At 39.2% G+C, this 144,179-nt stretch overlaps 5 protein-coding genes and 1 pseudogene across 11 annotated transcripts in view; 1 reads left to right on the top strand and 5 right to left on the bottom strand.

Moving 5' to 3' along the window:
• Positions 1–7,235: 7,235 nt before the first annotated feature.
• On the bottom strand, positions 7,236–14,799 carry LOC127639183 (L-lactate dehydrogenase B-A chain). Of its 2 annotated transcripts, none has more exons than XM_052121077.1 (8): positions 14,653–14,799; positions 11,306–11,442; positions 9,988–10,105; positions 9,712–9,885; positions 9,385–9,558; positions 9,029–9,146; positions 8,757–8,880; positions 7,236–7,909 (listed from the first exon to the last, which is right to left on the bottom strand). In XM_052121077.1, exons 2-8 carry the CDS (start codon positions 11,432–11,434, stop codon positions 7,742–7,744), a joined length of 1,005 nt encoding a protein of 334 aa, XP_051977037.1. In that variant the 5' UTR covers positions 11,435–11,442; positions 14,653–14,799; the 3' UTR covers positions 7,236–7,741. The 2 variants fall into 2 exon arrangements, with proteins under 2 accessions (XP_051977037.1, XP_051977038.1); XM_052121078.1 differs by lacking the exon at positions 14,653–14,799 and adding an exon at positions 10,306–10,352 and having other exon boundaries at positions 11,306–11,434.
• A 10,928-nt stretch (positions 14,800–25,727) lies between these two features.
• Positions 25,728–28,490, bottom strand: LOC127638861 (phosphate carrier protein, mitochondrial-like; annotated as a pseudogene).
• A 1,192-nt stretch (positions 28,491–29,682) lies between these two features.
• Positions 29,683–55,631, bottom strand: LOC127639024 (lamina-associated polypeptide 2, isoforms beta/gamma-like). Its single transcript, XM_052120835.1, has 6 exons — positions 55,037–55,631; positions 40,568–40,685; positions 40,098–40,247; positions 39,871–40,013; positions 31,226–31,329; positions 29,683–30,617 (listed from the first exon to the last, which is right to left on the bottom strand). Exons 1-6 carry the CDS (start codon positions 55,271–55,273, stop codon positions 30,278–30,280), a joined length of 1,092 nt encoding a protein of 363 aa, XP_051976795.1. The 5' UTR covers positions 55,274–55,631; the 3' UTR covers positions 29,683–30,277.
• A 747-nt stretch (positions 55,632–56,378) lies between these two features.
• LOC127638894 (serine-threonine kinase receptor-associated protein-like) lies at positions 56,379–63,259 on the bottom strand. 2 transcript variants are annotated; one of them, XM_052120622.1, is made up of 10 exons: positions 63,118–63,259; positions 61,604–61,728; positions 61,309–61,444; positions 61,076–61,157; positions 60,896–60,968; positions 60,638–60,737; positions 60,331–60,468; positions 59,821–59,957; positions 59,109–59,258; positions 56,379–57,082 (listed from the first exon to the last, which is right to left on the bottom strand). In XM_052120622.1, the coding sequence occupies exons 1-10, from the start codon at positions 63,147–63,149 to the stop codon at positions 57,021–57,023; spliced, it is 1,035 nt and encodes a 344-aa protein (XP_051976582.1). In that variant the 5' UTR covers positions 63,150–63,259; the 3' UTR covers positions 56,379–57,020. The 2 variants fall into 2 exon arrangements, with proteins under 2 accessions (XP_051976582.1, XP_051976583.1); XM_052120623.1 differs by lacking the exon at positions 63,118–63,259 and adding an exon at positions 61,883–62,127.
• A 1,676-nt stretch (positions 63,260–64,935) lies between these two features.
• Positions 64,936–83,583, top strand: LOC127638892 (ethanolamine kinase 1-like). 2 transcript variants are annotated; one of them, XM_052120620.1, is made up of 8 exons: positions 64,936–65,199; positions 67,915–68,174; positions 70,769–70,909; positions 73,643–73,785; positions 77,429–77,512; positions 78,157–78,317; positions 81,341–81,414; positions 81,510–83,583. In XM_052120620.1, exons 1-8 carry the CDS (start codon positions 65,053–65,055, stop codon positions 81,580–81,582), a joined length of 1,083 nt encoding a protein of 360 aa, XP_051976580.1. In that variant the 5' UTR covers positions 64,936–65,052; the 3' UTR covers positions 81,583–83,583. The 2 variants fall into 2 exon arrangements, with proteins under 2 accessions (XP_051976580.1, XP_051976581.1); XM_052120621.1 differs by lacking the exons at positions 81,341–81,414; positions 81,510–83,583 and adding an exon at positions 75,188–75,282 and having other exon boundaries at positions 78,157–78,305.
• Positions 83,584–140,561: 56,978 nt separating this feature from the next.
• Positions 140,562–144,179, bottom strand: part of sox5 (SRY-box transcription factor 5) — a 293,062-nt gene continuing 289,444 nt past the window's right edge. For all 4 annotated transcript variants that reach the window (XM_052120818.1, XM_052120817.1, XM_052120819.1 and 1 more), the window contains one exon: positions 140,562–144,179. This exon is cut by the window's right edge and continues 293 nt beyond it. In XM_052120818.1, the coding sequence (XP_051976778.1) occupies positions 144,175–144,179 (5 nt within the window). In that variant the 3' untranslated portion in view covers positions 140,562–144,174.

Genomic DNA, 144,179 nt, shown 5'->3' on the forward strand with positions numbered 1-144,179 from the left:
CTCTCAGCTGCACACAAGAATAAACAAATAGTGATAGTGTGCAGTGTAAAGGTGCATATCTAAATGGTTAAATATATGCAAAGAGGACAAATACAATCACAAGTCAGCATGACAAATCACGATGCTGCCTTGCAAGCACTGAATTGATAATTACTTATCTGAAGGGTTCAATATGGTTGATTAAGTATTAAATGTAGAGTTAGAATAGAATTAAACCTCCCTTCTGTATTGTATGCTTCATAATGCGCCACACATTCTCAAGTCAAGTCTCAGTCTTAAAAAAACATCAACAGCCTGTTGTGGATATCATGACATGAGCTCAGGAATATTTTGGTAAACCTGTCAGTCAACATCATTCGCCGCTGCATCCACAGATGCAAGTTAAGGCTATACTATGCTGCAAAGCAGAAGCCATACATCAACACTGTCCAGAAGCAGCACCAAATTCTCTGGGCTCTGTCTCATCTGAGATGGAAAGTAGAACAGTGGAATTGTGTTCTCTGGTCCGACGAGTCTACTTTTCAAATAGTTTTTGCAAAAAACAACTGTCGTGCTCCTGGACCAAAGAGGTGAAGGATCATCCAAGCTGTTATCAGCATCAGGTCCAAAAGCCAGTGTCTGTTTTGGTATAGGGATGTGTCAGAGCCCATAGCATGCAACTTGCACATCTGTAAGGGCACCATTATTGTAGAAAGATATGTAAGCATTTTGGGCCAAGGTATGTTACCATCCAGAGTCAGTTTTTCCAGGGACATTCCCGCATTTTCAGTGGGACAACATTAAACCACATACTGCCCAGATTACAAGTGCATGGCTGCGTAAGCAGAAAGTGTGTGTGCTAGATTGGGATGCCTGCAGTCCTGATCGGTCTCCAATTGGGAATGTGTGGTGCATTATGAGGTGCACAAAGATCCGTAAAATTGCACAGCTGCATAATGGTTGAATAGTATTTTCCATACTGTCCCAACTTTTTTGGAATTGGGGTTGTAAAAAAAAAACCTCACCATGTCCAGGATGTTGTAGATATCTGCATTACCTGCGCACAAGTACCGCCCCAGTAGGGTGGCATGTGTGGTAAAAATGGCTACCAGAGGAAACTGGCGGGAACGGTTCAGTGCCAGTCCTGTCCCTGAATGTCACTCATAGAAATGTGCGATTACATATGGCTTGTCATGAAGTTGGTCTGCTAACTGCAGAGAGACAGACAGCTTTAATATCATCAGATTAATACCGCTTGTCTCTATTACACCTTTGCAGTTTCTGCCCCATTGAGTAAACACAAACAGATGAATTTACAAACATAATCCAGCCTAATCCTGGCAAAAACAATTAGTGTATAGTTTACAGTTCATAAGACATCAATGAAATTAAAAAAGTTTACATGCCCATTTACATGCTAAATTTTCAAAGTCCATGGTCACACACCTCCTTGAAGAACCAGGCCACTAGAGAACCAAAGATGAGCAAGTTGTTGGCCTCTCTGTCATGATAGGGCAGCCCAATGCTACATGTATTCCACAAATCCCCCTTCCAACGGTCCAGGTTCCAGGCAGCTGCCCCAATATCGGCGGATGACATATGGACAACCTTCTATCAACCAGCGGCCAAAGTGCACCTGCCATGTAGAGAGGATCATGTTCATCTGAAAATTATATAATCTTCTTTAAGTAGGACAAGGGGAGCGGGCCAATTTGCTATGTTTACCATACTGATGTATGTGTGTGTGTGTGTGTGTGTATATATATATATATATTATTTTGTTTGTATTTGATTGGTCAAAAATAGTTTTGATTATATGAATATTATTATTAATATTTATGAAAAATGTCCTATATTTTTGATGAATGTGTCAGAAAATATAAGATTTGGTCCTTCCCATTTCTAAAGATATCTCAAGTGATACATTTACATAAGAATATATTAAATATCATACTGCATGTTGGAAAAAACAATCTCTTAGTGCTTCTGCTCTTCCTGTTTTGTATATACATATATATATATATATATATATATATATATATATATATATATATATATATATATATATATATATATATATAAAAACTTTGATTTGTTTTATCTATCAAAAGCAAGACTTTAGTGTCATCTGCTGGTTGGAATGAGACCAAGAAATAAACTAAACAGCCATTTAAAATGTTTATGACAAAGAAGCCACATTTTTTAGGAAACTTTCTGAGCTCATTTAAGTGTCCTTATTTCCTGTCTAGCTTTAAAGGTATAGTTAAAGTAAAAGTTAATACAATTAGTATTAGTAAGTCAGTTGAACACAAACAAATATTTTTAGAAGAATATCTCAGCTCTGTAGGAACATACAATGCAAATGAATGGTGACCAAATCTGTGAAGCTCCAAAAATCACATAAATGCATCATAAAAGTAATCCATATGACTCCAGTGGTTTAATCCATGTCTTTTGAAGCGCTCTAATAGGTTTTGAGTGAGAACAGTCCAAAAAGTAACTCCTTTTTACTCTGTAAATTGTGCCATTGCTGTCTCTAGGCACGATCATGTTTTCAAGCTCAATTACACTTCCTATTGCTTGATGCATGTGTAATGGTGGCCAGCTGGTACGTGCTGTGCAGTGTGTGTAAACGTCACTCCCCTGGCCTCAAGAGTAGCCTTTAGCTTCCTCGTTAGCGCACCCGCCTCCCATGATGGAGACGCTGGTTCGAATTCCACTTGGAGTGGGTTGATTAGGACACATGTATAGAGATGGTGCTGGGAAGTGTAATTGAGCTTATAATCATTAGCACAAAGGAGACTGTTGTCAAGATTTATAGTGAAAAATAGTTTTAGAACTTCACACTAGTAATGCAATAAATTTAGAGCACACTATACTGGTAAAAGACAAATTCTATGGAATGATAGTTATTTTATCATGCTCAGGACCAAAGATCAACCTACTCAATTGCCCCTCTGGTCTGAGAAAATGGTTAAGACTGATTGATTAATCAGGTGCACTGGGACAAAAAACATGGATGGATTGCAGGTGGCCCATTGATTTGAGAATTTTAAAATGCTTTCAAAAATACAGACAGTATGAGATTGAATGCAAATATGTATAATTATTCACTTTTATAAAATTAAATACAATTACATTAGAGTATTTTGTATTCTTATCCTTATTGGTTACCCATGCAAACTCAAAGAGTAAGAGATCTTCCACAGGTAGACTATCCTCTTCCCAGAGCGGAAGCCAACTTAAAGATGTTGTTGACAAAGATCTGGACAGACGACACATTTCAGAAACTCTTACAAATATGTTATGGACTTTAGATTGTGCAAAAAAAAAAAAAAAAAAAAAAGCCTATTTAAAATGCTGTGGTAAAACTAAAAGCAGATAAACCATAAAAACTCTAAGACAACACAATATTTGAATCTAATGGTGTGCGTGGAGGTTCTGAAAGCACGTTGGCTCACTGTGGGCTGTTGCACGCCTCTTTTACCCTTTAGTGGCGTCTCACAAAAACATGTATGCGCGCACTATCAGCGCGTGTCTGAAGTCCAACGACATCAAGGTGAAAGATTTGGCTGGTGCGCGCGACGCCCCTCTTTTTGGCACGTGCACGCACAAATTCATAGTGCCACATTAATATTTGATTCATTAAGAGTGATTCATTAAAATTAGCAAATTCCAATCCGTCATGTTTTGGTATTTCAATAAAGGATCCATTTCAAGTATCCACCAATATTATTATAAAACAGAGGGTTAAAGTGAACCAAAAGTCAATTGGCTTCATAAGATATGATCTTGATTAAACAGTCCAACAAGAAGATGAACATATCCCTACAACTTCTATTCAGCTTGTTTTATTCAAATGCACTCGCCCATCTGACAGTGCTCACTTATTTAAATAAGCCATTATTATTATTATTATTATTATTATTATTATTATTATTACGATATCCATGGATATCTCCCACAAGGATGCGCCTTTGTTTTCGGTTATTGAAAATGACAGTAATTGTACACCATTTTTCTTTCCACATACGCTTCATTCGTGTTTACCAGGTGCATGCAACTTATTTTACTTTCAGATTATATTTCTCTCTGAGACCGAATGAGTGAATCCTATAATCAAAATCTATGGTGATGCGCATAAAAGCGTGCAGTTATTATGGCAGAATTTCCAAAGGTTGCGTATTGCAGCGGAAAAACACGTTATTTGAATAAATGGACATAAAGGAACATATTACCACTGGATTTCCAAGAAAAAAGGGAAGAAAAAAAAAAAAAAACAGTAGATCAAATATTCTGGATTCGGATATAGAGACGTCCTATTCGCCACAGACAGTTAAACATGTAAAATAAGGTCAGAGGATGTCACTGTCGACCATGCTTTATATTGAAGGAGAAGATCAGAGCATTGGTTTGTTCCCTGAAGACAGAGAAAGGCGCAGTTGTGCTCCATAAGCTTTAAAATTCAGCAATATGAACATCAAGGCACTGATTATTTTCATGTCTGCAGTGATCTGTCAGTCCACATCTATGAGAGCACCGTTCACAGACATGGATACACCTGAGCGCACCGGCATTCCAGGTACATGATTTCCAGAATTATTATTATTATTAAAATAAATACATGCTTAAAAAATAAAAGAACAAATAGAATCCTTACCTGTGGTACCCATATAGTCTAATAAAAATATATAAATATATAAAAAGTAATTCTGACTTTATTTCTCGTTTTTGCGACTAGCACACACATCACTTATAGACGTCTATTTCATGTGTGTGCTTACACTGGACGATATAGTTTCTATTTTGTTTGCTCATATGTCATCAATAAGCAGATGTCTCTAAGACGTTTATGATTTAGAATGTTTGTAAATGACATTTTTAAGATGTTTAGCAGATGTTAATAAAATGCGATGCTTTCCAGACGAAAAGATCTAAAACGGAAATTGTGATTTAAATTTTCAAAATAGCGACTTTATTTTTTGCAATTAACTCGTAATTGTCGCTGTGTTCCTCGCAATTGCGACAATTGATGGCCACTTTATTTCTTGCAGTAATATCTCCCCAGATGTCACACGCAGGGGCGTAGCTATGGGACACATGGTGGCTTGCACAGACCCAACACTACAGTATTTATATATTACAGTATATATTAATATACAAGTATTATTTACTTTTAATATTTTAAAGATTCCAGTATTGCAAAATAATTGCAAAATTAGCAGCAAAAATAAAGGTCATCTTGTGGAGCTCTTGCTTTTTTTTCACACATGACAAATATAGACTGAGCACAAGATGGTCCTGATAAAATTATGACAATTGTGCATGTGCACAATTTAATTTTGTACTATGTGCTTGTGCATTGTGGGATTTAAATGTATCCAAGTGGCTCATCCTTAATCCTTTTAAAATGTGTATGTCTACAGAACTACAAAGATATTTCAGAAGTGGTTTTATGCATTATAAGAACAAAGCAAATCTACCATTTCCAAACATTTTGATAACTGCTGAGCATGACTTTTATCAAAAGACAACAATAATCTTATAATTATGAGTTTCAATAACATCTGTGTGTTTGTGTGTGTGTGTGTTTTTAAAAAGCATGTAATGTATTCACTTCAGAAAACTGTTCTAAGAACACAGCAGATCTATCTTTTTTCCTACATTTTGTCAACTGCACACCAACACAGAGGTGAAAAAACAGGAGCTGATATTAAAAATGCTTTACATATTTAACACAGTAAACTGCAGAAATTGGCAAAAACATCAGATTCAAATATTACGTCACAAACATAATGAAAAAAGCATAACTTTAAGATTACTCATGCGCTGATATAAACTCCACGTACATTGTGTGCTTTAAAGAAGGATTGTTTTGTTTCTGCTGTGCATTTCACATAATGCTGCCAATCAAGAACGATATGCTGATAAATAACTCTCGTTTGTGTTCATCTCTAGATTATTAATTTAGATCAACATCAATGCTGTTAAAAACATGGATATAAGACCATTGTTGAAAGCAGCTTTGAAGAAATGAACAGAGCCGTGATGATTAGACTGTCTGACTGACGGCCTATAATGCAAGTGTTGTTTCGGCTCATGAAACTCACCTGTGATTGGCTGGTCGGTCGCTCAATTAGCCCAAAGAAACAAAGTGCAAAGAATACTGTACAAATCCTCCGTTTGGACTTGGTATGGATTTAGCTTGGAAAAGTGTGGAAAAAATACATAAAAACCACCTTTTTAAAGTGTGTGGGGAACATGTCCCCCAAATCCCTCGCGGCTGCTACGCCCTTGCGTACACGTAGGCTACATATGAGATGTCCGTTTTATATCGTTCTATTTGGAACGATAGAAACATCTTAAAAATATAAGATCATAAACGTCTCAAAGACATCTGCTGAATGGCTTACATACGTATTGTAGTCTTATAGACGTATTTTTATGCTAAAAGGGTCGTAATTTCACTTTATTTCTCGTAATTGCGACTTTATCTGTCAGTATCTCGCAACTGTAACTATCTCGTTTAGCAACATAAATTGCTAGACAAAGTTGCATTACCTTGGCCAGCCCCGGGATAGGAAGCTTTTTACAATGAAAAAAAAATCAGTGTTTCCCGCATTTATGCACTAAAAGGTATCTTGCATTTCAGATTCCAAGCCAGCAAGATTTCATCGCTTTCTTTCAATTGAGAGAAGGGATTCGGACGATCCCACCGTTTCGGACGACGCAAGCCTTTGCTTTTTCATCAAAGAAAATGACGAATCGAGTCAAATTTCCTGCAAACATCGGTTAACACGCAGTAAATTCAACTACAATCCGTTTGGGCTGCGCTTTGGAAAACGAAACGAAGCGAGAACGGACACATCCAAACACAAGCACCTGCTGCCAATGATACTTTATTTGCGAAAGCCAGAAACTTCCTGAAAACCGCTCTATCACATCCTCATCAGTTGGATGGTTGAAAACTGTTGGTAATTATTTCAGGCACATTCTGCCTTTAATTTATCAATTATGGAACTTTGTGTCGCACTTGTTTGTCAAGTTCATGTATTTGTGCAATAAACGTTTTATATTGTTTACTAGATTTATTAAGTAAATTCAATGTTTTGATTTCATGATTGTTGGGATAAAAGTTCAGATTTGACCCATTCTTATTTATTTGAAATAAAGGTTTTCGCCACAAGAAGGTTCTAAATATCTGGTTTTGTACCTATACACATCTGAAGATCATTAATGCGGTCCACAAATGCAGATTTGAACAGGTTTATTCATTTTTTTTTTTACTTTAGTCATGTCATCCTTTACACTCATTAATATGACAGATACATACAATATGATTCAGAAGACGGAATACATTTGTGTCCATTTTACTTCGGCCCCTTCTCCTCTTGAATTAAGTAGAGAAAGACACACTGGAACTTTCCCTAATGATCTCAGTAAATTATGCCAAGAAGAGGAGAGGTGTGCGTTCTTTCTTCATTGCCCACACAAAGTGACCAAGTTAACAAGTGCAATTGCTAAGAACCTTAAGAGAACCTGACGTTCTCCTTTGATCATAACAGAATCATATTATCAGAAGGGACATTCCTCATTTTGGATTATTATACATACATGGATCACCATAGAAAAATAGTTTAAAAGTAACCATACCCAAAAGCAAGTGAGAAGGGAGGACAGAGCTAAAGAGTGGGTAAAGATTCTGAGGGAGTGTGTAACAGAGTTATGGACCAGAGAGTATGTTGTGCCCTCTGCGGATGTTCTACAGGTCCTTCAGGTCTTTTTGGATGCCCCACAGAGTATCTGCACTCTTCTTGAGCTGAGCGATTTCTTCGTCAGTCAGGGTCATGTTGATGACACTGCCCACTCCACTGCTGTTGAGCACACAAGGCAGGCTCAGGTATACCTCCTCACTGATACCATACATGCCCTGCAGGTAACACAAGAGCCAATATGTTATGTTAGAATGCATTAGAAAATGTAATCTGGATACAATAGAAAATACAATAGAAAAATGGAATAGTATAATTCTCAAACATTAATGAATAGTTCAACCCAAAATGAAAATTCTCTCATCATTTACTCACCCCCATGCAATCCCAGATGTGCATGACTTACTTTCTTCTGCTGAACAAAAATGAAGATTTTTAGAAGAATATCTCAGCTCTGTAGGTACCCACAATGCAAGTAAATTGTGGCCAGAACTTTGAATCACAAATGCAGCATTAAAGTAATCCAGTGGTTTAATCCATGTCTTCGGAAGTGATATGAATGGTGTGGGTGAGAAACAGATGAATATTAAATTCTTGAATTAAATGGACTATACATTTTTACCTGTATATGCATGAAGAATGCGAATCGCCCAAAACAACAAAAAAGAATGTGGAAGTGAAAGTGGACATTCATAGTAGAAAAGTACCTGAATATGTATCTGTTGCTTGCCCACACATCTACTTTAATTTCTTAAGTCATGGATTTAACCACTGGAGTCATATGGATTACTTTTATGCTGCCTTTATCTGCTTCTGAAGTTCTGGTCACCATTCATTTGCATAAAATGGAATTACAGAACAGAGATATTTTTCTAAAAATCTTCCTTTGTGTTGAGCCAGAAAGTCATACACATCTGGGATGGCATGAGGGTGAGCAAATTAGAGAATTTAAATTTTTGGGTGAACTATCCCTTTAAGTCTCCTGTGCAGATAATTGTGAAATGCCAACAATCAATGTGGTCCAAACCATGACAATTTATGGGTGAACTATCCATTAACACGTACCTTCACCATGGTGGAAACAGGGTGGACCCTGCTAAGGTTCTTCACCAAACTCTCAGTCAGATCAGCCACACTAAGGCCGATGGCCCAGTTGGTGTACCCCTTCAGCTTGATCACCTCATAAGCACTAGAAGACAACAGTATTTAAATGAACTATACATTTTCCATCCATTAATCCACCCTTCCCCTTCGGTGTTCAGCAAGAAATTATACTAATCTTGATTTATACAGATTCTTCCATTTCCCTGATTGCCCATAAGTGGGACGTTCTCTACCTGTCCACAACCATCTTGTGAGCATCTTTCCAGTTCTCTGCATCTTTATCTGTGCCAATATCAGGGTTGAGTTTCTGTAGGCTGACTCCAGCCACATTTGCTCCACTCCATACAGGCACTGTTGAATAGCACATGTTGAACAAACAAGTTCAAGTTCTAATTTCTTTTGTATGACAAAGGAATACAAAAATCTGGCCATTAATCCACTTGATGAACAAGACTGTACTGAGATGTCAGATACGTGTCCCAATGGGTATTGCACATGCTCAGACATGCACAACTTCTACGACACCAATGTCTTCCTTCCCAACCTGTTTCTCTTTCCGTCCCCCCACCCACCCCCAGCTCTCTCTCACCGCTGGAGTCTCCGTGCTCTCCCAGGACGTAGCCATTGAAGCTGCTGGAGTGGATGCCCAGTTTCTCTGCCATGATATGGCGAAAACGGGCGGAGTCCAGGTTGGTTCCGCTACCGATGACACGGTGCTTTGGCAGACCACTCAGCTTCCAGGTCACATAAGTCAGAACATCCACTGTAGGAACAGAGACAGTTAGGATTACTACAGGACTTCTGGAAGGAAGACAGCGCACACAAAAACATTTAAACGAACAACTTCATAAACCGGTTTCAAGAATCAGTGTAGATATTTGATAAAACAATGTAAGCAAGTTCTCAAAGTGTTTACCTGGATTGGACACAACAATGAGAGTGCAGTCAGGGCTGTATTTGACAATCTGAGGGATGATGTGTTTGAAAATGTTGACGTTCCTCTGCACCAGGTTCAGTCTGCTCTCACCCTCCTGCTGACGCACTCCGGCAGTCACAACGACGATACGGGAGTTAGCGGACACAGAGTAGTCTATTGGACAAAAGGTGCAAGAATGAATGTGAAAAGTAATGGCGATGTATTAAAAAGCATAATCAATATGATAACCTGTAAACAAATAGTCATGCATCTCACCCTTGTCAGCAACAATCTTTGGGGTCTTAAGGAAAAGGCTGCCGTGTTGCAGATCCAACATCTCGCCCTTCAGTCTGTCCTCCACGACATCCACCAAAGCCAGTTCATCTGCCAATTCCTACAAAACATCCAGAGGGGTAACAGATATCTCTTCTATCTCGATAATGATTCTTAAATCCCATGATCGATCTTTTACTCCATGCACAACCCTCTACTACAATGAGAGGCTATCACTCGCATGTGCAACCAAATTTCGCACTATGCGACTCAAGTTAATTTATTTGGCAACTGGCTGTAAAATGTTCAGATTTCACTCACCAGTGATTGTGTAGTATAGTGAAGTATTCAGCAGGGAGATCCTATCACTGTGTGTTGAGAGTAAACGTTGTTCCTTTGTATTGCGTGACCAAAGACAAGATACACGCAATACATTTGTCATTGAATAATGTGTCTTTTAATACAGTCAGTTGGTAATCAAAAACCATTTAATTCTAATCATACATGGCACGGATGAGGCAAAGCCATTTGTTTGCATTTAACAAATCAATATAAATGCCTGTAAATAGTATATATTTTGCAATTAAATAAACATGTAACAAATATATGCAATACAAGATCATATTTATTGATTAAATACATGGATTTGTTCAATTATAAAAGCTAAAATGTGACCAAAATGATGAAAAACGAATAAAATATTAGTAAAATACATATTTACATAATGTACCCAACAAGAAGGTCCCCTGTATAATTAACAGCTGGAAGAGAATTTCTTTCATATGTAAGCAAAAGGACATTATAACTGAAATATTCCCATATGAATTGATATTGAATCAGAATTCAATTGAGAGCTAGTAAAAACCCTAGTAATAGTGTTACTTTAAATGTGTGATTTTTGTGGCACTAGTATCACCAATTTAAAAAAAAAAAAAAAACGAATCCATTGTAATTTATAATAAAACATCCTACAATATAACAAACCCAGGCTTCTCATTCAAACTCATGATTCTGGAGTTCTATTGGTTGAGCCAATGTTTTTACGTCAGATTGGATTGAACGCTCAAAACAGAGCAATACCGAAAGTATATTTCACACTTTTTGTGGAAATTAATAGTTTAGCTGGGACAAGAGAAAGTTTTTAACATTAAACAATTAAATCAACTTAAATTACACTGCCAAATTTCAGTTCTCTTGCCAACTAAATTGAACTAAAACCTAACTAACTAAAGAAGTGACTGTTGACATGCCAAAATTCAAAAAGTTGATGTGTAATCAGTTACGTGTAGGAAAGTTGGTGCTTGAGATGATGCTTTCTTACCCGAAGCAGGATGCTGACAGCACATGCCATGCCCACCTGCCCAACACCAACAATTGTCACTTTGTTCCTAGGGGGCTCAGCAGGGCCGCTGGCCAAAGGAGTGATGAGCTTCTCGATTACAGATGCCATGATCTCTACTGCAATAAGGGGAGAGAAAATGTTCACAAATGTAAAATAAAAACTATTGAGCAAAAATTATCCTCTGAACCATAAATATTAAAATTAAGAAGTGAGCAAAAAAAAAAAAAAAAAAAAAAAGCAGCTATATGTGCTGTAAATGTTAACAGGTGAGATCTGGATTAAGAAAAATATATATATATATAAATAGTTTTTTTAAACTTGCCTTGGCCAGAACACTAAAGCTGGGCCAAGGTACAGTAAATCATCCCATTCACAATTAGGCCCTGGAGTAAGGTCACTCTGACCCCTTATATTTATATTTATATATATATATATATATATATATATATATATATATAGACATAGACAAAGAGGTGGAGTGGCTCTTCACAGTGGAACACAAATGCCACAAGATTCATTTCCAAAAATGTTCAGCTCAATTAAGGATTTTAAGGTTTGGCCAAGACAAACACATCCATAGCATGCAACTTTATCTCTGATATTATAAAAACCCAAAACAGAATTAAAAGTGCATACTTCAGCATAGGGATGCAGATACCATTTTTTCTCTCGTGATCCGATTATAAACATCAGTATCGGAGCTGATACCGATCCCAGGTATCAGATCAGTGCTCTCCTACTTCAGCATACAAATCTTTACAAAGCTTATTGATACATTTATCTTGCATGTTGTGCTTGGTGTTACTTTGGAAAATAATCACTTTAAAATGCCATTACATAAAATGAACTCTGAAGAACAGACAGGATACTTAAGGAGTCTTCAAGTACGACCCAATCAATTGAATTACAACCTAGATAATACATCACAGCACTGGCTCATTCGTGACACTAATTCTCTATGCACTCAAAGCAAATATTAGTTGCTGCAATCTTAAAATATCAGACAGAGGGCATTTTTACTGATCTGGGCCATGGCCAGCACGACACACAATCATGCAATTCTCTATGCGGTAGCACAGTGTCATTATCTCAAACCCTTATCTTGAATTGCTGATAATTAATGTAACCAATTTAGTGGATGAATAGTCTATTGTTTTATGAACTCATAATGCTGTGAAAAATCTCTACTTTTGGTCTCAATGAGCTTCCAGAATTAAGTTTAGTCAAATCTGTGTTGAGCTCCATTCATATCCTCATAGGCTATTAAAACATAAGAGCAAGCCATAATATTGGGATTGAAGAAAGTAGTGTAATCAATGCCAACCCAAAAGAGAGATTTTTAAATGTATTGAAGGCTTGCTTATCAGAAGGCTACTGGATGCGATACAGAACTGGCAAATAAAGCTTGTAAATTGCCAAGTAATGTTATTTGGTTCATAAGAGGTCTAAAAAACACAGTTATAAATAAATGAATGCATGAATAATAGAACAGAAAAGGTGTGAGAACTGTCTCAGCTAAAGACCCTTTGTCAAAGCAGGGCTAAAAAATAAGCTATAATAAAATCATCATCAGTAAAATTAATAAATACAATTTCATAAGAACTTTTAAGAAATATAATTACTAATTTTAGATACAATAATAGTAGGTAGCTTGTGGGTATTACACTACTTCACATTGCACAGTAGTTTTAAAGAAATATAATTAAAATTACAATTTTAATAACTTTACAGCTAAAATTACAAGAATTAACAGAAAAATCAATGCAAGGTCTTTTATACAGTTACAAGTTTCACATTTCTGTCTGTAAACACTCCAAATATTGGCCCCATACACTTCCAATGCAAGTACTTCACTGTAACCTCAATTATTGCTTTTTTAAAGAAAAAAATAAATTACATTATGCCACTTAAGCTTAAAGGGATAGTTTACCCGAAGATGAAAATTCTCTCATCATTTACTCATCCTCATGCCATCCCAGATATGTATGATTTTCTTCTGCTGAACACAAATTAAGATTTTTAGAAGATTATCTCAGATCTGTAGGTGTTTGCAATGCAAGTAAATGTGTACCTACATTCTGATGCTCAAAAAGCATATAAATACAGCAAAAAAAGCATACCATATGATTCCACTAGTATGATCAATGTAATCAGAAACAATATGATAGGTGTGGATGAAAAATAGATCAATATTTAAGTCCATTTTTACAAGAAATCTCCACTTTCACTTTCTTTTGTTTTTGGCAATTCACATTCTGCATGCATATCCCTCTAAGGGCAAGGGAGGTGGATTTATAGTAAAAAAAAAAAAAGGACTTATAGGTATTTTTAAACTACAAGTATCATATAGCATCTGAAGCTATGGATTTAATCACTGGAGTCATATGGATTAATTTTATGCTTACTTTATTTGCATTTTGGAGCTCCAAATTTTGGTACCAATTCACTTGCGTTGCATTGACCAAAAGAGCAGAGATATTCTTCTTATAATTTCTGTTCAGCAGAAGAAAGTCATACACATCTTGCATGGCACGAGGGTGAGTAAATGATAAAGGAGAACTTACATTTTCGGGTGAACTATCCCTTTACCTTGTATTAAACCAGAAATATTCCTTTAAATTTGAGTCTGCGCTCATTAACCCTTTCATGACGCAACCGTCCTTATGACGTCCTTGACCATTCGGATGCATGCAGCGATTTCGTTTGAAAACGAACAGGAGTGTCTATAATTATGCCTTTATTTGGGATACACGTAAAAGATGTTCGAGTACTGCATATATTCGTAGTTTGGCATCCGACCATTCAAAGCCAATTTCATGTTCCGCGTGCATGGATTCCACCATGTTCATGCGCGCGCAGGCATAAAAGTGCATGATGCGCCAGCGTCCTTGCTCGTCTTAAAATATTGTTGAAAAAAACGTTACATATGCACCATCTGTAGCCCAATGCCTCTAATGCAATGCCTCAAAAGACGGTAAATGTCAATATGAGTTGTTATGGAAATGTTTAATTCACAATGTAACCGTTGATTTATCAGCCCCAATGTCAGCAATACACGACACTAAAATGGTTACTTCGCACCATGACGACGGTACAGACGGTATTAATAGAATGGTAATTCAGAGAACTGAATCCGATTAGACATACGCAAAGCAATAAAACAGCATCAAACATTGGGTCTCAAATTTGATAATCTACACGCAGGGTTATGGATATGTTTAAAGCGTCCTAGAGACTGCGCGATGAATTATATAAAACACGTGGTTTACTAGCAATAAAACCTCACTGGGATCATTCATGAAAAACGAAATAACAGGCGTACATACATTAGTTGCAGGGATGTTAAATGTGCTTATCTCCGTGGCTGCTGAGAACCGGTGTGTGAGTGGCCGCGTGACGCGTGCAGTCTTCAGGATTTGTGCGTTTAGCTCTACACTACGTTCGTATGACCTGCTGCAACAGTGCATGCAATGTCCTTTAGTTATTTGATGAATATGAGAACGACAGGCCCGGCCCACTTTCCCTTTTGAATGTTGTGTCAAGGATTTAACATTTGTCGCCCAAAAAATTCTTCATCTTCAATCATCTTGCACATTAATGAAATCTGTATTAGGTGATTGCAAAGTTTCTCCATGATGCAACATATCCCACAACATAATCCAATGTTAAATCTTTCAATTAAGACATTGCATTAACTCGTTTAGATTGTTTTTGGGGCATACAGATCATAAAGGGTTCATATAGATAGATAAAATAGATTAGACACACACACACACACACACACACACACACACACACACACACACACACACACACACAGAGGCAGCCAAAAGTTTGGAATAATGAACAGATTTTGCTTTTATGGGAAGAAATTGGTACTTTTATTCACATATGTTTGAAGTGACATTCAACTGATCACAATGTATAGTCAGGACATTAATAACATGAAAAAATACTATTTAAAGTAGTTCTGAAAATGTTTTTCCAAATTGTAAGTGTTCTCATCAAAAAAATCCTCCACGTGCCACAATGACTGGTTTATAGATCCTTGGTATTCTAGCTTTCAGTTTATCGACAGTTGAATGCCACTTAATAAAAACCAATTAAATCAATTAAAATACCAATTTCCTTCCGAAAAAGGCAAAATCTGTACATTATTCTAAACTTTTGGCTTATATAAATATATTTTACTCAACCTTTTAAAATAAAACACTTCCATGTAGTCTGTGAACATGCTGTAATTTTCAGAACTTAAAAGTTATAATACTCTCTCTGTTGACTCTCCATTGTGAGAAAAAGTTAAAAAGTTGTACATTATAAGTATTTAAATGAGTATGAATCTGACATGTTTCTGAAGCATCACAATTTAGATGTTCAATGTTGTTGTGCTGGTATCATATATCTTTATAGTAGGTATCTTTTTTGGATGTGTTGACAGAGTACTTTAAATAGAACTCTTGCATCAAATACATTAACAAAATATTTTCCTTTATTATCTCTCTCAGAATTAAAAATGACCCATTTAGTTATGGCATCAAATGTTTGTCCGTTGCCACCTCAGCAACAGCCTTCCTATTTTGTGAACAAACAAGACTTCCTCAAATTCCCAACATGGGGACCAATGAGGCCTCAGGTCCACCCACTAGCTAGTCCAATAAAAACATTTATCAGCCAGAGACATCTGACCATCATTAAGGGCACTGTATCATCGGCTACACAAGCTTAGAGAAGAATTCGTATTAAGACATGTAGACAGATATCATACAAGAGAGAAAGAAAGATGATAGAAAAAGAGTATAAGAACAGGAGAGAAGGAGAGAGGGAGGGAGATTTCTGGATGCCTTGTTGTCTTGTCAGTGCTGGGTTTTGTGGCAATATTGTGTAATAGGGAATGTGTATAACATACTGTAACTGTTAGTGCCCCTCTATGTCTTGCCATGCTGAGAGCCATTATTATAGAGTCGGTGTCTGAATCTTATTGCATTCAAGCCCTTTTCAGCCATGATATACTGAATCCGAATAGTCCAAATGATGACTTTACACCAAGTGTGAGGATTTCAAATGTCATAAATAGTGTTGATCAGGATGGCTAGATATACTCCAGATTAAAACATTAGATTGGATGAATGATCTGAAAATCTCTTACAGTCAGCATTTCTGCTGGGTTCATGCAGAAATAAATCAATAGTTGATTGCCCGCTAAGCATTCTCAGCTCACATATTTATCAAAACAACTGTCAATCTTGCTATTTTTAGACATATGGGTCTAAATATAGTATTTTACAAATACTCAAACACAAATACAACCTGTCATATCATCAAAATTAGTTTTCAGACATAAATTGAGAAATTAAAGTCAAATATTTGTCTGTTGCCATGGTTTACTAAACTTAATTGGTCTCTAAACATTACCAGTAACTCCAACCTGACAGGTTTATCCCTCATGAACACTTATATTTAATATATAAATATATTAATATAGTTCACCTCATTCATTCCCACCAATCAGTGACCACAATCCTATTACCCACAAACAAACAATGACCAATCACTGGCCTGCTTAAAACAGGAGCACAGAGAGATTTTGTTCTACATGAGGGTAATGAGGGTGGCTGGAACATAGTACATTTCCAGGATTCACTTCAAGGACATACTGTAGGAGAGTGAAGAGACAGAGATCCATCATTTTGGAGACTGACAGAGACCTTCTTAGCATATGAAATTATATTATTGCATATATACTCTACATTTGTTTTATTTTGTATCTATTATCTTCTACCTCAAATCCAAAAAAGAAAGTGGGTTAATTTTTATCAGCCTTGTTATTGTTATATATGGTATCAAGTAAAACACATTTTTTTTTTTAAATGTTCTAGCAAAGGGCTCTGCATTTCTTCACAGAACATTGCATTCAGAGTCTGCCAATCCATTTTGGCTATGCATAAACTCATATGACCCAGCTAGTACACCGTATACTATTTCAAAATGACCTCTAAATGTAGAACAAGGGCAGAGACAAAAGTGTGTGTGTGTGTGTGTGTGTGTGTGTGTGTGTGTGTGTGTGTGTGTGTGTGTGTGTGTGTGTGTGTGTGTGTGTGTGTGTGTGTGTGTGTGTAGAGAGAGAGAGAGAGAGAGAGAGAGAGAGAGAGACAACACATTAGCATGTACTCTTCACTCTGGTGACTGATTTACAGGTGTTCATCTAATCTTGTATCCTAATAAAAAGTATGCAAACAGTATTTTGCAAAGCCCCGGTCAAAAATAAACTCAAACTTCATTACTCTTCAGCTAGTGACAGATTGCAGTGTGTGAATTGAGTTTAATAAAAAATTAGATTTTTTTTTTTTACAAAAAGTAGCTTTGAAGTGAAAAGTGCTTAAGACGGATTTCACAGAACATTATTTCTCCCCCCCAAAATTTTTTCTTCCCAATTTGGAAAGCCCAATTTCTATGCGCTCCAAGTCCTCATGGTGGTGTAGTGACTCGCCTCAGTCCGGGTGGTGGAGGACAAATCTCAGTTGCCTCAGCATCTGAGATGTCAATCTGTGCATTTTATCACGTGTCTTGTTGAACACGTTACCGCGGAGATTAGTGTGAAGCCTCCATATACACTATGTCTTCAACGCACATTAGAGAGTGAGAACCACATTATAGCAACCATGAGGAGGTTAACCCAACGTGACTCTACCCACCCTAGCAACTGGGCCAATTTGGCTGCTTAGGAAACCTGGCTGGAGTCACTCAGCACGCCCTGGATTCGAACTCACGACTCCAGGTGTGGTTGTCAGCGTCAATACTCGCTGAGTTATCCCCGCATGTAAGTGTGTTTGTTTATGTTTGTTTAATGTTGAGTTTTGCATTAAAATTGTTGACTGTTCAGCAGTTTCCCTTCTCCCCCTTTGCCCAGCCTTTTACTGTTACGGGGTAAAAATAGCCAGCTGGACTAACAGTTTTATCAAGGGCTGGGCATTATTTTGCATTCATATGAAGGTCTGTTCTCTTACGAGAGGTTCTCTTGTATTGCGTAAGCTAGCTTACGCTACGGGAAAGATTCATCTTTTCTGAGATATTGAAGCCAAAAAATTATCCTTAATTTTTGTATCCATTGTCAACGCAGTGCGGCAGCTGCAGACCTTGAGCGGGCTAGCTAGCGAGCTCATAGGTTGCTCTGCGGCAACTGCTGCAGCCTATAGATCGAGCTTGGGCTGAACTCGCGATCCAATGAGAAGCGTCCGCGCTCACTGCAACAAAGCCCGCCAAAATGGGCGTGACTAGAGTGCATATAAGCGTAGTTCAGTAGGCTGGAACCCTGATTTTCATCTCTTCAGCGAAGCTCTTCGCATCTCTGAACTGGAAGCCGCTGCCGCTCGAGGGGCATCAAGCAAGCGTGGACAGCGTCGAAGAAGCCGGCCGTCTTCGCCACCTTCAGCTGTCCTGCGAAGCTACGCCATCCGGCGACGTATCCTTTTAAAGCAAGCTAGTTCTTATGAACTTCACAAAAGAGTACGAGTGTCTTTTTAAAGATGCCTCGCCCACTTGCGCCTCATGCCGCCCCTCTCAGCACCGGAGACCGCCACGCCATCTGGCGCTCTCTGCCTGGGACTGGGGCATGCAGAGCTCCCCTCGCTGAAGGCGGATGCGATCTCTGCGAGGAGCTTCGATGTCGACCCTGCGGGCTCGACTCGGCGCTCAGGACCGGCCGCCGCGCCTTCCATTCAGCCGCGCAGTAAAAGCGCCGCCTCAAAGGCTGCCGGAACCAGTGGTAGAAGCGATTGCCTCGCCGGAGCCCCTCCCTCGGGCATCGCCTTCACCCTCCCGCCCACTCGGACGCCAGCAGTTGCCGCCGAGCTCTGCTGCCATCTCGGACTAAGAAGCGGAGGATAAGGGCTGTTCCATCATGGCTTCGGACAGCGAGGAGTGGTCAGGCTCACACGCCTCCTTCTCGCCCAGGAATCCAGCAGGACCCGCGCCGAGTCGGCAGGGGAACTAACGCCTCCTCACACAGGTTGTCGACCGCCTCGGGCTCGAGTGGTCACCGCCCTGAACAGGCTCCCAACAGACTCCACGCCGCACCTTTTCCCGCCCTCGCGATATGGCGGTCTAAGCTGGTGCTCCCGCCTAAGGCCTGCAGAACTACTTCCGCCTGTGTTGGCCGCGCCTATACCGCCGCCGGCCAAGCCGCGATCTGCTCTGCATTCCATGGCCGCTCTTACAGACAGAGGCTGTTTCAGATCTGACTAGCCGACTTGGGAGAAGCTGAACGCACTCACGCCGCTCTCTCTGTCCGGTCTCTTCGGTTCCGCGGTGAGTGGCATTGTTGACCGTTCCGAGCCCAAGCCATGAATCTCTTTCTGCCTCGTCCGCTAGCTCCTCTGCAGGCCGCCCACGTGACCAGCCTCCTGCACGAGCCTCTTCACAGCGCCCAGCTCAACAAGCCAGACTTCTCAGCGTCGACAGGGCGGCCGCCCTCGATCAGGCTCAGACAGCCGCCTCCTGCGGGCCTCGGCCTAAGATTGTACTGAAACCTGAGCAACCGAAGTCCTCCTAGCGTTGTTGAGAAAACGACGGCTCAGTCCCGCCACGGCCGGACCACCGTCAAAGCTTCAGCCCCTGTCAGTCCCCTTCTCTCAGGCTACTGCAGTGGTGGATTCAGCAGCCAACAAGCCGGTGATACTACCCGCTTGCTCTGCACTCAAACGCCGTTTTCACGGCGACCCAAAGAAATCTTGTAAAGAGTAAACATGCCTTATGTGTAGAAATTGTGCCCACAATCCAGTGCTCACCCCTACACACAAGCATTACACATCCCGTGTCCCTATCAGAGCACACTCACATAAGCGGTTACGACCCGCTCGAGTGTTAGAGTTAATAAACGCGCCCACGAGCCCGTGCGCGCGCCCCTCCTCTGCCCGCTCTGTCACACGGCCAGCAACACTTCTCTGTATGTAAGTCCCGTGCCCGTGACTATGCTCGCGCATCACTTAACAGATGTGACTCTCCCCATTCACCTCAATCGGGAAGTCACTCACAGAACAGCCTGTCCATGCTGTCTGCGAGCAGTCCAGCATAAGCACAGTAAGCGCGCTCACACATTCTGTTCAGCGCGCTGTGTGCGGCAATCAGAGCGATTTGGCCATTCACCCTCTAACATTACGCTTCAAAGCGTGGGAAGATATTCCAGGGATATCCGAATGGGTGTTAAGCACAATAAAACAGGGCTATTTGCTACAGTTCGATCGCCGTCCTCCTTGCTTCAGAGCTGGCTCGAAACTACTTTGAACACGGAAGCAGCGTGCATGCTTCGCTCAGAAATAGCAAACCTTCTGTGCAAAGGGCCATAGAGAGAGTGCCGCCTCCCCTGAGCGAAGTCGGGGTTTTACAGCCGTTATTTTCTTGTCCCCAAGAAAGACGGCGGCCTCAGACCAATATTAGATCTCAGGGTTTTGAACAAAGCGCTTGCAAAAAGACCGCTCAAAATGCTTACAACCAGCAAACTCCTCGCATGATGTGCCAGGGGGACTGGTTTATTTCTCTCGATCTGAAAAATGCATAGGGCCTACTTTCAGATTCAGATAAATCCCGTCACAGGCCATTCTTGAGATTCGCCGACGGCCAGGTTTATCAATACACCGTCCTTCCGCTCAGCCTGTCCTTAGCACCTCGTACTTTCACGAAGTGCATGGACGCCAGGCGCCGCACTCCCTGCGGAGTCAGGGTTTGCGAATTCTGAACTATTTGGACAATTGGCTGATTTTGGCACAATCACATACGGAGCTTCTGTCTCACAGGACAGTTCTCCTCAGTCATCTGAACAGTTTGGGCCTTGCAGTCAATTGGACCAAGAGCTCACTACAGCCCAGTCAGGCAATTTCCTTCCTTGGAATAGAACTAGACTCAGTGGCAATGACGGCTCGCTTATCTACACAGCTGCGCCGTGTGCAGCTGACTAGTCAGCGTCATTTCAGATGAACAGCCTCACACCTCTGAAGAAATTTCAGAGAGTGCTAGGCTACATGGCCTCAGCCGCAGCAGTACTTCAGCTGGGTTTACTGCACATCGCTCGCTTCAGCATTGGCTAAACACCTGCGTCTCGCCGGGCTTGGGCCACAGGCCGCCAGCCCATCAAGGTGACTCAGACCTGTATTTCAGCTCTGCAGCCCTGGACAGTGGCCGAATGGTATCAGCGGGAGTGACAATGGGAGCTGTATCTCACCGAAAAGTCATCTCGACAGACGCGTCCAACACGGGTTGGGGCGCGGTCTGCGAGGGCTCTCCGGTTTTGGCCTATGGTCAGTTCAGGAAAAGCTCCTTCACATAAATTGTCTGGAAATGATAGCGGTCGAGTACGCGCCGTGCGCTTTCTCCCGGTCATTCAGGGTCACCACGCCCTGGTCCGCTCGGACAACAGATCTGTGGTATCCTACCTAAACCGTCAGGGCGGTGTCAGATCCAGGAACCTCTTCCATCTGACGAAACGCATACTGAGTTGGTCCCAGTGCCAGCTGCGCCGCTGAGGGCGACGCACGTGCCAGGCCACCTGAACGACGGCCCGACAGACTGTCCAGAGACAATATTCCCCAGGGGAATGGTCCCTGCACGCTCAAACAGTCCAGACGTTATGGCACCTATTCGGCAGAGTGGAGATAGACCTCTTTGCGTCCAAAGAGAACTCTCACTGCCCAATATTTTTCTCAAATCGAGGACGCGCTGGCCCACGACTGGCCCAGACGCCCGCTTACGCCTTCCCTCCCGCCTCGCTATTGCCACAGGTAATGCAGAGGATCAGGGAAACGCGTCACTCGGTGCTCCTCATAGCCCCGCTTGGGAGAATCAGACATGGTTCCCGGAGCTTACGCAGCTGTCACTGACAGCGCGTGGCCCATCCCAGTGAGAGCAGATCTCCTCTCTCAAGCTCGCGGCACAATCTGGCATCCCCACCCAGAGCGCTGGGCTGCATGCGTGGGTGATCAACGACTACCCGTCGCTCTGCCAGAAGGAGTAATAAACACCATCATACACGCTAGAGCCCCTTCCACGAGAAGACTCTATGCGCCAAAATGGTCTGTGTTCTCAAAATGGTGCACCGACCGAGACCTGGACCCGCGGACATGTGGGGTGTCGTCGCTGCTCAGTATTTCTACAAGAGCTGCTGGATAAGGGCAGATCCCCATCCACGCTCAAAGTGTATGTGGCGGCCGTTGCGGCGTTCGCTGAACCCCTGCACGGCCAGTCATGGGGTAAAACGAGCTGGTCATCCGCTTCCTCAGGGGAGCTAGAAGGATGAACCCCCGCGCCTCCATCGGTTCCTATCTGGGATCTTTCTATAGTTCTCGAAACTATGAAAGCCCCCCCCCCTTTCGAACCACTTCAATCCGTGGATTTGAAATACCTTTCACTCAAAACCGTTTTTCTGACTGCCCTGTCATCAGTCAAACGTGTGGGAGACCTTCACACTCTGTCTGTCAGCGCTGCGTGTCTTGAGTTTGGACCAAGTGACTCCAAGGCCATTTTAAAGCCTAGACACGGCTATGTTCCCAAGGTGATCGGTACTCTTTTCAGAGCACAGGTCATTTCCCTATCGGCGCTGCCAGCACCCGTTAGCGAACGCGACGCCAATCTCCTTTGCCCGGTCAGAGCACTGAGATTGTATACTGCGCGCTCCGCCGCTTTCAGACGCTCTGAGCAGCTTTTCGTTTCGCTCGAGGGCGCACCAAAGGTCTCGCCGCCTCGAAACAGACACTATCTAGATGGATAGTGGACGCTATTGCTGCTGCATACGCGTCAAAAGACCTGCCATGCCCGTTGGGCATTAGGGCTCACTCCACTAGAGGCATGGCATCCTCGTGGGCATGGTCCAGCGTGATTTCCATTCACGACATATGTGTGGCAGCGGGATGGACTTCCCCTCCACCTTTGTCAGATTTTACAATATGGAAGTGCCCGCTCTGCAGGCAAAACTACTAGCGGTTTAATACGCTACAGCTCCCCTGGTGAGCTGCACTGATGGGACACATTCCACACAGACCGGCACCGCCGCTCTGTCGCTCCCTTCCCACTATGTGCTTATGTATTACACAATCAATGACCCGCATTCTTGCCGGCCAAATATTATTTCCCCACTCATAAGGGCTCCCACGGGTCCCCCTTAATTCCCTGGGGCTCATACAGTGGATGTTTGAGCGCACGGCGCTGACAATGGGTTCCCGTAGCGTAAGCTAGCTTACGCAATACGAGAGAACCTCTCGTGAAGAGAACGTAACGGTTACCTAACTTAACCTCGGTTCTCTCTAGATGAGGGAACAGTATTGCGTAGCCGGCCGTGCTTCGCGCCACGCAGCGACTTTTCGCTTCAGTCAATGAAAACCAGGGTTCCAGCCTACGAACTATGCTTATATGCACTCTAGTCACGCCCATTTTGGCGGGCTTTGTTGCAGTGAGCGCGCAGACACCTCTCATTGGATGCGAGTTCGCCCAAGCTCGTCTATAGGCTGCAGCAGTTGCAGCAGAGCAACCTATGAGCTCGCTAGCTAGCCCGCTCAAGGTCTGCAGCTGCCGCACTGCGTTGACAATGGATACAAAAATTAAGGATAATTTTTTGGCTTCAATATCTCAGAAAAGATTAATCTTTCCCGTAGCGTAAGCTAGCTTACGCAATACTCGTTCCCTCATCTAGAGAGAACCGAGGTTACGTTAGGTAACCGATACGTTATGTGCTGTGGGTTTTGATTTATTTATTTCTACTTTCTGAATTCATCCCTGTTCTTACGATAAACAAAAGCTTATTTATATATAAAAGCAATGTGAAATCTCAATGAAGTAACCCTTATGTAAAAGCATGTGCTTTTAACACACTTTAGCGGACCTAAAACTGCATTATTCTCAAAGGAGGTGAAAGTGCATTTGGAGCCATTACAGAGTGATGGGTCCATGGCAGAGGTTACAGTGATATGCAGCTCAGCACCCCCATACCTTGCAAAAAATCTAAACTAGCCACACATTTACAGCTACTTATTTTCACATGAGCTTTTTATTTGCCGCAAATCTTTGCAGCTCTTCGCTGGTAGTGGTGAACCTCCGGAAAACCTTTGGCAACAATGGACAATTTGCCGCAAGTTTGCGGCAAAGCTCATTTGCATGTGAAAATGATCAGTGGCAAATTCGTCTCAATTTTTGTAAGAGATAACCTCTGACCCTCAGCATCAGCAGCTCAGGAACGAAAGGAGAGAAACAAACCAGGGAGCATAAACAGTCCATTTCTCAGAATTCATCTTCACAGGTTCTGTTACCCTCAGCATTGAGAATAACATTATCAAGAGAAACCAAATATAATGATAACAATGTTGTGACGCATGCCTGTCTCTATTAGTGGCTGGATATTCTTTGTCCAATCCCCTATGCACAAAGACACATACTAGCCTCAAACATGCACATGTACACATAAGCCCAGACCCTCTCACTCACAAACTCATACACTTTCACAAAGATACCCAAATGTAAGAACACCCTTTCTGTCACTCTGTGAAACTAAGTAAATGACCCCTCTCTGTTACATGTATCTATGATAGGATTTCTCTTTGAGTGCTCCGTATTGATGTCACAGGGCACCATTTTCCTATTACTCATATCAAGCTGATGAGATTGGAATAGGTGAGAGAATGCAGGGGCATTGTGACATCACAATAAGATTGTATTAGTTCATCACTCTTACAGGTTACTCAAAGCAATAGAGACCCTGTGAATAAGAAACTTATTAAAAGTGCATTGTAGATATTCTAGAAAAAGGGCTTATTCAGTAATAAGCCATAATAAATGTATCTACTTTTTATTTAATGTATTTAATATTTACTTTTTTATATGAATAATATCAGTTGTTTTTCCTGTTTACTTCTTTTAATTAAAAGTTTTGCTTGAAAAGGAAGCTATCTTTAAAATAATTGCCACTTTGATATATTGTTGTCTAATACAATGACATTCATACATTTTTAAGTGTTGCTTAAATTTACAAATATTTTTTACAAGCCACTATAAAATAGAGGTAAACGAGAATCGCTAAAACCGATATATCGGTGGCAAGAGTTGCTTTTTGGAACTATCGTTATATGCAAGAATCTGTGCCGATTGTTTTTCCATCATTGCTTCATTTCAGAATAAGGAGTTCCCAGTGTATTTCAAGCCTAAAACCTGACCTTTGGAGTTTTGCACCAAATCTGAATTTTTCTGGTTATATTTGTGTTTTGGTTAAACAATAAACTGCATCAGCGATTGTATTCATTTATTTATTTATTAATGTGTTACGTTTACCCTTCAGCAACTGTTTTAGGTTCTTCATTAGTGCCATCTAGTGTTTAAAACACAAACCACAGCAAAAAAACATCCAACTCAATTTATTCTAATACTCATACAGACATACAGTGACACCAGACGAATCCAAAGCAGAGTCTTTTGGATCTTATCGTTGATCTTCACAGACAGCCTGCTGGTGCTATTAACACTGATAAAAAAAACTTTGTGCATAAACCATGAACTATGGACTTTACTGTAATTGGTCAATTTTGAAAAAAGCATGTGTGTGAAGATGTTAAGGCAGGAGTCTAGTGGTCAAGAAGACCCATCTTCCACTTAAGGAACTCAGGCATCTCTGGGGGTGGTGGACAAGGCAGACAGAATATACCTTTACTGAGTCATAAATAAACCATTGAAGGGCCGTCAGTGTGCCAATCATAATGATGCAAGCAAAAAGCCCCTTCCACACACCTGTAAGAAAGACACAAATGAAGGAGAATTAAAGAGTGTCCTTATTATACACAGATTATGATAAGACCATTCATTTCTATTTAAATGTCTGCTAATCTATATCTCTAATCTTTCCCTCTATGCCCTATAATAAATACCCCAGACTAATATAGGCATATATCTCTTCACTTAAAGTCCAATTCAAGCCATTTAAACAGCCCAAACATAAAACATTGCGGCAGTCTCCTACAAAAGTTTGAAAACATATTTGACAGGCTTTAAAGTGTCCAAAATGAAAACAACACCCTCAAATACATCTATATTAGCTATCATGACACTTAAACACCCCTATACCTAAGCAATTAGAATGATAGCTAAGAATGAATGAGACAGACAGAGATTAGTCAACAACCTCATCCCTAACTGTTCTGAGGTAACAGGAATAACTGTAAAAACAACAGCAGCCTCTGGTGGTAATAAAGAGCATTACATCCCTCTGCACACGTGATGAAATGGCAATATAAATCACATTTGTGTACACTTATTCAATCAACAGCGGTTGACTGTTCTGTGCGTTTATGTGGGTGTGTAGCAGTTACAAACCAACAGGTCCCAGTCTTTTCAGCACCTCAACAGCTGAACTGCCTCTCTCTTTGTTTAGTAGACACCACAGAATCAGCGGGATGGGATACCACAGCACAGAACACACCAACTGTGGAAACACACACAACAAGGGTTAGAGTCCATAGATCGATCGATTAATTTACCAATGTAACCGGCAACAAAGGTCACCACTAATTGTTCAGGCTTGGAGCATTCGCTGCAGGGTTTTGGTACTACATGCTTATAGAGCATCTCCACAGTGTGCTCAAAACAGGCAAACTTCATCATGGTGTAAGGGATCTGCCTCAGCCACAGGGGATAAACACCCTTATAGAACCTGCAAAAACAACAAGAAGGACCTTTGAGAACACACACCAATTTGAAATGCCCAATTCTCCTCATGGTGTCATAGTGACTCGCCTCAATCTGGGAGGTGGTGGATAAATCTCAGTTGTCTCCGCATCTGAAACAGTCAATCCGTGCTTCTTATCACGTGGCTTATTGAGCGCGTTACCGCGGAGACCTAGCTTGTGTGGAGGCCCACGCTATTCTCTGTGGCATCCAGGAACACCTCACCACGTGCCCCACCGAGAGCCAGAACCACATTATAGTGACCACGAGGAGGTTAACCCAACGTGACTTTACCCACCCAAGCAACCGGGTCAATTGGTTGCTTAGGAGGCCTGACTAGAGTCACTCAGCACTCCCTGGATTCGAACTTGTGACTCCAGATGTGGTAGTCAGCGTCTTTACTTGCTGAGCTACCTATCTAAATTTCCACCATTTCAAACCAGCATATGCAAGTTATTATTTCAGACAACCTTTTCCATATAAAACAAACCTGGATGCGGCATTTAATGAGGTCAAGGGGCACGACTGCCGTGTGCGAGAGACCCCAACTCAAAACCCCACCAAAACCACAGAGGGCGTAATATTTATTTGACCCATATTCACAGCTCACATCTGCATCTGATGGAAAAAAAAAAAACACATTCAACAACGTGACATCTCAAAATGCCCTTCAAAGATTGATAATGCATGTGATAGGACATGGCTGTATTGCTAATTCACAAATAACAAGAACATAAATGTAAACCTTTTAAATACATTTTAGCTTATGTGCCATGTGCCCAGGCAAGATGATCAGATGGAGTTCAGTGTTCATGTACTGAACTTCAGGTAACCTCTGACAAGTAGTGTCATTCCAAACTCTTCTGTACAACCGAATGCATTTTATAGAACAGACCAACTATAATGCAACAGTACAAAATTCATTCATAAAAGACGATTGTAAGGAGAAGAAACTTATTGCACATGGCTCAACTTGAGTTTTATGCCAATAATCAACCAAAAACACCAGGTAGCTAAGAAAAATCAGAGGATTCACAGAGGGCTGCCATAAAACAATGTTTTGGCAACCAATCCGTCACATGCCAAATCTATTCTGTCCGTTTTAGTCATGAAGGGCCAAAAGAGTTTATTCTGTTGTCAAATAGAATGAATAAATAAAAAAAAAAAAAAAAGACTAAATAATAACAAAAATAATGTTGATAAAAAAAAAAAAAAAAGTCTTCTTCTACATAAGGAATCTTCTAGTAAACACAAACGTTCCCCTGCGGTTATTACACAGGGTATAAATTAATATCTGTTATTCAACTCTTGTGTAGCTCAGAACTAAAAGAACACTCTTACCGGCATGAGATACTGCAGCTAGTTGAAACTTATTCTGTCGGCTCTCTGCTTTTTGATAATCTACAGGTTTACAGGAGAACAGAGGAGCACGGAAAGGACTCAACCGTGCCAGCTGCGTTAGGGTGCTTGGATACATTTTCACCAGTAAAGAGGGTTTACTTTACTTCTATAAAAAATTATTAGAAAAAGATAGAATAAAGATCAGGGAATTCTTCCTTCACACTCTCCAAAAATTGGGCTAACATTATTTTTGTCAAGTTTTTGCATATACTGCATTTCTGAGGAACACCGTACATATTCTAATTTTCCAGGCTTCAAATATTACAGAAAATACTAAATAAATATTCCACTCACTTGTTGGCTGCACTCCAGGGTGACTTTAGTGTCGGGTTAATCAGAGACATCAAATGACGTCAGACTAAATCATTCTGACCTTCTGTGACGTCACCACACTGAGAGTTCAGCTGTGACACTCTGAAATACAACCTCACCATTTGAAAGAGCCTTGATGCTTTTTGGCTCATCTTTACATTTTAGCACTTAATATTATCAATAAATAGTAAATAACTTCACTTAATGTCTTTTGCATTTCTTTTACACCAGTCAATGTTTCAAAGAGTCAGAATTAAATCTCTTGCTCAAAATTATTGATGCGTGTGTTCTACGGTTACAAAATTCTAGTAATTGAACGGTGGGACTCAACCTTATCACAATTGCTGCACACTTGAGCTCACAGTAGTGTGTGTGCATGTGAAAGAGAGAGAGAGAGAGAGAGAGAGAGAGAGAGAGAGAGAGAGAGAGCTTATTACACAGGGTAACAGGCGATATAAGAGATTAAACTCAATGAGACGGTCTATTCCCAGACCAGAGTCTAGGCCTTGCATGGTTATATCCTCCGTCCCTAAACGAGATCAAACAAGAACTGCCATCTACAATCAATCATTCTCCTTTGCTAAAGGCAATACTTTTAATATAAAAAATGTCCCACTAAGGTCGTCAAACATATAGATACAAATCTGTAGATACAAATTAAAATATACCAGCCAACTGAAATGAAGCGAGGATAAACAACATAATTAAATATTGTTTAATGATTAAAAGGCACTCAAACTCTCCCACCAGGGCCGGTACTAGGTTGTGAGAGGGAGGGGGCCGGCTGGAGAGGTACAAGGGAATTCTAGGGAGCAATTTAGAAACCGCCTATGGTGACAAATGTAGAAAGAATAGATCTACTTCAAATTTTAGCAGATGAGACGTCAATCTGCCCTGTTCCTTTTAATGGTCTGTTATGAAAATTCTCAGTTGGTGTTTTTATACCATTCAAATTAATTGCTGACATTTTAGGGTTCATAAACTACCTGTAACTCTACACCCAAGATCCTGAAACGACGATTTATCTCATCTTTAAGAATACATTGCAAATACAGTTTATTGAAAATATTTGTATTTCAACAACAGATACATAAATACTACAAGAGGCATCAATGTTAAGATGAATACAGCATCTTTTAAGAGTTACATGTGAAAATAAATGCATATAAGTCACAAGTAGACACTAAATTATGTTAACAAAGAAAACAAAAAAGGTAAATAGCCAACTCATCTTCAACACTTTGACTTCTACTCATTGACAGCACCAACAGTAACTTGTAAAATAAAATACAAATTCACTCACTCACTCACTCACTCACTCACTCACTCACTCACTCACTCAGAAACCATAAGAGGCTCCTATTTCTTAAAATTAAAACCATGTTTTCTTCCTCTCAAACAATTCAGTTGGCAGAGGGCAGGAACACAGAACATGATGCTGAAGCATTGGCATCGAAAGGTCCATGATTTTAATGGGTCAACAAAGCTGAGCCAACAAAGTGTCATACTGGCTGAGAATGATAAAGAGAGAGAGGATGATTTGTACGATGTTCACTTGCTGGTGCAATCATCTGCTCCACTTTGCTTGAAGAGTCCAACCTCATTAGTCTCCATGGCCTGGTAGACAAAGAACAGGAATGCAGCGACCGCACTGAGCAGCACAAGCTGCACCCACACTGGCAGGCCACGATGTGCTCTGGTCTTCACAGCTGGGGGTGCCAGAGGCTTGGAAGCGTTTAAAGGGACAGTTGCCGCCCATGGAACGGACCGGGTCTCTGTGTAAGAGGTGCTGGTTTCTCTGAGCTCCTTAAGACGGAAACGGGATTCGTCCAGCTTTGTATCAACTACAGGCCGGCCAGCTGCTCCTCTGATTGGTCTCCGACAGGTGGCACTGAGGAGGCAGATAAAAAGTTGAATGTGCATACTAGAAATTCAGGATATTAAAAGTTAATATAATCACACTTCACCCCAGATAACAACATGCTTGTGCACAATATATATAGGCAGGCAGGGTAAAAAACCTGCTTGAGTTTTTAGCAACACAAACCAGATCTGATTGTCTAGATTTAGAACAAAATATCAAAATGTAATCATGATATTGTTTAATCACCCAGGCCACTGAGGTAACGTTTTTTTTTTTTTGCTGAACACCACAAGTTGCTGTGTGAAAACATGAGCCACTGTCAATGAGCTTCTTTTTGCGCTCAGGAACGTGCAATGGATGTCAAGTTTGTAACTGAAAAGAGGCTCATATTTTGGGTTCTCACCAAAACCTATTGTATGCATTTAGAAGACATGGAATATGATGTACAGGTTATGTAAACTACTTTTACGATACATTTGGGTCCTTTTTTACATTTAAGTGAATCACTATCATCTGCCATTAGAACTTCTCCTTTGTGATCCAAAGTCACATGTTTCAGCAACATACGGGCGAGTAAATTACGACAGAATTTAAATTTTTGGGTGAACCATCCCTTTAAAATCTTCCGTTTATACCTGATTCCTGTGGGAGTGTTGAGGTTTTCATTGGGAAAGATATCTTCAAGAACATCTCTCTCTACGGTCCTTGGGGTCTGATCAATGGCAGAAACCTTTTCAACCTGTACACAGACAAAAATAATTAGGCGGACACTGATCCATCATTTAATGCTAGTAAACCTTGCAGTTGCTTAGGTCCATGTTGTCAGATTTCACTTTTCAGATTTGTGCACCCCTACTCCATTTTTCTGTGGAGTTCCCTCATGACCATATATCCGTGAACCCAGACACTTTGCATTACCAATTCAGTCTTCTGTGTAGCTGTCAGGCTGCTATCAAACCCGTGGACAGGAGTGACCGGGGAGAGGAAAGGGGTGATTTTGGACTGCTTTATCTTGGGCTGGGTCTGTGGTGAACCACAGCTCTCCTGATGAAGTGTGGTTAGATTCACATAAACTGTAAATTTCAGCACCCATGTAAAAATATAACATTTACTATAATAAAAATTTAAGAATAAAATATAAATAATTATCAAGAGCAAACCTGGCAAAGTTTAACAGACACAGGCATCAAGTCATCTGATGTCATACAATATGCAGAGTCCCTAAAAGACTGAGGCTGAAAGGCAAGCCTCTCTCTGGCCATCAAGAGAAGGTGATAGAACAAATCTTCTAAACATTTGATTGTCAAGATGTTCTGTCTGACTCAAATGAGGCTGAATGTGTTTTGAAAGTTTGGGTACCGAGACCGTTTTAGACTCCTGATACAAATCCTTCAGAGAAGAGACACTCGGATTAGCTACTAAAATGATTAATATAGAGTTATTAACCATTACACATTAATAAATCAGTAGTTCATACCACAGAAGCATGGCTCCCAGGTCTACAGCTCAGTTTATCCTGCATACCTTGGCCATCCACCTGAGATTACCATCATTACAATTAAGACCTTTTACGTAGCCTCTCAAATGAATTTGAGACTCACTGCATTTACAAAAGACATTATGGAAAATAAATAGTGTCTAGACATCCAATACATTTATTTGGAGAGAGTTGAAAGGGTGAACTAAGAAATATTAAATTGTATGAAGGAATCACCTCAATGCAAGCTGTATTGAGCAAGGAAACTAGTGGATCTCAATTAGATGGTCCAGCTGGAGGGGATGTGATGTCAGCAGCATTCTCATTAAACTAGAGACCGAAGAGATTCAAAACTAAAACAACCCAGAGAAAGGAGAAAACATTAAACTATACCAAGCCAGGTAATTAATGTTTATATGAAAAAAAAACACCAGCCTGGTTTGCTGGACTGTTTGTCTTGATAGTACGGAGTTGTGTATAACTCAAACCTGACAGAAAACACAATACCATGCAGTGTATATATAGATAAAAGACGTAGACCGATATATCGGTTTTACAGATTAATTGGAGCCGATATTTGCTTCGTGGAACGAAAAAGAAAAATGTGACTACATGGAAACATGCCCCTTTAGCACAAACATCTTATCTCAAACTCCATATCTTATGAATTATAATAAAATGTATTCCTCATTAATCTGGTGAAATGTATACAAAAACTTAATTTGGTAAATACTTTACATATAGAGCATTGTGAATGAGCCAAGATTCAGTTATTAATAGTTAAAAGTCCCATGTTATGCATCAAATCTATTTTTCTGGTTATTATCAGGATTTTGGTTGAACAATATACTGTATCAGAGACTTGATTCATTTTTGACTGTTGTAGCCTCGTGTCTGCACCCATCACAGAAAAGAAATACTAAAAACGTTTTTGTCCGATTAATCAGTTATCGTCCATTTCCACCACCTTAGTTATCGATCAACCAGTTTTCGTAAATCTTACATTTTGTGAAATTCAACAGAAACTGCAGTATGCAAACAGAGTATGAAAATCCACCACAGGTCAGAGGCTACCTGGTCAATGAGAATGTCCTGTTCATGTAAACAGGACACAGTTGAATGGAAAGGAGAGCTGTAACATTTGATTCTGACCAGTCATACCCTGAGACGGAAGAGCGTTTTGAAGGATTGGATTCCTTTAGCACTGCCTTTAATACAAAACTATGAGTCCCAAACACAGAGCAACCAGATTTGACCTACATCAACAAGTTAAGGTGTGAGGTTTTTGCTTATACCACCAAAGGGTTTGCTTTGATCCTCACTAGAGGAACAGAAACCTCCTTATCTATTGAGGGTTCAGAGAAATCCTGAGAGACATACGATTTCTAACAAATTAAGCAGATAGCAAATAATCAAAATAATGTTAACATTATGAAATCTACTACTATCTACACTGAAAAGACTTATTTTTCCCCTTTAAGTAAAATGCCACCTTGTGCGTGGGAGCAGCCTCATTCAAATCAGGCCGAAATAAACTAACTGGTGCTCTGCATCGTTTCAAAGATTCAATCATAGAGGAGAGCTTTAATGCGCTGTCTGCGAGCAGAGGCCTGTACTCCTTTCCTACTGCTTTCAATAGGTGTAAATAAACAGGTTCTTGAGACCAAGATGATAATATAGACTATTAGATAGTGCTTACAAGGCAGCACTGTATTGATGATACTCAAACATTTAAGGTGGGGTTTTTTTTTTTTTTTTTATCGTAACCCCAAGTACTAAACTTCAACCATTAATTCAGTACGAACCATTTAACAGACAGACTGGATTTAATCTTTTTGTTGATAATTTCAGTCTTATCCGTGCTTTGCAAACTTAAGCATCTTCAATTTAAAATTACAAAATGTTCCCTGATAGAATGGGAAGCATTCTTTCGATAGCAATAACGTCATCATGATATTTCCATAGCGAATGGAGCACGATAGTGCCCAACCACTTTTTTAATCCTTTGGTTCAGGAAGTATTTTCATATAGGCAGTTTTAACTCGACAGTGTCATTCACAGTGCTTCATGGGAGTGGTTGGTCGCTGCAGAGCTCTTTTGCCGCAGTTCTCGGATTGGTGAATCTTTCTTTACATGGCAACCTCGAAGCTCACAGAATGTCTGTCTCAAAAGGTTTAATTATTGTAAAAACATTATTTGCCTAGAGAGAAAATGAATGGGACCTTTTCTACAAGAGCCAAATTGTTGTGCTTAATTCAGCTCAAATCACTCAACATAAGACCCCATGCATTCAAAGTTTTTGTAGATGATTTCAGGTGTGCTCTTTGTTTTTGCTTAGTGAGTAAAAAAAAAAAAGAAATTTAAGGTTAAAATTGGTTTTAATCTCCCATTGATTTACACTGACAGAATGGTACGCACTCTACCAATAGCATCATCATAATTTTTATATTTGCATACCGAATTGAGATCTTCCTTTATACATCGACTTGCATATAGAGTTGAGATTGGTCTTGTTTTCCTTGGATACATTGAAATTTAAAGGTGACTCTAAAGGGTAAAGCAATTATGTGGTGATTCTTATATGCAGCCGACAAAAAACAAGACACACAGAGTGTCAGGCCAAAGGCAAAGCGGTTCAGCTACACAGAACCAAATTAAAATGGCTTAACCAAACTAACAATTATATTGCTGCCTGCAAGCACTGGTATTTCCTTCAGAAAATACAAATCAAATTATATTTGTACCAGTTTTTTAGGAAACCTACCACAGGGCCTGTTCTTCTCCTGTCTTTGGAAACAGGAAAGAACTGGACAGGTGAGAGCTCAGAGTTTTCCTGAAAGCAGCACATAAACAACATACTGTTGAGTTACAAAGTATGCTACTACAATGGAGGGCCACATCTCATTTCTAAAGCAAATATGAAGGTGACCAAAATGTGCTTCAAGTGGAAACCTAAACACACTTTGTGCTCATCCAAAAATGTTTTATAACACCATCACCATAGTGAGCAAATATCCATAAACCAGGTGATGTACAAAAATAGCAATGACGGTGTCACTGACAGGGACTGTCTGATCCAGCCTGCGAGAAAATATCTTAGATTTTCTCTTAACACTCAAGACTGACCAGTCTTCCTCCTCCTCATCTTCCTCCTCCTCATCTTCCTCCTACACATCACACAACAAAAAAAATCTAGAACTTCCCCGAACAATAGTAGTAGTTGATCTGATGACAGCAGGTGTGAACATTTAAATGCAAAGCACGGACAACACCCATATCAGACAGAGCAAACAATAGCGGTCATGGGATCACCTTCAGCAGATCAGATCTCTTCTGAGGTTCAACAGCAGGTGGCGCTGTTGTACACTGAACAGGTAATGGTGCGAAAATATGTAGGGCGTGCGTCATATGGAAATAAAATACATTTTTAGGTGGATGATTTCTGACAGGACTTATGGAGCTGAAAAATCTTTCAACAGGAGAACAGGACTCTCACTTCCAAATTTTGTGTTTGCACACACCTCTTTATTATTACTATGTTCCACATTTTAGAATAATAGGAAAGTCATAAAAACTGAAATAACACAAATGAAAGTAAGGGAATTATTATTATTATTTTTTTAAACCATTGTAAATTTTAGCTTCTCCATAGTAGCCACCCTTGGTCTAGATTGCAGCTCTGCACATTCTGAGCATTCTCTCAACAAACGTCAGGAGGAGCCACATGGAAAGCTTTTTAAACTGTATTGCAGGAGCTGCAATGATTGATGGACATATATTGGCTGCTTTTCCTTTACGATCCACTCCAACACATGAAGTCACATTCTGTCCAAACAAGCGTAGTTTAATAATGTGAAAATTATAGCACGTATGCAAATACTTAAATGTGGGGCATTTGGACAGACAACGCCCAAAGAAAATAAACCCTGTGACCACCTGCTGCAGGTTAGGTCTATTTTGCGGTTGACCAAGGTGATGCTGGTTAGGAAGTTTAAGTACAGCTATAGGATTGAGTTCCAGGGAAAGTCACACAGGAATGCAAAAGCCAAGTATTTTTGGAGGAAGGAGGAGCAATAAGAAGATAAGAGGGGATTAAAGTCTGTGATCAGCTAAAGTGAAAAGGAAGGGATATGAGACAGTGGGGGCTGCAAGTTGCAACTGAAATCAATTGAACCCTAATATCTTCAGTCTGTTTACAGATTTGTTTCCTTTACCATTTTGTCACAACTAGTGGTAGACTGATATATTCGTCAGGCTCAGGCCAATTAATTGGATAAACATTTTTCAAATATTTTAAAAGTGAATTTTGAATAAAATGTTCCATAAATGTTTAATTTAATTTGAGCAATTGTGTCTCATTTGCTATCATTATATTGTATTATATATAGATTTTTAAAATACATTATGCAACCGTTAGTTTCAGTTCCAGAATCTGGCTGGATGAGCAGTGTTCCAAGAAAGCTGATATAATCTCAGCAAAAAAGAAACATCCCTTTTTCAGGTCACTGTATTTTAAAGACAATTCTCAAAATCAAAATAACTTTAAAGATCTTTATTGTAAAGACTTTAACAATGTTTTCCATGCTTGTTCAATGAACCATAAACAATTAATGAACATCGCCTGTGGAACGGTCATTAAAGAGCACCTATTATAGTTTATCAAATAATACCTTTCATGTAGTGTGTTATATAGCTGTTTGTGAAAATAAAAAAGTCTGCAAGTTTCAAAAATCAAAGTGCACAACAAATAGAGTAATTGACTCCCAAAAGAAAGAACCAATTCTGAACACCTGAAACGAGTCGTTAGTAATTCCAGACTTACTTCCTGTACTAACCCATGTAATTTGGTAACAAAAAACCCACCTATGGTCTGGTCTGGTCATTCACGAACAGCTTTTACAAGCCCTCAAACACTACAATAAATGGTAGACCAATCACAACAGACTGGGACATCTGACCAATCAGAGGAGAGTAGGCTCTCTGAAAGGAGGAGTTTAAAATGAATGCTTTAGAACGGATCACTGAAGGAGTCGTTTTTGACACTGGGAAAAAAAGGTAATGCTGCAATTTAAATTATGAGCAAATTAAAGTGTTTTTTTTAACCTTGGACACAATTAGGCACGTTTAAAAAATACAATAGGTGCTCTTTAAGACACTAACAACTTATAGATGGTAGGCAATTAAGGTCACAGTTATAAAAACTTAGGACACTAAAGAGACCTTTCTACTGACTCTGAAAAACACTAATAGAAAGATACCCAGGGTCCCTGCTCATCTGCGTTAAATTGCCTTAGGCATGCTGCATGGATGCATAAGGACTGCAGATGTGGCCAGGGTAAGACAGCACTACAGGGAGACAGGAAGGACAGCTGATCATCCTTGCAGTGGCAGACCACGTGTAACAACACCTGCACAGGATCGGTACATCCGAATAACACACCTGCGGGACATGTACAGGATGGCAACAACAACTGCCTGGGTTACACCAGGAACACACAATCTCTCCATCAGTGCTCAGACTATCCGCAATAGCCTGAGAGAGGCTGGACCGAGGGCTTTAGGCCTGTTGTAAGGCAGGTCCCTTACCAGATATCACCGGCCCTAACGTCACCTATGGGCACAAACCCACCTTCGCAGGACCGGACTAGCAAAAAGTGCTCTTCACTGAGGAGTCGCAGTTTTGTCTCACCAGGGGTGATGATTGAACTTGCGTTTATAGTCGAAGGAATGAGCGTTACACCAAGGCCTGTGTACTCTGGAGAGGGATCGATATGGAGGTGGAGGGTCTGTCATGGTCTGGACCGGTGTGTTACAGCATCATCGGACTGAGCTTGTTGTCGTTGCAGGCAATCTCAACACTGTGTGTTACAGGGAAGACATCCTTCTCCCTCATGTGTTACCCTTCCTGCAGGCTCATCCTGAGATACCCTCCAGCATGACAATGCCACCAGCCATACTGTTCATTCTGTGCGTGATTTCCTGCAAGACAAGAGAGTCAGTGTTCTGCCATGGCCAGCGAAGAGCCCGGATCTCAATCCCATCTAGCACGTCTGGGAACTGTTGGATCGGAGGGTGATGAATAGGGCAGTTCCCCCCAGAAATGTCCAGGAACTTGCAAGTGCCTTGGTGGAACAGTGGGGAAACATCTCACAGCAAGAACTGGCAAATCTGGTGCAGTCCATGAGGAGGAGACGCACTGCAGTACTTAATGCAGCTGGTGGCCACACTAGATACTGACTGTTACTTTTGACCCCCACTTTTATTTTGACCCCCACTTTGTTCTGGGACACATTATTACATTTCTGTTATGGGCCTTTTCCACTGCACAGTACAGCTCAACTCGACTCTGCTCGCTTTTTGGGGGTTTACCATTGTGGATAGTACTTAGTACTTTTTTTTAGTTCCACCCGATAGTAAATGTGATTGGTCACTGATTGGTCAGAGAGAACCAGCGTCACTGGATTTACGACACGGGACATCAGCACACTAGTTTTAAAGTTAGCAACAGAGATAGCGGTATCATTTGTTCACGCGACTTTCGAATTGTAAAAAGAAATGGCTGTGTGCAAAACCACGCTGTGGTCAATAAACAAGTTGCAGACGTTACTCTCGTTAGCGATGAATGAAATAACGTGAAAAGTGTCTCACCTATTGGCCGCAAACTCCTACAACCGGACCAACCAACAGTGTAGGGAAAAGTAAAAAAACAACTTAAGTGACTACAGAACCATCAAAGACCACAACAGCCTGAGTGGTTCAAACAGAAGGATGTGGAAGTGGTTCGACCAAATGGACAATATCTATGGCAAAATACTGGCGAGCAATGGGAGGGAGAGGGCCCTGGACTCAGCCACACTGTTGTTGGGAGTCCACAATGGAGGATGGTACATTTTGTTATGTTAACTCTATATTCTGCTTGAAAAATTAACTTTATTTAGATGACCAGCTACTGGAAAGCATGCTTCTAAAACAACCAGGCCAATTAAAATGTTTATGTTCATACAAATATTTACACATGTTAAGTTTGCTGAAAGTAAAAGCAGTTGAAAGTGAGAGGATTTTAGATTCATTGTTCATTTTTATTTGATTTATTGATTTGTTCAATGACTTTCTGGAATTGGCATATTTACTCCAATAGTTGATGACAAATGAGTATATCTTATGTTATTAAAGAGTCGTTCACTCAGTGACTCCACTGATTTGTTAATAACGGAGTCGTTCACCACCAAAACAATGGAACCGAAAAGAACAATCCGCTAACATAAAAAAAAAGCAGTGAATTTTTTTTAACAAATTTGATTTAATATTTGAAAAAAAAAAAAAAACATTAAATCAAACTCATATGGTGTAACCAACATGTAGGTTGTAATTTTGTTGTTAATGCTGACAAAAACCATAACCAAATTAATTTATCTAATATCTAAAAATCGTTTTAAATAAATTAGACTTGACAGATTCATTTCTTTCACCTCAGACCATTTTATTTGTCAATGACGAATTAATTGTTTGTTAAATTGTTGTATGAAAGCATTATCACACTCGCAATCATGCTGTTATTCTGTATATAATTACTCTTGTGTAATAGTTTAACTGGCATACCTTCCCTTTGTATATTGTAAACATCAGTCAACCACTTTTCACACCTCCTCATTTCCTTTGTTTCACATAAAAGGGTTGTACATTTTGACACAAATGAGACACATTTGGCTAGTGTGCGTTTACCTCAGATTTGGCACAGAGCCGAAGTATACTACTGTATGTACAAAGGGAAGGGAAAGTGAGGGAGAACAATTTCTTACTCACCCTGTTGTGCTGGCTACTGCGTGTTCTGGTGGTCACTTGTATTTTCTCTCTGCTCCTGACAGGCCTCTCCACAACTGGAATGGGCTCGGCCTCCACTTCTGGTTCTGGTTCGGGCACAGACACAGGGACTGGTGCTATAGTTTCTGATGAACAGATAAAAAGCACATTGAAATATTTAGCTTCCCAAGATGCATATGCTCATTCAAGGCATTCGTTGGTAAGGTTACCTTCCTCCTTGTCACTGTACTGGTCCGTGTCTGTGTTGCCATTATGGTTGCCATCTACCGGTGATAGGTCTGAGGGAGGGGCCACCTTTTCAGGAAGGCCCAGATCCAAACATTTTTGAAGCCTCTTTTCATAGATCTTACGGGTGGATGCTGAAGTGAGGAAGACATTGGTCAGAACAGGTAAATGGAGTTAAATTCTACTGAGCATGTTTAACATAATGGGTGAAAGCATTCAAGTTGAGGTTTCTTTGACATCATGAAAAGCGGGGAAGTCACTGGAAAACCATGTTGACAGACAAAACCTTTTTAGTGATGAGACAAGGTTTAATTAGCAATTTAACAACTTTATATACCCAACCTAGTAACATAAATGCATAGAGCTATTCAAGATAAGAAAAGGCTTTGATCAGTTACACCATCTGTAACCATTTCTCCGTTACATCTCGCAGTAAAATTCTAAAATAGCTCACCAACAATGGGTCCTGCGTTCAAACCATACTTCAGTAACAGGTCTTTCAAACCCTCATTGGTCAATTCAGTGACATCGATATCTTCTGGTCGAACTTTGTCTGTTTTCCTGGTGGCTTTCTGTGAGGAGAGGCACATTAACATTACAATACTATATGGCAATTTTATATTTATTATAATTTAATACTCGTATGATGTTTTTGATGAATAACTGAATAACTTTGATGGAAACTTATATCATGATAGGAGTAGATTTATATAACTATACAGAATCACAATATAAGGGAAAAAAAGGATTATATTTTAAATAACCATATTGTAAAACTACACTGTTTACAGGGTTCACACAAGGCCCTTAAAGTGCTTGAATTTAGCTTTTAAAAAATTTATTTTATCTCATGCAGCATGGACGCGCTAAAGTAACTGAGAGATTCTTGTTGATGTTCTCTAGGGATGGGATGATAGATTGAATTTCGATATATAACGAACCAAAAACAATTACGAAACATATCGTGGCATAACTCGATATTACGAAATCTGCAATACTGTTTTCTATTCATGTGATTAGAGGTCGACCGATATATCAGCACCGATAACGATTTGTGGAACTATCGGTTATTGACAAATAACCTCAACCGGTTAGAACAATGTAACAAAAAACACGCAAGTCCTACCCAACGGTTTAAATAAAATATATTACCATCTATTTGCATTAGTTTATATCCATTCACATTTATGCTTTAGCCAGCTAAGTTGTATATTTAAAGGTAGTCAGAGATTTGAGAAAAATATCTTCATGCAGTCAAGAGAAACATGTAACAAATCAGAAATGCATGTGATTTTAATAAATGTTTTAACCTCACTATAATACGTATTTTTGTCATTTTGATTAGATAATCATCAAACGATCGGTGTGTGTGAGACGAGTTTCTTGGTGAATTTAAAAGAGTGTAACAGTGCAAACAAAAATATCACTGAATCTTATAGAAGCGTTCAAAAAAAGCATAAGACATTGCGATTCACATTAAAGACCCCTCACCAGAAGTGAAGTGATCAGCCACTTGAAGATGTGTGATAGCTCTGTGAATCACAAAGGCCGTGTTTAATAAGTAAATATATAAAATGCACGTGCAGCGCCAGTGTGTCAGTGAATGGTGCTGCTCTGTTTACACACACACACACACACGCAACTATTTTTAGCCTTCATGCGGTGCCCAATATTTGAACGCTACTCACGAACAACATCTCAGATGTAGATACTCAATAGTTTGGCTCACTTATAATATGCATTTAGAATGGCACTGGAGGTGCATTTGACCAGAATTTTACTAAGAAGTGAATTAAACTACTGTGAACTTGCATAAAAACAGACACTTCCAGGACTTCCTGGAGAGTTTGAATGGAATGTCAAATTTAAAAGCGTGAGGGTTTAAAAAGTGCACAAACTAAATATATAATTTTATTCATTATATCTATTTATTATTGTCATCATTAGTATTTGTTTACAATTTATAACAATATTTAAATTGAATGGGTTCCAAAAAATAACTGCGTGAATGAGAAGTGTACTGATATCTTACATCTGGATTCAGATCGCTTTTTTGTTCAATAAAGAAAAATCAAAAATAAAACACTGGTTTCTTTTCTACTGAAGACTTGAAGACTGGAATTCCGGTTAATTTTGCTGCTACATTATCCAGTATACCAGTTAATAATAAAGTGTTTTTTAATAAGCTATACATTTATATTGACATAATGTGTAGAGGATTGTGTTTCTTTACATATTGAAGAGTACTCCCAATTAGTTCATGTCACGAACACAGAGCGCGCCTCCCTCTCCAGTCATCGGAGATCTGATTCACCGGAGTATTGATCGCTAGAACTACATTTCCCATAAACCCGCATACCTAGGTCTGATTACTCTACAGCTGTTCCCTGTTTCCAACGCTCTATTTATAGCCGCTCAGTTCATTCATTCATTGCGAAGTCTTGTTTGCTCCGGCTACATTACCAAGCAAGTTACCCTCTGTTTTCCATTCTAGCTATTCTGTGTACCGTTCCAGCCTGTTGTTTAGACCTTGCTAGTTTGCCGCCTGCCTTGTTTATCTCTTGCCTGTCCCGTTCTACGACTGTTTGCTGCCTGCCCAGACCTCTGCCTGTTCTAGTTACTCTTCTGCCTGCCTACTATATTCTCTGTTTGCCTGCCTTTGACCCTGCCTGTACGACTTGTGTTCTGTTTATAATAAATCACCGCAGATGGATCCCAACTTGCCTGAGGCTTCATTACAGAAGACTTCGCCGCACCATGATCCAGCGGTGATTTCACGCATGACGGAGGAACTCACCGCCCAAGCTAATCAGCTGTCAGCGCAACAACAACAACTCGTTCGGCTTACGGCAGCTGTTGAGGAGATGATGCGCTCCATGCAGGTACTACTTCAGCCAGCACCTGCACCGGCACCCGCTATAACTCAAGCCAGCTCGGCGACGACCGCCACGGCCCTCTTAGTAACCTCTGCGAGTCCGCGACTCGCGCTGCCCGAGAAGTTTGACGGCTCACCGTCGAAATGCAAGGGGTTCGTCATGCAATGCTCCTTATTCCTCTCTCAGCAACCGGCATTTTACCCCACTGACGAAAGCAAAATTCTGCTCATGAACTCCGTCCTCACTGGCGGAGCGCTCGACTGGGCGACCGCATTGTGGACCAACCACGGGTTTGCTCAATTTACCTTCGAATCCTTCCGACAAAGTCTGATTGATGTCTTTGATCACCCTGAGGGCGGCAAGAACGCTGGCGAGCAACTTCTGGCTCTCCACCAAGGCAAGCGGACAGCTGCGGACTACGCACTCTCCTTTCGAACCCTCGCAGCTCAAACCGGCTGGCTCGAATCCACGCACAAACTCCTTTTCCGGCAGGGCCTTGATGCAGAACTCCAGTCCGAGCTGGCTTGTCGTGACAAAGGTATCTCCCTTGAGCAGTTCATAACCTTGGCTATCCGCATAGACAACCTTATCCGTTCCAGACGCCCAGCACGGTGGACGACACCTCTCTCGCCGGTGCCCCAGACAACCCACACTTCAGAACCTATGCAGGTCGACCGGTCACACATCTCCCCCGAGGAAAGGGAACGCCGTTACGCCAACCGCCTCTGTCTCTATTGCGGTCAAGCTGGACATCAGCGCGTCAACTGCCCGATGCGTCCCTCACAAGCTTCACGTCCTGGGGTGAGTCTGCTCATTTCCTCTACCTTGCCAGGCACCTGTCTCGAGGTGCCCATTAAAATAACATTCCGGTCAACCAGTACTAACACCCAAGCTTTGATTGACTCGGGGGCAGCGGGGAATTTTATCGATGAGTCGTTCTGTGTACAGTATCAAATCCCCTGACGGTGTGTAATCCTCCTTTGACAGTGGCGGCGCTAGATGGTCATCTCCTGGGATCCGGCAGAGTGTGCTACACCACCCGTGACCTCCTCCTGCAGGTGGGGGCACTTCATACTGAAATTATTCGCTTCTACGTCATCCAATCTCCTCGCAACCCTGTGATTCTTGGCTTTCCCTGGCTCCGACTACACAACCCACGAATTTCCTGGCGGGATAATCAGCTCACGCAGTGGGGGGCCCCCTGTTTTATGAGATGCCTACGCTCCAGCCGACCTACCCCCGTGGGGGCTGCCCACGTCATAGGGAACTCCGACGCTGTCCCCACGATTCCTCCGGCATACGCCGACCTCAGTGAGGCCTTCAGCAAGGCCAAGGCGTCACAACTCCCACCACATCGTTCCAGCGACTGCGCCATCGAGCTCCTCCCCGGAGCCTCACCGCCCCGTGGCAGAATCTATCCCCTGTCAGAACCTGAATCCCTCGCCATGAAGTCCTACATAGAGGAGGAACTGGCCAAGGGGTTCATCAGACACTCCACCTCTCCAGCCGCAGCCGGCTTCTTCGTGGGCAAAAAAGACGGCTCGTTACGCCCCTGTATCGACTATCGTGGCCTGAACGACGTCACAGTGAAGTTCCGATACCCACTGCCCCTGGCTCCCTCAGCCCTGGAACAACTGAGGTCGGCCAATATCTATACTAAGCTGGACCTCCGAACTGCCTACAATTTGATTCGCATCCGGGAGGGGGATGAGTGGAAGACCGTCTTCTCCACCACCAGCGGCCATTATGAATATCGGGTCATGCCGTTCGGCCTGTCCAACAGCCCCTCAGTGTTTCAATCTTACGTGAACGACGTCTTCAGGGACATGCTCAACAGGTGCCTTATTGTATACATCGATGACATCCTAATTTACTCTGATTCCCTCGAGGAGCACATCATCCAGGTGAGAGCTGTCCTGAATCATCTTATCCAGCACCAATTGTATGCCATGGTCGAGAAATGTGAGTTCCACTTGAGGTCTGTTACCTTCCTGGGGTACATCATCAGCCCCGAAGGGGTGGCCATGGACGATAATAAGGTCCAAGCCGTACTAAACTGGCCTCAACCCTCCACCGTGAAAGAACTCCAACGCTTTCTGGGATTCTCCAACTTTTACTGAAGATTCATCAAAAACTTCAGCACCGTCGCCTCACCTCTCTCCAACCTGGTAAAGGGGAATCAACACAAGCTCCACTGGACCCCCGACTCCCTCCGGGCCTTCGCTCAGCTAAAGGAGCGCTTCACCTCTGCACCCATTCTGCACCACGCAGACCCCGACATACCGTTCGTCGTGGAGGTGGACGCCTCGAACACGGGCATTGGAGCGATCCTCTCCCAACGCCAAGGTAACCCTCCTAAGCTGTTTCCCTGCGCCTTCTACTCCCGCAAACTCTCTTCCACCGAGCAAAATTATGACGTCGGCAACCGTGAACTCCTGGCTATGAAATCCGCGCTGGAGGAGTGGCGACATTGGTTGGAGGGGGCCCGACATCCGTTCCAAGTGTTCACAGACCATCGAAATCTCGAATATCTTCGCTCTGCCAAGAGACTCAACCCCAGGCAAGCCAGATGGGCTCTTTTCTTTACTCGCTTTGATTTCACTATCTCTTACCTCCCAGGGTCCAAGAATGTCAAGGCCGATTCTCTTTCCCGACAGCACGAAGCCATACCTCAAGGTTGCAGCGCCGAACCCATAGTTCCTCCCGAGTTGGTTTTAGCCCCCATCCAGTGGGACCTCATGGTGGACATCACTCAGGCCCATGCCTCCGCTCCTCCACCACCCGAATGCCCGCCTGACCGGACCTTTGTACCTCCCAGTCTGCGGGAGAGGACCATGCGCTGGGTACATGATGCCCCGTACTCCGGTCACCCTGGCATCACTGCCACCATCCGCCTGCTGCGGAACCGCTTCTGGTGGCCGACGCTGTCAGATGACGCGGCCGACTTTGTTAACAAATGCCAAGCCTGCAACGTCGCCAAAACCCCCAAACAACCGCCAGCCGGCCTGCTTCAACCTCTACCCATACCTCGACGTCCCTGGTCGCACATCGCTGTGGACTTTATCACGGATCTCCCCAACTCTCAACGCCATACCACCATTCTAACCGTTGTTGACCGATTCTCCAAGGCCTGCCGTCTTATCCCGTTGCCCAAACTGCCCACTGCCCTGGAGACCACCGAACACCTGTTCCAGTATGTCTTTCCGTACTACGGACTTCCCGAGGACATCGTCTCCGACCGGGGCCCACAATTCACGTCCCGGGTATGGAAAGCTTTCTTCCACCGCCTGAACATCAACATCAGCCTCACTTCCGGGTATCACCCGCAGTCCAACGGTCAGACGGAACGCCTGAATCAGGAAATCACAAGATTCCTCCGAACGTACTGCCATCACAATCAGGCGGATTGGAGTCGCTACCTTCCATGGGCCGAGTATGCCCAGAACTCCCTCCTCAAACCCTCGACCAACCTGACACCATTTCAATGTATTCTGGGTTACCAACCCAGACCTCTCTTCCCGTGGTCCGGCGAACCCTCCAAAGTTCCCGCCGTCAACGACTGGTTACAGCGCAGTGAGGCAGTGTGGGACCAGGCCCACGTCCACCTGCAGCAGGCGGTGAATCACTCCAGAGAGCAAGCCAACCGTCACCGCCGGTCCGGTCCCAGTTACATCCCTGGCCAATGGGTTTGGCTCTCAACCAGAGACATCCGTTTGCATCTACCATGCAAAAAACTCAGTCCTAGGTATGTGGGCCCCTTCAAAATTCTTAGACAAATCAATCCAGTTTCTTTCCGTTTACAACTCCCTGCTAATTACCGTATCTCTCCTACTTTCCATGTTTCCCTGCTCAAACCGGCTGATGCTCCGAGGACTGAGGAGGGGGCGCCTCCCGGGCCCCTCCCCATGGTTGTGGGCGGTGAGGAGGCCTTCCTGGTATGCACCTTGCTCGACTCCAGGCGTCACCGAGGTCAGATCCAATACCTGGTGGATTGGGAGGTGTATGGCCCGGAAGAAAGATCCTGGGTCAGCGCCAATGACATCCTGGACCCCAACCTCATCACCGAGTTCCACCAGATCTATCCGGAGAGACTGGCCCCTCGACCTCGGGGAAGACCTCGACGCCGGTCGCATCCTCGCGTCCGGAGCCGCTCACGGGGGGGGGGGCTCTGTCACGAACACAGAGAGTGCCTCCCTCTCCAGTCATCGGAGATCTGATTCACCGGAGTATTGATCGCTAGAACTACATTTCCCATAAACCCGCATACCTAGGTCTGATTACTCTACAGCTGTTCCCTGTTTCCAACGCTCTATTTATAGCCGCTCAGTTCATTCATTCATTCGCGAAGTCTTGTTTGCTCGGCTACATTACCAAGCAAGTTACCCTCTGTTTTCCATTCTAGCTATTCTGTGTACCGTTCCAGCCTGTTGTTTAGACCTTGCTAGTTTGCCGCCTGCCTTGTTTATCTCTTGCCTGTCCCGTTCTATGACTGTTTGCTGCCTGCCCAGACCTCTGCCTGTTCTAGTTACTCTTCTGCCTGCCTACTATATTCTCTGTTTGCCTGCCTTTGACCCTGCCTGTACGACTTGTGTTCTGTTTATAATAAATCACCGCAGATGGATCCCAACTTGCCTGAGGCTTCATTACAGTTCCACACAATAAATGTAAAGATATTCTAAACTGATTATGCAAAAAAAACAACACCTTTATCGGATCGGGATTGGCTGATACTGAGATTTCCGCTTTCAGAATCGGAAGAAAAAAAGTGGTAATGGGGCATCCCTACTTTAAATGTTGTTTTTCCATTCAGTATCAATTTTAAAAACTATCGGCCAATTACTCGGTTATCGGCTTGCCTTCCCAACTTAGTTATCGTATATGCAAAATCCTATATCGGCCGACCTCTACATGTGATCATAAATGAAATGACCCGTAAAATATCATAATCTCTCCATCGCTTGATTTTACCTCTACTGCGCTTTTATCTACACTGTTTACAGGGTTCACACAAGGTCCTTAAAGTGCTTGAACTTAGTGCATGATTTTGAGAGAAGTCAGATTGAGTAGCACGAGCGATCCCGTTTTGCACTGTCCTGTCTCTGGAGCCTGCCGGACTCACGCACTTTCATGAGATGCACATTTATTGCCACGTGGTGGCGATTTTGCGTAAACCTAGATTGAGCAAAAGGGGAGGGAACTTGGAAACTTGCCTGCACATGAACTCTAGCAAGTTTAAAAGGAAAATCTGAGTGCATTATTTTATGTCCCCTCAGCCTATAAACACTGCTCTGAGAAGCTGTAACTACATGAGAAACAGCACAGAGCCAACAGGCTGGAGTCCAAGATCAAGCTCATATGAAGTAAACCTAGCATGTCATTTCAAGAGCAAACGTTAATCTGGAGAAACGCAGAAAACTTTAACTAAACCACCCACCCACATACAACAAACACAATCTACTGAGATGCGTTTAAACGAATGGTCAGTAATGCTATGCAAAGTGATGATGAGGAAAAAGCACAAGAAAATCCAGCCACATTACCTGGAATCAAGTCCTGCTTCATAAATGCAAACATGCGAGAGTAGAAATGGTGAAAATGGTGAAGTGTAGGGTGAGAGAATGTGTTATGATGGGGAAGGACAGACAGGAGGAGATCATGAAGACATTTGCTTCAGTTTCATTGTAGGGGCCTTCACTGGGGCCGATCTGGAACAGTGCCTACTCAAAAAACTATTTTCATAATCACAGCATTCCAGCAGGATGGAGGAATTTTGTCCATGAAAAACACCCTGAAGCTCATAAAGAGTCTACAAATGTCAGCACTAGATTTGCATGTGAAAAATGGGCTCATAAACATAAATGGGTTTATATAGAAAAACTCTTATGACCAATTTATTTTATTAAACATTTATGGCATGCATTTAGAAAGCATTGTTATAAATGTTTGATTAACTTTTATTGCATAAAATGGACATTCCTCATTACTACTGGTAAAAGGACCTTTTTAGTTATGTTGTAAAAGACCGGTTTATATATTTAACAATTTGTGGTCGAACTGAGGGACTATCATTTGCTCATGTCAGAATACTAATAATGGGGGGACAGTTTTTGTCAGCAATTCGTCTTGCTTTTTTGCATCACGTTTGGTGTGAAAGGCTCTCTATGCCTGGTTTACACTTGACAGAGCCACTTGTTTCAGATGATTCCCACGCACAAATTGACATCATCGCAGCCAGATCTTAAGTTAATGTACACATCAACAATCAGAAAGGGGGAAACAAATGTATCGCAGTGATTTTGATTGTGGCATGATTGTTGGTGCCATATGGGCAGGTTTTAGTATTTCTGTAACTGCTGATATTCTGGGATTTTCACGCATAACAGTCTCTAGAGTTTACTCAGTAGGGTGCCAAAAAAAACTATAATTCAGTGAGCAGCAGTTCTGAGGACTGGGCTGACAAAGTCTACGATAACCCCAACTGTACAATTGTAGTGAGCAGAATTGCATCTCAGAATGCAACACATTGAACCTTGAGACGGATGTACTACATCAGCAGAAGACTGGTACTTTACCAGTACTTAGGTACTTTATTAGGATCAAAGTTTTTCTAGTAAAGTGCTCGGTGAAAGTATAATTGAATAATTGATTTTATACTTTGTAAAATAAAAAGCATTTTTGTGAAGGTACGTTTAAATGTAATTAGTTCATACAAATATTTTTAAATGTAGAACTTATGGAATGGCCGCGGGTATAATGGGAGGTCCACCCTCAAGCATGCATTTACATTTACATTTATGCATTTGGCAGACGCTTTTATCCAAAGCGACTTACAGTGCACTTAATACAGGGACAATCCCCCCGGAGCAACCTGGAGTTAAGTGCCTTGCTCAAGGACACAATGGTGGTGGCTTGGGGATCGAACCAGCGACTTTCTGATTACCAGTTTACCAGTTATGTGCATTAGACCACTACACCACCACCACTCCATTTGACCAAGTGAGAGTCATTGATGGTCAATGCCTTCAACCCCGCATTGCACTCACATATCCATATTTTCAATAATAAATGATTGGTTGTATCGAGTGATGCAGGACGCTCAGACAAAAGAAGATACAACCCAATTGTTAGTACAAAGGAGCCATCTGGAAATGTTGATCCAGGTGGTTCATCATAGTCTGATGGCAGGTCACTTGGAACAAGAGAAAACACTAAGCCGTATTTTGGCACGTTTCTATTGGCCGGGCATTTGCGGGGATGTTAGATGGTGGTATGCATGCCCTGAATGTCAGCTGGTGAATCTGCCGACCACTCCAAAAGCGGCATATCTTCCGATGATCGATGTTTCCTTTGACAGAGTTGGCATGGAACTCGTCGGGCCATTAAAACGGTCAGCATCGCTTTGTGTTGGTTCTGGTGGACTACGCAGTGTGATACACAGAAGCAGTGTCTATTCACAACATCTCAGTATGTAGTGTTGCAGAGGCACTCTTCAGTATAATCTCGTGAGTGGGGATTCCGAAAGAAATCCTCACCGATCAGAGCACTACTTTCACGTCACGTACACTACGCAAGCTGTACGAATGATTGGGTATTAAATCTATTCGGACAGGCGTGTACCACCCACAATCGGACAGCGTGCTCAAACGATTTAATAAGACTTTAAAAAGTTTGTGCGTGAAGATGCTCGGAATTGGGATAAGTGACTTGAACCTCTACTATTTGCAGTGCGAGATGTCCCGCAAGCCTCCAATGGGTTTTCCCCATTTGTATTGTTTTATGGGCGTAAGCCCTGCGCCGTCTTAGACCTCCATCTCTGAAGCCCATCTGACCTGTACAGGTATTTTCTCTGCCATGTAAATCAGTCAGTTTGATAAATATAAATATTTTAAGTAGTAAAAATATGCATAAATATAGTAATTTAAATACTATAATAATATCAAAATATATTATCTATAATATATATAGGCCTATATATTATATATACGGTACTGTGCAAACATTATTTTAGGCACTTGTGAAATATGTTGCATAGTGAGGATGTCTTCAAAAAATAATGACATAAATAGTTTTCATTTATCACTTAATGCCATACAAAGTCCAAAAATAATGACATAAATAGTTTTCATTTATAATTAATGCCATACAAAGTCCAATAAACATAAACAAGCTAAATCAATATTTGGTGTGGCCACCTTTACCTTAAAAAGGGCCAATTCTCATAGGTAAACCTGGACACGTTTTTTTCTTGGCTGTTGGCAGATAGGATGTTCCAAGCTTCTTGGAGAGTTCACCACAGTTCTTCTATCCATTTAGGCTGTCTCAGTTGCTTCTGTCTCCTCATGTATTCTCAGACTGACACAATGTTCAGTGGGGGGATTTGTGGGGGGCCAAGATATCGGTTGCAGGGCTCCCTGTTCTTCTATTCTAATCTTTTGTATTTGCAAAAGTAATGTCTGGAAGTCTAACAATTATATTTCTTATTGACACACTAAAGCTGAAGATATAAATAACCATCTTAAGACAAATGCTTTTGCACAGTACTGTATATAATTACATTTTATGATTTCATCCATTAACATTTTCAGTGCATTAACATTTCATCCATTAACATTTTCAGTGAATTTTTTCAACATTAAAAAGCCATTTAATATAACGGGTGAGTACTGACTTGTATTCTTAAAGTGATAGTTCCAGATAAAACCTTTATGACTTTCTTCCATGGAACACAAAAGAAGTTAGGGAGAGTGTACATTCAGTCACTATTCGTGTCCATTGTATTGAAAATAAATAAATATGCAGTTACAATGATTGCTGACTGGAACTATCATTCTGCCTAAAATCAACTTTTGTGTTCCACAGAAGAGATTATACATGCTTGAGGGTGAGTAATGAGAAATGTATTTTTTTGGATGAACTGCCCTTTAATTTATTTATTAAATGTATCTGCCAAAAAACACAACGACATAAATGTAATTCAGCACACATTGCATGCATCACATCTTGCTAAGAAACAAGTGACAGAAGAGTAGGACCCTAATTAGGCTATATACTTTAAAAATCATTCCATCTGAATAGAACTTGAGGAAAAGCCCTCCTTGAGAATGTTATACATTTTCTGATGTTTTCATACATTTTATCCCCCCCGTAAATAAACACACATGACCTGTGTGTTTGATCATATTATCCCACCCATCATGATCCTAGAGTCATTTTATGCTATTGCTCAACTGATGCATGTAAATATGGGTCCGGCGTTACGGACTTATGGAGGCACACAAAACAGCACCGCTGTTAAAACAATCCTAGGGGAAACACTGATATTTATTATCATTCCTGGCTAGGTAAATGTAAAGTTCAGCAAAGCATATTTTCAGAGCCGTTTCTTGCTCCAATGCGGATTGTTTCTCTGCATTTTCATCTGTCGTTTGCAGAAAAGTGCCTCGAGCCGCCAACAGATGTGTGCGCCCGGCCTGTTGTGGTGCCATGCACAAGTATAAACAAGACTTTACATGGCAGAATCTAATATAATTATCCCTAACTACACAGGTAAACATGCACAATGCAAATGCAATTTAAGTATGTACTAATTGGTAGAATGGACGAGAAAATATTAATCTAGGCCTAAATTTAAAACATAATAACTGCAATGGCATCACCGCATAGGATATATATAATTATCCACTGTCAATTATATTAATTATTCTAAAATGCCACAAGTATTTGGTCTGTCAACACCTAAGCCTTAGGCTTAAAGCCTAAGCCTGTGGGTTCACATAAAACCAAGCAGCATGCCGTCAGCGTACATGATTAAGTGTTTATGTCAGCTTGAACACTGCTCTGGAAATTTGCACTTAAGCAGCATGACGTTGGTTTCCCCAAATTTGCCCTATTGTGGCTCTTGCATCACAAATTCATAACCAAATGGTATTGGAACACAAAATAGCATGACTAAACCTGGTCCAAAAACTCTTACAACTATGACTAGTGCATTCAAGTGATTAGTGCTACTGAAGAGGTTGAGATGGGTGCCAACATCTTTACAGACCATATGGATTCTTTGAGTTTTAACTATGGTATGTGCTGCAATTTAAACATACCAGTGTGTGTGTATGAGACATTTCTTGTCAACTGACAGTACAAAACTACATAAAAAAACATCACAAAGCATACACACATCTGGCAGCCAAAGCATGTAATCCACTTCACAATAAAGTATTTCCTCAATAAAGGGACCAAACCCACAATGAAAACAGCCACAACCTACAACTGTCAGACCACGGGAGAGGGAATAATTGGCTCACTTCCTGCGCACTCATTCTTGTCATTTGTTTACAAAAATACAATAGTATTTCATACTCAAGAAATACAGGCTCTGACTTACATTAGGTGCTGGAAAACTTCTCAATAGAGCATGGAGTGATGAAGAGGTAAGTTAATGACAGGGGAACACCCATGCAGGAAGATTTCACAATGACAGGCCACACTATACCCTGGCACCAGAGTACAGAGTAGTGCCAATGTTAGCTTTAACATAATAATTTATGTTTAATAACTATTAAAACATAACAGGATCCTATTTATTTGTGTAGGGGGAGAATTGAGGTAATTCAGTTGAACAAACAGAATTAATTCAAAACTTTTTGTATTCACTCTGGACAGTTTCTTAATAATGACAACAATGGACACAGCTTCATACTTGATTAAAAAGTTAAAGGCCCAGCATAGTAACCAGGTATGGCATTGCTTTGGCAAAGAAGCATAAATATCACTGTGAAATTAAGTACACATTTCCACACAAGAAGCCAATTTAACGTAATCCAGTGGAAATCCAAGATGGGGCCTTTTCGTTTCCTGTGCATTTAACAGGCCATGCACACACCTTAAACAGATGTGTGAGGGAAATAATGTACAGCATCCATATTACTGGGTGATTTCCATTGACGTTAAACACTTTCTCAATTAATTACACTTTAATATTTAAAATTTGTGAAGTTTGCCAGCATCATGCCAGTTTGTTTTCATTGAGAGACAGCGCACGCATGTAATTTATTTACTAAGACCTTATTAACCACCTCATTGAACTCCAACAAACAAGCTTTCAGAAGGCGCGCGAAAAATTTAACTAGTCACAATCAATAAACATCAATGTGACATTAACAGAGCGCTACACATTTTGAAAACGGAAAGATTCGAATAATGACCCGCCACTCGCGTTGTGATTTCGATTCATTTCAGCAAATTGGTTCGTTCGGACCATTCATTTTATTACACCGGTTCAAAGAACCATTCACAAGTCCTCACTTAAAAGTAGTCGCAGATAATTCTTAGTTTATTATTTTTTATATAGTTAAAAATTCTTTTACTAAATAATATTTCACCTTTAGATCGTGTAGATCAAATGTTGAATATTTGCGTTAAATATAGTTTATTGTTCGAACTTTTTTTTACAACAGTTAAAATCACTTACAATAATGTAACCTACAGTAATTGCCATACATTTGGCCAGTGTTTTAATGTACAGTCAGCATCATTTTATCTTGTTTGTTTTATGTACAGTATTTGTGTTCTTGTGTACTTTAATAACTGTTGCAATGTTTTCAGAATCAGAATGTTTTATGCTGCCCATTTGGCCAGGTATCTCTGAAAATTAATTTTAATCTCAAGAGACTAACCTGGTAAAATGAAGGTATAATTACAGCAAATTAATATTAATGTTAATTATCAGTAATACGGATTGTTCGCATTATGTAAACGATTCTTAAACAGAAAGGGTGATCTACCAAAACTTTGCGAATCGGTTCGATCGAGTCATTTAAATGAATCGGGTCATACGAACAATTCACACAAGATTCGGACATCGCTACCTGCCGCTGCTATGCAAAACCTTCTGCCCCACAAACTTGTTAATTTATTATTTTTAAATGTTGAGGGGGGAAATCATGCAACAAATTAAAGGAACTTCAGCAATCTGTCCGAATCTTTCTTTGTGCGTTTAAAAACAAAACAAGAACCGAAACAATGGAAAAGCATCTCAAGGAATGACTCACCCTGCCGGAGCGGCTCTTGTTGGAGATCACGGGGGTTGGTGGCAATTCCTCGTCACTGGAGAAGACATCTGGAGAGCCGCTGCTTTTTTTATTTTGCGAGGTCAGATTCTTCAAGTACAGCTGTACGAACACGTCTTTCCTCTGGTCACCGTTCGGCAGAACCACATTATGGGTCATCAGTGCACATTTCAGCTTATCTTTGGTGAGCACGGACGGGTCTTCCAGAAATTCCGACATGTCTGCACTTTCACAGCGCTGCTGGCCTGGCTCGAGCAGGACACTATCGCTGGCTGAGACTGATTTATTTTATGGGATCTGTGACTATCTCAGGAGAGAGACTCCTATTGGATGTGCGCGGCAGAAAGAAGCGCTTTGATTGGTGGACAAACAAAACTTAAAAGCGCTGGTGAAAAACTGGTTTACCGAATCGAAGCTTTTGCTCATATGAGATTCAGTCACTACATGTGCGTTTTGTTGTTCATATGAGTGTGAAATGAAAATCAAACGAAAGTGGAAGGACATAATTCATTTAGATTTGGTACATTGCCTAGAAAAGGGGCCATCTACTGGTGGACTAATGGGCAACTGATGTGCAGAGAACAACAATTTTTTGAAATAAATTGATTTGCATGCATTGAACTAATCGGTGTCAGTTTGGAAACAGTCATCTGCTAAATTAATAAATGAATCATAAAGTGAAGACTTAAAGGAATAGTTAACAAAAATGAAAATGATCGTTTTCTCACCCTCATACCCACCCAGATGTGTGACTTTCTTCTGCACAACACAAAGATTTTAGGAAGAATATCTCAGCTCTGTAGGTCCTGTGAAGTGAATTTTGACCAAAACTTTGAAACTCCAAAAAACAAAACTGTAGCAAAAAAGACACTTTTGGGTGAGAATGGACCAAAACTAATTTTTCACTATAAATCTTGACACCAGCAGTTTCCTATGGCAATCATGTTTTCCAGCTTCATTAGTTTCTAGCACCATCTAGCACTCAGCACATGCATTGAGCACTTGGAAGTGTAATCAAACTTTAAATCATTATCCTGCATAGAAACTGCAATGGCGAGATGTACAGTTAAAGAGTTATATTTTGGTCTGTTCTCACCCAAAATAAATTTGATTGCTTCAGAAGACATATTTAATCACTGGAGTCCTATGGATTGCTTTTATGCTGCTTTTTGGAGCTTCAAAGTTGTGGTGACCATTCACTTGCATTGTTTGGACCTACAGAGCAGAGATATTCTTCTAAAATCTTTGTTTGTGCTCTGCAGAAGAAAGTAAGTCAAACACAACAACCAAACAAACAAAAATGTAGCATATGACACGTTATGTAACCAACATTTTATTGGCCAAATTATACAACTTGTCATTTAGCAAACAGACAAATTATTAAAGAACTGAAGTCACTTTTAAGCTTTACATATTTGCAGTTTACATATTTCCCAGCATCCGGGTTCTCTCATGGGGAAAACATTTACCACAAGTTCACACTACTATTGAATAACATTTGAATAACGTGTTCCTTAGGACCATTTCCACCAAGGGATGCCATAGAATTGAACATGAGCTCTTGAACATTCCTTTAAAAAAAGAAACAAATGTACTAATAGCACATGATGTAACACCAAAACAAAAAATGAAATCTTAACCAAAGTGATCGCAGTGCTGTAGAAAAAGACCGCTACAAAGGAGCCGACCGGTTTATCATGGGCATCAAAGAAAGAGCAGGCAGCTAGAGGATTAGCATCTATGCCAGCGCTCTCAGCTCTACCACTATCTCCTGATGCTCACTTCCACAATATGTGCGTATGTATGTTTGATGTTCTCCACATTCCAAGTCATGCTCGGCAATACGGTCGTCTCAAGTGATGAAGGTTGGTGGCACAGCACTTTGCTGGGGTGTGGTTTCCTTGTCCCATCCCATCCGCTGACCTCTCGTGTGACCTCTTTTGCTGCCTTGTCTTCCTCCCCAAACTCAGGCCTTGATCTCTGCTGGAGGGCAGTACAGTGCTTCAGAGTTCTCTGATGACAGCTCCTCTGTAAGGAACAGAAAAGTGTTTAGTATTCTGCAAGTTATGGAATTTTAACAATAGATCTGCTTTCAGAAAGCCACATATGAAGCCTATTCCAGATCTCTGGGGGACTTTCAAATAGAAAAACGACAACTAGCAGTGGGTAAAAACAGATTGATGCAACACGATCTTCAATTGAACCTTGATATTGATTCTGATGTTTTATTCTATGCGCAACACTCTAGAACAATGGTAGGAAATCATTTGCAACCAAATTTTGCGCCATGCGACTAAAATGTGCATATCTGGCAACTGGCTGGTAAATGTTTAGATTTCACTCACCAGTAATTGTGTAGAATAGTCATTAATTATTTAGCAGTTGAGAGTTTAAATTGTACTGGGTGTCCAAAGATGAGATCTTCGCAACCCACTTGTCATTAGTGCCTTTCCCACTGGTGGTACTAAAGCCTGTTTAATGTACTTTTCCACAGGACCAATGCTTTTCATCACTTTCACACCCAATGAACTATAGTTCCTCGGAAGCTCTTTTAGGGGACATTTTTATCTCCTACTCTGGGGTAGATAATTTTAGGGTGTATAGGGAGACTGTGGAATGTGCTGCAGCCCGTGATTGGACAAAAACCTGTATTGAGAAAGGAGAATAGCTCCACAGCCACCATAGTATACAAACTAGCTGATAGCCTGCTACTAAAAGGATTGCACTAATTTTACAATTCCCTTAACAGAAATAAAGTATCCGAACGGATTTCCTGGGATGATGGATATAAATAATCAGGTATTTATCGAGAGTGGGTAATTGAACTTTATTATACACTAAATGTCATTAAATCTAGTTTACATAATAGAAGTATTGAGTGCCTTTTACGGTGTTGTTAACTTGAATCAAGACTGTTTTTTTAAGTCAATGAGTGAGTATTTCAGTACAGTAATTTATGTTGAGTTATAAAAGCCTTTATTGTAGAAGATCGTGTTGATAAGTAGGCTTATAGTGAATTTTCAACATGTTGTCTGCGGAGTTCAGCACGGTCAAAGAGTGCTTTTCACCGCCTCGTCTCATCTCTCTGGCTGCAGCACGGAGCACGCCTCACAAGGCCAGTTAAAACTCTAACCTGAAGACACAGGCTGCATCCGAAAACTGGAAAATGTTGCCTTTGGATGCTGTATAAGGACGGATGAAGTCTTTTGATGCAGCCAAAGTTAATATAAAAACAGCCCTAAACAAACAAAAGTGTAGCTCCGATCCCGGTGTCCTCCGTCAGTGTTGTTGCTATTGAAACGTGTGTGTGCAAATAACGTCAGAATAAAAATGGTCGATAACAGATGGTGCCACTACGATGGTACTTTATGAACGCAAATGCAAAAGGGGAAAAGTCTCCTCAGGTGTTCAGTTCCTCGTAAGAGTTCTCATCTAGAATGTTACTGAGGGAAATGTACCAGGACTGCAGGTGGGAAAGGGCCTATTGAATAATGACTCTTACAGTCAGTTGTTAATAGAAATAAATATTTAATTCTAATTATTCATAGCACGGATGAGGTAAAGCTGTTCGAGTCTCTATCGTTACCATGTGATCATTTACAGACCTTTTTTACAGAATTGTCTGTTTTATTAAAGAGACAGTACTAGTTTTTAGCATGTATTTAACAAATCAATGTAAATACTTATAAATAGTATAAATGATACAGCCAAACATGTAACAAAAATAATATGCAACATAATATCATAATTATTAAATCATGTATTTGTTAATTATTAAGAGTTAAATGTGATGTAAATGACAAAAAAATGAATTATTTTCATAATGTACCTAGTTATAAGGTCCTCTGTATAGTTCATTTCACAATATTTATAAATAATTTATCATGGAAGCAAAAGGGACATTATAACTGAAATATAAACATATTAATCAATATCGAATCGAAAGCTTGTGAATCGGAAAATCTGTATCAATACCAATTAAGTGCAGGACTTTTTTTGATTAACAATGGAACAAGCCTGAATATTTGTTTAGGCTATATTTAGATAAACTCACCAGGCAGGACACACTTCCACAAGCCATATGTTTTCCCTACAGCAGTCTGCCACAGACGCAGAGTTCCATCTTCTGAGCCACTGGCATAAAGCTCTCCGTCAGGGCTAAACCGTACACAGTGTACAGGCCCGAAGTGGCCCTTATATGACTCTGATGGGGAGACAAATAACTTTATTGCCAAGCAAGAACAACTATGTACATATTCATGGGCTGTAATGCCCCCACCTTAATTTACATTATTATGTATCTCTTGTGGATGAGAGTAATTACAGTAAGTGTATTTGTGCTAGCTTAATGGTTGTAGTCTATCAGTTAAACTTACACTTGTGTCTTACGTGCTCAAATGCTTATGGTTTTTTAGAATTGTGATGTTGCACAGTGGTAAAAACACGACTGTCCCAACTTTTTTGGAGCATGTTGCAACTATCTGTTTTGAAAGGAGTGTATATGCTGTATCTCTCTCTCTCTCTCTCTCTCTCTCTCTCAGAGTGTCTGCTAAGAAATTTTGGTGCCGGCCAGCGTGAATGTTAAATTGTGCCAGACAAATTGGAAAAAATCCAGTCATCTCATTTTGTGCTGTAACATGATGGGTTATGTGAATGGGTCAAAATTGGGGTTTCTATTTGCGTTTATACTCTGTGGTTTCTTATAACGATAAAGTTCTCTTATTACAATTTCTTATTAATTTGTACAAAAGTGAATACATGCTGACCTATTTCCTCTTTCGTAGTGTAGTCATATTTGTAGAGTTTGAAGTCATCTCCTCCAGCAACAAAGAAGTCTTTCTCAGGGTGAAGGGAGGCAGAGTGAATGGAAGCAGGGGCATCTACTGTCTTAATCAGTTCCAGACTGCAGATAACAGAAGCATTTTGGCTTTATCAGCTCTCATCATATTTTTAAGGCAATGTTTTCAAGGTAACCCAGCCTTCAAGGTAATATTTTCATGACAGATTGAGGGTTAGTCTTAAAGGGATAGCCATTTACTAACCCTCATGTTGCTCTAAACCCATATGACTTCCTTCTGTGGAAGGCAAAAGGAGATGTTAGGCAGAATTCTTGCCCTAGTCACCAGTCACTTACATAGCATGGGGAAAAAATGCAATGAAAGTAAATGGTGTCTGAGGTTACCATTCTGGCTAATATCTCCTATTATGTTTCATGAAAGAAAGCCCCTATACCTTTAAAATGAACACACTTTGAGCAGTGAGTTAAAGCTGTCTACCTATGAGCTTTGTAGAATGCGATATTTCTCCCATAAGTGATGACGAGAATCTCCCCGTCGGGAACATACTCCATGCTGCTGACAGAGGCATCAAACGAAAGAGTCTTCACTGCCTCATTGGTGTTCTTGTCCCAAAGTCTACAAATGAGATCATACAAAAAGACAAGGCAAGAAAATCAGCACAGTATTGCTTATTTCCTTGATCTATGTGCAAAGAAGCAAAGCTTGCAAATACGAAGCTGGTGATCAAAATACACTGGCTACTTTTAGGTTCTATGGTTCTGACGGTACCATTTTGGACACACACCTGATTGTTTTGTCATCGGCAGCCGAGAGAATCTGTTGGTCATTGTTACACCATAAAGCTTTCTTTATGGCAGAGGTGTGGCCTGCAATCTCCTGGGGTTCTACAAATACAAATGTCATATAGCCATACAGGTTTTATTTTTGGCATTTGTAACAGGGATTGGGTTTGGAAATGGGCTATCTTTCTAGGCTTGTGAACAAAAAGTCGAAGGAAAGCAGCAATGAAGAAAACAATGTCACGTGACTGTACTGTGCATACCTGCTTCAGGTTTGCTGAGGTCATAGATGCGCAGTACTTTATCATTCCCCGCTGTCAGGAGACAATTACTGTCCTGTTGAGAACCATATGCTGGTGAATCAAGTGTCGGTGTACTTGTGTCAGACATAAACCTGCCTTTAATTCATGCGTCAGAATAAAATTATGTGGAATCCTTGTTACCTGTGTGAAGTTCACAGATTTCACAATGTGCTTGTGTGCAAGGGTGAGGACCTCATCTCCAGTGACAGCATCCCACACCTTTCTGTATGATTTCAATAAAAAAACGGGAACAGGTATCTTTTGCCGTGTCCAAAGCTGCGTTTTTTTTATGGGTGGTATAATACTGGGTGCCTACAATGTACATTAATTCTATTAAATAGGGCCCACATTGTTTTGTTAGTGCTTGTACTTACGCTGTAAAATCTGCTGCAGCCGTAGCTGCTTTTGTTGCATCTTTATTTAAGGTGGCACCCCAGACAGCACCCTTGTGACCCAAGAACGTCCCGATCCAGTCCCCTGTGTCTCCTTGGCGCAACATAGGTTTGCCATCTACATGGGGAAAGATACACAAGAAAATGAACTAATAAACAAAGTCACCTATATAAAACATATGCTTGCTCTTCAGCTTTACATTTTCAATTCTTAACAAGGGATCCAGGTTGACTGACAACGACTGATTGGGGAACTAGTGTCCAAGAGAAAACCTACCTTTACAAGCACTGATAAGAAAATATCCATAAGGGGTTATTCCACTGAACGCCAGATCCACAACAGGTCTGGTGTGACCAGAGCAAGTGAGAGGAGTCTGTCTCATAGCCATACTTACAGGAGACCTGGATAAATTACAGTATACACAAGATCTTGACCACTCACAATACAGAGCTGCACGAATTTTATAATTCAAGAAAATATCATATCAACAAAGCACTGAGTAGAACAGATGTGATGGCTAACACAAGCTTGGCTAGTCAGAAAATCAATTATTACCTTGCAAAGACAGCAAAACAACGACAAACACAAGAACTCTTAGGCCAGATAAGTGTCAGGATGATTGTATAGCTCAGAGATGCACTCCCAGCTACAGTGCTGTGCCACCAGCTACACGAAGTGCAACTCGTGTGGGTGAGTGTGTGTGAGCTAAACTTGAGCCCTTGCTAACGCTACAGGAACATAATGGAAGCAATAGTGTGAAGAGACGCCATAATTTCCGGACCGCGGCGCAACGGGATTGGCCAGCGTCGTGTCATGTGAGGAGCTGCAGCGTCATTTGAGATTTTGTAAACGGTGTGAAATGTGGTGTTAACTATTATATATTTAATTTGTTATGTGTAAATTAAAAGTGTAACTATAAAAACACGCTATATGTCCTTTGTTTTAAAAAACGACTTGCTTTGCTATCTAGTACGTAAAATTGTTTGAGTTAAGGAGCGCCTCCTGCAGGCAACTACATGCATTCAAGATACAGACAAGTGCGCTTCTTGTCGAATACACTGTCACGACATTATACCAAAGATTATTTAGCAGAGACGGGCCACTTGTATTTAAATGAATGGGAGAAAAACAAATTTTTCCATAATCCAGGTTTTGGAACGCGGAAGTAAACGTTTGCAGGGTAAATTTCGACAGAAGTGAATGGGAGTGAATGAGAGACCACTGCAAATAGTATTTTCACTAACCCATTTGCTCCAAGAGCAAAAGAAAAAAAATCCACTATTACATTTGAATGACTTTCTAGAAGAGGAAAAAATAGAGAGCGGTGGATTAAGACAGTAAAATGAATGAAGATGCCAAATTTACTGTCACTCTCAGCAGCCGTCACCTCGCAACTGTGGTAAACAAATCCCAGGGTAATATAACACAAAGCATAATGTTATAAACTTACACTAAATAATAATAAAAAAGTATCATATAAGATAATTGCAAGATTTACGCTGCTAAATATGGTGAAAACGCGTCATCCTGTCTGAGAAAAAAGGTGGCTCAACAACGGAGCTCTACGCTGTAGAAAGAAAGTCCCGCCTTACCGTTAAAAGAGCTCGTCACCATTTTGATGCAGACATCGCCTGTCAATCAACTCGCTAACGCGCTTGCGCATTAGCTATACAAGCCGGAGATTTGTGTTTTAGAGTAATATGAGGTAAAGAAGCACAATTTATGTTTCCAATATTATAAAATGTTATTTCTGATTTGAATTATGTTCTTCGATCGTAATCTTAACCAACCGTTTTTGAGATTTTGGTGTTCCTCCATTCATGCATCGGCATGACTGGAAATAACCTCTCGAGAGTTATCCAAAGATGGCCGACAGTGGACTGACTTGCTAGAGACTCTGCTTACACCTGGCAGCAGGATGCGGCTATAAATGCTTTACATAAAAATGACAAAATGGAAACCTCTCTCTGAACCTCACTGTTGTAAAGTTCTGATGTTACATAACACCCAGTGATGTTAACCTGACGTATCTTCTTTGATCTCATGATAGTCTCAGGTGCCATTGGACGTGTACAGTACCTGTTAGAAAGCCCAGGTAGAAATTTCTAGAAAGACTGGAAAATAAATAAATGGATAAAAAAAATAATACAAATAAAAATAGCTTGATAAAGTAAAACTACCATTATAAGCCCATAGGCTTCTATCAATCAATAACTACTCTATATATCTTTCTACATAATTTTGTATAAAATAATAATGAATAAATTATCAAATTAATAATAAAACCACATATTTCTATAAAAATATATAATAATTATATTAAAATAAATAAATAAATTGATGCGCACTAAAATATTCATTTTCACGGTAACGACTTCCTATAATAATCCGCTGAAGTTGCCACTGACTGAATGTCTTTGAAAATACTTCTGAGGGCCATTCGATATTCTAAACCCTGAAAGATGACGTGATGACGAAAATTGCGTGTTTTAGTGTAACATGAGGTTAATAAGCACCATTTATGATTCCAGTATCATCACATTTTATTGCTGATTTGAAAATGTATCTTAGATCGTCATCTTGACCAACTGTTTCACGGTGATCCCCCATTCAAGTAAATAGGAGCTGCATTGGCATGACTGGAAATAGCTTCCCGAGGGTGTTCCAAAGATGGCCGACAGTGGACTGACTTGCTACAAAAACTTTGGTATTATGAAAGCTTTGATGTATAGCAGTGTGTGAGTCACATAGTACCAGAATGCACTGCGAGAGATTCCTAACACACAGGGGTGGAATCATCTGCTACGAGATTAGAATTTTGATTCATTATAGCAGTCCTTTTGAATGATTCACTTCAATAAACCGATTCGCTCGAGTCATCGCTCAAACGTAATATATTTGTCGTAAAATACCGCGGTTTATCATAGATTACCTTTAGAAGGTAATGCGGATGTTGATATGAGTTGTTTATGATTTCAAAATCACACCCTCCCAATAGTCGAGCTTATTATGAAATTTATATAAGCAACTTGAATTGCCATTGTGTATGAAATGTGCTATATAAATAAACTTGGATTGCCTTGACTTATTCATATGTGTTTTTTTGACAGGTGAAACAAGGCTGTGAATGACAGATAAAAAGGTGTATAAAGGTCCTAATATAAAGGAGTTTTGAGATTAAAGATTCAAATAACTTTATGGGCATGGTAAAAAAAAAAAACGTTACATACCAAAGTAACAATAAATATGTATAGGTTCACATTTACACACAGTTACAATACATACATAAATAAAAATGCAATAAAACAGTAAAAATAAAAATGTAATTATAAATAATAGCAGTTTCTTATGCTTGCCATTTAATGCCTGTAGCACAGTGTTTTTGTAAATGTCCCGTCGGATTCCTGTTCCACTGGTTGTCCTTTTGTCATGGCAGGATTGGCATACCTGTATTGTCTATTTAAATGAATAAGAACGATCAACACTAATTTAAACAACAGTACCTAGCTAGTTCGAGTGAACTACGAACACTTTACGAACCGAATCAACCGAGTCATTAAAAAGAACCGTTTCAATCGAATGATTCATTCGCGAAATAAACACCACTGGAGGCGTGACCGTGCAAGACCTGAATTTAAATCTACACCCTGCTTTATTTTTCGCATTCATTGAATCTTCCTCGCCGTATGTTACGTTAAGAGCAGTGCAAGCAAGCGGTTACAGCTATGGCCAATTACATTCATGTCCCTGAAGGCGCGCCTGTGGTTCCAAAATTAGACGTGACCGTAGACGAGCACGATTTCAGAGCCGGGGCGCTGAAACTGATCAAGACTCTAAGACCCCTCTGGAAACCCTCGGAGGTCAAAATTAAGGTAATTCTGATGTCTTTCCTCATCACTTGCGATTTGAGCGGTCGCACGTTGACCCCACTCGAAGAAGAAAGCCGTCATGTACTGAAAGCAGCTTGTTCACGCATTACATAATGCAGAAACGAATTTAAGCGTGTTGCCAGCTGCGTCACTAGAAGGACCCATTAGCACCATGGATTTCAGAAGACTCACCAACCAATGCGAGCTGTCAAAGCACTTGTTATAACACTCTTGCACGAAATCCTATTGCTTTTGCTCGTGCATGCATGCAATAACGTATTTTACGATAGCATATAAGACAATTGCAGCTGTAATTCTTGTAAAGAAAACGTATAACTGTAAAATCATAAAGTGGAGTGTCTGGGTGGTGGATTCCTGGATTTTCTTTTTTTTATGCAAATCTTTTATATGTTATTTAATGCGTACCAGCTTTATGGCATTCGTGTGTGTGTGTGTGTGTGTGTGTGTGTGTGTGTGTGTGTTGTATTCCTGATCACGCATAACTCTTGTGGTTTAAATATGTCACATCGAGTTATCGAGCTTAAAATGGTTCGTTGATGTGTAATTACAATTAATCTAGTTAAAGTACATCTAGTTAATAAACTAGTTTATTATTTGCACAGGTTTTGTGTATGATATAATTATGTGTATGATTTAATTGATTTAATATGATTTATGATTTATACATTAAGAAGCCCCATTTTGTGACTTAATTTGCTACCCCATTTAACACCTTAATTGCATTGATGGACTGTCCTAGCTCCTATTCAGGACAGAGAAGTTAACACTGACCAGATGTCAAACCAGTATGAGGAACATATTAAAGCAAAACTTAAAATTTTTCTCTGTTAGCAGTAATGCATTGTGGTCATGCAACATTCCTCATTTCTAAAATTAAGCCAAATAAGTTAGCCCACATAGTTGTGCAGCATAGTTTTATTACTGTATTACTGAGACTGGCATGATGGTGATGACACTAGACTGAAAAAAATGTTAACCTAAAAATGTGCCTCATGTGATCACATCTAAATTAACAGTTTTTATTTGAGTCAACAATATTATCTAACATGTCTGAATCAACCTGGGTGCATTAGGTTACAACAACCCAACAAAACTAATTTGAAGGTTTAGATCAGGTAGAAATGGCTCCTTAAATTCACAATTGCAGGTTACCACTTAGCCTACTGTGTATGCCCCAGAGAGTTCTGTCTGTATTCATACTTCATTGATTAACTTGAGGTAGGTGGATTCAAGACTACAGTAGAGGACACCTCTTCACAAACCGCTGAAGGCAAAAAATGCTTTAATGACTGAACATCCCATTTCGCTGAATCAACTTTTCCGAGAACACATGAATGAAGTAGCACTTCACGTGACTAATAATAGGCTACTCCTTTTTCTTTTTTCACTGTTTTGAGTCTAGTCTCAAAGACTGTCTTGGAATCCTAGGATACAGAACAAACCAGTTCCACTAACTCAGGAACCTGAATGTGTTGACTATTGACCACAGCCTTGATAATTGTCAATGAGATGGGTAAGGTTTCTGTTGCCTTGTTGGTGTTGAGAACTATGGAGAGAGGTATCTTTTCTTTAGATTTGCGACCGTGGAAACACCTTGAATCAAGTTTTTCAGGTGCTTAGTCATTGCATCGGATTGAACCTCCTCAGTACATCTTTTGTATAGAGATACCAGTATAGTGTGATTGGGGTTCTGTGGATTTTGCAACTGAATTCCTTTCTTATCGCAGTAGAAGGGATTATTGTAGTCGTTTTAAGATAGCACTCAGTTTTTAGGCCAATAAAACTGGCTTGTCACTTGGCAATCCTAAACAAAAAGTATATTTTTATGACAATTTTGAAGTTAACCCAATGCACAAATAGACTACGTATTACATATAATCACATTCCCAAATGACTTTGTAACAAACTTGTCTTTTAAAACTCAATTCAGATGAAAAGTCAGCAATCTGTATCAATATTCTTGGAAGATTAAAAATGTTTTAGCCTTCAGGTGGGTAAGAGCACTTCCTTGTATAAACAGAGCTGGTAGGAGTGTGACTCATCGCAAATGGGAGGGAAAAAATGATATGTATTGGGTTGTTTTCATCAAGTTTCAAACAGAACAGGGTACACAACACATGCCAGACCCCTAGTCAAAATAAAATTCCTGACGTTCTGCCCACTGCCAGCCAATCCCAGAAAGTGCAGATGATTGTGCCCTGGAATGCTTGGCTTTCCGAACACACTCCATTTACATTAGTTTGCAAAGCAAATTTGTTCAGCTCTGTGACATGGAGTTCGCCTGCTTTTGTGCTGGATTCCCATTAAACATAAACTCATGTGACACCTGAGACACACACCTACATTTGTAAACTAACAGTAAAGTGAGGTTAATTGTAATTTAGTTAAAATGACAGCTGCCTATGTTACAGCCACACTGACAGGGAACGTTTTGGAAAAGAGTTTGACTTGAATGTGAGAATTTGGTTAGACGGCTTATGTAGCATTTTTGTATAGATAGATGTTTACTACCTAAATCTGCATTCCTCAAGTGTGTGATTTCTTGTCAGCTGACTTGGTGGTGAAAAAACAGAAAAGGAACTTTTAAAAGCATGTGAAGCTGATGCTAACAAAGGTTTTTTTTTAATGAAGACCGCTAAAGGTTAACCTCAAACCAGCTAAGCAAGCTGATAAAGACGACCTTTCCTCTTTCTGCAGTCCTTCACTGACGGTATCACGAACAAACTGATGGGCTGCTATGTTGGTGGCTCCATGCAGAACGTGGTCCTGGTTCGTGTCTACGGGAACAAGACGGAACTGTTTGTGGACCGTGAGAATGAAGTGAAGAGCTTCCGAGTTCTCCAGGCCCATCGCTGCGCTCCACGCCTCTACTGTACTTTCAATAACGGCCTGTGCTATGAGTTTCTGCAGGGCGTGGCCCTGGAGCCGGAGCACATCCGCAGCCCAGCCCTCTTCAGGTTAGACACCCACAAACACAGAGCAATCAACAAACTGTCACATAGGGGGCATTGAGAAAATGGACTGGCCATAAATATTTCTTACCAGCCATGAAAGTATTTTGCGTAACACTGAAAGATTGTGGTAACCCTCAATTTCCATTTGTGATGTGTGTAACCCCAAAAAGTTTTACAGTGTGTTTTGATTAAAAATGTATTTATGTCCTTTTGCCAATAGGATTATTTAACAGACTGTTCTTTGCATATTAGTGAGAAACATCATGGCTCAATTTGTCACTGGCAGAATCATATACGAGATCTCATCATATTTGAAATAAAACTAATGTAAAAAAATTAAATAAAATAGAATAGGTATTTGAGCTGTGAAGTTGTTTATATCATAATTTTTATAGTCGTTTTTGGTTTTAAGTTTTGTTGACATTACATCTCCATAGCAAAGAAGTTACAATCATGTTTACTTGCATATTCTTTATGTCTTGTGGCTATACTTTTGAAAAAGTTAGTATTTTAAAGTTAATATTTGCCACATTCACTTCAATTTTAAGTGCCTCACTTTTTTTAAAGAAAAGTACGGATGAGTCTAAATAATATTTTGTGGTACTCAACATAGTTGAGTCACAAATGTTGTCGATTGAGGTGAACTTGTACTTTTGTGACACAAAATTATTTTGTTCGTGGGGGAAATGAACATTCAGAAAACAACCTGCTTACATTTTCAGGTGTTGCGTGAAGACATGCATTTTTGCGTTATTTTGGGCATTTGTGCTAACTGACAGGATGACATGGAGCGCATGATGTCATTGCCATGGTAACTAGATGCATTTCAGCTGAAGACTAGAATGAATGTATCATCAAATCAACGTGCGACGCAACAAAATGTATTATCTTCTCTGCACATGATACCAGAGACAATAGCGAGAAGGACAATGAGGAGATTTAATTTAAGAAGAAAAATTCAGTGACCCTACCAAAAACCAGTACTGTCCTGTGTAATATCCTGGACATCTGGTCACCCAATCTATAATTCAATTATAAACAAAACATTTCACTGCCTGAAATAACTTCATATTTCATTGGGGATTTTATTGTGGAAAAAACTGTAAAATAATATATTTTAAGCAGCTCGTCAATGCTTTTAAAATAGAAAAACAATAAGGAGCTGTTTATCTGTTTTTCAGAGTTGCAGTCTACTTTAACAATTACAATTGATTCCTTGACTATTTAAAAAGTTACAGTTAATTTATCAAGGATCAGCTTAAGTTGAAAACACTGGACCAGAAGAGACTACAGATGCCTACATATGTACAATGATACATTATGCCTAAATAGACTTAATAGCCCAATATTAATAATATTTTTCAGATTTTTTATTTTGTTTTAGTAAACTGTGAGAAACATGATGTGGGTGACGACTTAATGAAGTTCTTAACTAAGACGAAACCGCAATGCGAGCACCGTCTTAACAGCACAAACGGTGCATGCGACTTTACCAGTTGTCAGGTCCCGTGCCATGCGAAACTGCCTTGTAGTTTCTAGTACATTGGTTACATACCTATCTTTATGTGTTTATCGTGCCAGCCACCTTGTTAATCGATGTTATACAGCAGTCTCTGTAGTAACATTCAAGCATATGTCAACATATGTCAACATGGTGAAACAAACTCTGGCTACGTCTACGACATCAGAGGGTGCTACAACTGCTTGCAGACAGAGTTAATTGCATCACAAATCAAATGCCCTGGACTCTGAAAAAATACAGAGTCCCAAAGGCTCGAGTCCGAGACAAGTTAGAGTAAAAATGCATCTGAGTCCATGACAAGTCCAAGTCCATTAAAACAGATTATTTTATAACAGCCTATAATAATTCATAGATGATAAACTGGAACAACAAGATGCAGCGCTGCAGCCAAAGAAGTTTGTGAGACATGTTATTAAATATACAGTTATGCACATGTCATTGGCCCTCGAGTTCTCGACGAGTAATTAGTCCTGAGTACTCGAGTAGACAAAATGGCCATCACTAACTTATATACTGTATTTGTATATGACTGAATATTTGGCAGTAAACAAAAGAAATATTGATTCCATACTTAAAACTTTTTATTTTTAGATTGAGTACAGGATTCCCAATGCTTCATGTCTTGTACCTTTGCCTCTGATTCTCAAATACGTTCTTGCTTCAAATTAAAGTGTGTAATGTTGTGATTCACTTTAGAGCTGGTTGGTTTGGTTCATGGCTTTTATGTGTTTTATGAAACATTTATAGAAGAAATTAATGTGAAAAATACTTATGGAAACAAGATGGCTGATAAAGTGGGAGTGCAATATTTGTTTTTACTGTTTTCACTGTTTTATTGCAAAAATAAAGGCTGTTTTTAAAGATTTCCTAACCCAACCACCCTTTCATCTCCCCCTTTCCGTCTGCCATTGGTCGGCAAACAGATAGTAATTTCCCAAACTCACACCATTGGTTGAGCCAGTGTATCAGGTTGGTCAGGATGCTCAAAGAAACATAGCAATGTTTTGCTCGCAGCTAAATCATCAGAATTGCAAAGTATGTTTCATATGCATGTTATAATTTTCATATTTTACAGGCTCATTGCAAGGCAGATGGCCAAGTACCATGCCATACACGCCCATAATGGTTGGGTGCCACAGTCAGACCTCTGGCTGAAGATAAGCAAGTTCTTTTCACTTGTTCCTACACACTTTAAGGACCCTGAGATGGACCAAAGGTGAGAAAATTTAATGATTAAATCCCATTTGAATTACAGAAAATATATGAGATTCTTTTGATGTATGACATTTCTTTTATAATTCCTAAGTAAATAAGCTCTGTTCTCATTGTGGTTTAAAAGCCCACCTAATGTTACATGACTCATTTTGTCATGGCATGTGGTACACACACAGATAGACTTATTTGCACAAGAACAAGTTCAAGGCAACAACCATTAAGCTGTCAGTCATGAAGCAGAAATACATCTAAATGCCTGATAATCAATTTAGCAGGTGGTCATGTAATTTGAAAAAGTTTTTTTGATATATTTCTAAAGAAAATATTGTGTTTACCTGTGCAAAACTAAGTTTGCTTTCATTTGCTAGGGCATTTTTATGCAGTTGCTAAAGCATTCCGAGTGGTTATAAGTAGGGCATTCTTGGTGGTTGCTTACTGACCCAAACCAAGAGAGCACACACTCAAGTCTCTGAGAAATCTGGAACCTAGATATGACTACAAGTACCTACTGGTACTTCTTTTCATTAAAATCTTATCGGTTAGAAAAGTAATAGCTCACCTCTCTTCAACAAGCCGCATGACGTTAGGTAATTATTCACGTCCATGGAACAAACAGAGCAGGACGAGGCACAGGACAAAGTTTAATACTTGAAGTTTAGAAAGCATCATTAATCATTTCAAGTAAAAAAGGATCAATGTGTGCTATCTAGCACCTGCAAAAAGTAACACCTGCAAATAACACACCAATACAGTGTCTTTATGGTAACTTTACAATTTATAAACTCAAAAATCTTACTGTTCCAATGCCTTTGTTGTAACTTTTAATGCTTTTGAAAAGTTGTCTCTTATGTATTCTGATATGTTTCGTATAATTCCACTCTGAAAAGAAGGTTTTTAAGATAATATAATTTACTACGTGAAGAAGGCAGGTGTGGAATGTGTCTGCGCTACGGACCCAAGTTCGATTCCCGCTCATGGCCAACACCAGTGAGGATTATCAGAACTGGTCCCGGGCCTCCCCTAGGTTGAATCAGCCTAAAAATGAGTACCTGGTGTGGTGTGTAAACATCGCCACTGGGGAGACAAAGGCAGTCGGGTGTGGTGCTGGGCACCCATCCCCTTGTGTACTGTTCCGCACCTTCATAGGTGCTTGCTAACAGCACTTGCCCCTACAGTCTGTTAAGGCTAAATGGGGGATCTTTGTCCTTTGTACATACTAAGCTATAGTTATAGATTGTCCTCAAAAGTGAGCTAAATATGGCAAAACGTTCATTTTTGGAATTATGGGAACATCCTTAATTGGAATATCAATTCATAATTAAAGCAAAGTTGTTGTTTTTTAATCTAAACTGAAGAAAATATATATTTTATGGTTTGGGAAAGGCAACGTCCACACACTGAACCATTTTTATTTAAGACTCAGTTTACTTAAACATCATCTTCACCCAAAATATGCAGTTCTAGAGAGCATTTTCAAAAGTCAAACACCTCAAAAGTGTTTGGCGTAAACGTAGGACGTGTAAACATAGCAAAATCACATTTTATGCACACAATCAACTAGGGTTGGCGATAAAATGCGTTAATTTAGTATGATTAATTATCAAAAAATAACGGCTTAAAAAAGTTACGCAATTAATCATTCCCCCTGAGTACGGATAACTAAAAAGTACAGATTTTCCAAGCTGCAAGTGGGCATAGAGATCTTCCAATGATTATTATGGTACATGAAACAGTAGTAGAGATGTCAGCAAGCGAAATCACCGACTTTTTCAAGTTTGAAGTACATCTGTTTTTGCGAGCTGCGTGAATAGGTGGCAGCGCGCCACAACAAACCTCACCAGCAGCGCAGCCAAAGAATGAGATTCGTTCACTCTGAGGAAGCAGAAGCAGGTGGGCGAAACACAACAGAATACTTTCTAAAAATGCAGTCCTTATGATGCTGAATACCAGTGAAATGGTCCAAACATGTCCGTCTGAGGCACGCCCATGTTCATAGAGCGATAATTAAAAAAACACAAGAACGCATACTGTGAGAGCTGGATATATTGACAAACTCGGTGCAAAACAGATTGCTGTAAACTGTAGGCTTGTTCAATGATATGAGAATAAAACAAACAATATATTTGTAAACAATTTAAACAATAAACAATTTTTATATTGTCTAATCAATGCTTTATTCATCTGCCAAAATAATGCAATTTATTTCAAACTGAATTTCAATCCATATTATGATTTATTATAGATATTATAAATATTTGAATTATTATACATTATATATATATATATATATAAATAATCTTTATTTGGGGGCCTTTCTCAGCAAACAATGATGTATGTGATTAATTACGATTAATTAATCAGCAAGTCATGAATTAATTTGATTAAAAAATGTTAGCGATTGCCATACATATTACATATGCTTAGAAATATATATATATATATATATATATATATATATATATATATATATATATATATATATATATATATATATATATATGTGTGTGCTGTCGGTCGATGAAAATATTTAATCGGGATTAATCACATGATTTTTCATAGTTAATCTCGAATAATTGCAGATTATTTGACTCTATACAATATGTACTTCCTTTCTTGTCAAAATGCATTTAGTTCCTTATTAGAAAAGAAAACAACATGTAACAATTAAGTTTTATTAACATTTTCCAAAAGAAAGTGTGTTTTTTTTATTGATGTCTGTGTCCTCTTTTACAAGGCTGAACAGTGAGGTCCCCAGTGCTGTGTGTCTTAGAGATGAGATGATCTGGCTTCAGCATAGCCTTTCTAATCTGGGTTCCCCAGTTGTTCTTTGCCACAACGACCTGCTCTGTAAGAACATCATCTTCCACCAAGAGGAAGGTGAGTCCAACAAACCCTACCAGCTTCCTTCAGCCACAGTGGCGTTTGTTTCACCAACCCCCCTGCCTCAGGTAGGCTTGAATTTAGTGTTTTCACCTCAGAAATGTAGTATGGATGCCCTTCCCTAAAGAATCCTTAAATTACATTCTCATCCAAGGACCAGAAGAATCCACTGGTTTCCATAAAATGTGTTTTCTTGTCTTTAAATCAAAAGCAAATGTGTGTTTGTCTTGCTTTTGGGGGAATGTTGCTGTGATGTTGTTTAAAATCTTCATGCAGTAGAAACTGGCGACGGTATGCAGCTACCTAAATGACAGGCTGCAGAGAATGAATGTGAGTGTTGACTTGGTAGAGAGTGAGCAAGTGAGAAAATGGCTGCTCTGCCACAGTAGTTGTGGGAAAATCTAGACTTCCTGTCTCTCTGGGGTTTTTTTTTTTAAGAGGCAGCAGCAGCAGTCAAACTGATTATCATCAGCACATATCAGCCACAGTGCCAACTAAAGGTAGCAGTTGCCCTTAAAAAGATAGTTCACACAAATTTACCAAACCACATGTTGCTGAAAATCACTTTCTTCTGTTGAACACAAAAACAAATATTAAGCAGAAAGAAAGCCTTAGTCACCATTCATTTTCATTGTATGTAATGTAAGTGAATGGGTGAATAAGTTTAGCATTCTGCCTAACATCTCCTTTTGGGTTCCATGGAAGAAAAAAGTCATTTGGTTTTTGTAGAATATAAGAGATACAAAATTATCCTAATTTTCTTTTTTGGGGAACTGTTCCTTTAAAAGCTGTTCTTGGATGAGTAAATAATTCCCAAAAACAGATTAGCATATCAGTCATGGAAATTTGGTTCAAGAGCATGGTTTGGGGGCAGCTACAACCTTTGGGCACTTGTTTGTATTTGAACTTCACAAACCATAACTTTCAGAGAGGAAGGAGGCGACATCTTCAGAAAAAAAAGAAAGAATGCCAAGCCACTTCCTCTAGCTAGCTTTTAATACGTACACTGAGGGGTGGGAGAAAGTTTTCACAACAGAATGTTTTTAAAAGATTTTTTTACTACACTGTACTTTCAGCCCCCTCCACACAAAGAGAAATAGAGAGCAAAATGTTACGCAACAGCAAAGCTTTCCGCAACTGTACTTGCTTTTGTTTTTCTTTCCTTTCGTTTTCACTCAGGGAGTCAAATAAGTTTGAGAGTCCCACAGGCTTGACCTGTACAGGAAGCCACCATAGCATTTGCACTGAGGCAGTAACTCGTGGCCTCATTGGCTGGATAATCGACCAATGGGATACTGTGTGGTGGGGGTGTGCGTTTATAAGATGAGCCGTGTTTGTTCTTAAAGAGGGAGGTGCCCAGTGGCCTCTCTGCAGTGAAGCTGTGTGTGTTCTGTGACAGATGTGAGTTTGCCCAAATCTCTTCATCTGCTGCACAGGGCTATAGCCACTGACTGGAGGTGTTCAGTGTGTCCCGCTAGGACGCCACCGGGTCCGGTAACCACCTCACGTGTCTCTTTCTGTAGACCAACACTTCTGTCCAATGTCAATCAAACTTTTTTTACACATATATGCAAGGCAATTTAAAGTTAAACACACATGTAAACACATAGGCACACTCATTTCAAAGAACAGGCAGTGGTGTCGTTTTAAAGGGGTCATATCAGATCTTTTGAGGGAAAAAAAAGAGCATGAACACATACTTTCAAAACTCAAACTTCCTCTCCAGTCTATAAAAAACTATTTGTTGAAACATAGCTGCAAAAATTACTCAGAAACGTACGTGACTTTGCACAGATGAATCAATTTAAACACATTAGCACATCAATGACGCCTATTTGGTGACTTAAAGGGATACAATTCTTTAATTCTTTACTCACCCTCATGTTGTTACAAACCTGTATGACTTTCGTTTTTCTGTTGAACACAAAAGGAGAGGTTGAACAGAATAGCCTCAGTCACCATTTAATTTCATGGCATCTTTTTTCTATACAATGGAAGTGAATGGAGACAGGCTAACACTATACACTCTCCCCTTTTCTCCCCAATTTGGAATGCCCAATTCCCAATGCGCTTTAGGTCCTTGTGGTGGCGTAGTGACTCGCCTCAATCAGGGTGGCTGAGGACGAATCTGAGTTGCCTGAGTTGACTGTCAATCAACGCATCTTATCACGTGGCTTGTTGAGTGGGTTTCCGCGGAAATGTAGCATGTGTGGAGGCTTCACGCTATTCTCCGCGACATTTACGCATAACTCACCATGTGCCCCACCGAGAGCGAACCACATTATAGCGACCACGAGAAGGTTAACCTAATATGACTCTACCAGCCCTAGCAACTGGGCCAATTGGTTGCTTAGGAAGCCTGACTGGAGTCACTCAGCATGCCCTGGATTCGTACTTGCGACTCCACGTGTGGTAGTTGCCGTCTTTACTTGATAAGCTACCCAGGCCCCTCAAAATTTCATTTTCTGTTTGACAGAATAAAGAGTCATATGGGTTTGCAACAACATGAGTGTAAGTAAATGATACATTCTTACTGTTTTTGGCACAAAAATACTTGACTAACATTATAGTTTCAAGTTTAATATTGTTATATGCAACAAGCAAGCACAGGTAGACTGAAATTCTTGATCCTGCTTTGCTCAACAGTGCCAAGCATAATTAATAAAAAATAAAAAATATTAAAATAATAAAGTACTACAAAAATATAAAAACAAGTGTAAATAACTAGTACAGCCTATAGCATATATATTCAAATACAAATACAAGTAAATCTGGGTAAAAATGAAATGATATGACCCCCTTTAAGACAACACAAACAATGCCTTACACATATTTATATGGTCTCATAGGAGTAAGGCTATGTATTCTGAAGTTAGCTCTATCCACATCACTTCACCGATTAAGTCATTGCTTGCTACACCAATGCTATACAGACTATGTGCTACTAGATGCCGATGTTGGCCATTTTCTCTCCTTTACCTCCTCTGCCCTTCCAGCCCTCTGGCCTTCATGTATGACCATCTCTCCCATTTTTGCAGTCTGTAAGGCTGTAAACTCAACTCCTCTGAACAATATATCCATATTGCTCTCTTCACTTTTGCTCTCTTCTTTACTTTGTTGTGTTTCCTCCTATAGAGTAGAACACTGTTTGCATGAGACACATTTTCTTTCTTTCTCAAGTCAAGATATTTTGTGTAAATTTTTGAAAACTTGCAATAGCTTTCTCCCAATCAATTCATACTTTGTAATCAAGCAGGAACCAGTGTGCTTGTTTCCAGTTTAAACATCACCTAAATATCTTCAATAAGGGAAAAAAAAAAAAACATGATTGCAAGTTTTCCACTTTTCCTCTCAGCTGACTCATGTAAATATAACATGCTATTAATTCCACACATGCATGAAATCTGTCCCCATGTCTTCAGTTTCTGTTATTTGTTGACTCTCTCTCTTGTCTTTCACCAGAATGCAAATCCTTACTCCTTTTCCCAGATGTGATTAGTTTAAACTGCAGATAAACCCCATGTAGTGTTGGTTTGCTAATACAGGCATAGAATGTTACAGTAAAAAAGAAAAAGGGTTAAGAAGACAGTTATCTTGTGTACTTTTGTAAACAAATTGTCATTTGTTTTCCCTCCTGTAGAAAATGTCAAATTCATTGACTACGAATATGCTGGGTACAATTACCAAGCCTATGACATTGGGAATCACTTCAATGAATTTGCAGGTAATGTGATATGATCAGAAATTAAACTATTCTATAAAAGAAATTAACAGAGTGGAGAAACCTGTTTAACAAGGTAGTCAGTGACACAAAGATGTAATTGTGTTTAGGGCTAGCCAATATATATATATATATATATATATATATATATATATATATATATATATATATATATATATATATATAAATAAATAAACCATGCACTTTCCTGATAGTCAATATACATAAATATCTCTATGTTTTGGAATTTGCTTTGAAAGTCAGTATTTTGGGCCTAAGAATTGTAACCAAGTAGATATAGTAACAATCTTGTTAAAAATCATCAAGGCATGTTTGAACTGATTTACAAAAATAAATCAAACTCCACGGATACCAACATAAACAACATTTTTACTACTGAACTATAGAGTAAATCTGTTAAAACATCTTAACACATTTATACGTCCAAGAGGACAAAGAGGGATTGCGAAAGTAGTCTAAAGACTCAGTCTTTAAAAAACTTAATGGACAAATAAAAAGCACATTAAAATCATTCATATTCACAATGTTGATCAATTTGTTTTGCTAGCAAAATCATCACAAACTATTGTAAATATTAGATATGTTGCCAATAGCCCTAACTGGGTTTGGATTTGGGTGATTGACAGGTCTGAATGAGGTGGACTACAGCCTGTATCCTGGGCAAGAGTTCCAGTTGCAGTGGCTCAGGGCCTATCTGGAGGCTTACAAGGAGTACAAATCACAGGGCTCACATGTCTCCAACACTGAAGTGGAGGTGCTATACGTGCAAGTCAACCGCTTCGCCTTAGTGAGTTGAAACTAGATTTTATCTTCTTTGTTTTTTGAATTGTGACATTCTGATCCATGTGTACCCTGCCAAACTAAACACTGGCCTTTTTTTATTTCATTGCTTTCTTTAATAACAATCAGAATTTTAGCATCATGTTCAGTTTAACTATTTAGCAGTTAGGTCATGAGCATTACAGAAGTGATTGAATCAGAGACAAAGGAATGAAAAGCAATTGCAGGTTGTCTAAGAAAGAGCCTTGACATCCTGGCCACTCTGACTGAGATGTAAATGTGTGTATTTGTGTGTGTGCAGGTCATTCTTTGATGATTGTGTTGCACACCTGCAGTTTAGATGTTTCTTGATGATGATATTTACATCAGGGTGGAAAACTCATTTAGTATCCAGTTTAAACTCACACAATCTGTTTTATGATCAATAGACATGTTAAAAGCAGGGCAGATAGAGCAATTTTAAAATTTTGATTTATTTGGGGGAAAAGACAAAAAAACAATAAAATAATAGTAAAACCTCATTCTTTGGCATTGCGATATGATGACCAAAACCAAGGGAGGTACTGTTTTCTCTTGTGTCCCTGAGAGAGACCTTGAGAGATATGACAAACAGATGCCAGAAATTCGTACAGTGTAAAAGCTTGGTGTTTTGCTGCCTTAATGTTTTTGTAATTGGAAATCTGAAGAAAACAAGGACAGATCTGAACCAGATTTGGTGGGAAATTTTCTTTATAGGGTTCCCACAGTCATGGAAAATCTAGAAATATCAGGAAATTTGGTATACACATAATTTGGTAGTTTCTATTTGTTGTATACGATGCGTTTGGATCCAATACATTTTTTCAGTTAGAAATGGCTCTATGTGAGTGCAATCTCTATAAAATGATATATTAAAATCAAAAGCCATGGAAATTGATTTAAAAGGTGTAAAAACCCTGTCTTTAGTCCTCTTTAAGTCATCATCTTGAATATTTCTGTTACATTTCAGATGTGAACATGGCAGAACTAATTTGTAGGTACTGATCCCTGGGCTGTGTTCTTAAACAGGGGTCCTAAATTGAGCTGTGTTGCCCTAACTGATGTGTACACATTATCTTTACATGGTGTTTTACAAAAGTTGGTCTGCAGTTGCTCAAAGATTGTGAGGGGGTTTGGGACCTTTGCCATTGGCAGAGACAAACATTTTCCTGTGTAGTTTAGCAAAAAACAGGATAGGATAGCGAGATTATTATGGGCCAGCAATCACGTGATTTTTATTCACATGATAGATTCTAGAAATGTACGCCACATTTTATAAGCTTTTACATAACTGTCAATGATCCAGAATCAACACAAATATATTTCATGCAGTTCTTTTTTTCCCTTTGTAATGTGTGCACTGAAAGAAAATAGTCTTTGCTTAGGAAGGCGTAGGCCAAATGTTTCTAAGCAACAATAACATACAATCTGTCGCAATTGACTCCAGTATCAGGGTGATTCTCAAAAAAGAATTTTCTGGAGAGAGAAAAAGAAACCATCTATTTATTTTGCATATAGAAAATGAAGCATATTTTTAGGTCCATTAAGATTATTACATTGTGACATTATTTTCATGACATAGTTTCTTATATCAATAATGCAAAAAATTAATAATCTAATAATCTTGGTCAAAAAACAAAAAACAAAACAAAACAATTCTTGTTACATTTCAGAGCTATTTCCACCTGATCAAACCCTTAAAATTGTAATATTTTTGAGTCGTATGAAACAATTAATTTAATTAATTAATAATTTTTTTTCAGTGTACTGTAATTGGATATATATATATATTTATAATAAATGTGCAATATTTAAAAACTATTAAAATATATTAAAAGTTAAAACATATATTTATAAATGGAATATACATAAAATACAAACAATATCTGTACAAGATTTGTAATAAAACAATATTTTAATAATTAATGAATATATATATTTTTTAAATATATTAAATAGTACTGACATTTATATTACTTTATTGGATTAGTTAAATGTTAACTGAATGCTAATTTATGCTGATTCAAATAATTTAGAACAAATTATTGCATTTGGACAGGATGATTTTCATGACTGTCTAAAATCTCATGAAATTTATAAATTTTTAAGGAAAATTATGCCACAAAGCAAAAATCTCTTCTTGAGATTTACCTGTTTTGCAAGGCAGCGGATCAGGAGCGACAGGGAGAGGCGCTTGACACTTGAGCAGGTCCAAATGCGTCAAAAATGCACATGAATTAGTATTGACATTGCTTCAACGTGCCCAAATGTGTTAAAAACATGCATTAGTTCATATGGTCAGAATCAGATAACAGAGCTAATGTAAGTTCCTAAAAAATTATACTTTTCTTTCCTATTGTTGTTATTTAAACTTAACAGTGGTCTGTCCAATTACTACAATTGATGCACAGCTAAATCATAAAGTTTTAATATATATGATAAAGAATAATAAAGGGAGCCCTTACTGTTGCTGAACTGAATATATGAGGCAAGCTGTTTTCTACTATTTATGGTGTATTAAAGTATGCATACATACAGGATATAAAGCCTATGTTAGTCCTATACAGTTAACCTATAAGTAACCTTGGAAATTAACTGCGTAATTCAATAACACCAGGTCTGCATATCAGGCATCACACTATGCTTTGTATATTGATTATGTTCAAATTGTGTGTTGCACACTTTTAATAGTACCACACTTTCACAAAAAAGATGATACAGAAAGTGAAGTGGAGGGAGGCTGCTAAAGAGAGTGTTTCTTTGCAAAGTTGGATTCAAAACACCAGCAAGCAAGCAGGTGCATCATGTGATGAAAAAATATTTTTTTTTTTCTCAGTTTGAGCCACTGCCCCTCAAAATGTCTGTGCATGGGCCTGCTTGTGTTTGTATGTATATATATATGTGTGTGTGTGTGTGGTGTGTGTGTGTGTGTGTGTGTATATATATATATATATATATATTGTAAAAGCTATCCTCATTTATCCTAATTGCTCTGGCTTTCATTCGCCACAGGCATCTCACTTCTTCTGGGGACTGTGGGCGTTAATCCAGGCTCAATACTCCACCATTGACTTTGACTTCTTGGGGTGAGTTTTCACTTACTCTTCAACATGAATTCTCAATACAATCCAGTTTCAAACTATACATTCTCACTCTTCATCATAAATTATGCTTTTTGCAGATACGCAGTTCTCCGTTTCAGCCAGTACTTCAAGATGAAGCCGGAAGTCACATCACTCAACCTTCCAGAATAATTTCTCAGGTTACGGTTTGCACTACTCTCTAGTGAAGGGCTCCCTCTGGTGGACACAAGGACTAGCTGGAGAGCTCTTCGGTTTTGTAGACTGAACACTGCATTTACCTTTCTGAACATATCACTTTACACAAGCCCCCAATCACGTTTGAACTCAACACCTCATATGGTTGGTTTTAGTGTTATAGAAAGCCAAAAACCTAAGGTCTGTTAAAAAAAGAAGTCACCCTAGTGCCCTAGTTTTCCAACAATGCCAGTGAAGTGCTATTGCCAGCAAACAACTGGCACTCTGCTACCACGCACAATATAAGGAGGCTTACTCTGGAGCCTTGACTTGCCCGTGTATTTAAAGAGCCCTGGAGAATATGAAATAAAGAAACCCCTTACCTACCCTCCGTAGATACCAATCCACTTTCCATCAGAGGACCTCAGTAACAATAAATATCATGCAAAAAAGAGAGAGAAGGGCCACTTGGTTTATTTTTCATTCCTACTTGTTTACACAAATTTTTAAGGGAAGAAATCTGTGTACTGTAAGGAAACTTTTGGTTACTGTACAGAGAGTCACTGATGCTATGTGGTTCTGTCTGAATGGCAAACTTCAGGCCTGTCTGCCCTTTTTACAAGGGTTATTCCTGGCACAGATGTGGTAAGATGTGTAATTCAGGGACCAATAGATGCGTCATTGTTTCCGAATTAAGATTCCTCCCAAATTCTGTCGCTGTGAACCACTGTACCGTATTCATTCATTTTCTCAATGTTTTCTCAGCCATGGCTACAATGAGTTGGTGGCTAATCTGAAGCCCACACCGAAGTGCTGATATTTCATGCTTTGTACATGATGCACAGTATATTTTCCCACATAGATAAATATATGGGGTGATATTAACTGTTTGAAAGGTGTTTGTTTTTTTTTATACTTATTTAAATGAGACCGCTAGTGAGCTGCTTTATGTTTGTCTGGGAGGTATTGGTGAACTGTTTTTAATGGATGAACTGTTCTCCCAGAGGCCTTAATGATGGTATCGCCCGCTGGACCCAATAAAGCTTTCAATTCTTACTCTGAACTCCACTTACTCCACAATGGCTAGATGCCTTGTTTGCTCAATTTTTTGAGAACACAATCAGTCCTCATTTTACCTCTCTTTCTGCCTGAAATGGTGGGAGTAGAGATTTTAGTAGCACTTCATTTTACAGTGTCCCTGTTACACATATTTCTGTTGTAATTATAATAACTATTACAATAACAAGTAGCTCTGCAGTAATTAAATAGTAACTACATGTTCATTAATATTACTTAGTACTTGCATGAACAATGTAATATAAAGTGTGACCAAGGTGTTTTCAAGTGCAAATCTCAGCTCTGAGACTAAGTGCTTACCTTTGCATTGCTTGGCTGCATCTCATTTACCTCTGTATTCCAGTGTCAGTTTGCCCATATTACAAACAACCATATACAATACTGTAAATACTAGAAACTGTGAAATCTGGTTGTTGTTTTTTTTTAATTCTGAGATATGCTTCTTTTTATATGCCAATTCTTTGGTAACTGTCAAGGATCACAGAATGCTACATTTTTTCTTCTTCATTTTATGAGTAATATAACGTAATAATATGCTCAGAAATGTGTACAAAGATCCTAATATTGGGAAACATCTAACAGCTAGCTATTACTGAAATTAACTGATTTCTTTGCACTCTTTATAATTTGTATGAAACAGAATGTGACAGGAAGTTCCAAACTTTCAGCAAATGAAATACTTCTGTGAACGTCGTACTTTGTACTGAATTGCCTCATGCAAGTATCTACTGGCAGTTTTACTGTAGGTGTTAGCTATATGTTCAAATGTAAACAAACTGTTAAAAAAAATCTTTGTTTAAACTATGTCCATGTTTTTTTCCCTAAACAAATGTACTGTTCATCAGATTTAATAATCTGGGGATGAAATCCTTAAGTGTTGCATTTAAAGTCTGTATCAAATCATGTGAACAGAAATAAAATTCTACACATTTTAATTGCCTCGTTCCTTTGTCTGGAATTTCATTAAAAAATAATTTATTTTGGCCACACTTAATTTATTTGTATCTTTTTGTTATTTAACAAAATATCAAAGCAAGTGGCATTTATTTTTAAGAAAGTCAGCAAAACATTTTAAAGAACTTTGTAGGTCTTTAATATAAAAGGTACTATCAGTAAATATATATATATATATATATATATATATATATATATATATATATATATATATATATAGACAGGAATGGTAGGGTTACTTTTAAAATGTATTCCACTACAGAATACATGCTGTAAAATGTAATTTGTAACATTATGTTAGATTACTCAAGGTCAGTAAATTATTCTAAATACTTTGGATTACTTCTTCAGTACTGGTAGATTTTTTTTTTCACTTGTTTTGACTATAAAAACTCTGCTAGTACAGTAAGACAAAATACACGTTAAAAATATATTCTCAGAAAAACCTAAATATCTCATGCAGTGTTGTTTCTAAAACAAGATGAATCAAAAGTGATCTTGTTTTAAGGATTTTTAGATATTTTTACAGGAAAACAATACAAAAATTATTATCAAGAATAAGATTTTTGCCTTTATTTCAAAGGTCTTACTAGAAAATAAGAAGTTATGATCTGTGAATTTTCTTGATAAATAAAAATATGATCATGCCTGATAACATGTGCATGTAAAATGGCTAGAAATAGCATTTTAGCTTAGCGATAAGCTGACAATTTACACAAGGCTTATTTCTATTTCTTCTGCTCCAAACTTTAGACTTTGACAGTTCTAACCAGTCTGGCCATTCTCTGTTGACATCTCTCATCCACAGAACTGACACTCACAGGATGTTTTTGGCACCATTCTGTGTAAATTCTAGAGACAGTAGTTACAGAAATACTCAATCCAGCTCATCTGGCACCAACAATCATTGAACAGACAAAGTCTATGGTACCACAGATAACTGCTCTGTACAATTGTGGTGAGAAGAATATCATCTCAGAATGCTATTCTATATATATATACACACACACACACAGTCAATCTATATGCAGTGTTGGCTCTGTTTTGGTGGCACAAGGAGGACCTACACAATATTAGGCAGGTGGTTCTAATGTTGTCGCTGATCGGTATACTGTATATATAAATGAGATAAAACTGTAAAATATCACCCAGAGAAGTCATTTGAAAAATAGATTGTGCTACCACTTTTTGTTCACCAAAGTGGGAAACAGCAGCAACAAAGAAAATCATGCTTGCATTTTTATGCTACGGTAATTCAGAAAGAAATAATTATATCAGTGCTCAAGTTAAGACTGTAATTGAATTAGTTCCAGTTCCTCCAGCAAAATCCACTGAAAGCTCAACATTAATTACCAAATTCAATATCTGTTATTCATGCCTCAACTTATTTCCATTTTACATGTACACTTGTGTCTGAAATAATTACAATGTGCGAGATACACAAAATGTTTGGTAGAGTACAGGCTGACAACTTTACAATTTTGACACCTCCATGTCAATTACATACAATATTATGGCAAAAATTATATTAAAAATAAACAGTTGGATATATATGAAATCATTACACAATATAAACCATATATACACTGTAATATAAAGCCTTCTTAGTCTTTAATCTATAAAAAAATATATAATTCTAAACATCCCTAAATTTTGCATCGTCTCTCTACAATTGTCTATATCTTTATATTGAATTAATAATCAAACAAATAGATAGATAAAAAATAAGTAAGCTATACCTAAAAAAAAAGTCTACATGCACTGCACACATGTATTCATGCACACTTGTCTGAAATAATTAATAGAGCATGAGATACACAAAATATATTCACAGTCTGACAACTATACAATTTTGACACCTCCTAGTGCCTCATTTACTTACAATATGTATGCATTTATTACACATGGAATAACCTTAAAAGTCTTGTTTCCACAACAGGTGGTAGATATGGACTAAAACCTTGAAAAATCATAAAAGCAGATGAAGGCAGAATGAGCTAGACAAAGCTCTCATTCAGAGCATCTCTTTAAAACACACCGCAGGAGGGTGTAATAAAGTAATACGCAGTTATGGGAGCATGTCTCATTGAGACAAGGTCATGATAATACAGTTTGAGGAATAAAGATGTAAAAGCCGCAGGGTTTGTGAGCTACAAACAATGTGCAGCGGGTCAGGCCATTCATTCATCTTGATTAGACGTGCCAACCTAATTACAAGTGGAGGAAACAGTAATTAGCACAAGTCTCACCTCGTTAATCACAAAAGACTCCTTCAGTCTATTTTTATCTGATTAATGGCTCTTTAAACATGGGGGGGATATTTATATTTGGGGTAATTGTACACAGCTTGCTCGATCTACTTTTATTTCACTGTAACCTCATTAGTATTTCATTGTTTAATGGAAGCTCTTGTCAGGACTAATGCGTGTATCTTCACAATGAGATTGCTTTAATGTGCTACAAGGCTGATCCAATGTTTTGAAGGTATTAAAAAAGATGTTTTGGAGTGGGGGAGTTGCATCAAGTCTATGATAAATCATTGTTCCCAACCATTTCTCTCTTATGTATCCCTTGATCATCACTAAACCACATTTTATTACTATTGTCACTTTAAAAAAAACAAATTTACAAAACAATAATTTTTCTTTCCTTAAGAATAAACCTAGGCTTACCCCCCAAGACACCATTACAATATACATGATATATATGATGCATCAAATATAACAGAACTTTCCATTTTGGCTGAACTACCCCTTTACTACCCCCTGAGATACACATTTTCCAGGTTGGGAATCACTGTTAAAACTAAAGATCATATCTTTATGGGGAGCAGCATTCATATATAGTACATTTATATATACAGTACATCATTCAATGGCTGTATATCAATGCCACATCAGATTATGTTCATTGATGACAATCTATTACACCAGACAATCTTTTACTTTAGAAAACAAAGCAGAATGGTATTAAAGATAAGCCTTCTGCATTATTTTAAATGTTGCTTGATGGTTCTGAAGACAGGTGGTACCCAACAGAATATTGCTTCCACTATCCAGGTGCATGCTCTCTTTTTTAACATATTATTTTCCATCAAGCTCCTTAGTGCTATCCATATTGTCTGTCCTGTAAATAAGCATATTTGTTGAAATAAATTAAGATTTAGCTAAATAAGCCATTGTACAATCAAAGATTGCATCTGGGAAACATCTGGCGACAGCAGGCCGTCCGAGTGTTTGTCTACAGATGTGGAACAGATCCAGCTCATGTTTACAACAAAGAATCTACGCAATAGGCGGTGTAATGGCCCGGATCAAAGCCTCAATTTGAGGAGCTAAAGATGAAGAATCAGATTAACGACACTGGCACAATATGAACAGCTGTTCATAACGCGGAAAGCTACAGATATTCCTTCAGATTAACAGTGATGACAATACCCACAGCTGCTGCTGGAGCAGATCATAACAATAGACAGGCGAACAGACTAAGAAGATGGAGAAAAACATGTGCTATCACGACAAAGGGCTTGACGGCCTCAAATGCTTTACATCCTACAATCCCCGAGGATCAAACAGGCTTTGTATCGGAGCGCTCGGCACTTAACTCTTATGAGAGAGCTCCAAAACTAATCTCAGTGCTGCTGCCGTTGCTTTTCACTGAGCAAATCCGAATGTCAATAGTGTTGTTACAGGCCTGCTGTCTGTGGAGAAAATGACTGAGTGAACGCCATTATCATAGGCTGATTTGGCCCTGCTTTGAGTCGGTTAACAACACTGTCGACAATGGGAAACAGTCTGTGTGGTCCACACAAAATGACTCTGTGAGGTCTTTGTTGATAGAATTACTGTCCTGATTAATAGTTTAGTCAATACATAATGTCTTGTTCTCTCTTTTTGTTTCCCGAAGCTATTACAATCTCAATACGTAGATCACATTTTTCAGACATGGAATATCAGACTTGTTTTAGAATCCAATTAAAAAAGACTTTTTTTTTTTTCCATTGTCTGTTTTTGTGTATTCATATACACAAACGACACACAAATGTACTTGGCTATCTAAATAGGGACATACCATAGACTTCCATTGTTTTTATATTAAGCTACTTACTATTTACAAACCCTGACCCACACCCTGACCCTACCCCTACAAAAAAAAACAGTATTTGCTTTATTTATGAATCAATATTGCAACTGAATATTTCTCCGATCACCCCCAAAGTGAGGTTGGGTTTAGTTTATGTTTGAGCACAATTTTATCCACAAACTATCAAATATTTGTATTTTTAGAAAATATAATTACTTTCTATCATGGTTAGGACTTTCTATTAACTAGCTAATGATGTTTTCAACTCTTACCCCACCCCCTAAACCTTATCAAAACCTTTTTGCATTTTTAGACTTTCATAAAGACATTATTTAGTATGTGACATTATTATAGTCATTTGGCATTAAAGACATTTGATCCCAACAATGTAGGCTAAACCTGACCCACACACACTATACGGTGTCTAACGATTATATTTACGGTTGCAATTCCTGTACACCTAGAATCATGTGTTTGATTTTCAGCTCCTAATGATGTTGCCTTTGGGGTCAGAGGTCACCAGAGACAGTGTTTAGGGAGTGTCAGTAATGGTGTGCAGAGGTTCATTGACTATGATCAAACATGCTCTCCTCAACAGCATCTCACCAACACCTAATTTTGAAATCATTTGATTGTGCTTTTGCTGTTCATGTATTTTTAACCCAAGACAGGCCTGAAGTAATTTGTATTGCTGTCTGTAAAGGGCAAGTTGTTTGTGGGTGAATACATCTTTCTGTTGTATAAGCATATGGTTCACATTCACTTGGAAATGTGGGATAAAACTAGATGATAAACAATGTGACAATATGGTTAAATATATTAGGTATACTGCAGTCTAAACATGTAAGGGATTTAAGAAAGACACAACACATCTAAATCAGGGATGTGCTGAACGACTAATTGCACTGACATTTAAACAGAAATGTTAAAGTTGACTAGTCGAAAAAAAAAAAAACATCCTAAAGAAAACAGTCAAAAAATTGTGTTTATGCAACCCATTTAAATACTTAATCTAATCCAAATCCAAATTCCACTGAAAAGGGGCATTTATCTGCAATGTACCTTGAATTATGATCATTTTGTATTAAATATAGAACATGAAGCATTTACTTAATCAACTTTAGCAAATATTTAACAGGCATATTTATTGAAAACAATTGAAGGAATAGTGCAGGACCAATAGAGCAACCCAGCCTGTTTCAGACAGAATTCACCACGTAAAAGTTACTTAACATATTAAAACAGTCAGGGCATTGTTTAAAATAAATAACAGGTAGACTAAGCCAAATCTACGAGAGAGAGAGAAAAAAAAGTTGCATGTATTTCACAACATGTGTAGTCATGCATTAGCCATTAATCTAATATGGCAGCTCTTCGGTAAAGAACGTTAACCAATAACAGTTACGTTGTAAAAAAAAAACACAGAAAAAATAGGCCTGTACTGTAACCTACAATGCCTACAATAAACTGAATGTATTCTAAACATGACGTGCACACAGAATAAAATATAGTTTAACCCGTTAAGCAGTTGGCACCTCGTTGAAAATAAACAGTCATTTGCAAGGGTACTTACTCAAAAACATTAATTTTTTGATGAGCAAAATTAACACCTCGTCATGGTCCGGTGAAAGACGGAACTTGACTCACATGAGGCGGCAAACCTGTGCTTGAAAAAGCCTGCACGGTGGAAAAATAACATACAAGCACATACAGATTTAAAGAAGACTAAAATGTGAAAACATCCATAGGGACATTCAAACGTTTGAAAATCAGAGTCCTGCACCACCATCGAAGGGATTTTATAGCTACTTGTCTGAGTTTACTTGTCTAGCGAGAGGACATTCTCCTGCGCGCGCCACGAGTGAGAGAGGGAAGAAGCACGCCCAGCTTGAGGTAAAATTAAACTTTGTATCTGCTCCAGATATTCTCTTTTTAAATAAAATTTGTATCATTAATTCTATTTAAAATATGTAACATTAATATGTAATTTAAGTGCAGCCTCTGTAAAAATATAAAGCCAAACGTAAATGTGTAAAAATGATGATCAGTTTAATGGGGGAATTCCAGTCGAGTCTGGTCGAGTAGTCTCGCACATACCTAGTCGTCTCCCAAAATGTCTCTGCACCACAGAAAACTGCCAACAGATGGCAGCAGCGTGCTGTCCATGACTTCTGGTTAACAGGGCTCTTTTGTAATGTTGATGATGAAGATAATATTTGATATTTGACTTACAGCTAAAGTAACTTCAAGACCTGCAATTAACCAAATCCTGTTAGTTATGTAAAATTGCACAGCCGGATGGCAGTAAAATTCAGGTGAGTTATTTCTCTGTAATGACTGATAGCAAACATATATGTATTTTGTATTTTAAAGCAAACCATTTGGGCAGTTGACATGATATGTCAAGCAGTTTTAACTATATGCTGCTTTGTGACATGCTATTCTCAATTTAAACCTATTTTAAACAGCGTTTATCTAATTTTGTAATTACTGAACAGGCAGTTTGTATGACCTCAAAGAGAACACATGCAATATTTGTACTTTATAAATATATATATATATATATATATATATATATATATATATATATATATATATATATATATATATATGTCAGACTGCATGACTAAAAATTCAATTTAACCATAAAAAACAAAAAGATTATTAAAAATGCGAGTAAAGAAATTGTGAGCAGTTACGTAATCTAATATATATATGTCTGTTATACAGTATGTTCATAAAACTATCCAATCATGTCCAAGTTATTTCCCAACTACTCGCATACAGTTTTTTTTTTTTGATTTTATAATGATTCTTTAAATATTTTACTAAATGACAGATGAAAACTAATGAATTTATTTCACAATTTATATTTACATAATTAAATAATCTTATAATTTGCATATGCTAAATCAAACTTATATGATTATTTTTGAGCATTTAATATTTTTTAAGTAACATATTAAAAATGTAGTTCTTGCTTTCCCTTTTTCTCTTATGAATTTTTTTTAATATGATAATTATTTCATAAATATAGCCAAACCGTATGTATATTTTCCTCACTCCATATATATTACAATATAAAATCAAATAATTATTTTTCAAAATTTCAAGCATACAAATTCTGTTGCATTATGACAGCAGTGTGTTTAGTCTCAGTGGCTGAGGTATTCTGAGGTGTTACAATACTGCTTGTGTGCTTTGCGAGTCAGTAGGACAATAGGCCATCTGTACCCCACACAAGAGGGTGGAGACGCCATAGCCAGGAAGACTAAACCTCCTTGTCTGATTGGCTGAATAGTTTACTTTGGACCAACTCTGTTTGTTGGATTTTGTTCTCAATTAAATGTGGAATGCAGAGATTTTTGAGGGGCCTGCATATAGGTGTCCTTTCTTTTTATTTATAGGTAAAAATAAAGGTCTCTGTAGAGTGGTTTGTGGAGTGAGAGAGTGATATCACCTAATCCAATGTTAGCATTTTGAAAACAGCCTTTTTATAGAGCTGATTCAAATCTATGGATGTCAAAAGTGTGCCTGCTGTCTGCTAAGGATATTCTGCTGTGCAAACACTTCACAGCAAATTCATCACACTTCAAATCTTAAAACAACGCTTACTTTTGTTTCCCTTCATACGTCTTTTCGCTCGTTTGTGTCCGAACTACCTATTCCAGTGGTATTTAAAGGCAGTTCACCCAAAATGAAAATTCTGTCATTATATACTTACCCCCAAATTATTCCAAACCTGCTTGGCTTTCTTTCTTCTGTGGAGAGAAAACACACACACACACACGCACACACTCACACACACACACTCACACACACACACACACACACAATGTTTTGTTAGTCTCAGTCGCCTTTCTATTTTATTGTAATATGCAATGAAAGTGAAAGTGACTGAGGCTAACACTCAGCCTAACATCACCTTTTGAGTTCCACAGAAGAAAGAAATAACATCATATGTGTTTAGAACAAATGAGGTTAAGTAAATAATGACAGAATTTATCCCATAGAATTATGCCTTTAAATAGACGGTGGTGAAAAGATACAATTAATGTAGGGGATATATAAGCTCTAATGAACCTACATTACTACAAAGAGTCTTCAAGAAGATCTCTCTCTAGCTCTAAGACAGCACAAAGACAGGCTTTATTCAAAGCATAAAAATCAGACTGATCTAAAATAATTAATATGTCCTTGAGAAAAACAAAGGGCCCTCACAAAGCGAGAAAGAGAGCTATAGAGATAGGAAAGATGGCTGATAACAGTTTTCAAGTCTTTGGCTATCTGTAAATGAATTTGTTGTGCTGAAAACACTGTGTTTCCTGTCTTTTATACAGCTTGCTTTTTTTTAAATTTATTTCTTTCTTTATTTCTTTTCCTTGCCTTTGTTTCTTGTCATCCCAGCTCTCATATTTACTGTCTTCCTGCCTTTCACAGAGCTCACGCTGCAAATTCTTTTGTGTACCAGGCTTTTAACATCTTTGCCCGGCCATTTATTCCTCCTCTTTGCTTTCACCCCTGACTCTGAATCTGTGCAACACAAGACATTTTACCATCAGCTTTTATTGGTAATTAGGCAATGTCCTCCTTCACCCCTGTGAGATGCATCAGGATCATAGAGTAAACAAGCACAGAATGGCCACAGTACTGACAAAGACTCTGTGTTCGGTTCTTATTTAAAAAAAAATAAATGTTTATGTCAGTGCAAATAATCTAAAATGGGGAAAAAAATTATATAAATGGACAGCCCTGGCACTGCCTCTCCAGCCATAGCAATGCACGTCACAAACAAAGACAACATTTTACAGTACACATCCACACATATTTCCCTGAATAAATTCTTAAAATCAGGCCAATTTGTTCCCAAAATCAGTGGATCTACTCTATTAATTTTTCCCCTGTGAATTGACTTGATGACAAATGCGTTGTGTATCTATGTAGACTATGTGCAGGGCTCTAGATGCTCTGAGCAGCTCTTTGTCTGCTTTGGCAGACGGCAGAAAGGGAACGCCATCTCCAAACAGAGGTTAGCTCATTGGGTCATTGATGCTATCTCCCTAGCCTATCACACCCAGGCCGTGCCCGCCCCCTTGCGGGTTCACTCTACAAGAAGTGTGGCATCCTCTGCACCTACCTAGCAGACATTTGCAGAGCAGCGGGGTGGGCAACACCCAACACCTTTACTAGATTCTACAACCTCAGGGTTGAGTCGGTCTCGTGTTTTGTTTGGTCCGATCCGGTAGAACGCGGTAATATGGAACAGCCGACCGGGTGTTCCACTTGCACCTTGCACCCTTCACCAAGTTGATCCAGTGCACCTTCTTTCCCAGATTAGCCAGTAAGCTCTCGCTTCCTGGATGCTCTTCCTCCCTAGCCCTCTGGTTGCAGATTCAGCAGAGGAATTCGCCGCCAGACCCACCACGAGTCAAGTGCTCTGTGTTGGGCTTGGGCTCCACAGGCATAATTCCCGCTTCAGGCAACTCCCTTTGATGAATTTCCGTGGTATGGTCCCCCTGCTGGCAGGACCCCTGTCTCCCTTGGGCAGTCCTCACTGCCCGCCGGTGGCCGTGTCTTTAGCAACTCCTCCCTTGTCAGGCAGGATCTACCACTTCGCCATGTCCATGAGTGTCTTGACAACCCCCGTGTGTATTAGCCACAAGTTACCTCCCACCAGTCTGGGCAGGTTGTGGTCTCTGCAGGGGACGCCTTCCCCGACACATCTATAGCATTAATATTTTTAACTCTATGATGAGAAACAAAGAGAGAGAAAAGGCCGCAGCTGGCCGGCTGGGTACCATGCAAGTCGTATCGCCTGTTTCCGTATGGGTACTGGGAACCTAAGAGTGGTATATGACACCTTTTATTGGGGGAGTTGGGGAGGGTCACGTGCAGCCAACCCAGCTGCTTCTAGCTGGGTCAGAAGTCACGTATCATGTGTTAATGCATGGCGTTTTGAAGTGGGACCACTTGTGTCACTACAATTGACACAACGTTGAGTGAGTGACACAAGGGGAACATCATGGTTACTGTTGTAACCTCCATTCCCCGATGGAAGGAACAAGACATTGTGTTCCCCTTGCCAGGTCACTATCCCTACCACTGTAATGCGCCGTACCCTTATTCTCAGCTCCTCCGTGCAAAAACCTGTCTGACAGATGCTCGCCCGCTCCCCTTTATATCCGTATGTCCGGGGGCGGGACATGCAAATTCTGTCTGCCAATTTGACATTGGCCTTTTCTGAAGTTCAGAGGTATGCGAGGCTCTCAGAAGAGACCCTTTTTGTCACTACAATCGACCTTGTTCCTTCCATCGGGGAATGGCGGTTACAACAGCAACCATGACGTTATTATGACTAAACTCACCTGGCTACATTGGGTTACTTAATCAAAAATAATGTTAAGAATTAGAAGTTGATCAGTTAGAAATAACTCCTTAAAGAGATAGCTCATCCAAAATAAAAAATTCTGTCATAATTTTCTCACCCTAGCGTTGTTCCAAACCCATATGACTTTCTTTCTTCTATGACAAAAGGAGATTTAATGCAGAATGTCTGGAACTGACAGTCACCATTCACTTTTATTTTATGAAAAAAAAGATGCAAGAAAGTAATGTAGGTTTGGAGCAACATGAGAGTGACTAAATGATTACAGAATGTATAATGTTGGGTGAACTATCCCTTTAAAAGGTCCACTGCACAGTTTCACATTTTACATTTTGTTTGTACAGAAATGAGCATTGGTTTTGTTGCCCCATTCAATGAAGAGATAAAAAGAAAAACAATGTTCAAGACCAATTTTGTTCAGCCTTTTTGAAATATAAAAAAGCTACGTCCACAGAGCTCATTCACGATAACGTCCAACAATATTCACATAAATAAAGTTCAGCAGCACAGGTGGCTGCTTGACAACCTTCCTAAACAGACTGAAACATGTCTCATTTGATATTTAAATATTAACTAAGGGATTCGTTGTTTTTAGTTCATCATTTCAATTTTATTTGAGATGTCACCCCACATTTTCAAACAGGGAGCCTGGGACATTTACAAAATGTTCAGTGATCTAGGGTATGTCATTAGTCTTGGTAAGGTCATGCAAGCTCCCCTCAATATCTTCGTATTTTCCATGAAAAGGACTCAAGGGAACAGAGTTTCCCAGACACATCTCCAAACTTCACTCATTCTGACAGATATATGCAGGTTATACATAGCCCTATATGCATTGCGAGTTTCATTAAATCCCTGAGTGTCATTACAGTTCATATTCTTAATTATACCACAAATTTCCCTCAGGGAACTTTGTGGAGGCCACTTCTCCCAACAATCTGTCCACATGGTGTTTAATTAAAAGTTTTCTTAAAGAGTAAATTGTATTGAATTTAATTAAAACTGTAATGTCACAGCTAAATAATGGGCTCTGCCACTGTGAAGGAAATAGGAATATCATATTGCAATATTTGCCATGAAAAAGTGAAGATCGTGTTTTTTCTTCGCTTTCTTAAAAATGAAAAAAAAAGAAAGGAGGAAAAAAAATAGAGAACAAAATATGCAAGAGGCAAATATCACTAAAAACCTCCTACATGTTATCAGGCCTCAGGCACTGCACATTAACATTGCTGGAGCTATTTCTAGATTCCACTCTTGGATTTCATACCATGACAAATGAAGCGTTGGAGTTTGGAATTCCTATTTATCTGCTGCGAACAGAGGCACCTCATTGGGGGAGAAGAATGGAGGGTTTAAGAGCGAGAGACAAAAAAAAAAATCCATTTCGCAGGATAAATAAAAAAATTAGAAAATAGATGCCGTGGTGTATTGGAAGGTAAACTGGCGCGATCTCGTCTGGTGAGAGGGCGGCAATGTGCTGGTGTCAAAAATATTTCTATCGGGCCAGCCATGCCAGACTGTTCTCTATGCAGTGTGAGTTTAATAATGTGAGGGCAGATACAGTCCTGAGGGCAGAGTGGGTGACCATCTTTAAACAGTGGGGTTTTTAAGGACACATCACTCCTAACAACCATCTGCTGGGATTGAGGTGTCTTTTTTATTTGAAAAGCCAAAAAACCTTTAAAATCGTCATGGAAAATCAAAGATAAGTTGAATTCTTATACTCTCTTTCTCCCACCCCCTCGCATTCTCACATTTTTGAACAGTGAAGGCCCCTGAAGCATAAACAAAGCCCAGTGTATTTCCTCTGTGAGTGGAGTGCAGAGTGCTGTTCACTCATGCTGTCGGACTGTTCGGGACCACAGTCACAGTGTTTACACCCCCTGCCCACATGACACACACAGGTCAGGGCCCCAGACAGACCTTTACACACCCACATCTTGCCAAAACACTGAGCTGTGGCCCCATCAATTAAAGATCAATGGATTCAAGAGGAACAATCAACTGAACCTGCATCATGTGACATACATTATGAATTGTAGGCAATTTGGATTAATGTCAACATGCTGATCCAGGCAATTACTTCAAAACTTTACAAAACACGTTTTTTACCATGTGGTAATATCATGATATAAAAATGCCTGGAGACCCATGGAAATACCATGGCATTACCATCTGATACCACCACTGTACCACAGTACTTTGTTGTTATGGTTATTTTGTGATGTTATCATGATGGAATACGACTGCACAAAGACAAAACACATTCGCAATAACTAATTTACCTTGTCTGTGTCAATAGAATGGGCTGTGTGATGAACACAAACTATCTCTGGCAGAGAAACATATTTGAGCTGTCAAACAAATTTAAGGCTTTAAAAGGGCCTATCTGTTGTAGGTCTTGTAACATGAATATAAAGTAAAGTGCAGGACAGTTAGGGCTCCATTTGTGTGTGTGTGTGTGTGTGTGTGTGTGAGAGATAACTTGTTCAAACAAAGCTTACCTGGTCCTGTTTTCTAACAGCATATCATCCTTGTTGCGTCCTTTTCAGACATACATGTAGTATGGCAAACACTCTCCTCTGACTTCATTCTGGAATTTCAAAAAGGGAAACAGTGACTGTTTGAATCTCAAAAGCAACTCTGTAGTTTATTTATATATATCAATTAGGGATGGGCATGAGAACTCGAGTACTCGGACGTGGCAACAATGATCGATCATGAAAATGGTGATCGATGGTGATCATACATGATGCGACTTCTCACTTAATTTGAAATTCAGTGACAATTTCCTGACAACTAAACACACGTGTCAAAGATGGAGCTTATTTTTAATTTTGAGAATGATTACGTTGATTTTGAGGGGTACAATGATTGTCATAAACATCTTATATTAACCAAACTTATATACAACGCTGCAATTCTATTGTTCCGATAATCAAGCGAGTGTAATTAACCGTGTTTTCAACACCTGTGTCTGCAAAATGTTTAAACATGTTTTATTATCATTTAATGTAAGAACTTTGACTTGTTAATGGATATTATTTAATAAAAGTGATTGTTTGTCACTGAGTGTAAACCTCCCTGTCCAGGGTGCTGAAATGTTTGCATAAAGTAACACACACCTGCATCTCGACGAAATGTGAGTTGAAGATTTCCACACCAGTTTTCAAGTTAGAAGTCCGGGATAAAATGTAATTCTGTTGCACTTTACCCAGTTGAAAGGTGGAAATTCTGACTCTCCAAGTTGAATGAAACGCCTCATGAATCAACACAGCAACAACAATATGGAGCAATGCGGCTTTCCCCACAGGAGAAGGCATATGGCAGTGGACAGCTAGACAGAGTGCAGCTAAATGGATCAGAATGCAGCATCTTCAAAACCGAACTTCAACTTTACACACATATATTATATATGCGATGTTATGGCGTCTCCTGTTAAGCCAACCATGATTTGAAAATAGATGGTTCAAACAATCACTAAAAAAACTGTTGTGCACTAACTAAGATTACTATGATAACCTGAAGGAAGAACAGACAGATGCGCGTTGTGCACGTTCTTTCATTGAGTTTGGCAGTGAATCTTCACATAATGACAAAATATGATGCATTATATTTTTATTATATAACATTTTGTACATTTTGTAACAGATAATTTTATAACAGCCTATAATAATGAATAGATGGTACAGTGGAACAACAAGACGCAATGCAGCAGCCATAGACATTTGTCAGACATATTATTATATATATACCACCATGAGTAATTAGTCCTGAGTACTCGAGTAAACAAAATTACCAAAATGCCCAACCTAATATCATTTCACATGATTTTATAATCTATGAATGTGATGAAGGAAACAGGTTTGATTTACTGGAGGGACTCAAGGATGAAAGGCTCTGTATTTCTCCTCCTGGACTAATTATAAAAATACATTTAGATGCGGGAATAATGCTAGAACCATTAAAAGAAGGACACTTAGGAAAAAAAAAATCACAACTGAGATCTCTTTACTATATTCATTAATTTCCTCCTAAACAGTGAAGTTTAATCAGAGAACAAATGGAGATCCTTGCTCAAGTCTCCTGCTTCTCAAATGGGACCCCAGTAATCTCTCACAAGTCTCCTCCAGAGTTTCAGAAGAGATCTCAACAATGTCACAAACTGCAAAGATTTGCCAATACACCCAGTCTACAATAACTAAACTAAAAAAATTCTAATCAAATTCTTCCAAGACCAAATTATCTGAGCAATGCTATTCATATTTTTTATTGCTCTACACTCTTACTGCATGTTAGCAAGTGTCTCATTTGTTTGTGTGTATTAAATAAGCTTGTTTCTGGGTAGTGAAGTTAAGCAGTTGGTTATTTTACATTGTGATTTTACACTCACAATTACATGACTTTGACACATGCAGTGAGACTCAATTTAAGGTACTTTTCTCGATTCCTCCCTGTTTGTTCATATCAAGTCAGTGGCGGTAAGCTTAACAATGCATCCAAGGCTCTGAGGTCTCTTCATGTCACCAAACTTCTCAACTCCATGTATTTAGCAAGTGTGAGAGAACACAGCGTTCACAGACAAGCTGTGAGGGGGGTGGCTGGGTAGTGTGCGCAGATGTCTGCGAGCCTGGTCCTCCCTTGATCTGCTCAGAAACTCAGAGGGACACATTCTTCACTTTTAATTGAGTGTCAAGAGTGGTCTACAGATTAACTCGCCTCCCATCACACAGATAAAGCAATGCTTCATTATTTGTTATTGGTATTTACGGAGTGTCATTGCTCCCACTGGGTGAGGGGATTAGAGCCGAGAGCGAACAGCTTAGCAGGAAGTTGAAAAGAACTCTTCCCAATTGCAAAAAACAATCATGGAGATGACATCACTTTCAACAGAGCTACTGCGAAAGAGCTACTGCAAAAGAAAGTTTGAAAAATCTCAGAGTGTGCATCAGATTTTTTAGTCCTTTCATTTGTTATCTATCTTAACATCTTTCTCTTATTGATAACAATTTCTCTGCAACAGATTAAGGATTTAATAAAATATATAATGGTAAAGGTACAATTTTAAGAATCTGTCATTGAGTACATGAAAACCAATACACTGTCAACTACACAATTCCATCCATCCATCCATCTTCAACCGCTTATCCGAAGTCGGGTCACGGGTGCAGCAGCTCCAGCAGGGGGTCCCAAACTTCCCTATCCCGAGACAAATTAACCAGCTCTGACTGGGGGACCCAGAGGCGTTCCCAGGCAAGTGTGGAGATGTAATCTCTCCACCTAGTCCTGGGTCTTCCCCGAGGCCTCCTCCCAGCTGGACGTGCCTGAAACACCTCCCTAGGGAGGCGCCCAGGGGGCATCCTTACCAGATGCCCAAACCACCTCAACTGGCTCCTTTCGACGCAAAGGAGCAGCGGCTCTAGTCCGAGCTCTTCACGGATGACTAAGCTCCTCACCCTATCCCTAAGGGAGAAGCCAGCCACCTTTCTGATGAAACCCATTTCTGCCGCTTGTACTCGAGACCTAGTTCTTTTCGGTCATGACCCAGCCTTCATGACCATAGGTGAGGGTAGGAATGAAAATTGAACGGTAGATCAAGAGCTTTGTCTTCCGGCTCAGCTCTCTTTTCATGACAACGGTGCGATAGAGCGAGTGCAATACCGCCCCCGCTGCCCCGATTCTACGGCCAACCTCCCGCTCCATTGTCCCCTCACTCTTGAACAAGACCCCAAGGTACTTAAACTCCTTCACTTGGGGCAATACCTTCTTTCCGACATGGAGTACGCACTCCATCGGTTTCCTGCTGAGAACTATGGCCTCAGATTTAAAGGTGCTAATCCTCATCCCAGCCACTTCACACTCGACTGCCAAGCGATCCAGTGAGAGCTGAAGGTCACATACAGATGATGACATGAAGACTACATAATCTGCAAAAAGCATTGATGAGATCCCCAGCCCACCGAACCGTACACCAACCCCACCCCGACTACGCCTCGATATCCTGCCCATGAATATCACAAACAGGATTGGTGACAAAGCGCAGCCCTGGCAGAGACAACCCCCACATGGAACGAACTCGACTTCGTGCCCAAGACCCGAACACAGCTCTCGCTTTGGACGTACAGGGATTGGATCGCCCTAAGAAGGGACCCCCCCACCCCTTACTCCTGCAGCACCTCCCACAGTCGCTCCCAGGGGACCTGGTCATACACCTTCTCCAGATACACAAAACAAATGTAGACCAGATGGGCATACTTCCAGGCCCCCTCCAGGATCCTTGCGAGAGTAAAGATCTGGTCCGTCGTTCCACGGCCAGGACGGAACCCGCATTGTTCCTCTTCAATCCGAGGTTCGACAATCGGCCGAACCCTCCTCTTCAGCACCTTGGAGTAAACTTTACCAGGGAGACTGAGAAGTGTGATACTCCTATAGTTGCCACACACTCTCTGATCCCCCTTTTTGAAGAGGGGAACCACAACCTCGTTCTGCCACTCCTCTCTGCACTGTCTGAGACTTCCACACAATGTTGAAGAGGTGTGTCATCCATGACACCCCCTCCACATCCAAAGCTTTCAGCATTTCTGGTCGGATCTCATCAATCCCTGGGGCTTTTCCACTGCAGAGTTGTTTGACTACCTCAGTGACCTCCCCCAGGGAAATTGAATCTGATCCCCCATCAGCCTCTGGCTCTGCCTCTAGCAGATGTTGGGATTTAGGAGTTCTTCAAAGTGTTCCATCCACCGCCCAATAACCTCCTCGGTTGAGGTCAACAGCGTCCCATCTTTGCTGTATACAGCTTGGATGGTTCCCCGTTTCCCCCTCCTAAGGTGGTGGATGGTTTTCCGGAAGCACTTTGGTGCAGACTGAAAGTCCTTCTCCAAGGTTTCTCTGAACTTTTCCCACACCCACTGCTTTGCCTCCCTCACGGCAGAGGCCGCAGCCCTTAGGGCCTGTCGGTACCTTGTAACTGCCTCCGGAGACCTCCGGGACAACAAATCCCGGAAGTACTCTTTCTTCAGTCGGACGGCTTCCCTGACCACCAGTGTCCACCATGGTGTTCGAGGGTTACCACCCCTTGAGGCACCTAAAACCTTGAGGCCACAGCTCTCCACCGCGGCTTCGGCAATGGAAGCTTTGAACATTGCCCACTCTGGTTCAATGTACCCAACCTCCGCAGGGATGCCTGAAAAGCTCCGCCGGAGGTGTGAGTTGAAGATCTCATGGACAGGGGCCTCCACCAAATGTTCCCAGTTCACCAACACTACTCACTTGGGCTTCCCAGGTCTGTCCAGAATCTTTCCCCACCCCCTGACCCAACTAACCACCAGATGGTGATCGGTTGACAGCTCCTCCCCTCTCTTCACTCGAGTGTCCAAAACATATGGCCTCAGATCCGATGACACGATTACAAAATCAATCATCGACCTTCGGCCTAGGGTGCTCTGGTACCACATACACTTATGAGCATCCTTATGTTCGAACATGGTGTTTGTTATAGATAATCCATGATTAGCACTGAAGTCTAATAACAAACATCCACTCGGGTTCAGATCGGGGAGGCCGTTCCTCCCAATCACGCCTTTCCAGGTGTCCCTGTCATTTCCCACGTGTGCGTTGAAGTCACCCAGCAGCACTATGGTACTGGGGCCCTATCAGCGCTCCATTCAGGGTCTCCAAGAAGGCCGAATACGCAATATTCTACACAATATACTTATTTAAATACTACACAATTCATCTTATTTAAAAAATGTGATAGCACAAGAGAAACGTGTTTACATGAGATTTGAAATCATCTGGTTAAAGGGATAGTTCACCCAAAAATGTAATTTCTCTCATCATTTACTCAGACTCATGCCATCTTTCTTTCCTCTGCAGAACATAAATTTAGATTTCTAGAAGATTATTTTAGCTCTGTAGGTTCATGCAATGCAAATGAATGGCTGCCAAAGTTTTGAAGCTCTAACTACACATAAACTCCAGAACTACACAATGGAGTTCTCAGGGTTTGGTGTCAGTGTGTTGTTTAAATTAATGGTTATTTTCTAGTAAACCATAGCTTGTCATTTGTCATTCATTTTAGTTAAGATATGCTGTGATACATTTTGACATGGATTTTTCATATTTGGCATGTGTACATAGATGTTTTAGGAAATGTATGGTCATGAAAATTCGCCTCAAAATCATGGAAAATGATTGGTAAAAACGTATATGAACCCTGATAACGGTTCACGTCTGTACACATCTGTCCTGCTAGCTTGCCTGTTAAAGTGCGTGTTATGCATATGCGTTTAGCAAAATGGATCTCTTTGTAGTGACTGATTTTCCCCACCTCTCTCGAAAGGCTATGAAAGTCCTCATCCCCTTCACCTCCACTTACTTATGTGAGTGCGGGTTTTTCACTTTGACCCTGCTTAAAATTAAACTACCGATCAAGGCTGCGGAGGACGATTTACGTTTATTCCTTTCTACCGTGCAGCCCTGCATCGATCACCTGTGCGCATCAAAAATTCGGACTCATTGTTCCCTGATGTAGGGACAATAAAAATTAACAGGCAAAATCGGCTATCAGATTTTTTTCTTTTTCTGCTTAACGTAGGTATATGGAAGTGATTTTTACACATCTGTGACAAAACAGCGCTGTCCATCTTGCTGATGTCGTTTCATATGTTGAGGTTTTCAAAGTTGAATTGGCTTAAGTAGCCTAAAATCTAAAAAATAGCTCTTATTCAGTTGAGATATCATTAGTAGTTAATGAACATGTTTCCAGTTTAGTTATTTGACCATCGAGGATTATTTGTTCAGTGATAAGAAAATAGAGCTGTCAATCGTGCTGATTTCATTATATGTCTGATTTTGTTGGCTATTTTTGTATTGGACTGTTGAGAATACTTTGTTTAGTTATTTGATGGGTAGGATTATGTTCAGAAGACTCATTTTAACAGTTTCCCAATTGCTTGAATGTGGTAAAAATGTGTTGCAAAGTGTGTTCACAATATATTTTAAAAAGACAAACGTGTTAGGTTATATTTTTTCAAAACATTTCAATCTCAAAATGAAACTGAATTTAAAATGGAATGTTGATAGCAAAATAAAAAGTTTCTTAATAAAAGGAAAATGTAGCAGTTTTGTAGTAGTAGCCTAGAAGTACCAATAATAATAGCCTAATTAGTGGTTGTGGAGGTTTGTGGGGGGGAGAACTTGCTGTCTTCAAGTTCTCAAGGGGGAGGCTCACTTTAACACAATTTGAAAACCCCTGGCGTAAGGTATTTTAAAAATAAACAAATTCTTTACTGTAGATATTTTCCCTTCATATTTTTCTTTACTGCATACTTGGTTTTGCCACAGTGTCTTTTAACACTTCTAGTCTTTCTGTCACTCTTACTCTATCTTTCCCTCGATATTTAAATGTTTCTTTCTCTCTGCTTCTCAGCACTGCCAGTTTTGCTGACAGACAACCATGTTCTGATGGCATCTGCCTGCTGCTCTGCAGCTTGTTTGTGGATCAGCTGTCTCCAGCTCCTCAGCTCTTCATCTTCTCTTCTTAGCCGACCTCTACTGAGCACGTGCAGCTTGCGTGCCAGCTCCCATTCTCCGTTAACTCCTATACCATCTTATGTACTGCCAAAGCAGATTGTGTTTGGAGGGCAAGCAATTAAGGGGTAAAAAAAAACAGTAATGTAATTTTGGCTGCGATATTTACAGAAATGGTAAAGCTTAAGCGTAAAAACATGACAAAGTCAACACCAGGGAGAATAATGATTTAGTGCCCAGATTTAGAGGGAAAGAAAGGCTGGCACATTCCTAATTACGCAAGGCCAAATGTCAAACCTGCTTCCTGTCAACGCATTTCGTTACCGTTTTTTTTTCCTCGCGAGTTCAGCCATGTTTTATGAATCTCATTATAAGTCATTAAACTCAGCCACAGATTTCATAGGTTTCTCTCTTCGAAGCCTTGCAGTCCTGGGTGAGATGGAGTTTTTTTTCGATGGGTGCCTGCGAGCGTCCACGTCCATTTAATGGAACGAGGAAGGGCGAGAAATGACCACCATTAATTCACCTCTGCTCAGGGGCACAGAGGCAGCAAACAGCGGTAAATGAATTAAGACACTCCACAACAAGACGTTTAGCCTGGAAGACGTGAAATTTCTCACAGTAATATCCCACTCAGAGTGTAATTCAGTGTGTAATATTATCAAGCCCTGACTCTCTCTTCTTGGGAACGATCACCTGGGACCCCGATTACTGAAAGATAATTAAATAAACCTGTGGGCTTTTTTTTCTATAAGAACTGAAAAATTCCACTTTGGTCAAACAACCGCTTTCACTCTCCACCGAACAAGTTTTCTTGTCTTTTCTGATATACACTCTGTTGCCTTTTCCTCAGCTTTAGACTTACTGTGGTAGGAAATAAGCCCTGATCTTCTCTGCTTAAGTGTGTGAGGATATGATTCTTACACTCCACAACACAGTAAGCTGTCTGTCTACAATATGCACCATTTTAAGGCATCATAGATAAGTATACAACACTAGGTTGTTCTAAAAGGTAGAAAGCATATTTATGCATCAACGCTATATCTTCTAAGATACCTTGTTTGGACAAATTCTAAGGCAGCATTGCATGTATCCATGTAATGCATTTCGACGAGTTCAGTGAAAAAATCCATCTACAAATTAAGCGAGGTGGATGAAGAAAGATAAATGATGGTTAGAAATATACATCTAATACATTCAATACTGAAAAATAGTTCAGTTCAATACAAAATGTACTAGTTTAGCTAATATTTGCAATCTACTGTTCTTAAAGGGTTAGTTCACCCAAAACGAAAATTCTCTCATCATCTACTCAAACTCATGATAGCCCAGGTTTGTATGACTTTCTTTCTTCTGCAGAACTTCTATTTGAAGAAAAATATCTTAGCTCAGTAAGTCCTTAAAATGCAAGTGGATGGCGATCCGACTTTTGAACTTCCAAAAATCCCAGACAATCAGCATAAACGTCATCGATATGACTCCAGCGGTTAAATTAATGTCTTCAAAAGCGATACAATCGCTTTTGGTGTGAAAAAGATCAATAATGAAGTACTTTTTAACTATAAACCATTGCAGTCTGTAGCAATATGTGCGTGCGACGTAATCACGTTGGCACGTGAGACACTCGAAATCTGACGCACGTGCAACACCCGGAAGAGAAGCTCTGTTTACAACTGAGTAGGAGGAATGCTGTAACGAAGCTTCGTTGGTTTCTGTTTAGATCTGTATTTGTATCTGTTTGGTTTCTCACAATGGTGAGTTTGTGTGGTTATCCTGGATGTCTCAACCAAGAAAAGAAGCAAAGGATTGTAGCTAAAAAGTACTTAAATATCGATCATTTTCGCACTCAAAAGCGATCATATCACTTTAGAGACATTAATTTAACCGCTGGAGTCGGCTCGATGATATTTATGGGGACTGTGATTTTTGGAGCTTCAAAGGTCTGATCACCATCCACTTTTTTTACGAACCTACTAAGCAAAATCGACTATTCTTTTTTTCTTGAAATGTGTTCTGCAGAAGAAAGAAAGTCGTACACACCTGGGATATCATGAGGGTGAGTAAACAATGAGAGAATTAAAATTTTTGTGTGAACTAATCCTTTAAAGTTCTTTTAATTTGACTCAGCATCTAAAAAACTTTGCGCTCTTGTGCAACATAATGTGAAGGGCCCTTAGAAGGTATGACTGGTATGGGCTCTTCTGTCTTTCAAGAGTTAGAAGGGAACAACCCTGATCTTCTTCACTTAAGTGTGTGAGGATTTGACTGTGAGTGTGTGTACTTCATGTATGTCGTGTGTGTGACGAGGCCGTGCGGGGGCCTGTGCTTTGGCAGCGGCTGGGTGTTAGCAGCTCTGCAGATGGTGAGCGCTCAGCGATGAAGGTGAGAGGAGTGAAAGTGAGTGTGTATGTCTGTGTGTGTGAGAGAGAGAGAAAGGTTGGCAAGGTGTATACTGCCAGCGAGAGCAGGGAGGCGTCGGCGGCGCGTGATATTGATGCTGCGATGTCACCTCGAACCCTGCCGGCACCCTGTGACTTGCCAGGCCTGTGTTTGCGCAACACGCACCAATCCACTTTGTTTGCATGTGTAAATGCTCACGTGCAAGCGTAAGCAAATGTCAAAATCACTTTTCACCTGTCACCTGTGTGCTATTTTGCCCTTTTACAGTATATGCAAGTATTGAGTCTTTGCCCAGAATCCTATTTTAAGTATACTACATTGTATTAAAAGGAATAGTTCACAGAATACTTACAATTCTTTCATCATTTACACACCCTCATGTTGTTACAAACCCATGACTTCCTTTATTCCATGGAAAACAAAAGGCGAAATTCTAAAAAACTATGAGTTTTTTTTTTTTTTACAATGAATTGGATCTGAAGCTTCAAAACAGATTTAAATGTACCACGAAGCAGTAAAGTTTGAGTATCATAAAAGTGGTCGTTATTCACTAACAGTCCTCCCCTCCAGTAAGTTAAGAACTTGAGAACCTTGAAATCTAGAGATCAGTTTAGATTTGTGAACAAATCTTTCAGACCTGTTATGTGAGCTGAATCATCTGATTCATTCAGGAAACGCATATTGCTACTTCTCTAATGTACATGCTGAGGAGAGCTAGTATGGATGACAACATTTTCAGTAAATAAGGACTTAAATATTGTCCTGTTTCTCACACAAAGCTATTCTGTGACTTTATAAGACAAGGAATACATCACATGATTTGTATGGACAACTTTTATGAAACTTTAATGGTGTTTTGCATCTTTTTTAAGCTAGAAAGCTTTAGTCCCCATTCACTGTAATTGCAGGTCAAAGAGTGACCAGCAGATTCTTCTTAATTTCTCCATCTGAGTTCCACTGAAGAAAGAAAGCCATATGGTTTTGGAACAACATGAGGGTGAGTAAATGAAAACAGAATGTTTAAAGGGATAGTTCACCCAAAAATGAAAATTCTCTCATCATTTATTCACAAACAAAGATTTTTAGATGAATATTTCAACTCTGTAGATCCTCACAATGCAAGTGAATGGGTACCAACATTTTAAACACAAAAAGCAGCTCAAAAAGCACATAAAGGCAGCATAACAGTAAAAAATGGCTGAGAAACAGATTCATATTTAAGTCCTTATTTACTATAAATTCTCCTCCCTGCCCAGTAGGTGGTGATATGTTCAAAGAATGTGAATCACCAAAAACAAAAGAAGAAGAACGTAAAAGTGGAGACTGATAGAAAAAAGGGCTTAAATATTTATCTGTTTCTCACCCATTTTACCAATTTTTGAGTGAACTATCCCTTTAACCTCATGCGCATCAGCCTTGAACAGAATTAAAAAAAATGAGAAGCAGTGTAAAATGATCTCATATAGCAGGAATCTTAACTTTACTGCTCTATAGGTCCTATTTGATACAGAACGATTCACCACTCATTTGCCTGTAAGAAATGAAGCTTAACCAGAACTCAACTTGAAGTGATGAAAGATGTTAACATGTGTAATGTGCCTATTCATCTAGAGCCAAATTATGACCTCACTGGGGTGGGTGATCTGCAGGACAGTAAGTTAAACAGAGACCAGAAGTGGTCTTAAGAATGAATGACCTCACTGATGAGTGTATTGAATTTGACTTGCGACTAAGTTTACTGACCTTGTCTCTGATCTGCCTATCAAACACAATATTTTACCATAAAGGACCACAGGAGGACTTATGTCAAGGAATAAAGCAGTTTATAGGGATGGGCGATATGTCTTAAAAAATTATATCTCGATATTTTTCAGCCTATTTACATTATTCTATATACATGTCTATCTCGATAATTATGTATTTGCTCTAAAATGGCTCAGAAGTTTTTATTTATTTATTTATTTATTTTAATATGTTTCAGAAGAACCATCATTTCATCCAAACAGTCATTGTAGCCAAGTAGATTAAATATTTTAAACATTAAATAAAACTCTAATAATTACTTTTTCATTAAATAAACACAAAGGAGAATGAAATGCAATCATTTCATTGATATGCACTTTATATTTATATTTCATACTCAATGATACATAGTATCTTAATAAAAAGCATTATTAGATGAACATTGCATAATACTAAATTATTACTTTTGGATACGTCAGCTTGATTATTATAATATAATGCTGAATTATCATTATTATTCTGATTATTAAATTTGCGTTATACAGAAGTAATTTATTTCTGTCCTGTTTACTTCATCTTCACCTGTGGCTTTTATTTTGACACCGAAAGTCGTATTTACTTCAATTTCACAAGGAGCTTATTTATTATTTCGACACAGAAAAGGCAATGTGTATTTGACAGTTTACAATGTTCTGCATTTCCTGAAATGCTGTAATCTCCCCCTTTTCTGTTATATGGCACGTTTGTAGAATATCTTGTAGTGATTACTAATGTTTGAAATTGCGCAAATGCTTGAACCAGCATCACTTTGATTTCACAATACACGTGAACTGATCTGAGAGCACAGCCATGCATGCACACAGATCAGTGCATAACCGGTTTGTTCTGAATCACACAGAGACCATGTTTTTCTTAAAATTGCAGCGTTTTGTTGATTAATAATCACATATGACTAACTTGCCATTTTGATGTTATTTTGATTAATTATGCAGTCCTGAAGGATCGTGACATTAAACTACTGATGCTCTCTTTATGAAACTTAATGACCAAATGAAAGCACATAAAAATTATCATGATATTCAAGATATTGGTCGATTTTACATTGTCAGCAAAATTATCACGATTATACCGATAAAATGGATATATCACCCAGCCCTACCTTGACACCATTACTCAAAGTATAGAATACAGTGTATGAGGAGGAGACTGACAAATGCAGGAAAGATAGTCATGCCTTTTAATGAAAAGAGCCAATTGCCTTATTGCCAAAGGATGTTGACGTATGTTGAAACTAAATCTGTGTTGGTGATTTCTGTCTTTTTCCATTTGAAGTAGATTCTGTAGCACCGCAGAAACTTTGCTTTGTAGCGTTAAACAACTTCCACTGCATTCTGTTTCAATGGCAGTGCCCATTATTATGGTTTATGTTATGTACAATTAATGCCAAATAATTAATCTAAACAGACCTTTGTCTCCTTCCAGTCATTTCCCAGGGATGATGAATCCAACAAACAAACCAACAAACAAACTAACAAAAATGGTGCTGTTATTTGATGCATTTTACGATTTTAAAAGAGAGGTATATGAGATGTATGTAAGTAGGCAGCACTTTGCAAAGTATAACAAACATTTTTTTAGAGGAATGCAAGAATAGAGTACAAACAAGAGTACATATACACATCAAAGAGCATTAGAACAAGACAAGGGTATACATTGTATCACAAATTTAACTTGCATGTAAAGATTGTTCAAAGTATGAGAAATGTTAATCACATTGCTTTCATGTACTTACTTTTTCATTTATTCTCCAGTTATGTTATAAGATCCATTTAAAAAAAATCAAAATATAGAAACATGTCCATCCCAGAATCTGATTAGAGAAAATAACTGGTTCAATTGTTGTAAACATGAAGTTATATTCTCACGGTTTGATTGTGATGGTCAGGGAAGTGTTCACTGGCGACAGAATGCAATGTAAATAAATATGTTGCTGTATTTACAACTGCATTATATTAACGCAGACGTTTTCCACGATTCGACAGTGGATAATGAAAACAGTAACATTAAGAGTATGATTGGACTTAAAGGATTAGTTCACCCAAAAAAGAAAATTCAGTAATTGTTTACTCACCTCTGTGTTGTTAAAACCCCATATTACTTTTTTCTCAACACAAAGGGAGAAATTGTGAAAAACGTTTGTGCTCAGTGATGTCATACAATGGCAGTTTATGGTGATCACCTCTTCAAGCTTCAAAAAATTCAGAAGTCTAATAAATTATTCCATGAGACTGTTCATGGAATAATTTTCATGTTATGAAATCATTCGATAAAATTTGGTGAGAAACAAACCAAAATATAATGTATTAGTTTGAGAATATGTTGACTGACTATTACTCTCCTCTGCTTGTTCATGAGACTGCATGAGAGCTTACAAAACTTACTATAGACTTATATGTCTGATGAGTTTGTAGTCAGAGAATAGATGCATTTCTATTCCCAGCCACATTTGTTTGAAACAGAGGTCTCAATCAAACAGAGAGAAAGAGGAGGCGGGAACGTCTTTACTCCATTCTAAAGGGATGTGCATTTGTGACAGACCTCTTACTGAAGACAGCGAAAACATTTAGGTGTGACATTCTTGGCCAAAATCAAGCAGTTTTTAACCGGCTAGTGAGATGAAGGCTTTAATATACTATTATGAGAACGTTTTTGGACCGGCACAAATTGCACGATGCTGAATATAGAAACCAAGTGATTGACAGAATATACCGTCTTTCTTAATGGCTTCTATTCTCCAACTATACTCATCTCATCAGACATATGTGACAGGAGAAGTGGTGGCTGGGCTGTGATGGGGCGTGGCCAGTGCTGAATCAGCTGATCAGTGGGAGAGCGAGATAAAGGGCAGCCGGAGATGCCGGTTCAGGAGAGAGAGAGATGCATGCGGCCGTGTTTCCTGTGTGTCTGTGTCCTTTTGTTGTTTTAAGTTATTTTTAAGTTCATGTTTACTGTTCATCCAGTTTCCGCCTCTGCCTTGCCCATCCTTATAATGTTACATCATATTTAGTAAGTTCGGTTCTCTGGTTTGTGTGCAGCTGTGTTGCATTCTGTTGTTAATATCACTGTCGCAGACATGTTTTTAGATAAACAAAACAAGCTTTTCGCTTGAACGCCCCATCTCATAACAGATACTGCTCAAGACTGCACAGAGGACAGCAACAATCGGTCAACGGTTTCACTAAATAATACATTAGATTTCAGTTTGTTTCTCACCAAACCTTAATGAATGCTTTCATAACAACCATGAGTCACATAGAATAATTTATTAGACTTCTGAATTATATTTTTTGTGCTTAAAGAGGTGGTCTGGTCACCATAAACAGCCATTGTATGATATCACTGAGCACAATTTCCCCCCACAATTTGTCCCTTTGTGTTAAGAAAAATATGGGGTTATATATGGGGTTATAACAACACAGGGGTGAGTAAACAATGACTGAATTTTAATTTTGGTGTGAACTATCTTTTTAAAATCCGACTTGAGTTGAGCACATTAATCCTCTGGGAATAACCTGAAAAGCACATGCAAAACTAGTCATTACAATACTTGTGCTTTCTGGGTGTTTTCCAGTGTCAGAAATAACTTTTTGTAATTATGGGGGAATTCTATTGAAACCAGCCCAGAAAATAAAAATGTTTTTCAGAATATCAAATGTGTTGGAAACTATTTGGTTTTATAAATGCTAATCAACATAATATTTTTTGGAGTTGCAATGAAATTCAATCTTTTTGTCAGAAAGTTCATAAAGTTATTGAAAAGTACTGAATAAGTTTGAGGTACTTTATTTAGCCTTAATACCCAAAAATATTGTGTCAGTGGGTCATACACATCTATTTAGAATAATGTTAGCTACAATTAAAAAGAAATGTTACAGCCTAAGATACCAATCATGCAAGAATTATTAGAAATTATAAGAAAATGTATATATGATATTTTTATATTTGTATACATATATATTCAAACTACAGCTAAACAGTTTTGAGCAATACTGGTCAAGATGGATTGAATAGATTACTCCCACTGATGTGCTTTTTAAAAAATAAATAGGAAAAATGTTCACCTCCCTACTCTCTTTTTTCCCTTTATATATGTTTTTTATATGTTGACATGTTTTGTGTGTGTGTGTGTGTGTGTATAACTTTGTTTCATAAAATGCATGGAAGAGCTATGATGAATTAGAAGTTATCAACAAGAAAAAACAATTATAAAAATAAAATAAGTGAAAAAAAAACTTTTTGATGGAGGGGCAATATTTACCCACTGAAACAGATTTTTTTTTTTACCTGTACAAAGGCACTTCTTTTAACCATATAAAACACACTGTGTGTTGTTAATTTATGTCAAATACACTTATATTGATATTTTGTAATAATAAAATATTATAAATAATATTTCGAATAATTAACTAGGCCTAGAACAGAATTGGAAAAAATCTATAAAATATTACAAATAGAAATAAAATATTTTATAATTAATTTTTGTTACTCATGGTGGCATTTTTGCCCTGAGCCCCAATTTCTGACCCTGGCGGTTTCTTGGCTGTTGTTGAGTGATTCCTTACAGTCCGAAGTCAAAAATTTCAATGACATTCTGGTCTCTAGATATGGCTCGATCCATCCTTAATCCTTTTTATCTACTGCAAAATGAAAAATATGTGTGACCACTTACCTAAGTATAAGCAATAGTAATAGGTTTTGCTTTGCACACACCAACACCAAAATACTGAATATTCCTGAGATTTCATTGGCTCAGATGGAGCATTTGTACTTATGTTAATCAAGACTTGCTTACACCTAAGCACTGTGATAGGATAAGAGGTGAAACTGTGTCTCTCACTCCGGGTGTAGTGAGGGACTCTGACAGCGCCTGACACCCAGCTCCACCTCCCTTAGATGGGGACAGATGGTGTGGGAATCCCCCACAGGGCTCCAGTGAACACACACAGGCCCTTGCCAGTGACACTAAGCCAGTCAGAGGAAAAGTCTTCACCTCTTTAACACAGGCTGGCAGGTGAAGCTAAGCTCTTCCCTGCTAACCTGCTAGAGAACCCAGTCTGCCTGCATGGCCTCCAATCACGACTGTCAGAATAATAACAAGTTTTTCACTGAGGGGATACACTCTGTTGCACCCTGATAAACATACAGTCTGCGCACACACACACACACACACACACACACACACACACACGCCCCCCCACACACACACAAACGGACACACACAAACGGACACATATCTGAGAGGAAGAATGGGTGTATCATCTAGTGTACAAGACCACAGTTGTGTGCAAACACTACAAAGCATACCAGCTGTTTGTCAGTTTAAAAGCTTTCCTCCCCTTAACTGGTCTGAAATCTAGTCATCCACTCATCTGGTGCAAAATTCACAAAACATTCCTAAGAATAAAATTCATTTTAAATCAAGCATAACGTCAGTTCAGGCTGGTCAAGCGAGTCAAGCTCGCAATCAGTTGATGCTTAGCTGATCACAATATCTACCAATACAATTGAGATTATTACCTTATCAGAGCGGTTCAATTTAAGTCCTCCATTTATTTTTCAGAGTGTCTATCTGCACCCTGGTGTAAACAGCATCTGCCACACAGGGCAGCTATTTGCACCCCAATAGTCTGGTGGAACCAAAGAAATATAACCAATAGATGTCGCTGCAGTGGCATATGGTTTAAAGATGTGTGTGAATGTGTACTATTGTACTCTTTTTCCCATCCAAGTACCTGTTTCCACCCTAAATATTTCCTATAATACTATTTAAATAATAGATAAAAATGAATATAAATGTTGATTTCATTGCAGTGATTTGCACACAGTGATTGTAGGGGAGTGCAGAAAGGGTTTGATCCGGAGGCGAGATCTGTCGATAACACACGTTCCCACATGAAACCATGGTTACAGTAGTAAAACCAAGGTTATTTTTTCTAAGGTAAAGTTAAGGTTAGGTTTAGGGGTAGGGGTTAATGTAGTTGTGGCATGGGGGGCGTGGTCGTGTGACAAGCCTTACCGCTCTCTCTCTCTCCCGCAGACCGACACACGACCACGCCCCCCCATGCCACAGTAGTGTGTCTGTTAGTTTTTAAAATATGGATGCTAATAGTATCTGGGGGATATTTGTATAAATACATACAAATTGTGCCGTTGTGATTTAATGTGCTGAGTAACGTAATTTTCCCCACAGTCAGTGCGACACACATTGCAAAAGGCATGGGCATTGTCGATATGGCTTCGATGTATATTTAGTTTTCTTCGGCGGAGCACACCTGAGTCTTTTCCCATCTACCAGCGATGCTTGATTCAACTTCCTGCATCTGCTACCTGCACAACTATCAACAGTGCAAATGGGTTGTAGGTTACCAGGATTAGGTCACAAATGGGTTGAAATTTGTGTGATGTGTCGATTGTGTGAGTAGGATGTGTTTCATACAAGATCTGGCAACTGGACAACCTTGGAATAATATATTGATGTGATTATTCATATAACGAGGTTTGGGCCAGACAAATTACGGGAATTTCCCGGGAGAAATTACAAAACGGGAGGGGTGCAGGAGATGGGTTTGAAATACGGGAGACTCCCGGGTAAAATGGAAGTGTTGACAGGTATGTAGGGGTCGCCCTTGGGAGCCCCAAACATCTCTGATCTTTGAGAAAAGTGGAATTTGCATGCCACTCCCCCAGACATAAAAGGAGCTGGCTCGCAACCACACATTCAGATTTGCTCTACAGAGCTCAGCGGTTGTGTTCAGTGAGCTGAATCCATCTGCCGTTCCATTCACCTCTAAAAAGCTGTTGGATTTACGGCGCATTACAGCGGTTTCTCCCCCTCGTGGACCGGTTGAGTGCAAACAATGCCCCTTGGTGCGTCAGCAGCCTAAAAGAGTATATTCTTCCTCTAAAAGAGTATATTTCCCTTCTTAAAAAATGGCACTGATGGAGAGTGGCATCTGGATGTCCTTCCTCCTTAGCCCTGTGGCAGGCGAGTTCACGAAGGAATTTGATGCCGGCCCAGTACGTGTGCTATTAGGCCCTGTACTGGGGTAGGTGCTCCAAATGTGCTGGTTGCCTATTTGTAACCCTTTGTGATGTATCTTCCATGGGATGGTTTCCCCATTGGTAAACTCACGTCTTCCTTGGGCAGAGTTTCCCTTTGCCACCGGTCACGGTATTTGTAGAGCTCCATCCCCTCTGGATAGGATCTACCACGGGGAACACATGTGACACTGCCGACAAGACTCGGTAAGACCATGTGACATAAATCCTCACAATTGTCTCCATTTTGGGCAGGGTGTGATCTCTGTGGTGTATTCCACTTGGGAAAGGTCACCCCCCACCCCCCGACACGGACACTTATAGCCCCCAGATGAATGATTTCCACTCTTTTTTGGGGAGAATAAAGAAGAGAAGGGGCCACGGCTGGGGTGGCCTGTCCACTTTTTGGAAGGTCGACTTGTCCCAGAGGTATGAAAGACCATACAATGCACGTAGGAGTGTTGGGGGAGGTTACGTGACGGCCAGGTGCGCTGGCTATGAGGCCCGCAATGGTTAGCCCGTCTCGCACCGCCAGTCCACATAACACAGTTCAGCTAGTTGTGCCATTTCATATAGGGACCCCTAGTGCCACTATATCGACACAACTTCAAGTGAGTGGCAGATAGGGAACGTCCTGATTTCTTTCGTAACCTCCGTTCCCTGATGGAGGGAACGAGACATTGTGTCCCTCCTACCACAACACTGAACTACCCACTGAAATGGCCAGGACCTCGGATCCTCAGCACAAAACCTGAATAAGTGGTTGATAGCTAGCTCTTTTATACCCGTATGTCCAGGGGAGTGGCATGCAAATTCCACTAGCCAATTCCCATTGGAATTTTCACAAAGATCAGAGGTGTTTGGGGCTCCCAAGGGTGACCCCTAGTGTCACTATATCGACACAATGGCTCATTCCCTCCATCAGGGAACGGAGGTTACGAAAGTAACCAGGAAGTTTTCTCTATATCTATCTAGTGTTCTGTGCTCTCAGACTACAATTGTTGTAATTCAAATCCTAAATGTCCCTTTTTCCAGAGTGAAAACATTATATTTAAATGCTGGTAACCAGTTAACAACTGGTTAATATTGTTTAGATCATTTTTTTTAAACCAAAAGACCAAAGTGTTTATCCCAAAGAAATTAGGCTTCTCTCTTTTTAGTAGAACATAAGCATGCACTTTAATTCTGATGTAGACTGCTAGTTTAAAAACCAATGTTAAAAAATAAAAATCATTCGGGCCGCAAAACGTGAAGTTTTGTTCAAACTAATTTAGGCTCTTAATTGAAATATTTTTGGGGATATATTTTATATTAATAATAAGTTTATTGAAAAGATTTTACTTTACATAGGTTACTGTACACTATGTTTGATGTGTTTTCTATCCTAAAATTCCCTCACATGGGAAAAAATGTAATCGCTTATTTTTGCTTATTTTGGGAAATTGTGAGCTTGTTTTTCAAAACAGATGCTTTGTTTCTCTTGTGAGATCTGGAAATAGTGCAACTGGTATATTGCCCACCCTTAGCAAAAAGTACTGTCATTATAAAAAGAACTTCATTAACCATTATTTCGTTTTTTCGAACTCGTTACCATTTGGAAAGAAGGCTGCGGAAAGCTGGAACCGGAATGAAAAAATACAGTTTCTGCTCAGAATGAACCAAAATTAAAAACATTTATTATTTAGTCCCTTGTAGCAACACAAAAATACTACATTAGCCACACTATATTGTTCATGCAGCAATGGAACAGACGGAGTAATCAAACCTAATCTCACCTAATCATCCTCTCTCACAGGCAGCGCTGAGAAATCCACATAATTTTAGTGAATCTGTCTTTTGGATGGTTTATGTAAATGACCTAGTTTACAGAATTGATTCACTGATTCACTTGTGCACCGAACAGCCTTAAAGGGGCTTTGCCGTAAGTGATATATTAATGGAGTAATGGAGTGGTGGTGGTGTAGTGGTCTAAACACATAACTGGTAATCTGGTAATCAGGAGGATGCTGGTTCGAGCCCCACAGCCACCACCATTGTGTCCTTGAGCAAGGCACTTAACTCCAGATTGCTCCGGGGGGATTGTCCCTGACTTTTATCCAAAAGTCGCTTTGGATAAAAGCGTCTGCCAAATGCATAAATGTAAATGTAAATATATTAAGTGTATTGCTGCTGTTTTTCACTCTATTTTGATGCAGTTTTACTGGACAAAATAGGATGTTTTCTAGTTTTATTAGTGGATACATAACTCTCAGGTGAATTTATTGAATTCTGCTATCAGAACTGGAAGAAAATGCCATTTCTGTGTGTTTGAGAGGTGTAAACATAGCAGAATCAATGCGTTTTCAAATGACAATGTATTACTGAAGACGTGGCCTAAGAATCTTGTTTCTTTAACTAGCAACATTTATAACTTGATACCTTCTTACGAACTTGCTTACAAATTTATACTATAATTTATTTTGTTGTTTAGATTTAGATTTTCTTAAATCTGGCCCCAGGTGCACACTGTCCAGAGCCAAAGACAAAACAAAAATGTATCTCAATATTTTTTCATCTCTTTTTTTTCCTGTTCTGAGCATCAGTGCAAAAACTACCACAAGCCCTTCCTAAATGTTGTTTTTAACATATTAAAAAGAATAACTCTTGAATAACGCATGAGAACTAATTTCTGGATCGAAAATTCATCATGCTATATGACATGTTTATTATATACGGATGAATGCAAGGCTGTATAGAGGTTCTTGATCACATCTAATTTTCTTAATGTTTCATCAGCTGAATGATCAAAATCAGTTTAAACAACAGTGCAACCTGTTAAAGAAACTGTAAGTCAATCTATCACAGCCTCATTTTTATTCCAATCAAAAATGGCACTACTCTGAATAAGGTTCATGATCTTGTAATTGACGCACCCAGTCTGCACTCCAACACAACAGAAAACAAGAAACTGCTCAAAAAAGACACAAACTTTAGACAATCTCAGCTTTGCACATGCAACTACACTAATGCAAGTAGCATGTAATGAATACAGTAGAGAGAAAGAGAGAGAGAATCATGTGTTGGACGAAGAAGGAGAAAATGTATGCCAAGCACAGGGTACATGCCCCTGCGGTTACAGGCTGCTTGGAGAGGGTGTCAGGTACACTTCTCTCTCTCTCTTTCTCTCTCTCTCTTAGACACACACACACACACACACACACACACACACACACACACACACACACACACACACACACACACACACAAACACAAACACACACACGTTGATGCGGCTTTCATTATGAGGACTCTCCACAGACATACTGTTTTTATACTGTATGAACTATAGATTATTTACCTTAACCCTACCACTAAACCTAACCCTCACAAAAAACTTTTTGCATTTTTACATTTAAAAAAAACAAAAAATGGTTTATTATGATTTTTTAGTGATTTGAATGATGGGGACACTAGAAAGATCCTCATAAACATTTATAGCATAATACCCTTGTAATTACCAGTTTGTAACCTAAAAATGTCCCCGTAAACCACCCAAACCCACCCACACACACAAGCACACACACACACACACACACACACACACACACACACACACACACACACACACACACGCACACACAGCGCGCACACACACACACACATGCGCACACACACACACTCGCACACAAGCACGCACGCACACACACATACACTGCATGTCCGGATAACAAATCACTGCCAGCAGCAAGTCTGTGGAGCTCCTCAGCTTCCCTAATAACATTTAGAGATGCTTAAGCTGGTAAATTAGCGAATCTGGGCTGCAGAGATATTATTTATGCTTGTCTGCGGTGGAGAATAAGGAGGGTTGATGGGCAAATTGTGTGTAATTCTTGGAAGGGGACGAATTTTTCTGCGCCACAGCATGATACGAGATTAATCCCTTGACAACCTTTGCGACGCACTACAAATCACTCGCAAATGTCAGCGATGCAGATTTGTATTGGGAGAAATGCAGATGGAGGGAGCACAAAGCTGGTCCGTCCACACAAATGCATCCCCTGTTATTATCCTATATTCCTACATGCATTTTGCATGCATACACTTACTGCATGCAGTGCACCTATTGATGACAAGCAGCAGTACAACCACAGATGGACCCCCAAAAAGTCACACGCAAATGCAAGAATAACATTGCATTACAAAAAAAATACCAAGTGCCTTTTTTGAGAAGCATAAGCCCACTTTTCAAGCAAATATTTCACAAAATAGAAGTTAGAAGATTTCTAAAATCAGTATAGCACAGTTAATGTGTAATGCAGTACAGTTAATGTGATTAACTGTGGTAACTGAGCTAGGACACTTGTGAACTTGAGGTGAATTTTAGAGACATAAGTAATTGCAAAAATGTCTCTGATTATTTCTGAGAAAAAGCAATAATTTGTTTGCAGATGTCACATAGTTTGATATTTTGTAGGCCCATCTAAGACAATCACATTCAAACATTTTAATTTGTAGCTTAAGTATCCAAATACTATTTGGGGCCACTGTATATCTGAAATCTTCCACCATTTAAGAATACCAAAACAAAACAAAACAAAAAACAGGCTTACATGTCATAAAATTCCATGAATGCCTGTTTTTCTCAAGATGCTCTGTGTTTGATTTGCTGGTTTCAGTTTGAGGGTGTTTTCGTTTCTATACTTTGACTTTGTCTGCATTATGGAGAAAATTCAGAGACGTTAATTATGAAGACAAGGGCAAGGGTGAATCTCTGCCCTTGTCAAAAGCACTCTCAAACTGCTTTCCATCTGAAACAGGTTGTCAGCAACATAGAAATAACCTTATTCTGACTCAGTTGAGGCATTCCTTTGCTTACCTCAGTGTCTTGGGCAAAAGGGGATCCCTAGTGCGCAAGGGTCCTCTGCCGCCCCTCCTTCCCGTGCACTCAGCACCGCAGGTTTCGGCACACAGGTTATATGTATAAACCAAAGAGTGTGCTTGTGTGTGTGAGATGCCTCTTGGTCCCATTTCAAAACCCAGAGCATCTGGATCACTTTCAGGGGACATAATCTACACATGACCTGCGGAACTAGAGACATTCCAACTGTCAACACACATTCATCCTCTCCCCCTTTCTCTCCATTAATTCTTTCATTCTCTCTTTCCCCAGCGCGTGTTTTTCATCTTGTGCCGCTCCACAGCTGGGAGCTCTAAGGGGGAGCCGAGCTGAACACAGACAGCAATTACACTGTAAAAACTTCTGGATAAAGGACTTTAAAGGGTCAAATATTACCAAAACTAAGAATCTGTAACACTCAACTTTTGAAAAAGGGCAAAAGTATTTGTATTGTATAGCCAAATGTGTTGTACACATACACATAAACATGGTAATGCACTAATTACACAACAACAAAATGTACTCAGTATTTATGCCTTGTCATACAGTTGAAATTATCCTTAAAACAAGATACATTTACTTATAGGATTTTGCTTAAAACAAGAAAATAATAATATTAAGATATGAAGGTAAGAAAAACAGAAAACAAGATTATTTTTCTAAGCTCATTGGCAAATAGTTTTCTTTTTTTTCTTATTTTAAGCATAAATCTCACTAAATTAGTTTAGATTCCACTGAAAACAAGATATATCTTATATCCTATGTCATTTTGCTCTCGGGTTAATGTATCTCGTTTTATAGATGATTCGAGATTTTTGCTGGAAAATAAGCCAATGAACAGTGATTTGACACATGACTCCAAAAATGTATACTTCAGCCTGCCTTTGTTTTACCTAAAAAAAAAAAAGGTTTACCTTTGATTTAGTTTTTATTTTGTAGTCACTTCAACTCGATGAAAAAATTTAAAAAACTCCACACCATGGTACAATGATCACACTCATGCAGCTCGGAAAATGGAGCCAAGTGGAAGAATTCAAAATTAGAGGTATTTCGCTATGCATGGAAGGATAGTGTCTGTGGATACAGACAGGCACTGCCAGGTCAGCATATTATAGCAAACTCATAGAAAATAACCACAACAATCCAAGGTGTATATTCAGAACTGTGGCTAAATTGGTTAGGAATAAAGTATAAACTGAACCAGATATTCTGTCACAATACAATAGTAATGACTTCATGAATTTCTATTCTGATAATATTGAAATAGATAATTATGTTGAATTAGTGGACTTGAATTAGAATGGTTTAAGTCCTATTTATCAGACCACTACCACATTGTATGTGTAAACAAGGTATTGTCAGATCAATCAAAAGTTAAGTATGGAGTGCCATAGGGATCAGTTCTAGGGCCTCTGCTTTTCTCCTTATATATGCTTCCCCTGGGAGATATTATCAGGAATCATGGAATAAGTTTCCACTGTTATGCCGATGATACCCAACTTTATATTTCTTCTCATCCCAATGAAAATTCACAAATCTCCAAATTAGCAGAGTGTATCAGTGAAATCAAAGATTGTATAGCCAGAAATTTCCTTCAACTCAATTCTGACAAAACTGAGGTACTAATTATTGGACCAAAAACCTCTAAAAAAATAAACCACTAAAACATAATTTGACTCTCTATAGATGTACTGTTACGTCGTCTTCTACAGCGAAGAACTTGGGTGTTATAGTTGATACCAATCTGTCCTTCAGTAGTTCCTATGTTAATGCAATTTGTGTTCAAGACATAAAAGTATTTGGCTTGCTGTCCGTATACTGGAGGGCTCAGAGCTCAAGACTTGACTAGAGTACTGATTACTCCCCCAGACATTACTTATTTAGATAATGAATTTAAAGAATAGTTGGAGATGGGGTGGAGGTGGGATGTCAGGATAATTGTCACAAGAAGCAGGTAAGCAGCGGCTTATATACTCCTGTTTGTTGGCTGTGATTTGTCAGATTAAAATTAACATGCTCCTCCCTAATCTCTTGTTAATGAACTATTTTGAAAATTACATTTCCAATGTTTGTTGAACAGCATTCTTCTACCTCAGAAATATTGCTAAGTTACGACACATGCTCTCTGTTGCTGATGCTGAAAAACTAATGAATGCTTTCAAGATTATAGTATTGCATTACTGGGAGCATGTCCAGCAAGTTCAATAAATAAACTTCAATTGGTTCAAAATGCAGTGGCCAGAGTGCTGACTAGAACCAAGAAATATGATCATATTAGTCCCATTTTATCGTTGTTACATTGGCAAACTGTTAAATTTCGTGATAGTTTTTAATTTCTGTTAACTAACTACAAAGCTTTGAATGTTCTAGCCCTGCAGTACTTAAATTACCTTCTACCACGCTATATTCCGTGGCATTCATCACGATCACTAAATTCTGGCTTGTTAATAGTTCCTAGAATATCAAGATCCACAAAAGGATTAGAATAATTTTCCTATTTGGCTCCTGAACTATGAAATAGTCTCCCTAACACTGTTCGAGATGCAGACACACTCACTCAATTTAAGTCTAGACTAAAGACTCATCTATTTAGCCAGGCATACACCTAATTTATCCTTCAACCCACAATTAGGCTGCTTTAGTTGGGTCTGCCGGAACCAGAAACATCTATCATGATCAATCACTCTGCATAAAATTTTATGGCATCTACACTAATATTATTCTATTTGTTTCATATACTGAGGTTACCAGACCCGGCATGATCCAGCTCCATTCCTGGTTGATGTCGGACTCCACTGCTATGTGTCGCTGAGTGATGATGACAAACTACAGCCGGTGCTAGCCAGACATTACTTCAGTCTATTATGATGGACTTCAGAGGATGAACTGATGCCATCTCCAACTGTAAGACATCAGATACTTCATATGCCACTGAACCATGGACTTTGGATAAACCCCACCGAACCTCACCGAAATGATCTGCCGGCTGAAATGCGATGCACCTCATTGACCTCTGTCTGCATCACCTTTGTCTATTGATGAACTACACTCTTGAAACGGAATACATAGACTATCATTTAATTGCCAACAAAAGCCTTCATCAGCAAACTAACAACAATTGCATCCATGTGAACTTCTGCAGTTAATCCAGGATGAACTTAAAAGACATTAGTCATTAATCTTACAGTTATTACAAAATCTTTGTTTAAACACTGTCCATTAACACTTACTTATTTTAATAATTACAAACCATGACTTGAACTATACATAATTAAGTGATATTGGCATTATATTCATGATGTTAGCCAGAGGGGAACTGGCCCCCACAGTGAGTCTGGTTTCTCCCAAGGTTATTTTTCTCCATTAATCAACATCTTATGGAGTTTTGTGTTCCTTGACACAGTCGCTCTAAATACAATTATTATTTAATAATTTAATTTTTATTTACTCTAATATTTAATCAAACTACAGAGTGATTACTCTAAGAATGTATAGATATTACAGTTTCATTTTCTGTTAATGCATAATTTTCAGTAAAGCTGCAGTGAAACCATGTGTGTTTTGAAAAGTGCTACACAAATAAAAATGACTTGACTTGATAGAAACACCCTCAAAACAAAGCTGTTCTAATGCTGCATTGTAAATTGAATGGGGGAAACTTTCTGCAGACATCTGACTACGGCAATCAAAATAGAAAATGACACGGCAGCTGTTTCCACGGAACAAGTAATATCTGATAATTACTGTTATTTGCAATATTTCAGACACACCAATTATGCTTGTCTAGAGAATTTTAATGTATTTCTACACTCAAAAGAACTGTGTATGTGGACTGTGTGTATGAGAGACAGAAAGGGACGGTGAGAGACAAAGTACTTACAATCAGAAATGTGTATTTATTTATTTTTTACTCAGAGCCATTGTCCCTATTTTTTTTTGTTAAACATTTGTTAATGTTTAGCTGATAAAATAAATATAATTTTGGGTTCAATTTATATAAAAAAAATTAAAACGTATTTAATTTTTCCACAGTTTATTATCACCTTTTAGCTGTTCTGCAGTTCACTTTAAATGTATTGCATCTGCAAATATTCCTATGTAGTTCACATTGTACTTAATAAGTTGAAATGACTCATTTGACTTAATTTTCTAATAGAGATTTTTTAAAGAGATTTAAAATATAAAAACTATTCATTTATCTGTTCCAATTTGTACAAATTTATTTCATGTGACCTGAGATCTTAAATCGGCACTGAATGGAGTCTGACTCCACTCCTCGAAAATGTCATACTAACATCCTGCTCTTACATTTTCTGAACAACAATATATTGCATGTATATTGAGCACAGAATTCAAATTCCCTTGGAATGTACAGAAATTGTACAAAAAATTCTGTATGCTTGAAATTTGAATGGAACACTATGGATGGAACATATACAACATGATGAGAACTGTTTGAAATGTTTATTGTTTCAGAATGTGTATGGTTTAGCTTAAAAATTGTTTGTAGTATACAGTGAATACTAAACACTATTCAGTAAGCAGTTAGTATTCCATTCCGAACAACAGCTCTTTTCATTTTCACACTTTATTCACCAAATTCTCAAGATATCAAATATTATTCAGGAGTAAACTAATCTTCCTCATGTCTTTTGTATACTGTGGCACACTCCCAAACAGTCAGGCGGAGTTTACAGGCCTGGAGTTTGTGGTGAGCAGTGTCCCCTTGCTCTTGTTAAAGGACTGACCGCGGGACTAACAGACACTTCCGTTACACCACATGATGACCCCACATCTGTTCAACAGGCCCACATGAACAACACTCGCCACTCAACAATTACTCAACAGAGGGGGATTTATTTGGCTTCAGTTCGGGCCCTAAGTCCCGTCACTCAGAATCCTGTGTGCTCAATGCACTGTAATCCTGGGACATTGGCATAAATCCTGTCTATCTCATGGTCTCTGCTGTCTCATCCGACTCTTCAAATCTCACTGTATCCCACTATACATGGCAAAGGCCACTAATGTGTCTCACAGGCAAATAACATTTGCTGGGATGTAAAAACACCTATCCTTTCATCCCAGATGGGCTTATTCTACACACCAGATGCTCCAACTTTAAAAGAATCAGCTGTAATGCTGCAAATGTTTGACAGGTTACGATGACACTCTCAGTGAAGCATGAGACAACTAAATATTTTTGTACAAGTGTGGAAAATTATTCCAGGTTAAATACAAGTTAAAGGGACAGTTCACCTCAAAATGAAAATTACAAAAAGTAGATTTTTGGCCTCAGTCACCATTCATTTTAATTACATCTTTTTCTTTCATGCAATGAAAGTGAATGGTGACTGAGACTGAACTTAGTGCTTGACGTTTAATTTAGTCTTCAATGGAAGAAAGTCTTACTGGATTAGAAAAACATGAGGTTGAGTAAATGCTGAAAGAATTTTTATTTTTGGGTGACCTATCCTTTTAAACTCTATTGACAGTAACAATACATCTGTTGCCCCATAGATTTTCATTGTATGGGCATTTCTGTCAACATGCTTTTTGATTTATTTTTACAAACCTAGGTATGTGTCATAATTATTTTAACAATGACACAGATGCTGTAAATAGAGGTATTGTTTAACACGCACGCACGCACACACACATATATATATACATTTATATATACAGTACATACATATACGCCAACAATTATCCATGCGATTATCTAATCAATCAATCGTGTGGCAGCAGTGCAGTGCATAAAATTATGCTCATACTAGTCAGGAGCTTCAGTTAATGATCACATTAACCATCAGAATGAGAAAAAAATTGTATCTCAGTGATTTGGACCATGGGAAGATTGTTGGTGCCAGATGGGCTGGAATTAATCGCATATATAAATATTTTCTTAAAAAGCCCCTAAGAAAAGAATAATTCAATATATAACTGGCGGCTGTACTGTACTGAATAATGTACAGATTTTGTTCTTATGGAAAGAAATTGTTACTTTTATTCACCAAAGTGGCATTCAACTGATCACAATGTATAGTCAGGACATTAATAATGTGAAAAATTACTATTAAAGTTTGAATATTTCTTAAACTTCAAAGAGTTCTCAAAAAATCCTCCAGAGCAGCAATGACAGTTTTGCAGATCTTTGGCAATCTAGCAGTCAGTTTGTACAGATACTCAGGTGACATTTCACCCCACACTTCCTGTAGCACTTGCTATAGATGTGTCTGTCTTGTCGGGCAATTCTCACACACCTTGCAGTCTAGCTGATCCCACAAAACTCAATGTGGTTAAGATCCATAATACTCTTTTCCAATGATCTGTTGTCCAATGTCTGTGTTTCTTTGTCCACTCTAACCTTTTCTTTTTGTTTTTCTGTTTCAAAAGTGGCTTTTTCTTTGTAATTCTTCCCGTAAGGCCTCCTGAGTCTTCTCTTTACTGTTGTACATGAAACTGGTGTTGAGCGGGTAAAATACAATGAAGCTGTCGGCGGAGGACATGTGAGGCGTCTATTTCTCAAACTAGAGACTCTGATGTAGTTATCCTCTTGTTTAGTTGTACATCTCTTTCTGTCCTTGTTAGAGCCAGTTGTCCTTTGTCTTTGAAGACTGTAGTGTATACCGTTGTATAAAAATTTCAAGCATTGTATAGTCTTCATTCCTCAAAACAATGATTGACTGATGAGTTTCTAGAGAAAGCTGTTTCTTTTTTTGCCATTCTTTACCTAATATGGACCTTAAGACATGTCAGTCTATTACATACTGTAGCAACTCAAAAGACAAAGACAAAGTTAAGCTTCATTTAATGAACCAAATAGCTTTCAACTGTGTTTGATATAATGGCAAGTGATTTTCTATTACCAAATTAGCAATTTAGCATGATTACTCAAGGATAAGTTGTTGGAGTAATGGCTGCTGGAAATGGGGTCTGTCTAGATTTGATCAAAAATGACTTTTTTCAAATAGTGATGATGCTGTTTTTAACATCAGTAATGTCTTGACTATACTTTGTGATCAGTTGAATGCCACTTTGGTAAATTAAATGACAAATTTAGTTCTGAAACAGCTAAATCTGCACATTATCCAAAACTTTTGGCTGGAATCTCATATGTTGTTTATTTCCATATTATTGAACATAAGCTTATCATTGGTTAGACGGATGCATTTGGAGCGTCTCACTTTGTTTGCATTGTGTTATAAACATACCGTTTTAAGGTTGTTGTGGAAAGTGAAACATAGTTTGAAACTTATAAAACTTCTTGAGATCCCTGCTTTCCGATTTGTTCTCCATCAAACAAACTCAGCATAAAAAGAAACATCCCGTTTTCAGGACACTGTATTTTAAAGACAGAACTTTATTGTAAAGGGTTTAAACAAAATTCCCTATTGGTCACTCACTCTACGTTGTGTCGATGAAGTGACACTAGGTTCACTCTTTGGAGCCCGAGACACCTTCTAATCTTTTTTATAAAAGGCCAATGGGAATTGGCGAGTGGTATTTGAATGCCAGTCCCCCGAACATACGGGTACAAAGGAGCTGGCGTGCATTCTGCTCATTCAGATTTTCTCTTCAAAGCAGAGCGGTTGCTATTTCATTGAGAAATAAGTGAGCTGAATTCCCACGGCTTCTATTCACCTCTGCTGGTTTCTGACGGCGCATTACAGCGGCTTCTCCCCCTCTCTGCACTGGTGCACTGCAGAGATTGCCCCTGGGTGCTTCGGCAGAACAACCTAAAAGAGTATATTCTAAAAGAGAATAATTCCTAAAAGTGTATGTTCTAAAAGAGGATAATTCCTAAAAGAGTATATTCTAAAAGAGTGGCACACAACGGAACGTCTTTTTAAAGATGCCCTTCCGTTTGTGTGTTATTCCTGGGTGCGATCGTTATTTCTAGCCTTCAGACAGCCACGATCCCTGTTTTTCATGCCTGGGCACTGCCCATGCGGAGACATCCTTCGTGGATGCGTCATGTCCTCATTGCGAGCACATGAGCATGGCAACGTTGCGGTCGCTTTCGTACCTTCTACCTACGGGTATGAGGCCAGCGCGGCTAGCACTGGGGGTGATTTGGGGACACCAATGGGACCACCTTTGCCGGATAAATCCCCACGGACCTCCCATTCCCCAGCACACTCGTTTGCTCCGGTTAGGCTTCCGGATGAGTGCGCCGTCTCATTTCAGGGCGAGTTCGATTTCTTTTTCGCAGTCCGCGAAGATGATGACCTCTGGAAGGACAGCTGATCGGTACATCCGAATATCACACTTGCGGGACAGGTACAGGATGGCAACAACAACTGCCCGAGTTAAACCAGGTATGCACAATCCCTCCATCATTGCTCAGACTGTCCACAATAGGCTGAGAGAGGCAGGACTGAGGGCTTGTAGGCCTGTTGTAAGGCAAGTCCCTTACCAGATATCACCGGCCCTAACGTCGCCCATGGGCACAAACCCACCTTCACTGCCCAGCCAGCAATGACATGTGGGGCCCAGATGAGGGCTTCATGGGCGGCAAATGTGGGCCCCATATGGGCTTGCACCCGGGATCCACATTGGGGAAAGCCGTGGAAGCCCAGACGTACTAAAAGTTTATGGGTTTGCACTTATATTCATTCTTGGTTTTTAGTTTTTCTTAGATTGTTTCCTTAAACAATTTGGCATGGTTGGGCTTAGATAGGCCTTGCATGAATTGCCCAGTTATGACCCACATAAGATCCTTACAGAGCCCACTTTAAGCCCATAGGGGCATTCACAGTTGAATCCTGGTGCAAGCCCACTTTAAACCCATTTGGGCAGGTGGGGCCCAAATGGGTCTGACATGAATTATCCAGTTAAGACCCATGTAGTACCCTTACAGGTCCCACTTTTAGTACGTCTGGGCTTCCACGGCTTTCCCCAATGTGGATCCCGGGTGCAAGCCCATATGGGGCCCACATTTGCCGCCCATGAAGCCCTCATCTGGGCCCCACATGTCATTGCTGGCTGGGTGGAACAGACAGTACTGGCAAAAAGAGCTCTTCACTGATGAGTCGCAGTTTTGTTTCACCAGGGGTGATGGTCGGACTCGTGTTTATCCTCCTCCCTCAAGTGATACACTTCCTGCAGGTTCATCCTTATATGACGCTCCAGCATGACAATGCCACCAGCCATACTGCTCGTTCTGTGCATGATTTCCTGCAAGACAGGAATAATGTCAGTGTTCTGCCATGGCCAGCGAAGAGCCCAGATCTCAGTCCCATTGAGCATGTCTGGGACTTGTCGGATCAGAGGGTGAGGGTTAGGGCCATTCCCCCCAGAAATGTCAGGGAACTTGCAAGTGCCTTGGTGGAAGAATGGGGTAACATCTCACAGCAAGAACTGGCAAATCTGGTGCAGTCCCCTCCTCTTTGTTCAGGGACACATTATTCTATTTCTGTTAGTCACATGTCTGTGAAGCTTGTTCAGTTTATGTCTTAGTTGTTGAATCTTTTTATGTTCATACTTTTTATGTAAACATGTTACATTTGTGGAAAAGCAGTTGAAGAGAGGATGTTTCTTTTTTTGCTGAGTTTAAGTTTGAAGGCAAGAACAGGATCTTTCGCTGTTGTCAGCAAGCCTGAGTGCGGTTTGTTCTCTACAGCTGTGCACTACCTATCCAACTGGAGTTTTGCTTACTGCCCCCTGGAGAAAACTCGTGGTACTTCAGTACTTCAAGCATCAAAAACTATTACTCATTCAATACAAGTTAAACTCAATTGACAGCATTTTTGCATAATATTGATTACCACAAAATAAATAAATACATAAATAAAAAATAAATCATCTGGGTTCCAGTGAGGCACTTACAAATGGAAGTGATTGTTAAAATATTCACTATTTAAAGTATAGCCACAAGTCACGAACAGTATGCGTGTTAACATGATTTTAGTATGATAAAATACCTTACTAACCTTTTCTGTGTAAAGTTATAGCCAATTGTACAACAATGTTGCCAATATTATGTGATCAACAAACCCTAAAACCTTAAAATGACTGTAAAAATGACCATTTAAACAACTTTACAGCTCAAATAATACACAGGTTTTAACAGAAGAATTCATGGAAGTGCTTTTATAAAAACCAAAAGCTTCACATTTATGTTTAAACCCTCAATAAATTTCACCACATTCACTTTCATTGGCCACATTTACTTCCATTGTCTGGCTCACGGCAACCTTGATTTTTGCTGTAAAAAAAAAAAAAAAAAAAGGAGGGACGAGTCAAAATAAATATTTGTGATAATCAACATTATGCCACAAATGATTTCGACTGAGCTTGACCTGTATTGAACCCAGAATATTCTTTTAAATTGCGCCGAAGGTTGCAATATTCCTTAATACGGTCCGGGCAATTTATTTATTGCGTTAATTTTTCAAAGTGACCAGAACACTTCAGAAATAGAGATATACATTTCTCATGATGAATATATTTTCATTAGATCTTTTTGTTAATTTGATATCTAGTAATTAGAACGGGTTTTGTTCTTTTTGGGAAGGGAAATCCTCTGTATGTTAGTAAATATTGTTCTTTTTGTGAGAATGTGTTCCCAAAATACATTGTAATAATATTTTTCCTTTGTTCCAGTGGGGTCAATATATTTCAGAAGTTGCCTTATAATAATATTAAAATGTGTGTGTGTAAGTTTCCAAAACACATTGTCATAATATTTTTTCCAATGTTCTCTTGTTCTTATGGAGTCAAGAAAGGTTCAGAAGTTGCCTGGGATGTCAAAGAATCAAAGGGTGTGTGTGTGTGTGTGTGTTTATGTTTGAAGACTTCACATGTGTGTTCAATAGTTGGACAGGCTCCTGAACACTCAAGATTTCTTTTTTGTAGCCTCATCCATTCATTTTTAATTGTGAGTCATTTCTGACAGAGAACAAAGTTGCGTGTGTGTTGCACATGTCAGAGCACAAACACACTCACCCACATACTGCAGGCACCCCATATGCACTTTTGATTCCCTGGAAATCTTTGCTGCATTGGTGAAATTCATTCAAAATTCCAGAGCTTGCCTTGGAAACCACAGTGTGTGTGTGTGTGTGTGTGTGTGTGTGTGTGTGTGTGTGTGTGTGTGTGTGTGTGTGTGTGTGTACACATGTCTGAAGACTTTATGTGTGCAAGTACACATGCACTTATGTGCTCATCAGATGGTTGAACAGGCTCCTGAACACTCATGTTTGTAGCCCATGCCTATTCAATTTCATTAGCTGGTCATTTTTTAAAGGTGTAAAAATAAAAGTTTTTTTAAAATAATATTTTGTGTGTGTGTGTGTGTGTGTGTGTGTGTATTTCAGATACCACATGTGAACAAAGTCAAGGAACTCTTTTCCAAATTGAATTAAGTAAAAAAAAAAAAATTTTTTTTTTAAACAAACAAAAAGTCATCCAGGTCAAAATGACCAGAACACAACATAATGTTAATTAAAATGCTATAAAAAGTGAATTGTTCATTATTTGTTCATTAAACCTAATGCAGTAACTAATCTTAAATGTATAGAACCTTATTGAATAGAGCCAACTATAATCACAATATTAATATTCCTTTAATTGTATACAAGTTATATATAGAAAAAAGACTTGAAGAACATTCTTAATATTGAGATTGTGGCTTTGAGGCTGTAACCCTTGATTTCTGAACAAGGGCACAGCATATGAAGAAAAGTGAATATTAAACAAATTCCAACAACAAAGTCAACAGCTGGCAATAGAGGTCATGGCACTGAGGGCATGAGCAATGCCGCCCCAGAACATGCCAGTGGGGCTTCTCTCATTCTGGCAAATCAAAAACAAATATTTGCCAGAAAAAAAAAAAAACAAACAAACTCAAAAACTCAAAAGTCTTCAAGCACAGAGCAAACGGCGACAGGGCCAAATTAAAGATGCGCTTGAGTGCACTGTCAGGGAAAGGGCGAAAACAAGCCTCTCACAGTCTGAAAGGGGGAAGGTGACTCTCTTGGGCGAGCGCGTCGTGGCTCTTCCTGAAGAGGTCAGCAGTGGGCCTTTGGAGACATTGGGACATGGTGGGACTAGACAGAACTGCACGAGTTTGGCAGTGGAGCAACTTATGGCCATCTTGCAACAAGAATGAATAAAATCTATGCAGGATCAAGTTTAATACAAGTCTGCTCCAGGGTCATTAACAAGGTCAGAATTTGTATCGACTGACTTCCTGTAAAAGTGTGATATCCACTGCAGTCTTGCTTTAAATGACACATTTGTTTATTCGGAGTGGCCAACTGCACCCCCCTCCATGCGTTATCATGCATCCATGCTCCCGTAAGCTTTTAGAGAGATTTGTTTATTTGTGTTGCGGCTGGTTTTGCAGCTTGCGATTGACCCCACCCAGTTTTCACAAGCGCTTCTGACAGCAGGCCTGCTTAGCAGGTCCCCTCTCAGTTAACATACTATTAGCATAATATTAGCATGTGTGGATTCGGGTGTTAATAGCTAGAGAAAAATGCTTCAAAAATCAATTTGATAAATTACAAATGGAGGCCATCGGGTGCAAGCGGTCTCTTCACATACCGATCAGTCATGCTGTTCAACAGATAGAGCAAAAACACAGTCCAAATGTCTGTAGAAAATGTTCCGATTCATCCAAAACTTTTAAAATGGTTCAAATTAAGTTTTTTTTTTTATTATTATTATATTTGTGATCCCACAATAATAAATAAAAGGTGAACGTCAATAAAAGTTAAGGAAAACTGTTGGGTGATACCACCCCTAAAAACAAAATTTACATGAAGAGAGTTCTTATAGGACCATTAAGATTTTTTTGCATTTTGACAAAGGGTTTGTTCACCCGAAAATGCTCTCATGAAATGCTCTCAGGATGCCATCCCAGATGTGTAGGACTTTCTTCAGCAGAACACAAACGGTACTTTTAGAAGAACATCTCAGCTCTGTAGGCCCATACAAATGTCTGCAAGTGAATGGGTGCCAAATATTTTGAAGCTCCAAAATCCACATTAGGGCAACATAAAAAGTACTCCAGATGACTCAGGTGGTTTAATCCATATCCTCAGAATGGATATGATGGGAAGGGCTGGACTGTGACGAGAAATCGTCCCGGGATTTTACATAGCAACTGGCACAAATGTTGAGCGGTTGTTCATTCGTTGTCCTTTTCATCATATTCTGGCGGCATTTTGTGGTACATTGTGCATGGCAGCTCATTTTAGCTTATTGCGCCCCTTTCAGACCATTTCGCACCAGACCCACCGGTTCGGGAAAATGCCCGGTATGCCAGATTACCAGTCCAGCCCTGGGTATGGGTGAGAAACGGAGCAATATTTAAGTCCTTTTTCCTTTCACTTAAACTTTCTCCTTCCATTTTTGATGAGTCACATTCTAAATGCATATCGCCCTCTACTGGACAGGGAGGAGAATATATGACACAAAAAAAAAAAATAATGACTTTAATATTAAAATATTGGAGTAGTTTCATCCTCACAAAACACACAAATGGAATACTTTACAACACTGAAAAAAAGATAATGCTGGTTGCAGTTAATAATTATCTGCAATCAATGGAAACCTTATGTGCAAATGAGTCATATCGTTTGCCAGTGACAAAGGTCTTCAAGTGTGCAGTTTGTGAATGACTACTGCAGGTAAAGACATTTAAAAAAATACTTAGTAGCCTACATGAAAAACATAAAATGTACTGTGGCATTACCATGTTTTTTGCACATGTACCTGAAAAATACCATGCAATACCATGCAAATAAGATAGTATGTGAATATGGTAATCATATAGTGAAGTACCAGGGTATTCTTTGAATTAACATGAAGTACCATGTAAATACAATAGTATATGAATATAGTAACCATATGCCAAAGTACCATGGTATTATTTGAAGTACTTTGGTCAGATGGCCACTTCCACAACTCGAACAGGTCAAGATAGGCCTCCGGATCGTCATTTGACCCCATATTCATTAGGGTTATGGGGGAAGTGTCTCCGGGTGGCGCTGGTCGCAGCCAACCAGCTCCGGAAAACCAGCTGGCCCTCCGATTGGGCCTGGAGCAGGAGTTGGAAGTGCTGTTCCAGCTCCAGGCATAACTCCATGAGGGCTTGATGCTGGGTCTGCTGGATGTTGGCGAGGGGATTGATAACTTCGCCCAGAGGTGAAGATTCCATAACAGCGTTGTCCTCCAAAATTGCGGGTTTCGGAACCACTGTAGTAGGATCAGTTATTTTGGGAAATATAGGAGTCAGGAGACAACGAAGCAGTGCAGGCAAGTCTTTTATTTTCTGCCTTTGTGTTCTTGGATTTCTTTAATGCACTCAATTCACATAGATTCACCACACTCAATAAGATAACAAAAACTATTTAGATAAACTCAGTAAGCGTCGAGTTCCTGCTCTCTCTCTCTCTAACTGATGCGGCTATTAAGTCTCCCTCTGCCATCACTATAACAAGAGACAGGTGTTAGAGATAATTACAACCCAGGTGACAAGCCTTACCACTCTCACTCTCTCTCTCTCTCTCTCCCACAGACAGACACATGATCACTCCCCCATCACTACATACACTTCATTTTCTTAATGCAAAAAATACTTCCTTATTTTAATCTTTAACTTCTAGGTGAAACATCAACCCCAATATTTCTTCATGAGATTCAACCACAAACAAAATTAACAGAACAAAGAGCTTTCCATAACACGAGTGTACCTGAATTATACACAAGAGCTGGCAAATATAGAAATAGGGTACAACAGGGCTATAGGCTCCCATTAAGGAAATGTGGCTTTTTCTGGTCACAAAATGTATCAAGGTCAAAAAATTTATTTATTTTTTATTGAAAATTGATGGAGCAACATAATTTGAGTGAAAATAAATAATAACAGAAGGATGTTTATATTAAAAAATCTTTAGGGACCATACTTAGGGTAAAAGGCTCACTCACTTGGGGTAAAAGGCCCCTTAGGGATTTAAAGTGATATCATGTAGATATGGGGCAATAGTTATAGTGCAATATTAACCTAAAATCTTAATTTTGAGACAGCAAGATGCTTTTTTGTGTAACAAATTAAGATAATGCTTACTCAAAATAAGTACTTCAGATAAAAGTCAACCATTTCCTGTTCATTTCAAACACATTTGGCATTTCATTACATCTGAACGTATTCTATTAACAAACTCATTTATTATGATTGGAGTCAATATGAGCCCACTTTGAACCTTTTTTCATAACAAATCTATTCCCCCACTTTAAGAAAAACAATGTGTTTAATTGGGGCCTTTAGCTCCTGCAACAGGGGGCTTTTTATCCCAAATACAATCCTTACACTTATAGGACAGTTATTGGAATAAATGTTTGATTTAATGATCTTAAATTAATCTGAAAATTATAAATAAGTATATTATCTCAAAATAAATTTGTTAATTTCAGGAATTTTCATTAGCATAAATTGCAACATTTAAAAAAATTATAAAAATTACATCAAATTGTCTCAGAATCAACCTTTATACTCCACATGCAAAGACTCATGGATCAGGAACATTTTCCAGTGTATAGTGACAAAAGTGGTTGTTTTTGTTGTTATTTAGTGTTTTGGGAGAAAATAAAGTCAATGGAGCCTTTTACCCCACAGAGCCTTTGTTGTATGCTACCCTATCACATAAATAAAGGGACAGAGACATAAGACGCAGACGCCTCTGAAAGACGCAGTAAAGAAAAAAAAGATATAATGTGAATGAGTGTTCATGTGAAGGGAAGGAGGGGTGGGGAAGGCCAGCTGTTGATGAAGTCACTGAATGTGAACAAACGTAATGTGTCGTCTGTAAGGGGAAATGTGTCGAAGCTGACTGGAGCAGCCTTAGGCTCTGCTATTCCTCTCAATCCCATGCTTGTCTCTCAACTAAGGCTAAACTGACGCTAAACAGCAGAACAAACCAACTACAGCTGTGTTTTCAGGTCCAAAAAATCCCCAGACCACACAAACTGTTTTCTCATGCTTTACAGGCCACACGATTGACACAGACGCATGAAAACAATGCAAACATTCACATACGTTCTCCATTTAAAGGAGATATTAAAAAAAGACATCTCACAAGCAGTTGGTTTCAATCTGGACTGGCTATTTGACATTTTGGGAAGTTGACATGTCCCGTGGTTAGACATACTATACTCCATCTAAAACTATAACATAATTACAATAATTCTTTTGTAATTATGTTGCATGTTTTTTATGACCTCACATTGCATGGAGTGTTTGAACTTTTAAAAATAATTTAAATCACACTACATGACCGTTTAAAATAAACTAGTGAAAGTGGGAAAACATTTTTTTTTTTTTACCTAAAATCTTAATGTGGATAAAAAGTAATTGCACATGTTGTTTATTTTATTTCTGTCAATATATGAAGATTTTCTCAGGTTTTCTGACATTTGGTCTTTTAGTGGCAGCTGTATGTATTTGGCCCTTGTGATGTTGCACTGCACACACGCTAATGTTTTGCCTTTGTAGTGCAAGTGTAGATATGTTTGGTTTTGGTAGTGTTAAGGTGTTGTGTGCATGTACATTTGTCTGTCAGTGGTAATGTGTGTGATTGTGTGCATGTGTGTGTGTGTTTGTGTGCATGTGTGTGTGTGTTGAAGTTCTGAGTACTCTCTAATCCCCCCCCCCTCTTCATGAATACATTAGCGGAGTGTCTTAAACTCAGCTTAGCTGCCGGCTCTGGAGGCACATCACATCCTATTACCTACTTTAAATCATTAATGTGACATCGTTTTCACTCAATCTCCAAACACCCACGCTTCAAATCTGCACATTTCACTGAGCTGTCGCACAAGCGCTCTAAAACACACACACACACACACACACACACACACACACACACACACACACACACACACACACACACACACACACACACACACACACACACACACACACACGCATGCATGGTAAATGTAAAAATACATAAGCTAGCATGAGCTTACAAACATGTAAAAACAGTAAATACACACTATGAATTATGCTAATTGCTAGCTTCAGATGAGGTTGTTACCTCGGTGAAAACATTTAGCCTTGTTTTTTTTCCAGCACTCAGCAGAGACTGAGATGCAGACAGCAAGAAAGATATCACAAGAAATCAGATATAAGATTGTCTCATACTGCACACACACACACACACACACACACACACACACACACACACACACACACACACTGTACAGTCACAAAACACTCCACATTCAGTATTAGCTACAGGCAAAAAATCTAATAATTTCAGTGCCACAAGCTACTTCACTTAAACACTTAAAGACTAAATTTTCCAGCCCACTTTGGCTGTGCTTAAATGAAAATTTGGAATACTTAACTCCCTCTCAGACAAACACTCATGACAGCAGCACACACCCACCGGAGACGAAACACATTACAGTGCTGGAAAAAGACAAGTGCTTTAAACCCAGCAGCATTTACAAATGCACTGAGATTAACAGATCACACTGAATTATGCAAAGCATGTGATTTTGAAAGACCTTTTGTTGTTGATTATTAGATCAGAAATTTGATTGGATGTGACTGCAATGAACTCTGCACAGCTGGCCTTCTGATTGGTGGAAAACTAAGGCACACTGCTCTTGATTAACATAAAGTATCCAGTAAAATTACTATGTGGCATGTAACAACCTATTTTTTAAGCAGCCTTGGATTTGGAAGTATTTTGTTTTAAAACTTTAAAGTTTTCTAAGCCTTGAACCAAACCAACCAGCTCTGAGATTTATCACAACATTATAACCTTTGATTCGACGCAAATAAACTAATTGAAAATTTGAAAAAAATATAAAGGTACACTGTCCTTATCTCTTATGAACAACTCATCCCATGCAAATAATTGGATGTAATTGGATCAGCAACAATGGAACAATGTAAAACAATCGACTTTTGAGTCATTTTAAGTATAAAAAATATATTTAAATATATATTTAAAGTTTTTTAAATTGCATGAGGAGATTCAATCATGGAATTCACAATGATTTATAGGAGTGATTTGTGTTTCCATGGCAACAGCGACTTCACTGATTGGTGGATCTTGCTTAAGGATTGTGGGTAGTGTAGTTTTTCACTTGAAATACAACATGACATTTTCAAATATATTGTAGAAATCACAACTTTCATGGTATGTTGTGGTATGTATCACAAATTATGGTCGGTCAGTCACTAAAAACACATTTCCCAATGGAGGACCCCCCCCCCCCGAAATGGTAACTTCTATTTTGTATATTTTTTACTTAATTTAATGCCATGTCAGTGCTCTGATTGGACAGCACAGCTGTCCTGTTATTTTGACTACAATCCAGACACTCTATGTGCACACAAAAGTAAAATTTTTATTTATTTGGGAGCTTTAATCGTATGACAACACATTGGACAGTTCTTTATTTTAATGGCAAAAGTTATTTAAAAATGAACCGAGCAAATTAGTAAATCAGATTAGAACGTATTTTCTAATATTAAAGAAAATCTTAGACCACCTACTTGAGTGAGAGTGCTCAAGACAAATCTTTAAGATTTGTTAACAATACTGTGTAATTCATGCAGTCTCCTATAAATATTTGTAATCTTAGCAGGTATCATACTGTCCAGTATGACGTACATCATTCCAGACAAATACTGTGATGTCCAACACTGGCTATTCCCTTTGTAGAGAAGTTCTTGGATGAAAGAGTATGTCCTTGATGTGTTCACAAATAAGGGTAGAGACAGTAAGAGTGCATTGTGGTACTTTTCGCAGGGTTCCCACACTGTTTGTGCAATGAAATTTCAAGATTATTTCAGTTGTTTGCAGTTACTGGATCAGGACTTTTGAAAATAATTTTATCAAGATAACTGAAACAAACATTTTGGCCAGACACCAACCCTCAAAATGTATATATTTAAATGATTATACTTAAAATGACATGCAAACATCTCCAATAAGACAAGAAAAACTGAAATTTGATTGTGTCCAAGAAATTTTGCTTTCAAGTTTTTAGCGCATAATACTTGCAGCCCAAAACTTTATTTAAATAAAAAATACATTTGTAGGTAATTCTCTATATAAATGATCATTCCATGACTTTTCCCCCCGTTATACAGGTGAAACTCGAAAAATTGGAATATCGTGCAGAAGTTCATTAATTTCAGTAATTCAACTTAAAAGGTGAAACTAATATATTATATAGACTCATTACAAGCAAAGTAAGATATTTCAAGCCTTTATTTGATATAATTTTGATGATTATGGCTTACAGCTTATGAAAACCCCAAATTCAGAATCTCAGAAAATTAGAATATTACATGAAATCAATAAAAAAAAGGATTTTAAATACAGAAATGTCTGCCCTCTGAAAAGTATAATCATGCATATGTACTCAGTACTTGGTTTGGGCCCCTTTGCATTAATTACTGCCTCAATGCGGCGTGGCATGGATGCTATCAGCCTGTGGCACTGCTGAGGTGTTATGGAAGACCAAGATGCTTCAATAGCGGCCTTCAGCTCTTCTGCATTGTTTGGTCTCATGCCTCTCATCTTTCTCTTGGCAATGCCCCATAGATTCTCTATGGGGTTCAGGTCAGGCGAGTTTGCTGGCCAATCAAGCACAGTAATACCATGGTCATTGAACCAGGTTTTGGTACTTTTGGCAGTGTGGGCAGGTGCCAAGTCCTACTGGAAAATGAAGTCAGCATCTCCATAAAGCTTGTCTGCTGAAGGAAGCATGAGGTGCTCTAAATTGTCCCGGTAGACGGCTGTGTTGACTCTGGACTTAATAAAGCACAGTGGACCAACACCAGCCGATGACATGGATCCCCAAACCAACACAGACTGTGGAAACTTCACACTGGACTTCAAGCATCTTGGATTGTGTGCCTCTCCATTCTTCCTCCAGACTCTGGGAACTTGGTTTCCAAATGAGATGCAAAATTTGCTCTCATCAGAAAAGAGGACTTTGGACCACTGAGCAACAGACCAGTTCTTTTTTTCTTTAGCCCAGGTAAGACGTTTGACATTTGAAGCCCATGTCCAGGACCCGTCTGTGTGTGGTGGCTCTTGATGCAGTAATTCCAGCCTCAGTCCACTCCTTGTGAAGCTCCCCCACACATTTGAATGGCCTTTTCCTGACAATCCTCTCCAGGCTACGGTCATCCCTGCTGCTTGTGCACCTTTTTCTTCCACACTTTTCCCTTCCACTTAACTTTCTATTAATGTGCTTTGATACAGCACATTGAGAACATCCAACTTCTTTTGCAATTACCTTTTGAGGCTTTCCCTCCTTGTGGAGTGTGTCAATGATGGTTTTCTGCACAACTGTCAGGTCAGCAGTCTTCCCCATGATTGTGAATTCAACTGAACCAGACTGAGAGACCATTTAAAGGCTCAGGAACCCTTTGCAGGTGTTTAGCTGATTAGAGTGTGACACTTTGAGCCTACAATACTGAAACTTTTCACAATATTCTAATTTTCTGAGATTCTGAATTTGGGGTTTTCATAAGCTGTAAGCCATAATCATCAAAATTATATCAAATAAAGGCTTGAAATATCTTACTTTGCTTGTAATGAGTCTATATAATATATTAGTTTCACCTTTTAAGTTGAATTACTGAAATTAATGAACTTTTGCACGATATTCTAATTTTTCGAGTTTCACCTGTATTTCCAGGTTGGTTTCTGAAAGAGAGTGGGAACCATGTCTGACTGGAGTTGCATCTCTGAGTTGGGATCAAACACTATTCAGTGGTACATTGGAATTATTGAGTTTGTGAGTTGTGTAAGGACAGAAAAAGGAGTCACAGACACACGGTAGAGATACAGAACACGTTGCTGTTTTTATTTGAGCCTTGACTGGCAGTAATACTGAAAAACGTCAACTTAGAACAGATGGTGGTAACCCACGGCTTGCTTTTTTTTCTTTTTTTCCATAAGAGTTCAGTAACTCTTGCTTTTATTGTGGCATGAATAACATCAATAAAAGAGAGAAAGAAATATACAACTTATATTACACTGTGTTATGAACAAAATATAAATCTATAACTCTATGCTATATTTACATAATTATCTTTCTCGATTTTCAAGTTGAGATGGTAAGATAAGTATCTAAGTACTTTTTGTTTGTCGTCGTTTAATATTGTTTTGCGCTCCACACATGACTTTGATTGTCTTATCTATTATTGTTCATAATACAGGTAATCATCATTGTCACAATCTTCAAATTCATCTCATATTTATGTGTATATAAAACCATGATGTTACCGTGTCGACAGATAACTGACACAATGTGACCCTGTATGATAAACCAGCCAGTCCTTCCTCTAGCATATGTGTCCGATTAATAGGATTGTGGGAATTTCTACATAAGAAAACATGGTCACACCAGATGGCTGCTATTTTATGATTGTGACATCACCATTCTGTGTTTGATTGACAGAGGGAGACATAGTGTGGAGCTAAAACAATTCTGGAGTCTAACAGATAGAAATATGGCCATTCACTGGAGCTTCACTGGAATCAGACAATCTGACTACTAATTCAGAAAGGTTCTGTGTTTAGATTCAAGAGTCAGATGCTCTGAATTGTAACCCTGATCTGAACTGTACTTTAAAACACAGTAGGTATACAAACGCATTAGTCCAAACCAATGATGTTCCAATGAATCGTAAGAGGATGACAAACCTCAGTAAACAAGATCCACGCTCATTCTGTTCAATATCAACAGGGGTATAATATAATTTTCTTTATCTTTAGTAAAAAGAAAAAGAGATGTCAACAGATAGGAACCTAAACTTCACATTATACATAAACCATTACAAATAAAAGTATCATGTTCTTCTTATGTTTTTCTCTGAGTATCCAGAGTCCTAGTGCTTTAAGAAATGTGTTTGGAGTTCATGAATGATGCACGGATGAGAAAAGAAAATGATAAAAAAAGAGAAGAGTCTCTTTTCCTTCATGTCAGCAGTTCACCGTGACCACTTTCTCAGAGATATACCAGCGTCAAAACAGGATTAATAAAAAAACAAAAATAAAAAACTGGAAAAAAAATTCAAATAAAATGAAACATACTGAGATCTAAATAACTACCCAGCTAAATATAATGCTTTATCAAGCGCAGTTTCCATACGATCATAAAAAAAATCCAACTGGAGAAAATAATAAATTAAACTGTACATAACTTACTAAACTTAGGAAATGCTGCCTATTCTTATAATTAATGTTAATAATATTATTACACTAGAGGATGTTTAATGAAAATAAAATACAGTATTTGCAAATACAAACTAAAACATTGACATGCAGAGTCTGAAACAGCTCCTCTCAACCTCGACAGCAGAGTGACGCTGACATGGAGTCAAACACAAATATAAATGACTGTTACAGACAGAGCTGGATCTGACTGAACCAAAAAATAATAATAATAGACTAAGTCGAATGCATTTGGTAAGATTGAGTGTTAAAGTGTAAATTATGTCTCTAGCAAAGCAAATATACTATTTGTATATTGTATTAAATGTATGCAATCTGAATATATCATTTGATTTGTGCTGTGTAGGGCTTTTAAGTGCAAAAGAATCATATTAATCATTTTTGTTTTCCAGTAAAAATCCATAATAATAGCTAAATTTATTTGAGAAGAAAATTGTGTAAGATAATAATCAAGATATATTCTCTGAAAACAAATCTTACACAATAAAACACTTTTATTTCACAACTTTTTACTGGAAAACAAGTTTTACTGGTTTTTACCGAATACGAAAAAAATAATTTTTTTTTTTCTTTTTTTTTTTCTGTGTAGAAGTATAGGAGAGCAGACAGCGAGAGATGTATCTGGCTGATGTTCACTAAACAGCTTGTGTTTCTCTCCCATCCAGCTGCCCGCTCATGCCCACACCAGGCCAGTGAGAGGCTGGCAATGTAGTTACAGTTAGGGCAGCCGTCAATCAAATGGCATTGCTGTGCCAACAGCAGCCACACAGGTGCATAAGATGGAGTGGGACAGTGTAAGCCACACAGGGAGCAAATCACTGCTGGCACGACTCTGAAACTCTTTTTCTCCTCCTTCAATATGCCATTCAAGCACAGGCTCTTCAGAAAAAAGAAAGAAAGAAAGAAAGAAAAAGAAAGACAAAAATAAGTATTAAGAAGGAAGGAAGTAGGATGCAAGGAAGGAAAGTATGATGAAGCAAAGAAGGAAAGGTGTAAGCAAAAAAAGGAAGGGAGGAGGAAGAAAAGAAGGAAGAAAAGAAGTAGGAAGGAACGAAGGAATGAAGCGTGGCACATGTCCGATCTACCTCATTTTGTGATGCTCTGCACTAATGCAGTGCCAATATTAAATGTTTGGTTTACTTTCGCATGTCTCTGTCTGCTGTATTACATACTGTATACTGTATATTGAATGCTTTTAAATGTTCATATGACCAGCACATCAACCGTCTACATGTAATAAAAATAAACTTAAAATCTATGAAAGGCGCATTCATCCACACACATGTAAGGAATTACAAACTTAACGAAATGTGCACGCATACAATGATTCAGCTCGAGGCCTCACTCTCCTCGACAACCATCGCCATCTCAGCTGTTCACCAAACACAAAGTTTGTGCTATCTCATAAAGTTTGTCTCCACACCTGAGAGAGAGACACGTCGATGTCCAGAGACACAGAGAAGAGGAAAAAGTAAAAGTGTGTCAAGAGGAAAAGATGTGAGGAAGGAGGGATTGTCTGTCATCCAGCATTTGTTCAGACTCCTGAGTGAAGGGAATTGAGTCCTCCCTTCCATCCTTTCGTCCAAAAGAAAAGACATCGTTGACTGTGAGAGGACATGGACATGAGGGTGACAGAAAGATTCAGAAAATAGGAAATGTTTGTCGTGACTCCTGTCAGGTGCTTTTACGGTGAAGAGGAAAATAAATGTATTTTTTTCTCTACTAAAACTGTAGCACAAAAACAACAAAATCACATTCACAAGCCACTTGTTGGCACTGTGTACCTGAGTGAGAATATTATAGAACCAAGAAAAAAGCTGTTTTAAAAGTGTCTTTTTAGAAACATACAGGTCCACCATTTTAAAGTGTCTATGATAGGTCAACTGACAGGTCCGTGTTTTCATTTTGTAATAAATGTCTCATTAACAAACTGGTCACAATTTTTCCTGTTGTCGTAGCTTACTCGTGATTCAATACGAACTTGCCGTAGTATGTTCGCTCCGGAGTCAAATGCCAAGTTTTGCACTTCCTCTACAAGACCCTCCTTTTCATGTAACAGTCATTTTGATTGACAGGTCCTGTGCTTTGCTGCATTATCGAGACTCCCGTGGGAGGGACTTGGCTCTGGAGGAGTCCTGATTGGAAGGTGTATGGGGACGGAACAAAGTTTTGTTGTGTAAGATGCATGTTAATGGCTGAGATGGCTGTGACTGGCATGTTTACT

Source organism: Xyrauchen texanus, chromosome 47, assembly GCF_025860055.1.
Source record: "Xyrauchen texanus isolate HMW12.3.18 chromosome 47, RBS_HiC_50CHRs, whole genome shotgun sequence".
Lineage (NCBI taxonomy): Eukaryota > Metazoa > Chordata > Actinopteri > Cypriniformes > Catostomidae > Xyrauchen > Xyrauchen texanus.

Coding starts and splice junctions, on each gene's coding strand:
- LOC127638894 (XM_052120622.1), bottom strand. CDS start 63,149: ATGAATGGAGGAACACCAAAATCTCAAAAACG. Junction 61,445..61,603: donor TCTTATCAGTGCTTGTAAAG/GTAGGTTTTCTC, acceptor TTCCCCATGTAG/ATGGCAAACCTATGTTGCGC. Junction 57,083..59,108: donor GTGGAAGTGTGTCCTGCCTG/GTGAGTTTATCT, acceptor TGTTCCTTACAG/AGGAGCTGTCATCAGAGAAC.
- LOC127639024 (XM_052120835.1), bottom strand. CDS start 55,273: ATGTCGGAATTTCTGGAAGACCCGTCCGTGCTCACCAAAGATAAGCTG. Junction 40,686..55,036: donor ACAAGAGCCGCTCCGGCAGG/GTGAGTCATTCC, acceptor CTCTCCTCACAG/AAAGCCACCAGGAAAACAGA. Junction 30,618..31,225: donor AACACTCCCACAGGAATCAG/GTATAAACGGAA, acceptor CTGCCTCCTCAG/TGCCACCTGTCGGAGACCAA.
- LOC127638892 (XM_052120620.1), top strand. CDS start 65,053: ATGGCCAATTACATTCATGTCCCTGAAGGCGCGCCTGTGGTTCCAAAA. Junction 65,200..67,914: donor CCTCGGAGGTCAAAATTAAG/GTAATTCTGATG, acceptor CTCTTTCTGCAG/TCCTTCACTGACGGTATCAC. Junction 81,415..81,509: donor ATTGACTTTGACTTCTTGGG/GTGAGTTTTCAC, acceptor TGCTTTTTGCAG/ATACGCAGTTCTCCGTTTCA.
- LOC127639183 (XM_052121077.1), bottom strand. CDS start 11,434: ATGGCATCTGTAATCGAGAAGCTCATCACTCCTTTGGCCAGCGGCCCT. Junction 8,881..9,028: donor CACAAGATGGTTGTGGACAG/GTAGAGAACGTC, acceptor GTTGTCTTCTAG/TGCTTATGAGGTGATCAAGC. Junction 7,910..8,756: donor CTGTTTCCACCATGGTGAAG/GTACGTGTTAAT, acceptor TGTTACCTGCAG/GGCATGTATGGTATCAGTGA.